Source organism: Salmo salar, chromosome ssa25, assembly GCF_905237065.1.
Source record: "Salmo salar chromosome ssa25, Ssal_v3.1, whole genome shotgun sequence".
NCBI lineage: Eukaryota > Metazoa > Chordata > Actinopteri > Salmoniformes > Salmonidae > Salmo > Salmo salar.
The window spans coordinates 41,827,276-41,971,454 of NC_059466.1; the positions used below are offsets into that span (position 1 = coordinate 41,827,276).

Below are 144,179 nucleotides of genomic sequence, written 5' to 3' on the forward strand. Positions count from 1 at the left end.
TGTGTCTTTATTGTTTTGGAACTTTTGTGAGTGTAATGTTTAATGTTAATTTTTATTGATTATTTCATTTTTGTTTATTATCTCTCCTTCTGCCCCCTATCAGGGGGAAGCTCTGTCAGGTTCGGCCTCGTATGAGGGGGAAGCCATTTAGTGACTGACCTTACTCTGTCACCTGCTGATGTCAGTGAGCCGAATCCCCATCAGTTATTCATGAAGCGATCTGAGGGGCTGGGAGGGAGAAAGGGAGGGACAAAGGAAACACAATGAGTGAGACAGTGAAGGAGACAGAGACAGAGATAAATGAGAAAGCAAGAGAAGACAAGAAAAAAAGAGAGATTGACAAATAGAAAATGAGAGAGCAAGATACCTCCTGTTCCTTTACTTTCCTATAGATTTAGAAACCCCTTGGTGATTAGGTACCTGTGTGTGCTCATGCTTGTGTGTAATGCGTATGTGCAGAGAAAACCTCTGATATCAAAGACAACAGGCTATGCTTGAGCTCATCTCTTAGAAATGTGCAGCAGGCTGACATGCAGGGAGATGTTGGGTGAGAAAGGGGCAGAGGGAATGGGGGATTTTTGGGATTAGCAAGACTTAAAGCAGGATGGGGTAATCAGTCCGCATAAGGGGGCATGGCGGGGGCAGGGGTGAGAGATTCCCAATTGTTTCACGGTATGTCAGGGATGGTGTGAGGGGGAAAGGTCAACATTCTCCCAAATATGCATACTTAGGGTATGTTGTCAGGTGTGTGTATGTCAAATCAAATCAAAGTTTATTTGTCACGTGCGCAGAATACAACAGGTGTAGACCTTACAGTGAAATGCTTACTTACAGGCTCTAACCAATAGTGCATAAAAGGTATTAGGTGAACAATAGGTAACTAACGAAATAAAAACAACGATAAAAAGAAAGTGAAAAACAGTAGCGAGGCTACATACAGACACCGGTCAGTCAGGCTGATTGAGGTAGTATGTACATGAATGTATAGTTAAAGTGACTATGCATATATGATGAACAGAGAGTAGCAGTAGCATAAAAGATGGGTTGGAGGGGGGCACACAAAGCAAATAGTCTGGGTAGCCATTTGATTACCTGTTCAGGAGTCTTATGGCTTGGTGGTAAAAACTGTTGAGAAGCCTTTTTGTCCTAGACTTGGCACTTCGGTACAACTTGCCATGCGGTAGTAGAGAGAACAGTCTTCCTCTGACACTGCCTGGTGTAGAGGTCCTGGATGGCAGGCAGATTACCCCAGTGATGTACTGGGCCGTACGCTCTACCCTCTGTAGTGCCTTGCGGTCGGAGGTCGAGCAATTGCCGTACCGGGCAGAGGTGCAACCAGTCAGGATGCTCTCGATGTTGCAGCTGTAGAACCTATTGAGGATCTCAGGACCCATGCAAAATCTTTTTAGTTTCCTGAGGGGGAATAGGCTTTGTCGTACCCTCTTCACGACTAGCTTGTTGGTGATGTGGACACCAATGAACTTGAAGCTCTCAACCTGCTCCACTACAGTCTTGTCGTTGAGAATGGGGGAGTGCTCGGTCCTCCTTTTCCTGTAGTTCACAATCATCTCCTTAGTCTTGGTTACGTTGAGGGATAGGTTGTTATTCTGGCACCACCCGGCCAGGTCTCTGACCTCCTCCTTATAGGCTGTCTCGTCGTTGTCGGTGATCAGGCCTACCACTGTTGTGTCGTCTGCAAACTTAATGATGGTGTTGGAGTCGTGTGTGTGTGTGTGTGTGTGTGTGTGTGTGTGTGTGTGTGTGTGTGTGTGTGTGTGTGTGTGTGTGTGTGTGTGTGTGTGTGTGTGTGTGTGTTTGTGTGTGTGTGTGTGTGTGTGTGTGTGTGTGTGTGTGGTACATACTGGGGATTCTTGGGTTTGAGAGGTACTTGCAGGAGCAGAGAACACCTGGTTGAGAGGTGAGTCACACAGGATGTTAATCATTCTGACATTTAGATATAATCAAACACTGCTTAGATTATGCCATTTAGATACATTAGAAAAACCAGACACACACACACACACACACACACACACACACACACACACACACACACACACACCACCCATGTCCCCCTGTTTCGAACACCTCTCACTTTGGCTTAATTCACTGACTCACCTATAAATGAGGAGAAATAGAGACAAAAATATGAAGAAGGTGGCAGACATGACAGGACACTTAAACAAATTTAATGGAGGTGAAAACAGGCTGGAGAGGAGAGATACATGGCTGCAATCACTGGTGGCCACCATGACAGAATGACATAACTTCTATGGAAAGACTTGTCATTTAAGACATCAAGAAACCTTTTCCAGTGAAAGCAACTGTCTGAGAATGAGTTTCAGTTATTGACTGATTCGGAGTGTGAAAGCGAGTGAATGTCGACCGTTTGAATGGAGCTTCTGTGGTTTGCTTGGTTTCTCTGAAAGTGTGTGTGCTTGTGTGTAAGTATACTTTATAAGGTCAGTGTTGATGTCACTATGATTCCCCCTAATGAAAGTTTTGATGTCTTCCTGAAACAGGACGGTCCTTAATGTCATCATATTGTCATCTCTCAGGGAAACAACCAATTTATATCCAAGTGCCTTCAGAAAGTCTTCACACCCCTTGACTTTTTCCACATTCTGAATTTAAAATGGAATTACATTGAGATTACAGTTTTTTACAATCACTTTGGCACTAATTTCAGAACCTTGTGGGCATTTTTCAAAACTCTAGACAAAACTCAAAACGGTCATCACTTGTAAGACAGGCTGTCCAATGTTCAAAACATTGCATTGTGCATTCATATCTTTAAAGAAACCTTGCACTTGCAGAATCATTGGTTCAAATAACTAATTTATCATGAAATACCACAGGAACATTAATGTAGATCACCCAAAGACAAGATATCAATAGTTTCACTGTGTAGTTGTTCGTACAATCATTAAATATTATAGTACAAAATATGTGATACATGTTTCATTATGGTACTACACGCAAATACATCACTGTAAAAGGACTAGTAGAGAGAATACTACAGACACAGTGGAATCATTGAACAACATCTGAAATGTATTGATGAAATACAATAAAATGAAAACATAGGTTTCTTTGAATCAAAGCAAACATAGTTAACATGAACATAATTAGCATAATTAGCTAAGAATCTTCGGGCATGGCGAATCCAGGCCTGACACTGGTCTGCCGTGATGTTACTGCATGCGTCATCCATGGCCTGGAGAAGGGTGGCTTGTTCGTGAGGGCGCCTATCATATACCTTCCACCTCCATGTGGAGAAAAAATTCGCAATCGGGTCAAGAAAAGGAGAGTATGGGGGTAAGTTATTAAAATGGAGCTGGAAGAAATGGCAGCAGTTTTACGGGCGCCCAACCAATGCTATTATGTGTTTTTTTCACGTTATTTGTAACTTATTTTGTACATAATGTTTCTGCAACGTATCATACGGCAGAAAAGACCTACTGGATATCAGGACAGCGATCACTCACCTCGGATTAGACAAAGATTTTTTCTTCAACAAGCAAGACGCACAAGACATTCTCCAAACACCCGACAGGGTCTGTGGGCGGTCTGTGCATATTTGTTGCAAGTTCAAATCCTCGAGCTGACAAGGTATAAATCTGTTCCTAGGCTGTTATCTGTTCCAATGTTCCTAGGCTGTCATTGAAAATAAGAATTTGACTTGCCTAGTTAAATAAAGGTAAAATAAAAAAAGTGGAGTATATTGTTATAAATTGCAGGCCACACTACTTGCTGAGAGATTTTTTAGCTATACTTTTCGTGGCTGTTTATTTACCACCACAGACAGATGCTGGCACTAAGACCGCACTCAGTCAGCTGTATAAGGAAATAAGCAAAAGGAAACCACTCACCCAGAGGCGGTGCTCCTAGTGGCCAGAGACTTTAATGCAGGGAAACTTAAATCAGTTCTACCAAATTTCCATCATCATGTTAAATGTGCAACCAGAGGGAAAAAATTCTAGATCACCTGTACTCCACACACAGAGACGCTTACAAAGCTTTCCCTTGCCCTCCATTTGGTAAATCCGAACACAACTCTATCCTCCTGATTCCTGCTTACAAGCAAAAATTAAAGCAGGAAGCACCAGTGACTCGGTTTATAAAAAAAGTGGTCAGATGAAGCAGACGCTAAACTACAGGACTGTTGTACTATCACAGACTGGAACATGTTCCGGGATTTTTCCAATGGCATTGAGGAGTACACCACATCAGTCACTGGCTTTATCAATAAGTGCATCGAGGACGTCCCCACCACAGTGACTGTACATACATACCCCAACCAGAAGCCATGGATTACAGGCAACATTCACACTGAGCTAAAGGGTAGAGCTGCGGCGAATCTGGTCTGTAATAGGAGTGTGGTTTTTCACACATAGCTCGGCTATTAGACTATTCTTTAGTAAAGGTTGAAAAGCCTATTGTTCAGCTATTAGCACCTCACCCCAATTTGCAACAAATTGTTGTTACTCCCATCTCGTTCCTCGCCCTCTTCCACACGTCATTCTCCACCTGAGTGGCTCGCTTGTGGGCGTGCTGGTAGGATATGGCAGCACCTTCGGTTGTGCGTCAAGAATTCTGCATAGCAAGTTTGTATGAAGGTCTGGCTATTCACAAGCAAATTGTTATATGCTATGGAGGTACATTTGTGTCTTTTTGTCAAGAGCAAAAGTTATTTTCAGTAAAAAATAATTGTTCTGAAAGCAAAAACGAGGCTTCAAAGTAAAAAACAATTTTTGCAATCAAATATTTTGTGATATAGTGCTAAACTTTGTACATTTTATTCCCCAAAAATATTTAGAGAACAAAAAATGTATTTGTAAATAAAACTTCACTGTCAACCACCCTCCAGTTTGGCCATTTTTTGAGAGTCAGTTTGGCTACAACCAATACTGTTCAGCCTTTCTTTCCGACATAAAGGAAGTCATAGCGGACACTTACGAAGAAGGACTGTGTGATGATGGCATCTCAGGGTAAGCAGCACTGGGCATTCTTCCATCCAACTTGTATATAGCTAGTAGGTAGCTCCTACTATTCAGTGTCAGCTCATAACATTCTACTATATTACATACATTTGAAGTAGGGAAGTTTACATACACCTAAGCCAAATATATTTAAACTTAGTTTTTCACAACTCCTGACATTTAATCCTAGTAAGAATTCCCTGTCTTAAGTCAGTTAGGATCACCACTTTATTTTAAGAATGTGAAATGTCAGAATAATAGTAGAGAGCATGATTTATTTCAGCTTTTATTCCTTTCTTCACATTCCCAGTGGGTCAGAAGTTTACATACATTCAATTAGTATTTGGTAGCATTGCCTTTAAATTGTTTAACTTGGGTCAAACATTTCAGGTAGCCTTCCACAAGCTTCCCACAATAAGTTGGGTGAATTTTGTCCCATTCCTCCTGACACAGCTGGTGTAACTGGAGGTTTGAAGGCCTAATTGCTCGGACAAGCTTTTTCAGTTCTGCCCAAAAATGTTCAATGGGATTGAGGTCAGGGCTTTGTGATGGCCACTCCAATACTTTGACTTCGTTGTCCTTAAGCCATTTTGCCACAACTTTGGAAGTATGCTTGGGGTCATTGCCCATTTGGAAGACCCATTTGCAACTAATCTTTAACTTCCTGACTCATGTCTTGGGAGGCTGCTTCAATATATCCACATCATTTTCCTCCCTCATGATGGCATCTATTTTGTGAAGTTTTTAATTATTTATTTTTATTTCACCTTTATTTAACCAGGTAGGCTAGTTGAGAACAAGTTCTCATTTACATCTGCGACCTGGCCAAGATAAAGCAAAGCAGTTCGACACATACAACAACACAGAGTTACACATGGAATAAACAAACATACAGTAAATTATACAGTAGAAAAAGTCTATATACAGTGTGTGCAAATGAGGTAGGAACTGGGAGGTTAGGCAATAAATAGGCCATGGTGCCGAAGTAATTACAATATAGCAATTAAATACTGGAATGGTAGATGTGCAGAAGATGAATGTGCAAGTAGAGATACTGGTGTATAAAGGAGCAAGATAAATAAATAAATACAGTATGGGGATGAGGTAGTTAGATGGGCTATTTACAGATGGGCTATGTACAGGTGCAGTGATCTGCGAGCTGCTCTTAAGCACAGCTGGTGCTTAAAGCTAGTGAGGGAGATGTGAGTCTCCAGCTTCAGTGATTTTTGCAGTTCGTTAGAGTCATTGGCAGCAGAGCACTGTAAGGAAAGACGGCCAAAGGAAGAATTGGCTTTGGGGGTGACCAGTGGAGCGCCTGCTACAGGTGGGTGCTGCTATGGTGACCAGTGAGCTGAGATAATGTGGGGCTTTACCTAGCAGAGACTTGTAGATGACCTGGAGCCAGTGGCGGCGAGTGAGCTGAGATAAGGTGGGGCTTTACCTAGCAGAGACTTGTAGATGACCTGGAGCCAAGTTTGGCGGCAAGTATGAAGCGAGGGCCATCCAAAGAGAGCATACAGGTCGCAGTGGTGGGTAGTATATGGGGCTTTGGTGACAAAACGGATGGCACTGTGATAGACTGCATCCAATTTGTTGAGTAGAGTGTGGGAGGCTATTTTGCAAATGACATCGCCAAAGTCGAGCATCAGTAGGATGGTCAGTTTTACGAGGGTATGTTTGGCAGCATGAGTGAAGGATGCTTTGTTGCGAAATAGGAAGCCGATTCTAGATTTCATTTTGGATTGGAGATGCTTAATGTGAGTCTGGAAGGAGAGTTTACAGTCTAACCAGACACCTAGGTATTTGTAGTTGTCCACATATTCTAAGTCAGAACCATCCAGAGTAGTGATGCTGGACGGGTGGGCAGGTGCGGGCAGCGATCGGTTGAGTAGCATGCATTTAGTTTTACTTGCATTTAACAGCAGTTGGAGGCCACGGAAGGAGAGTTGTATGGCATTGAAGCTCATCTGGAGGTTAGTTAACCTGTTAGGGCTAGGGGGCAGTATTTGCACGGCTGGATAAAAAAATGTACCCGATTTAATCTGGTTACTAATCCTACCCAGTAACTAGAATATGCATATACTTATTATATATGGATAGAAAACACCCTAAAGTTTCTAAAACTGTTTGAATGGTGTCTGTGAGTATAACAGAACTCATTAGGCAGGCAAAAACCTGAGACATTTTATGACAGGAAGTGGACACCTGATGTGTTGTAATACCTTTAAACCTATGCCATTGAAAAACACAGGGGCTGAGGAATATTTTGGCACTTCCTATTGCTTCCACTAGATGTCACCAGCCTTTACAAAGTGTTTTGAGTCTTCTGGAGGGAGATCTGACCGAACAAGAGCCATGGAACGATGATGGCCCATTAGACACCTGGCGCGCGAGTTCATGTTGGGTACCCTCGTTCCAATACGTTATAAAAGAGAATGCATTTGTCCACCTTGAATATTATTCATGTTCTGGTTAAAAAAGGCCCTAATGATTTATGCTATACAACGTTTGACATGTTTGAACGAACGTAAATATATTTTTTCCCCCTCGTTCATGAAGTGAAGTCCGGCGGGCTTAGATCATGTGCTAACAAGACGGAGATTTTTGGACATAAATGATGAGCTTTTTTGAACAAAACTACATTCGTTATGGACCTGTGATACCTGGAAGTGACATCTGATGAAGAGAATCAAAGGTAATGGATTATTTACATAGTATTTTCGATTTTAGATCTCCCCAACATGGCGGCTAGTCTGTATCGCAACGCGTATTTTTCTGGGCGCAGTGCTCAGATTATTGCAAAGTGTGATTTCCCAGTAAGGTTATTTTTAAATCTGGCAAGTTGATTGCGTTCAAGAGATGTAAATCTATAATTCTTTAAATGACAATATAATATTTTACCAATGTTTTCAAATTTTAATTATTTAATTTGTGGTGCTGACTTGAATGCCGGTTATTGGAGGGAAACGATTTCCTGAACATCAACGCCACAGTAAAACGCTGTTTTTGGATATAAATATGAACATGATAGAACTAAAAATGCATGCATTGTCTAACACAATGTCCTAGGAGTGTCATCTGTTGGAGATTGTAAAAGGTTAGTGCATAATTTTAGCTGATTTTATGGTTTTGGTGACGCCTGTCTTTGAATTGGCACAACATTACACACAACTCTTGTAAATGTACTGTCCTAACATACTCTAAATTTATGCTTTCGCCGTAAAACCTTTTTGAAATCGTAAAACGTGGTTAGATTAAGGAGATGTTTATCTTTCAAAGGGTGTAAAATAGTTGTATGTTTGAAAAATTTGAATTTTGACATTTATTTGGATTCAAATTTGCCGCTCTTGAAATGCACCTGCTGTTGATGGAGTGCACCACGGGTGGGACGCTTGCGTCCCACCTAGCCCATAGAGGTTAACACAGTGTCCACAGAAGGGCCAGAGGTATACAGAAGTATACAGAAGTGCACGAGTTCCTCCTGCAGCAAAGCACCCCCACAACATGATACTGCCACCCCTCTTCTTCACGGTTGGGATGGTGTTCTTCGGCTTGCAAGCATAATCATTACGGCCAAACAGTTATATTTTTGTTTCATCAGACCAGAGGACATTTCTCCAAAAAGTACAATCTTTGTCCCCAAGTGCAGTTACAAACCGTAGTCTGGCTTTTTTATGGCGGTTTTGGAGCAGTGGCTTCTTCCTTGCTGAGCGGCCTTTCAGGTTACGTCAATATAGGACTCATTTTACTGTGGCTGTAGATACTTTTGTACGTGTTTCCTCCAGCAGCTTCACAAGGTGCTTTGCAGTTGTTCTGGGTTTGATTTGCACTTTTCACAACAAAGTACGTTCATCTCTAGGAGACAGAAAACGTCTCCTTCCTGAGTGGTCTGACGGCTGCGTGGTCCCATGGTGTTTATACTTGCATACGTTTGTTTGTACAGATGAACGTGGTACCTTCAGGCGTTTGGAAATTGCTCCCAAGGATGAACCAGACTTGTGGATATCTACTTTTTTTTCTGAGGTCTTGGCAGGTTTCTTTTGATTTTCCCATGATGTCAAGCAAAGAGGCACTGAGTTTGAAGGTAGGCCTTGAAATACATCCACAGGTACACCTACAATTGACTAAAATTATGTCAATTAGCCTATCAGAACCTTTTAAATCCATGACATAATTTTCTGGAATTTTCCAAGCTGTTTAAAGGCACAGTCATCTTAGTGTATGTAAACTTCTGACCCACTGGAATTGTGATACTGTGAATTATAAGTGAAATAATCTGTCTGTAAACAATTGTTAGAAAAATGACTTGTGTCATGCACAAAGTAGATGTCCTAACCGACTTGCCAAAACCATGGTTTGTTAACAAGAAATTTGTGGAGTGGTTGAAAACGAGTTTTAATGACTCCATCCTAACTGTATGTAAACTTCTGACTTCCACTGTACATACAGACATACAATAGATTGATAAATCATGCAATTATTATTCTCAAGCTAACCAAAAGCGTTTAGCTACGAATGCCTGTTTTCAACATTTTCTGTTGAATTCATCTAACTTTCTTTCATGGCAACTCATAAGCAGGCCATGTCCTGTTTGTTTCCTAGTTGATATATAATCATATTTCATGACAGTGTAACAGTTAGCTGTTTTTACAGAAGGATGAAAGAACACAATATGTCTTTCAGGGAATGCTATTCTCATATGTCAGATGAAGAGTTAGACCAGAAAGTCAGGTACCATTAAGGCAAGGGTGCCCCATGCGGGCTTTAGAATGGTAAAAGGAAGTCTCCAAGCAATGTGCCATCGTGTACAATGGCAAAGAGTTAGGGAGTCTTTGCAGCATGTAGATGGTGCAGGTATCATTGCCAGAATGATCCAGCTTCGTTGCATTGCTCAGCAAAGATACTCTGTTCCTGCTCCCCTGTCTCTCGTCCAAATTTTCAATGATGTATTGGAGTTGTTCTTCATCAACTGGTAGTACTTAAATAATGAAGCTGGTTAAACATTTCACTTTTAATGCCAATGCTTTCTTTCAAGATACAACGTTGTCATCTTTGGCGGTATAGATGGATTTTCAAGGAAGGTAAGTATGTTATTTTGTGTGCATATTGCATATTTCCCATCACCTAATGAGCAACCACAGTACCAGTCTGCTGTTGAGCGTAGACTACATCTTGTGTAGATGTTCTATCTGGACACTGCGGCCAATAACAAATCAGCATCTGCTTTTGGATACTTTATGGATGGAGTCGGCAGAAATGGATGGCCTTCAAGGTAAATATTGATATAGTAGAATGAAAAAAAGATTTATTTGTATTATGCATATTGTAACATCTTGTGAGGAGTTACTTTCTGTATAAAAACCCTTGACATCTTCCTCATCAAACCTCCTAAGATTGCTTTCTGTGCTGTATTGATGTGTCCTGAAAATGACTGCTGCTTTAGATTGAATGGTCATATCTCAGTTATTGTTTCATATCTACAAAAAATAAGCTATTTTCTATACTTTCATAGTGCGAGCTGATCAAGGGGTCGGAAATGTAGATATTGCCAGATGTATGTTCAGTGTCCGAGGAACAGGCCGTGGAAGCTTTATTGCTGGCAAAAGTATCCATAACCAGAAGTAATTAAACTGTTCTGTTATTTTTCTCTCTTCTTTTCTGCCTGTCTTGTTGTACATGGAACCTGTCTCACATGCATTAATTAAAAAACCCTTAAGATGTCAGCTGCTCATTTTCAGATTTACACCACATAAACACTCAGTCATTTTCACTGGACTATCAAGCCCCTGTTTCTGCCAATTCATGATTTCCCTGTTGGTTAGCCTTGCAATAACCAAGTGGTGAGACACATAGCCTTCTATATTTAAATGTTTCAGGTACACTCAGATAAGTGTCTGTGTCACATACAGTCAGTAACCACTCACAGAGGGACACACAATTTGCATTTCAATAACTGCGGACCCACCTCAGTGCTCACTATTCATGGAGGAAGCCCACAGGAACACAGAGATTAGGTCACCCCCCCCCCACAGAACCTTTTCTTTCTCTTTGTTAGAGTGGAACACTTATGGAGAGATGTTTGGAGTGCTGTGACATGTCAGTACTACAACTTGCTGCACAGTTTGGAGGAAGAAGGCTACCTTGACCTGTCAAATTCTATCCACCACTTCTGTGTGGGATAAATGAAATGTTCCTACCTGACCCTGGACAACACTCTGTCGTTCTCCACTAACATCAAGGCGGTGACCCGATCCTGTAGGTTCATGCTCTACAACATTCGCAGAGTACGACCCTGCCTCACACAGGAAGCGGCGCAGGTCCTAATCCAGGCACTTGTCATCTCCCGTCTGGATTACTGCAACTCGCTGTTGGCTGGGCTCCCTGCCTGTGCCATTAAACCCCTACAACTCATCCAGAACGCCGCAGCCCGTCTGGTGTTCAACCTTCCCAAGTTCTCTCACGTCACCCCGCTCCTACACTCTCTCCACTGGCTTCCAGTTGAAGCTCGCATCCGCTACAAGACCATGGTGCTTGCCTACGGAGCCGTGAGGGGAACGGCACCTCCGTACCTTCAGGCTCTGATCAGTCCCTACACCCAAACGAGGGCACTGCGCTCATCCACCGCTGGCCTGCTGGCCCCCCAACCTCTGAGGAAGCACAGTTCCCGCTCAGCCCAGTCAAAACTGTTCGCTGCTCTGGAACCCCTATGGTGAAACAAGCTCCCTCATGACGCCAGGACAGCGGAGTCAATCACCACCTTCCGGAGACACCTGAAACCCCACCTCTTTAAGGAATACCTAGGATAGGATAAAGTAATCCTTCTAACCCCCCCCTAAAAGATTTAGATGCACTATTGTAAAGTGGCTGTTCCAATGGATATCATAAGGTGACTGCACCAATTTGTAAGTCGCTCTGGATAAGAGCGTCTGCTAAATGACTTAAATGTTAAATGTAAATGTACCTCGTCTGCAGGCAGATCTGCAGTATTTCACAGAGAGTTGGAATATTCACCCTTTCAGTACAGAGACAAAATTGACACCTCACCAGCTATGGCATATCGGAATGCTCCAAACACCTGTGTCTGAGCCAGACTATGCAGAGGTATGTGTCTGTGTAGTATGTGAATGGCTTGACAGATCTTCCTTTGAATTTATCGTCACTAATTCAGATTTGTTTCTTTTGAGCATTCCAGAATCAGCAAGTGGAGGACCTGCTTTATCAGGAGGAAAATCTGGATTCTGGAAACACTGACAATGGGGTCATTGTTCCTGACATCCCATGCCACCTGTCTACTGAGAATCTTGCTGTGCTGTAACGTCAAGTGAACTCTACCACTGACTCCTGATCTTTTGGGCAGGACATATACAGTTGAAGTCAGAAGTTTACATACACCTTGGCCAAATACATTTAAACTCAGTTTTTCACAATTCCTGACATTTAAACCAAGTATAAATTCCCTGCCTAGGTCAGTTAGGAACACCACTATATTTTAAAAATGTGAAATGTCAGAATAATAGTAGAGAGGATGATTTATTTCAGCTTTTATTTCTTTCATCACATTCCCAGTGGGTCAGAAGTTTACATACACTCAATTAGTATTTCTTAGCATTGCCTTTAAATTGTTTAACTTGTGTCAAACGTTTTGGGTAGCCTTCCACAAGCTTCCCACAATAAGTTGGGTGAATTTTGGTCCATTCCTCAGGTTTGTAGGCCTCCTTGTTCACACACGCTTTTTCAGTTCTGCCCACAATTTTTCTATGGGATTGAGGTGAGGGCTTTGTGATGGCCACTCCAACACCTTGCATTTGTTGTCCTTAAGACACTTTGCCACAACTTTGGAAGTATGCTTGGGGTTATTGCGACCAAGATTTAACTTCCTGACTGATGTCTTGAGATGTTGCTTCACTATATCCACATAATTTTCCTCCCCCATGATGCCATCTATTTTGTGAAGTGCACCAGTCCCTCCTGCAGCAAAGCACCCCCACAAAATGATGCTGCCACCCCCGTGCTTCACCGTTGGGATGGTGTTCTTCGCCTTGCAAACGTCTCCCTTTTTCCTCCAAACATAACGATGGTCATTATGGCCAAACAGTTCTATTTTTGTTTCATCAGACCAAAGGACATTTCTCCAAAAAGTACGATCTTTGTCCCCATGTGCAGTTGCAAACCGTAGTTTTTTATGGCGGTTTTGGAGCAGTGGCTTCTTCCTTGCTGAGCGGCTTTTCTGGTTATGTCGATATAGGACTCGTTTTACTGTGGATATAGATACGTTTGAACCTGTTACCTCCAGCATCTTCACAAGGTCCTTTGCTGTTGTTCATCTCTAGGAAACAAAACACGTCTCCTTCCTAAGCGGTCTGATGGCTGCGTGGTCCCATGGTGTTTATACTTGCCTACATTTGTTTGTACAGATGAACATGGTACCTTCAGGTGTTTGGAAATTGCTCTCAACGATGAACCAGACTTGTGGAGGTCTCCAATTTTTTTCTGAGGTCTTGGCTGATTTATTTAGATTTTCCAATTATGTCAAGCAAAGAGGCACTGAGTTTGAAGGTAGGCTTTGAAATACATCCACAGGTACACATCCAATTGACTCAAATGATGTCAATAAGCCTATTAGAAGCTTCTAAAGCCATGACAGAATCTTCTGGAATTTTCCAAGCTGTTTAAAGGCACAGTCAACTTAGTGTACGTAAACTTCTGATCCACTGGAATTGTGATACAGTGAATTATAAGTGAAATAATCTGTCTGTAAACAATTGTTGGAAAAATTACTTGTGTCATGCACAAAGTAGATGTCCTAACCAACTTGCCAAAACTATAGTTTGTTAAAAAGAAATTTGTGGAGTGGTTGAAAACGGGTTTTAATGACTCCAATATTATTGTATGTAAACTTCCGTCTTCCACTGTACATGCATGCTCTTTGATTAGTTATGAGTCTCAATCCTTTTTATGTGCAGTCCTCCCACACTATGTAGGATATTGTTTTAGCCCCAGTGCCACTCTTGATAATGGCAAAAATGTGTATTTTTTGGAGGAGGGCCAGCTGTCAAAGTGAGAGAGTAGGCTATTCTGGATAGAGCAGGTACTTTTGTGTAGTCTATTTCTAGTGAGGTTTTCTGTCCTCAGATACAGTGAGCTGTGAAAGCCTGTCTGCAGATTAACGAGAGTCTTGTCTTTAAAATGGTGTAAAATAGTCATATGTTTGAAAAATTGCATTTTTGAGGTATTTGAATATTGGGATTACACTGGCTGTTGAGTAGCAAGCGTCCCACCTAGCCCATAGAGGTTAAGATGTCCTAATGAAAAGCAACGGTTTTCAGTCCTGGTCCTGGGGACTCAAAGGGGTGCACATTTTTGTTTGTTTCCTTAGCACTACACAGCTGATTCAAGGGATCAAGTCATCATCAAGCTTCAAGTGGTATTTATGTATTCATTTGTGACGCCATCCTTGATATGATCCTGCTATTGTCACATGCTACACATGCACATGTATCTATCGATCCAATGTTATCATGATTTGTTATAAGGGATTTTACACTTATATTATACAGGAAGTATTATTAAAGAGATGCTTTACATTGAAATACAGATAAAGATTTAGTAGTCCCAGAGTTAATGATCCGTCAGTTTTGCATTTTACCTCCTGATGATTATGATGACTGTTAGAATAAAAAAACAAAGCTAAATCATGCTCTTTCTCTCTCTATCCATCTATCTCTCGTCTGCAGGCATGTTTTGATGTGAGGGAGGAAGCCAGTCCCGTCATCGTTACCTCAACCGCTCTTAAAATAACCTTCGGGCCGACTGGGAGCCCAAGGCTGGTTAGGAGACACCGTTAGAGATACTATGTAATTGTGATGAACTGAGAGAATATTAGGTTAGCACTGAAATTCATTATTAATCATATGCTGACTTCCCTGCTCCTCTGTTATACCTCTTTTGTTTTCTGTCTTCTACACCTCTCCCTCCACCTCCTCTTTCTTCCTCTTTTTTTATAATGCACACAATATGTGCATTGAAGTACAGATTGAACTTGTATTTATAATATAATATCACAATTATAATATTTATAATGCCTGTATTATGTATTTATAACACATTGATAATGAACTTTCAATAAAGCGTTTCATATTCTCCACTGGTTGAAATTAAGTAACTCATTGGAATACTACACCTATCCCGTGTCCTCAGATTAATGCAGATGAAGTGAGTTTGATATGCATAGGAAGTGTTGTGAACTGTTTTTTTTCTGTATATATGAATTACAAATCAGCCTTTCCTTAAATCATGTTTCTAGTCTATTGCATAATTACAATGTGTAATCATTGATGTCCCAGGAGTGGTAATCACTGTTGAAGTGTATAATTGTAATACATACATGCAGACACAGCATCGTTCAAAGAATGGAGTTTGATACACCTGGTGTTGGATATGACTGAAAAAGAATGTCTCACAGAGATTCATACCTGAACCGCACCTTTATTTTCCAAGGAAGAGTACATGATCAGTGAATATATTCAATGTACAGGATACAATGTGGGGATCTCATGCGTGGTAATAACCCAATACATGTATATAGGACTTGCATACTTGGCACAATAAAGTTATTATATTCAACTCAATCCATTGGTTTCATTAATGCCATTCAGACTTGAAGTCAATACAACAACTATGATAGCTGAGGTTCATAGATAGGTTCTGAACTGATATTCATACATAAATGATTAGTAATGTTTTGAGCTAGTCTGTCTATTTTATAGATATGTCCATTTTATATATGAATAAAAAAAATCGATGGGCCTAATAGTAAAGACATTAAGGTTGTCTTTCATGGAAGCCTCTCCAACATAATCCAGGTAGAACCAGGAATTCCCCAAGGTAGCTGTCTAGGCCCTTTACTTTTTTCAATATTCACTAATGACATGCCACTGGCCTTGAGTAAAGCCAGTGTGTCTATGTATGCGGATGACTCAACACTATACACATCAGCTACTACAGCGAGTGATATCACTGCAACACTTAACAAAGAGTTGCAGTTAGTGTTCAGGTGACTAAACTGCTTGGAGTAACCCTGGATTGTAAACTGTCATGGTCAAAACATATTGATACAACAGCAGCTAAGATGGGGAGAAGTCTATCCATAGTAAAGCACTGCTCTGCCTTTTTAACAACACTATCAACAAGGCAGGTCCTACAGGCTTTAGTTTTGTCACACCTGGACTACTGTTCAGTTGTGAAGTCAGGTGTCACAAAGAGGGACCTCTGAAAATTACAATTGGCTCAGAACAGGGCAGCACGGCTGGCCCTTAAATGTACACAGAGAGCTAACATTAATAATATGCATGTCAATCTCTTATAGCTCAAAGTGGAAGAGAGACTGACTTAATCACTACTTGTTTTTGTGAGAAGTGTTGACAATCTGAATGCACCGAGGTGTCTGTTTAAACTACTAGCACAGCTCGGACACCCCACCAAAGGTCTCTTCACAATCTCCAAGTCAAGAACAGACTACGGGAGACGCCTAGAGCTACTACATAGAGCCATGGCTACATGAAACTCTATTCCACTTCAGGTAACTGATGCAAGCAGTAGAATCAGATTTATTTTTAAATATAAAAATATACCTTATGGAACATCGGGGACTGTGAAGAGACACACACACAGTCACAGACACACATAAACATGATAAGACACGCACTCTACACACATGTATACATGGATGTTGTATTGTAAATATGTGATAGTGGAGTAGTGGCCTGAGGGAACACACTAAATGTATTGGGTTAAGTGTTATGAAATGTAATGTCATGTTGTGTTATATTTTAAATTGTATATAACTGCCTTAATGTTGCAGGACCGCAGGAAGAGTAGCTGATAATGGGGATCCTTTACAAATACATGTATAACCTTTAAATGTGGCATGAACACAACCAGTCATGATATTGTCATCTTAATAACCAGGTTTCCATCCAACCTTTTTATGCGAGTAAAGTACGTTGAATAAAACATGTCAGGCCTGATGGAAACAGGATATTTATCACTGAACTTTCAAATGTGGGAAAAACTAAATTATGTTAATAAACAAATTTGTCTGTTTCTCAAACTAGACAGTCTAATGTACTTGTCCTCTTGCTCAGTTGTGCACCGGGGCCTCCCACTCCTCTTTTTAATCTGGTTAGACCAAGTTTGAGCTGTTCTGTGAAGGGAGAAGTACACAGCGTTGTATGAGATCTTCAGTTTCTTGGCAGTTTCTCGCATGAAATAGCCTTCATTTCTCAGAACAAGAATAGACTGATGAGTTTCAGAAGAAAGTGTGTAGTTTCGGGCCATTTTGAGCCTGTAATCGAACCCACAATTGCTGATGCTCCAGATCCTCAAGTAGTCTAAAGAAGGCCAGTTTTAATGCTTCTATAATGAGGACAACAGTTTTCAGTTGTGCTAACGTAATTGCAAAAGTGTTTTCTAATGATCAATTAGCCTTTTAAAATGATAAATTTGGATTAGGTAACACAACGTGCCATTGGAATACAAGTGATGGTTGCTGATAATGTGCCTCTGTACGCCGATGTAGATATTCCATTAAAAATCAGCTGTTTCAAGCTACAATAGTCATTTACAACATTAACAATGTCTACACTGTATTTCTGATCAATTGATGTTATTTGAATGGACAAAAAATGTGATTTTCTTTAAAAAACAAGGACATTTCTAAGTGACCCCAAACTTTTGAATGGTAGTGTATATACACGTACAGTACCAGTCAAAAGTCTGGACACACCTTCCCATTCAAGAGTTTTTCTTTATTTTTTACTATTTTCTACATTGTAGAATAATAGTGAAGACATCACCACTCTGAAATAACATATATGGAATCATGTAGTAACCAAAACAAGTGTTAAACAAATGAGTATATATTTTAGATTCTTCAAAGTCACCACCCTTTGCCTTGATGACAGCTTTGCACACTCTTAGCATTCTCTCAACCAGCTTCATAAGGTAGTCACAATGTAAAAAATAGTAAAAATAAGGAAAAATCCTTGAATGAGAAGGTGTCCAAATTTTTGACGCGTACTGTATGTATTTCTTTTTCTGTGAAGTAGCTCTTATTAAAGAAAAGGTTGGAGACCCCTGCTCTAGCCCTAACCGTTCAAATATGAGTCATATTACCAGAGCTGCATTTTCTATTTTGTTTTTCTGATTCAGGGCCTTAAATTATGGCTATATATACATCTCCCAAAATAAAAAAAACAAAAATGTATCATGATAATTAATTCATAATTTGGATGCAATATTGTTTTTATGTGAACATAATCTATGACTAAATTTAAATGCTAAACTCCAGTTACCATTTTCAAGTTGATAGTTGTTGTTCACAGCCCTACCAGATAACGCTGGCACAAAGATTTTTTCTTTCAAAGATACTTCTAAATTCACATGTGTAATTGTATTACATTATTGTGATCGCATGATTTGTGACAAAAAGAAAATTACATCTTAATGTTGAGTTTAACAATGCTTTGTCTTAACCTACCAAGTACAAAATTCTAATTCAATACAATTCAAACAATATTATTCCTCCCATTTTCGATTTTATTTCCTCATTGTCAAGCATTATCCAAATCTTATCAGTTTGGCCTGTCAATTGATCACTGTGGGTGGGGTTTTTAGGGAAGGAGGCGGGATGTTATTGAGTCAGAGGTGGTAAGGTTTCAGACCTGTCAATTAATTATCAGGGGTGGGATTTTCAGGGGAGGGAGTAGATTAGTAATCTAGTCATTAAAACACTTTTTCAATATAATTTATTGTGGCAAAATATAAAAAATTGTTGTGCTTTGTTCTTCCCATTGTTAAGAAACAGTGTAGAATTGCAAGCTTTTGCACCCCCACTTTCAGACAAAGTCAGGCGCCCATGTGAATATGTGTGTGGCTGTGTGTCAGCGGAGAGAGAGTGTGTGTATGTGGGTGTAGAGTGTGTGTGTGTGGCTGTGTGCAGCATGTTGAGTGGGTTGCCATGCATTCTTCCAGCCTTATTCACCGTGCTAGCGTGGGCGGCTGATTCTGCATTCAGCAGGTTTACCTCAGAGGGAAATGTTTTTTTAAACACTGCCTTTGAAATTGATGACTAATTGTTTTATTTTTCTCTATCTTCTCTCTCACTCACTCTCTCTTCATCTCTCTCTCTCACTCACTCTCTCTTCATCTCTCTCTCACGCTGTCTCTCTCTATCTTCTCTATCTCTCTCTCTCTTTCTCTCCCCATCTCTCTCTCTGTCTCTCTCTCTCCCCTCTCCATCTCTCACTCACTCTCTCCATCTTGGCTATGCAGTTCAGGGATGGAGGGTTTGAGAAAGGAAGAGCAAGTGTGAGAATGACCATGATGGAGAGATAGAGAGAGAGATATACAATCCCCAGCGTCACCTCTGAGTGATTTAATAAGGTTAACACAGTTTATTGCTATGGTATGAAAAGAGAGGGATCGATAGAGAAAGAGAGATAGAGACAGACAGACAGAGAGAGAAAAAGAGAAAGAGAGAAAGAGAGAGGCTTTATCCCATTCAATGAATGTCCCATAATATACTCTACACTATCTCTACTGTATCTCTCCACATTGCAACACATAGTGCTGCATACTGATGAATCATGGCTTTTATTTACTTTAATAAGATAATAAACAATTTGTGATGCGTGACAAGCCATGAGTGTGTCAGGTAAACATTGACCAAAACTAACGGAAATACTCTCGACCAAAACTCTAATATATAACAGTGAATATGAATCACAAGGAAACCGTTGCATTTTTGTGAATGAGCGTGATTTCAGCAATTAACTTTATGTGTGTGTGTGTGTTTGTGTGTGACTAAACCCGAAGAATAGCTGGTTATCGTAGCATAACCCAATCCAGTTCTTCACATACCTAAACCACCATAACGTCTTCACTCTACATGAACTCTACACACACCCACACACATGCACACCTGTACACTCATACAGTGCCATTCCACACATACCAGGGAGACGTCCATTTAACATCTTGACTCTGCAGGTACATGCATGTCGGTCTCTAGAGGAGAAATACCTCACGTTTAAATTCTAATTTTTTTTAAGGTCATATTTTCACATCATTTTGAATTGGATTTCCATTCTCTGATTTCACTGACTTGTCCAGTGATTTTTTGTTGTTGTTGACATTTATAAGGTTTAACATAGAAAATAAATGTGGCCATTGCCGACAGCAGTGTGTTTCCAATGAACTATATTGTGTCAATAAAAACAGCTGGACGTAATGACATCACAACAACAAAAAATCTACTTTTTCACAAAAACCTACAGTGTCGAATACAAATGTAGTGGATAAAGTGTTTCCATTTCCCGTTTAGGTAAAATGCACATTAATAAATTGGCGACAGCCTATATGTCCTCCCGCTTATCTATTTCATGTCTCAGGTAGCCAGTGAAAGCCTATATGTCCTCCCACCTATCTGTTTCATGTCTCAGGCAGCCCACGGAAACCAGCCTGGATGGAATGCAATAGTTAACAAATATTTGCCATATTCAAATAATTCTCATGTATCAACGTATCGCCATGGTGAAACTTGCTGTCCTATAGATCTGAAATAACAGGATGGTGAAACTTGCTAGCCAAACAGAAAAGCAAGGCGAAGTAATAAAAGGTATACTTGAAATTCAGGACAGTCCTGACTAGTTGAAAAAAATGGATTTTGAAAGCAGTAGACAATTAGAATTAAATGTGGAGTGGAGCTTTATAGTAACGTGATGATATCACGTACCCCGCATACCTTCAAAAATATTCAACAATCATAATTTATTAAAAAAAACAGTTTCTATCATAATGTTTAACAATAAAGAAAGTCTGACAAAAGAAAAATCAACCCCTGTCCAACATAACTACAGTGCATTCAGATAGTATTCAGACCCCTTGACTTCTCCCCCAATTGTTACCTTAAAGCCTTATTTTAAAGTTGATTAAATAGTTTTTCCCCTCATCAATCTACACACAATATCTCATAATTACAAAGAAAAACAGGTTTTTAGAAATGTTTGCACATTTATAAAACATAAATAACTGAAATATCACATTTGTTGAAACACCTTTGGCAGTGATTACAGCCTCGAGTCTTAAGTATGATGCTACAAGCTTGGCACACCTGTATTTGAGGAGTTTCTCTCATTGATCTCTGCAGATCCTCTCAAGCTCTGTCAGGTTGGATGGGGAGCGTCGCAACACAGCTATTTTCAAGTCTCTCCAGAGATTTTCGATTGGGTTCAAGTCCGGGCTACGGCTGGTCCACTCAAGGACATTCAGAGACTTGTCTCGAAGCCACTCGTCCTGTCTTTGCTGTGTGCTTAGGGTCATTGTCCTGTTGGAAAGTAAATATTCACACCAGTCTGAGGTCCTGAGCGCTCTGGAGCAGGTTTTCATCAAGAAACTCTCTGTACTTCACTCCTTTCATCTTTCCCTCAATCCTGACTCTTCTCCCTGTCCCTGCCTCTGAAACACATCCCCACAGCATGATGCTGCCACCACCATGCTTCACCGTAGGGATGGTATTGGATAGGTGATGAGCGTTGCCTGGTTTCCTCCAGATGTGACGCTTGGCATTCAGGCCAAAGAGTTCAATCTTGGTATCATCAGACCAGAGAACTTTGTTTCCCAGAGTGACCTTCGGGTTCTTGGTCCCCTCCCTGACCAAGGTCCTTCTACCCTGATTGCTTAGTTTGGCCGGGTGGCCAGCTCTAGGAAGAGTCTTAGTAGTTCCAAACTTCTTCCATTTAAGAATGATGGAGGCCACTGTGATCTTGGGGACCTTCAATGCTGCAGACATTTGGTACACTTCCCCAGATCTCTGCCTCGACACAATCCTATCTCAGACCTCTACGGACAATTCCTTCGACCTCATGGCTTGGTTTTTGCTCTGATATGCACTTACAACTATGGGACCTTATATAGACAAGTGTGTGCCTTTCCAAATCGTGTCCAATTAATTGAATTTACCACAGGTGGATGCCAATCAAGTTGTAGAAACATCTCAGGGATGATCAATGGAAAGAGGATACACCTGAGTTCAATTTCGAGTCTCATGACAAAGGGTCTGAATAAGTATGTAAATAATGTACAGTATATCTTTTATTGTCACGACTTCCGCCGAAGTCGGCTCCTCTCCTTGTTCGGGCGGCGTTCGGCGATCGGCGATCGACGTCACCGGCTTTCTAGCCATCACCGCTCCATTTTTCATATGTCCATTTGTTTTGTCTTGTTCCATACACACCTGGTTTTCATTTCCCAATCAATCTACATGTATTTAGTCCTCTGTCCCCCATCATGTCTTTGTGTGTAATTGTTCATTGTTTATGGTGTATGTTCAAGAGCGATACTTTTATAGTTTATGTTCCGTGTTTTTGGGCACTTTTGTCTTTTTTTGTGTCTATTGTTGAACGGAATAAAAGTGCGCATGTTTACTCTACTCTGCTCTCCTGCACCTGACTTAACCTCCCTTACACCGCCATAACATTTATTTAAAAAAAACGCTTTGTCATTATGGAGTATTGTGTGTAGATAGATTATATATATCTTTTAAAATTAATTTTAAAATAAGACTGTAACGTAACAAAATGTGGAAAAAGTGGGGTCTAAATACATTCCAAATGCACTGTACCGTATGTTGTTGATCTTTGGAAAATGTATCCTATATCTGCCGTTATTATTACACATGACACAAAGATTTTTTAAAATGTATATATAAAAACCGTACCAGTCAAAAGTTTGGACAGACATACTCATACAAGAGTTTTTCTTTATTTTGACTATTTTCTTGTAGAATAATAATAGTGAGGACATCAAAACTATGAAATAACACACACATAATCATGTAGTAACCAAAAAAGTGTTCGATTTTTCAAAGTAGCCACCCTTTGCCTTGATGACAGCTTTGCACACTCTTGGCATTCTCTCAACCAGCTTCACCTGGAATGCTTTTCCAACAGTCTTGAAGGAGTTCCCACATATGCTGAGCACTTGCTGGCTGCTTTTCCTTCACTATGCGGTCCAACTCATCCCAAACCATCTCAATTGGGTTGAGGTTGGGTGATTGTTGAGGCCAGGTCATCTGATGCAGCAGTCCATCACTCTCCTTCTTGGTCAAATAGTCCTTACACAGCCTGGAGGTGTGTTGGGTCATTGTCCTGTTGAAAAACAAAATTATAGTCCCACTAAGCACAAACCAGATGGGATGGCATATTGCTGCAGTATGCTGTGGTAGCCATGCTGGTTAGGTGTGCCTTGAATTCTAAATAAATCACAACAGTGTCACCAGCAAAGCACTCCAACACCATCACACCTTCTCCTCCATGCTTCACGGTGGGAACCACACATGCAGAGATTATCCGTTTACCTACTCTGTGTCTCACAAAGACACGGCTGATGAAACCAAAAATCTCACATTTGGACTCTTTAGACCAAAGGACAGATTTCCACCGGTCTAATGTCCATTCTCTTCTTCTTGGTGTCCTTTAGTAGTGGTTTATTTGCATCAATTTGACCATGAAGGCCTGATTCACGCAGTCTCCTCTGAACAGTTGCTGTTGAGATGTGTCTGTTAAATTTATTTGGGCTGCAATTTATGAGGTTCAGTTAACTCTAATGAACTTATCCTCTGCAGCATAGGTAACTCTGGGTCTTCCTTTCCTGTGGCGGTCCTCATGAGATCCAGTTTCATTATAGCGCTTGATGGTTTTTGCGACTGCATTTGAAGAAACGTTCAAAGTTCTTGACATTTTCCGGATTGACTGACCTTCCTGTCTTAAAGTAATGATGGACTGACGTTTCTCTTTGATTATTTGAGCTGTTCTTGCCAAAATATGGACTTTGTCATTTACCAAATAGGGCTATCTTCTGTTTACCACCCCTTCCTTGTCACAACACAACTGATTGGCTCAAACGCATTAAGAAGGAAATAAATTCCACAAATTAACTTTTAACAAGGCACACCTGTTAAAATTGAAATGTATTCCAGTTGACTACCTCATGAAGCTGCTTTAGAGAATGCCAAGAGTATTTAAAGTTGTCATCAAGGCGGCAATGGGTGACTACTTTGAAGAATCTCAAATATAAAATATATTTTGTTTAATACTTTTTTGGTTACTACATTATTCCATATGTGTTTTGATGTCTTCACTATTATTCTACATTGCAGAAAATAGTAAAAATAAACAAAAAACTTGAATGAGTAGGTGTGTCCAAACTTTTAACTTGTACTGTACATATGATGTTTAGACATTGTGGACAGTATGTGCATAGAATATATAGTATATCTGAAGAATATGTAGGATAGAATAGTATATGTAAAACAATAGTTGAATAGGATGGACTTGACTAGAATACAGTACTGTATATACAAATATAAAAGTTTAGTTATTCATTCTGTGTGGTTAAGATTAGGGCCATGGTTTTGGGAAAGCATACGACTAAATCATTTTCAAAATGTGCTGGTTCCATTTAGTATCATCAAATACTCTCCCTGCTTACTGTAGAATTGGGAACTGCTGTTACACAGTGGTCTAAACTGCGGGCTGTGAGTTCGAGCCCAGTGCTGTCCCATCGGTTTATTTTGAGGAATTCATATATCGATGTTCTCAGCCCCTTATGAAACATCTAAAATCTGTTGTTTCTGTGACCAGGCTGCTTTTTGCGTCGTTGCTTTGGTCGAATAAAGCTGAGTCAATGGAAACCTGCCTATTGTCACACTATATCCATCCACTGCCTGCCAGTGTCAGAGAGCATGACAGCATGTGAAAGCGGCTTCTGACTTCACACAATTGTTAGTTAATGGTGAAGAGAATGAATGCATTTTGGAAATGCCATTAATGCAGGCATTTTCTTTCTTACTTTTTTAAAACTCTGCATTGTTGATTAAGAGCTAGTAAATAAGCACTTCATGGTAAGGTCTACACTTGTTGTTTTCGGCGCATGTGACAAATAAAATGTGATTTAGTTTCAATTTTAAAAAAAACTGTTGCCTTCTGTATTGTGATCTTCTTTATAAAAACACACCAGAGGTCATGACTCCATAGATCAGTGTGCGTGGGATGGTCCATATTCCAGTCCCTGTTATCATCATAGGACTTTATGGCCAGGGACCTGTGTGAAGTAGGCCGCACTGATAAGACAAGAAATGTTACTGCATGAGGGGGACCCACGTGTCGTTTGGACCCAACTGATGGGAATCGATCGGAACATCAAAGATTCAACGCCGACCGGAGACATTGGAGCGTCGGAAATGGCTTCCCAAACACGTGCTGCTAATGCTCTCTGGACTTGAGTTGCTAGCTGCTGTAGAATGTCAGACTCCAGGCTGGAAGTCTAACTGCCGAGTCACTGGCTTTGAGTAACAGGGTTGAGTAACCTAGTAGTCAATGTCACCATAGGGACACTAGAGTACACAGACCACAGCTCATGGCCTACTACGCCATTAACTTGGACACTGTGTTAACCAGTAATGTCTACATACGTATCTCTATGGATGGCAGAGACACGGACACTGCATGGGGTAGAAGACACAAAGGACATTTCAGAAGATCAAGCATGGTTCCAACAGCTATATGGTGGAGGTGGAACCAGGACAGTCCAGCACAGCTTTGCAGCTTGTCTCAGTTCAGCTCAGCCCAGCTCAGAAGCATGAAGGGTAGTTCCCCCCCCCCCCCCCTTAGTTCACCTTTATTTACAACTAGGTCAGGTCCTATTCCCCCACCACCTTGTAAAGCCCAGGATTAATGAAACTGGAAGAAGAATTCCGGAACCATGAACTTTCCTTTTGAAATAGAATACCATTGTCTTTCTAGAATCCCATTAACTTTCTAGAATCCCATTGGCTTTCTAGGATCATAACACGACACATCTTCATATTCCACCACGGTGCATTACAAGGGAAACCACTTGTATGGAACTTGATATCTGCGACGGAGAGTAAGCGATACGTTAGCGAGACGTCGTATCCATTCTCAAGTCGTGTGCATCACAGGAGGTAGCTGAGTAGAAGACGGCTCATAATAATGGCCGGAACAGAGCAAATGGAATGAAATCAAATCAAACTTTATTTATCACGTGCGCCGAATACAACAGGTACACCTTACAGTGAAATGCTTACTTACAGGCTCTAACCAACAGTGCAATTAAAAAAAAAGGATTAGGTGAACAATAGGTAAGTAAAGAAATAAAAACAACAGTAAAAAGGTAGTAAAAAATAACAGTAGCGAGGCTATATACATTAGCGAGGCTATAAAAGTAGCGAGGCTATATACAGGCACCGGTTAGTTGGGCTGATTGAGGTAGTATGTACATGTAGATATGGTTAAGGTGACTATGCATATATGACAAACAGAGAGTAACAGAAGCGTAAAAGAGGGGTTGGCGGGTGGTGGGTGGCGGGACACAATGCAGATATCCCGGATAGCCAATGTGCGGGGGCACTGGTTGGTCGGGCTAATTGAGGTAGTATGTACATGAATGTATAGTTAAAGTGACTATGCATACACGAGAAACAGAGAGTAGCAGCAGCGTAAAAAGAGGGTTTGGGGGGGGGGCACACAATGCAAATAGTCCGGGTAGCCATTTGATTACCTGTTCAGGAGTCTTACGGCTTGGGGATAAAAACTGTTGAGAAGCATTTTTGTCCTAGACTTGGCACTCCGGTACCACTTGCCATGCAGTAGCAGAGAGAACAGTCTATGAATGGGGTGGCTGGGGTCTTTGATAATTTTTAGGGCCTTCCTCTGACACCGCCTGGTGTAGAGGTCCTGGATGGCAGGCAGCTTAGCCCCAGAGATGTACTGGACCGTACGCATTACCCTCTGTAGTGCCTTGCGGTTGGAGGCCGAGCAGTTACCGTACCAGGCAGTGATGCAACCAGTCAGGATGCTCTCGATGGTGCAACTGTAGAACCTTTTGAGGATCTGAGGACCCATGCCAAGTCTTTTTAGTTTCCTGAGGTGGAATAGGCTTTGTCGTGCCCTCTTCATGACTGTCTTGGTGTGTTTGGACCATTCTAGTTTGTTGGTGATGTGGACACCAAGGAACTTGAAGCTCTCAACCTGCTACACTACAGCCCCGTCGATGAGAATGGGGGCGTGCTCGGTCCTCCTTTTCCTGTAGTCCACAATCATCTCCTTAGTCTTGGTTATGTTGAGGGATAGGTTGTTATTCTGGAACCACCCGACCAGGTCTCTGACCTCCTCCCTATAGGCTCTCGTTGTTGTCGGTGATCAGGCCTACCGCTGTTGTATCGTCTGCAAACTTAATGATGGTGTTGGAGTCGTGCCTGGCCGTGCAGTTGTGGGTGAACAGGGAGTACAGGAGGGGACTAAGCAGGCACCCCTGAGAGGCTCCAATGTTGAGGATGATGTCAGATGTGTTGCTACCTACCCTCACCACCTGGGGGCAGCCCGTCAGGAAGTCCAGGATCCAGTTGCAGAGGGAGGTGTTTAGTCCTAGGATCCTTAGCTTAGTGATGAGCTTTCAGGGTACTATGGCATTGAACGCTGAGCTGTAGTCAATGAATAGTATTCTCACATGTTTGTTCCTTTTGTCCAGGTGGGAAAGGGCAGTGTGGAGTACAATAGAGATTGCATCATCTGTGGATCTGTTTGGGCGGTATGCAAATTGGAGTGGGTCTAGGGTTTCTGGGAACATGATGTTGATGTGAGTCATTACCAGCGTTTCAAAGCACTTCATGGCTACATACGTGAGTTCTACGGATCTGTAGTCATTTAGGCAGGTTGCCTTCGTGTTCTTGGACACAGGGTCTATGGTGGTCTGCTTGAAACATGTTGGTATTACAGACTCAATCAGGGAAATGTTGAAAATGTCAGTGAAGACACCTGCCATGTGGTCAGCACATGCCCGGAACACACGTGGCATCAAACACCTGGAAACCATTTGTTTGATGTGTTTCATACCATTCCACTGATTCTGCTCTAGTCATTACCACTAGCCCATTCTCCCCAATGAAGGTGCCACAAACCTCCTGTGGTGTGAATAGCTAGGTCTGAAGAACTGGAGTCCAGCGCGTTATGGGAAGCTGGTGTCAGATTCACTGTGAGATCAGGTGATGGGGTTTGTCTATCTTTTGTTTTGAGAATCAATGTAAGGAAGACAGTTTTTCTCATCTAAAGGAGGAGGAGTTATTACCCTCTGGGAAATGTGATAGGGTGGCCAGTGGCAGAGGATGTGTGTACATGTGTAACAGATAAGAATTTGTAACCTCACTCCTCAGCCTGAAATATCGCTACTCACGTTGCTGGATTGCTAGCTTTTCAGAGGCGCGACTGAGAAGAATGTTTCAGGAGGGCGGCCAGGTGTATTTGTGAGGTCCAGGGTTCTAGTATTGGGTTCTGGTCTCGGGTTCTGGTCTCGGGTTCTAGTCTCGGGTACTAGTATCGGGTTCTAGTATCAGGTTAAAGTATTAGGTTCTAGTGTCGGGTTAAAGAATTAGGTTCTAGTATCGGGTTCTAGTATCAGGTTCTAGTATCGAGTTCTAGTCTCGGTGCGAAGTAGATAGGGACGAAGTGGTTTGCGGCTAAGCAAGCACAGTGACGTACGCTACGTGTGTGTGTTTGTGTGTGTGTGTTTGTGTGTGTTCGTGTGTGTGTGTTCGTGTGTGTGTGTTCGTGTGTGTGTGTGTTCGTGTGTGTGTGTGTTTATGTGTGTGTGTTTATGTGTGTGTGTGTTCGTGTTCGTGTGTGTGTGTTCGTGTGTGTGTGTGTCTTTGTGTTTATGTGTGTGTGTGTTTATGTGTGTGCGTTTATGTGTGTGTGTGTGTGTGTGTGTGTGTGTGTGTGTGTGTGTGTGTGTGTGTGTGTGTGTGTGTGTGTGTTTCATGTGTGTGTTCATGTGTGTATGTGTGAGTTCATGTGTGTGTGTCCAGAGTAGAGTTGATTCTGTTGGCTTTGTGGTTGACCAGATGACGTCTGCTTCTGTCTGAGTCACAACACCAGCCTGCGTAACGCCTGCCTAACTCCACTTTGTATGCGTGTGTCTACGTCTGCGCTACTGTTCAGCCATGGCATTTGTGTGAGAGTGTGTGTCTAAACAGCCGTGGTCCATAATCATTCGGACCACACTAAGGTAAATAATAGTAGCCTGCTTATCAGAGGTATGTCGTCTCGTGATTCACACCAGATTAACGTGTGTGTGTGTGTGTGTGTGTGTGTGTGTGTGTGTGTGTGTGTGTGTGTGTGTGTGTGTGTGTGTGTGTGTTATCACAGTTGTGACAAATGTAGATCTGCTTTAATATTGCAGATAGATTGTGTCTTCTATCAGTGTAATTGTCTGCTTCATTTACAGTACCCCATATACATTTATGGATAAATATATAGCTTAAACATACTATATACATTTTACGGACACAGTATATTTTACAATAGTTGTCTTTTGTTTGTTTTTAGTCCCATCCTTCAGCTACCCTCAACCCCTCCCATTTACAGTATCTGTCACGACTTCCGACTAAGTCGGTCCCTCTCCTTGTTCGGACGGCGGTCGGCGGTCGACGTCACCGGCTTTCTTGCCACCGCCGATCCACTTTTCATTTTCCATTTGTTCTGTCTTTGTCTTACACACCTGTCTTCACTCAACCAATTTCTTGTTTATTATTTAACCCTCTGTTCCCCATGTTGTGTTTGTGAGTGATTGTTTATTGTAATTCGGTCCGTCTTTGTGGGCTAGTGATGGTACTTTGCATATTTGTCTTTTTTGAGTAAAGTACGTTGACTACTCATATCTGCTGTCCTGCGCCTGACTCTCTACACCAGCTTCACACAGGACCTATTCAGTATCTCTGAACACCATCCAGTTTTGCCATAAAAAAATATATGTGCTGTGACGTTTCACAACAGTTCTGAACCTCTCTATTCTCATTCTTTCGATTACTGTGCAGATTGTAAATTAAAGATAATACTTTTTGCTAAGAGTATTAATATATTATTGATCGATTGACTATGACTTTTCAGATCACCCAGCAGTGTTATTTGCAGTGTTAGCTCCACTTTAATAATGCAATTATTCAGCCATTCCTGAACCTGTGACCGAAAACAAGCCACAGTACAAAAACAAATTATCTAATGATTCTGCCTCTTCGCAGAACATTCTGCAGAGCTGGGATGGTTGTATCCCCATATATATAACATTCTATTGGTTGCAATAATTTGTCATAATAATTTTAATTTAAAAACGCAAAGTTATGAGTCTGATGTCGTTTTGTGCATCAGTTCATTTATTTAACCTTTATTTAACCAGGTAGGCCAGTTGAGAACAAGTTCTCATTTACAACTGCGACCTGGCCAAGATAAAGTAAAGCAGTGCGACACAAGCAACAACACAGAGTTACACATGGAATAAACAAACGTACAGTCAATAACACAATATAAAAAGTCTATGTACAGTGTGTGCAAATGGCGTAAGGAGGTAAGGCAATAAATAGGCCATAGAAGCGAAGTAATTACAATCTAGAAAATTAACACTGGAGTGATAGATGTGCAGATGATGATGTGCAAGTACAGATAATGGTGTGCAAAAGAACAAAAAATTAAATAAAAACAATATGGGATGAGGTAGGTAGATTGGATGGGCTATTTACCTATGGGCTGTGTACAACTGTAGTGATCGGTAAGCTGCTCAGATAGCTGATGCTTAAAGTTAGAGAGGGAGATATAAGTCTCCAACTCAGCGATTTTTGCAATTCATTCCAGTCATTGGCAGCAGAGAACTGTAAGGAAAGGCGGCTAAAGGAAGTGTTGGCTTTGGGGATGACCAGTGAGATATACCTGCTGCAGCGCGTGCCACGGGTGGGTGTTGTTATGGTGACCAGTGAGCTGAGATAAGGCGGAGCTTTACCTAGCAAAGACTAGGTAAAGCTAGAAGTCGAGGATCGCCGAAGTCGAGGATTGGTAGGATAGTCTGCAGCTTGAATGAAGGATGCTTTGTTGCGAAATAGGAAGCCGATTCTAGATTTCATTTTGGATTGGAGATGTTTAATATGAGTCTGAAAGGAGAGTTTACACTCTAGCCAGACACCTAGGTATTTGTAGTTGTCCACATATTCTAAGTCAGAACCGTCCAGAGTAGTGATGCTAGTCGGGCGGGCGGGTGCGGGCAGCGATCGGTTGAAAAGCATGCATTTAGTTTTACTAGCATTTAAGAGCAGTTGGAGGCCACGGAAGTAGTGTTGTATGGCATTGAAGCTCATTTGGAGGTTTGTTAACACAGTGTCCAAAGAAGGGCCAGATGTAACCAACCTATCTCCTGATTCTGCCTCCTCAACCCTCCTCTCCTCCCTTTCTGCATCCTTTGATTTTCTCTGTCCCCTATCCTCCAGGCCGGCTCGGTCCTCCCCTCCTGCTCCGTGGCTCGACGACTCACTACGAGCTCACAGAACAAGGCTCCGGGCAGCCGAGCGGAAATGGAGGAAAACTCGCCTCCCTGCGGACCTGGCATCCTTTCACTCACTCCTCTCTACATTCTCCTCTTCTGTCTCTGCTGCTAAAGCCACTTTCTACCACTCTAAATTCCAAGCATCTGCCTCTAACCCTAGGAAGCTCTTTGCTACCTTCTCCTCCCTCCTGAATCCTCCTCCCCCTCCCCCCTCCTCCCTCTCTGCGGATGACTTCGTCAACCATTTTGAAAAGAAGGTTGACGATATCCGATCCTCGTTTGCTAAGTCAAACGACACCGCTGGTCCTGCTCACACTGCCCTACCCTGTGCTTTGACCTCTTTCTCCCCTCTCTCTCCAGATGAAATCTCGCGTCTTGTGACGGCCGGCCGCCCAACAACCTGCCCACTTGACCCTATCCCCTCCTCTCTTCTCCAGACCATTTCCGGAGACCTTCTCCCCTTCCTCACCTCGCTCATCAACTCATCCTTGACCGCTGGCTACGTCCCTTCCGTCTTCAAGAGAGCGAGAGTTGCACCCCTTCTGAAAAAACCTACACTCGATCCCTCCGATGTCAACAACTACAGACCAGTATCCCTTCTTTCTTTTCTCTCCAAAACTCTTGAACGTGCCGTCCTTGGCCAGCTCTCCTGCTATCTCTCTCAGAATGACCTTCTTGATCCTAATCAGTCAGGTTTCAAGACTGGGCATTCAACTGAGACTGCTCTTCTCTGTGTCACGGAGGCTCTCCGCACTGCTAAAGCTAACTCTCTCTCCTCTGCTCTCATCCTTCTAGACCTATCTGCTGCCTTTGATACTGTGAACCATCAGATCCTCCTCTCCACCTTCTCCGAGTTGGGCATCTCCGGCGCGGCCCACGCTTGGATTGCGTCCTACCTGACAGGTCGCTCCTACCAGGTGGCGTGGCGAGAATCTGTCTCCGCACCATGCGCTCTCACCACTGGTGTCCCCCAGGGCTCTGTTCTAGGCCCTCTCCTATTCTCGCTATACACCAAGTCACTTGGCTCTGTCATATCCTCACATGGTCTCTCCTATCATTGCTATGCAGACGACACACAATTAATCTTCTCCTTTCCCCCTTCTGATAACCAGGCGGCGAATCGCATCTCTGCATGTCTGTCAGACATATCAGTGTGGATGACGGATCACCAGCTCAAGCTGAACCTCGGCAAGACGGAGCTGCTCTTCCTCCCGGGGAAGGACTGCCCCTTCCATGATCTCGCCATCACGGTTGACAACTCCCTTGTGTCCTCCTCCCAGAGTGCTAAGAACCTTGGCGTGATCCTGGACAACACCCTGTCGTTCTCCACTAACATCAAGGCGGTGACCCGATCCTGTAGGTTCATGCTCTACAACATTCGCAGAGTACGACCCTGCCTCACACAGGAAGCGGCGCAGGTCCTAATCCAGGCACTTGTCATCTCCCGTCTGGATTACTGCAACTCGCTGTTGGCTGGGCTCCCTGCCTGTGCCATTAAACCCCTACAACTCATCCAGAACTCCGCAGCCCGTCTGGTGTTCAACCTTCCCAAGTTCTCTCACGTCACCCCGCTCCTCCGCTCTCTCCACTGGCTTCCAGTTGAAGCTCGCATCCGCTACAAGACCATGGTGATTGCCTACAGAGCTGTGAAGGGAACGGCACCTCCATACCTTCAGGCTCTGATCAGGCCCTACACCCAAACAAGGGCACTGCGTTCATCCACCACTGGCCTGCTGGCCCCCCTACCTCTGAGGAAGCACAGTTCCCGCTCAGCCCAGTCAAAACTGTTCGCTGCTCTGGCACCCCAATGGTGGAACAAGCTCCCTCACGACGCCAGGACAGCGGAGTCAATCACCACCTTCCGGAGACACCTGAAACCCCACCTCTTTAAGGAATACCTAGGATAGGATAAAGTAATCCTTCTACCCCCCCCCTTAAAAGATTTAGCTGCACTATTGTAAAGTGGTTGTTCCACTGGATATCATAAGGTGAATGCACCATTTTGTAAGTCGCTCTGGATAAGAGCGTCTGCTAAATGACTTAAATGTAAATGTAAATGTATGTATACAGAATGGTGTCATCTGCGTTGAGGTGCATCAGGGAATCACCCGCAGCAAGTGCGACATCGTTGATATATACAGAGAAAAGAGTCTGCCGGAGAATTGAAACCTGTGGTACCGCCATAGACTGCAAGAAGTCCGGACAACAGGCCCTCCAATTTGACACACTGAACTCTATCTGAGAAGTAGTTGGTGAACCAGGCGAGGCAGTCATTTGAGAAACAAAGGCTGTTGAGTCTGCCGATATGAATACGGTGATTGACAGAATCGAAAGCCTTGGCCAGGTCGATGAAGACATCTGCACAGTACTGTCTTTTATCGATGGCGGTTATGATATCGATAGGTACCATGAGCGTGGCTGAGGTGCACCCGTGACCAGCTCGGAAACCAGATTGCACAGCGAAGAAGGTACGGTGGGATTCGAACTGGTCAGTGTACTGTTTGTTAACTTGGCTTTCATGATATTTCACTCGAGCCCATTTTAAAATAACCTATGTGGCCTATGCTATGAGTTATTCAGAGCTCCCTATGCTCTTGTTGTTAAACTAGGATTGTGTAGTCAGCTCTATGGTACTGAACTGAGTTCTGTCACAGCACCTGTCAGCCAGGGTGTGACGTGTGTGTGCCTTTGTACCTGTCTGTATTCCCACACTTTATTTATTTGTGGTAAAATACACCTAAATCAGATGTAAGCACAATCAACGTTTGGGTTACTGTACTGTACACTACCATATCACTTATACAAATCAACCTACCAAATGTTAGCCCCATGCTGGATTTGGTAACCTAGCAACCCTGTCTGTTTGGAACACTAAACACATGTCTTGTTAAATATTTCAGGTGATCCAAAGGGTCTACAAGCTAACTGCTGACATCAGAGGTGGTTTTTACAAGCCACTGTGATGTCATCAGACAGAATGGCATTGACCTCACCCAGCATGCACGTAATGTTCTGTGAACCATGTGAGCTTGGTGATAGTGGTTGTCCTATGATTATTTTGCATCCCACAACTTTCTGGGAATGTTGCAGGATAGTTGCTTGGCTTTGGAACATTCTCAGCAAATTTAAGGAACTCAACATTTTATTTTATTGGTATTTCATTACTTGAAAAAGTTCAAATATGGTTACGTTTAGTTTACATTTTGCTAATGTTATAGGAACGTTCTCTAACTGGTTTGACATTGGGAATGTTCTCAGAGGTCAGAGAATGTTGAGAAACACCATTCTTCTGTGGGAATTTTGGTACTTTAGAATAACGTTTCCGCGTGGTTGTATTTAAAGGGATTTTCTCAAATTGTTCCGAGAACGTGAAGAAAACGGTAACCCTTTATTTGGATTGTCTATCTGTAGATACTCTATAGCGGGGATGGGAAACTGACGGGCCCCCCTTTTAAAGGCCCTCAGATAAAAATTGTTTATATATATGTATTTAAACTCATTCGGGGTCTCAACTTACTCTTGCAAGTTAGAATAGCAGAATACACAAGGTGCAATTTCGAAATTTGGTTGTGCATCAGCAGTTTTTCTCCTATGTCATTGTCTGATAGTCACCAATTAGACAATGTCAGATATCATTTTTTTGGATTGGTAAGTTAGTCTAGCGGCCAGCTATCTGAACTTAAATGTGGGGTGGCAGTGTAGCCTAGTGGTTAGAGCATTGGACTAGTAACCAAAAGGTTGCAACTTCGAATCCCCGAGCTGACAAAGTACAAATCTGTCGTTCTGAGCAAGGCAGTTAACCCACTGTTCCTAGGCTGTCGTTGAAAATAAGAATTTGTTGTTATTTAACTTGCCAGAACATCCTAGCTGACCCCAAACCCCTTTAATTTCATGAGGTAAAGGTAAAACTAGGCAAGTTAAATAAGGTAAAAAAATTGAATTGCATAATCTTCTGTCCTCCATACGGTAAAATTTACTTTAAAACTCCCATCAAAGTTCCCCAACCCTGCTCTACAAACTATCAGTAACATTTCAACTAACTATTTACTAATCCTAGATATAACCTTAACCCTAAACCGTATTCTAAACCTAACCCTAACTGTAGCCTTAGCAAGAAGTTTCTTATCAACAGATGGTTTGTTGATAGTACAATATGACCTTCTACAGATTGACTTTCCGGACTATCCAAATAAAGTGTGACAAAGAAAATGTGTAATTAAAACCACAAGAAAACTTAAATAATGTTCAGAGAACATTCTAAGAATGTTATTTAAAAACATACATTCAGTTCTCAGCATCAACAAAACTCTCTCTATCATCTGTCTTGTTAAGTGTGTTCAGGTGTGTTTGCTGCACCCACTAATTGGACACACCTGATCTTAATGAGTGCTTGTTTCCTTTGAAATTAGGTCTGTTTGAATAGACAAAATGAACAGCTATGTACAATTAAAAAAAGATGACATGTTAGGTCCATCCTGGTGGTGCAGTGGACTAATTCCATGACAGAGAACAGAAGATTATAGGTTTGAATCTCACAGATGCTGTGTCACAATAAAAATAAATGGTTGTATGATTAATAATGGCTAAGGAAATTCATGTCCATATGTGACCCGATTCAGGAAACTAGGCCTATGTCGCAAGTCACAACTTCACAGGAGAGCCGTTTGAATGTAAAAAAAACAAAAAATATGTAATCAAAATGCGTTTTTGGCCAGAAATGCCTTCTCGAACATATGAACTATCATGTGTCTCAATAACAAACTTGTATGCCATCTGTAAATATGAATACAATTGTTAAGTTACGAGACTTGTTGGTTAAGCCACAGAACAAGCCAGCAACCTTCCAACTAGCCATGAGTGGCTGACATAATGAGTGGGCTGGACCGGCAGAGAGAGAAGTTTGGATTGGTCTGCCATATAGAAGGCTTCTGTCTATTTGAGCCGGTCAGTCTGTGTTGCTAATCCTGTCGAATGCAGCTTTTATTTAATGTATTGTGTAGTGAAGCTGCATAAGTGTTGTTCTCCACTTTCTGGAGGATCACATTTTGAAATCAGTGGAATTAAAATATGATTGCTAATAGAATAGAAAACGTTATTGTCCATCCAGGATGAACATTTTTCTTTGGCATCACCATCCATTAAAATAATCACATACATGTACATTCTCACATCATACACATTTAAACCAGTCAGTTATCATGTTGCATACTAACAACATAGAGGACATTCATACATTCACTCAAAACAGACCGCTGTCCCAACTGCCCTAGATAGATAAGTACATATACCTGTACAATTTACTTTGCATTTAGTAGTCCAATAGCACAAGGAACAAATGAATGTTTGAACACGTTCTTCTTGGCCATGGGAATTCTGATGCTCTGGCCAGAGGGAAGCCTCTCGAACTGATGGTGTAGAGGGTGGGAAGGGTCGCTAACGACAGCCAGTGCCTTCTTTTTGGTTGCCTTGTGGAATAGAATGCTCAAATGTGCCTTGCTGGCTGTGTTTACTATTCTGATCAATTTGCTTTTGCTCCTCACGCTCAGATTACCATATCAGACTGTCATATTGAATGTGAGGAAGCTCTCCAACAAGCTGCTGTACACCCTCTCCAGAACATCCTAGCTGACCCCAAACCCCTTTAATTTCATGATTAAGAACAGGCATTGGCTTGCTTTAAAAAAAAATACAGTCTGCATTCTCTGAAAAACTCAGCATGTTATCAATTTGTGTCCCTGGGTATTTAAAACACTCAACCACCTCCACAGGTTGGTCGTTCAGGAAGAGGGCTTGGGACATTGGTAAGTTGTTGCCATTGATGATCAGATCCTTTGTCTTTTCCACATTGATGTGGAGGGTACTTAACCGGCACCATTCTTGGAGGTTGTTGGTCTGTATAAAATAGCTCTTCCCATCTGAGGTAGCATCTTTAAAACCTCTTTGGGCTAGGGGGCAGTAGTTTCACGTCTCGATGAAAAGTGTGCCCAAAGTAAACTGGCGGCTACTCAGGCCCAGAAGCTAGGATATGCATATTATTAGTAGATTTGGATAGAAAACACTCTAAAGTTTCTAAAACTGTTTGAATAATGTCTGTGAGTATAACATAACTGATTTGGCAGGCGAAACCCCGAGCACAATGCATCCAGGGAATTTTTTTTGGAGCTCAATCTGTTTTCCATTCGTTTTCTATGGCAATCCATTTTTAATAGAAATATGCTTGCAGTTCCTATGGCTTCCACTAGATGTCAACAGTCTTTAGAAATTGGTTGATGTTTTTCCTTTGAAGAAGTAGCCCTTTCCTTTCTGAGTGTAGAGCCAAGTGTACTTTTTTGTTTGGGGCGTGCGACCTCAAACTCGCTCCACTTTCATTTTATCCACTATTGAACACAGTATATTCCCTCTTAAATCTTATCGATTATTTACTTTTTAAAATACCTAAAGTTGGATTAGGAAAGTTGTTTGAAATGATTGGACAAAGTTTACAGGTAACTTATTAGATACTTTGTAGGCATGTTGGGTGAGTTGGAACCGGTGTTATTCTGAATCAAACGCGCCAATTAAATGGACATTTTGGGGATATAAAGAAACAATTTATCGAACAAAAGGACCATTTGTGATGTTTATGGGACATTTTGGAGTGCCAACAGAAGAAGATCTTCAAAGGTAAGGCATGAATTATATCGTTATTTCTGACTTTTGTGTAGCACCTGCCTGGTTGAAATCTGATTTTCATGTGTTGGTATGCTGGGCGCTGTCCTCAGATAATCGCATGGTCTGCTTTTGCCGTAAAGCTTTTTTGAAATCTGACACTGCGGTTGGATTAACAAGAAGTTCATCTTTAAACCGATGTATAACACTAGTATGCTTTATGAATTCTTATTATGAGTATTTCTGTTTTTGAATTTGGCACTCTGCAATTTCACTGGGTGTTGTCAAATCGATCCCGCTAAAGGGATTGGCGCGCGAAGGGATCCATATGAAGTAAAAAAATTGTCCTACTAGAGCCATGTCATCCACGTACTTAAAAAGGCTCACATTGTTTCCTTGGATCTTCATCTCTTTAGTGTAGAAAGAGAACAACAATGGTGAAAGGACACACCCCTGGGGCGCCCCTGTGTTCAGGGTCAGTTCATCAGAGAGGGCCCCATTCATGAGGACCCTGTGTAGGCGGTCAGTTAAAAAGTCCTTGATCCAACCTGCCTGGCCTCCGTTGACGTTCAGGTCCAGTAGTCGTTTCAGCAGTGTGTGTATTTGCATTGTATTGAAAGCTGAACTAAAATCTAAAAATAAATTGTATGCATATGATTGTGCGTGTTGAAGTTGACTAGCCACCATGTTCACCAAGGTCAGGGTAGCATCCTCAGTCCCACTCTGTGCCTTATAGGCAAACTATAACGGGTCCAGCTGATCTGCTATGGACAGGGTAAGGTCTTACTAACAACCCTTTCCATGCATTTGGCCAAAAGAGGCGTGAGGGACACAGGTCGAAAGTCTTATGGTGATTTGGCCCCTGACCTCTTAGGCACCGGTACAATGGTCGACACCTTCCAGGATTTTGGCACCGTACAGGTGATCAGCAGGAGTCGAAACAGTTGTGTGAGAACTCTCTTGAGCTGGTCGTCGCAGACCTTCAGTACTTTGCCCCGTAGTCTATCTGGGCCTGGTGCTTTGTGTGGCTTAATATTTAACAAGCATGAGGCCACCTCGTTCTCTGTTATCTGGACAGGAGAGGATTTGAGGATATTCTCACATATTTGTTTACATTCATCTTTAAAACCGATGGTATCAATCTTCCATAAAAACGGTTGAACAGTCTGCCATATTATTGTTCTCTCTTTTCCTTTCTCTTCCCATCATTGCATTAAGCTCTTCCCATGCTTGACTTGGATTGCCTGTACAGAACCTCTGCTGAACTTTATCCTTGAAGTCCTTTTTTGCTTTCCATATTTTCATTTTATTTATCCTTTACAACATCAGTATCTCCATTCAGGAATGCAAACTTTCTTTCATTGAGGCACATTTTCAAGACCTTAGTGCTTGTTGTTGGGAAATAATCTGACCGTTTTTGTGTTATTGACAGTATCCTTACAGAACTGGATGTATGATGCAATGCTGTCTGTCAACTCGTGGGATCCCTGCACAAGTCAAAGAACAGCTCCCAGTGTGTGACGTCAAAGCAATCCTTGAGCTCCTCCCTACTCTCCTCTGTCCGTATCTGAATGGATTTCTCTACAGGTTTCACCTGCTGCCTGTATTCACCTGCTGCCTCTCGGTAGGAGATTGATAAGGTTATGGTCTGATTTCCCGATGGGTGCTCTGCACACTGCCTTGTATGCATCCTCTACATTGCCATAACACATATCCAGGATGCGAGTTGAGCGAGTTGGACAGGTGACATACAGTACAGTTGCAGAGTGGGGAGGTGCATGGACATCCTCAAGCACAAATTTGGGCTGGTCAGTTGATCGTGAAAGCGCAGCATTGACACAGTCTGTAATCCTGTCAGCAGCTTCCTTATTGTGAGGTCCAGGCAAATAGACCAGAATAATGATAATTTGTCCAAACTCGCGTGGTAGATAGAATGGCCTGAATTATACAATCTCATAGTCTCTGGTGTACACTTGTTCAATCATATCACGCTGCGTGGCCCAAGTATGATCTTCAAAGATACATAGCTCCCCGCTTATTGATTTGCATGATGTTGTTTTGTCTTGATCTGCTCTAATGACAGTGTATCCATCAATGTTTACATCAATATTGTCCTGCTTGAGCCACATTTCTTTAAAGTAGATTAAATTACTTCTAAAGTCCTCTTCAAATTTAACTTATCCAGTTTGTTATTTAATGACCGCACATTTGACAGGGTGATCACCGGGAGCGGGTGACGGCTTCCCCGCCTCCGTAATCTGTACCTGATACCACCTCTTGAGCCTCGCTTCTTCTTGACTTTGTAGAACAACCATCAGGCAATGCAATGCTGTTTTGGAGAGTTTGAGCTTTATCTCAGAAAGAGAGCAGAAACTAATAGGAGTTGGTGATGGTGGTTGATTTACTCACTGAATCTACACAACCTCCGGTAGTGATTGGAAAGTTTCTGCACATTAGGATTAAGGTCATCACACATGCCACAAACAATACACTTTTAAAGGCACAGTCAACTTAGTGTATGTAAACTTCTGACCCACTGGAATTGTGATATACCGAATAATAAGTGAAATAATCTGTCTGTAAACAATTGTTGGAAAAATTACTTGTGTCATGCACAAATTAAGTGTCCTTACCGACTTGCCAAAACTATAGTTTGTTAACAATAATTTGTGGAGTGGTTGAAATCGAGTTTTAATGATTCCAACCTAAGTGTATGTAAACTTCCAACTTCAACTGTATACCTGTTCTGAAAGGCAGACCACTAAGCAAGGGGAACCATCAAGCAAGCGGCAATATGAAGACCAAGGAGCTCTTCAAACAGGTCAAGGACAGTGTTGTGGAGAAGTACAGATCAGGGTTGGGTTATAAAAAAGTATTACAAACTTTGAACATCCCACGGATCACAATTAAATCCGTTTTTTTTTAAATTGAAAGAATATGGCACCACATCAAACCTGCCAAGAGAGGGCCGCCCACCAAAACTCATGGACCAGGCAAGGTGGGCATTAATAAGAGAGGGAACAAAGAGACCAAAGATAACCATGAAGGAGCTGCAAAGCTCCACAGCGGAGATTGGAGTATCTGTCCATAGGACCACTTTAAGCCGTACACTCCACAGAGCTGGGCTTTACGGAACAGCGGCCAGAAAAAAGCCACTGCTTAAAAACCTCTTGGGGCTATGTGGGACGCTAGCGTGCCACCCGTGGTGCACCCTATCAACAGCAGGTGCATTTCAAGAGCAGCAAATTTGAAACCAAATAAATGTCAAAATTCAAATTTTTCAAACATACAACTATCTTACACCCTTTGAAAGATAAACATCTCCTTAATCTAACCACGTTGTCCGATTTCAAAAAGGTTTTACGGCGAAAGCATAAAGTTAGATTATGTTAGGAGAGTACATTGACAATAGCTGTGTGTAATGTTTTGTCAATTCAAAGACAGGCGTCACCAAAACCATAAAATCAGCTAAAGTTATGCACTAACCTTTGACAATCTCCATCAGATGACACTCCTAGGACATTATGTTAGACAATACATGCATTTTAGTTATTTCAAGTTCATATTTATATCCAAAAACAGCGTTTTACTATGGCGTTGATGTTCAGGAAATCGTTTCCCTCCAATAACCGGCAGTCAAGTCAGCACAACAAATTAAATAATTAATATTAGAAAACATTGGTAAAATATTATATTGTCATTTAAAGAATTATAGATTTACATCTCTTGAACGCAATCGACTTGCCAGATTTAAAAATAACCTTACTGGGAAATCACACTTTGCAATAATCTGAGCACTGCGCCCAGAAAAATACGCTTTGCGATACAGACTAACCGCCATGTTGGAGAGATCTAAAATCGAAAATACTATGTAAATAATCCATTACCTTTGATTCTCTTCATCAGATGTCACTTCCAGGATTCCCAGGTCCATAACGAATGTAGTTTTGTTCAAAAAAGCTCATAATTTATGTCCAAAAAGCTCCGTGTTGTTAGCACATGATCTAAGCCCGCCGGACTTCACTTCATGAACGAGGGGAAAAAATATATTTACGTTCGTTCAAACATGTCAAACGTTGTATAGCATAAATCATTAGTGCCTTTTTTAACCAGAACATGAATAATATTGAAGGTGGACGAATGCATTCTCTTTTAAAACGTATTGGAACGAGGGTACTCAACATGACCTCGCGCGCCAGAGTCTAATCGGCCATCACCGTTCCAAGGCTCTTGTTCGGTCAGATCTCACAGTAGAAGACTCAAAACACTTTGTAAAGGCTGGTGACATCTAGTGGAAGCAATAGGAAGTGCCAAAACATTAATAAGCCCCTGTGTGTTTCAATGGCATAGGCTTAAAGGTAATTCAACACATCAGGTATCCACTTCCTGTCAGAATCTGTCTCAGGGTTTTGCCTGCCAAATGAGTTCTGTTATACTCACAGACACCATTCAAACAGTTTTAGAAACTTTAGGGTGTTTTCTATCCATATATAATAAGTATATGCATATTCTAGTTACTGGGTAGGATTAGTAACCAGATTAAATCGGGTACGTTTTTTTATCCAGCCGTGAAAATACTGCCCCCTAGCCCCAACAGGTTAAAGAAAAAAATAAGCAAACACGTTTGGTGTTCGCCAAAAGGCATGTGGGAGACTTCCCAAACATATGGAAGAAGGTACTCTGGTCAGATGAGACTAAAATGTAGCTTTTGGGCCATCAAGGAAAACGCTGTGTCTGGTGCAAACCCAACACCTCTCATCACCCCGAGAATACCATCCCCACAGTGAAGCATGGTGGTGGCAGCATCATGCTGTGGGGATGATTTTCATCGGCAGGGACTGGGAAACTGGTCAGAATTGAAGGAATGATGGATGACACTAAATACAGGGGCATTCTTAAAGGAAACCTGTTTCAGTCTTCCAGAGACTGGGACGGAGGTTAACCTTCCAGCAGAACAATGACCCTAAGCATACTGCTAAAACAACACTTGAGTAGTTTAAGGGGAAACGTTTAGATGTCTTGGAATGGCTGAGTCAAAACCCAGACCTTAATCCAATTGAGAATCTGTGGGATGACTTAAATATTGCTGTACACCAGCAGAACCCATTCAACTTGAAGGAGCTGGAGCAGTTTTGCCTTGAAGAATGGGCAAAAATTCCAGTTGCTATATGTGCCAAGCTTATAGAGACATACCCCAAGAGAAATGCAGCTGTAATTGCTGCAAAAGGTGGCTCTACAAAGTAATGACTTTGGGCGGGTTGGGGGGGGGGGGTTATACACGCTCAAGAATTCAGTTGTTTTGTCTTATTTCTTGATTGTTTCACAAGAAAATATATTTTGGATCTTCAAAGTGGTTGGCATGTTGTGAAAGTCAAATGATACAACTCCCCCAAAATCAATTTTAATTTAGGTTGTAAGACAGCAAAATAGGAGAAATGCCAATGGAAGTGAATACTTTCGCAAGCCACTGTATACACCAAAACATTCAAAGGACATTTTCTCAAAAGTAAGTTTCCAAGTTTGTCAACTTTCAAAGCAGAATTACTTTCCCATTGTTCCTCAAAAATGCAGTGTACAATATACAATTTTGTAGCTCTTAGTTTCTACTTTTATCCAATGTAAAAAAACACAATTTCAAATGTTGATACATAAGACCGAATCCAGGTCATGAGTCACATATGTGCTTGTAGTGAAGAAAAAAAATAACCCAAAATAATCTAGCAGTGTTATTAAAAGTCTTATTGAAACATTCAGTGAATGTTTTAATGAGGTTATTCAAACCCCCCTAAAAAAATGGTAATTTCCATTCTCAGAGCATTAATAACACCTACCAGGAAAACTTTCAAGGAACCAGAGTAAAACATTCACAGAACCTCCCTGCAACCTAAAAAGAAACATTCCCAGAACAGGTGAAATTTTCACTTCTGTTCTCAGAACATTTAAAAAAACATTCAGTTTACCGGTCAGGAAACGCATGTCTTCATTCCCACAGCCAATGTGAAACCAACAACATATGTTCACACAACTTCCAAGGAACTAAATGTACTAGCTGGGCAGTCTGTTAGCTTGATGACCAAAGTGCAAATACAGCAGGCCAAAACAAAGAGAAGGCCAACCAGTCACATGATAGACAAAAACATGAATGTGATGTTTGGAGTCATTTGACGTTTGGAATGGGAGTAAAAGGTCATTGAACTTCTGAGTTGACATAAAGACCTTTAAAGGGATAATTCACCCCAAAACCAACATTTTCATCAGACTTTTTAATTCTTCAAAAGTGGTTAAAGTGAAGCTGAGTCCATTCCACACATCTGTAGTTCACAGTAAAAAGAAATCTGATTCCCAGCACACAGTCTATAGGCTACATATAGAAAAAGCACTGTATCGTATTGAAAGGCTTTAACAAAGCCACAAGGTCTCTCTCTCACAGGCTCTTTGTGGCAGAGAGAATAGGCCGTGACATTGCAGTGTGAAGGTTTTCATCTCTGTCGCCTCTAACCGAGTGGACCCACAGCTTCATATTTTTAAATCAATACATTGGGCAACAAGACTGCAATCATGTTTTCTCAATTGCCAAACTCCCATTTGACCCCACAGCAGCCTGGCCCTGCAGATGAAAGGCCAAGAGAGAAACAACAAAAGAAAGAGAGAAAATAAACTGAAAAACCTTAGTGCCATTTTCCTGCATCTTCTCTCTCTCTCTCTCTCTCTCTCTCTGTATCTCTCTCTCTCTCTCTGTATCTCTCTCTCTCTCTCTGTATCTCTCTCTCTCTCTCTCTCTCTCTCTCTCTCTCTCTCTAAATTCAATTCAAAGGGCTTTATTGACATGGAAACAATGGTGAAATAACTAATAACTAATCAATAACTCTCTCGCTTTCTTTCTCTCTCTCTCTTTCTTTCTTTCACTCTCTCTTTCTGTCTCTCTGTCTCCCTCTCTCTCTTTCGCTCTCTCTTTGTCTCTCTGGCTCTCTCTCTCTTTCCCCTCCTCCTTTCTAGGCAGTCCACCCATCCCTCTGTCCATCCCTCCCTCCGTCCATCCATCTGTCTGTGGTGTCAGAACAGATATTAGCTCAAGACAAGGATTTATTTCCCGTGGGTGTAGTTTTGATCTGCCTGGTACAGTATGTCAGGTTTCCGTTAACGTGACTGCATACCTGTGTGTGTGGGTGTGTGTGTCTGAGGTTTTGTGGCTCAGGTTGCAGTTTTGAATAGCGCAAACAGCCCTCACCTCCGTCAGCCAATCTGCTTTCACCTCCGTCAGCCAATCTGCTTTATCCTCCGTCAGCCAATCTGCTTTCACCTCCGTCAGCCAATCTGCTTTCTCCTTTAACCCTACCACAGGGTCAAAAATCATTACGTTTCAGACACACAGGCACCATCCAGACCCTTCAAACTCAACTCTGCACTTCGAAACTATTTCCACTGCGGTTTTTTTCCATTGTTCCCCTCTAATCAGGGACTGATTTAGACTAGGTGTGTTCAATTAATTATCAGGTAGAACAGAAACCAGCAGGTTCTGGACCTCTGATCCAGACCAACAGACCACCACACTGTTCAGACACATACAACCCGTGATTTGTGTGTGTTTGTGTGTGTGTGTGTGTGTGTGGGGGGGGGGTCTTACCTGTGTGCTGCCTTTGCCTTTGCACTGATGTTTTTTACATAAAACATACATAAAACATCTGATAGATATGTTCTATCTGAATACAATGCAATATTACACTGGACACACACCTTGTTTAATTTAATCCCTTGAATGGAGTGTGACTGTGCAGACGGATGTAATTTAAATAAAGCTAGCCCTTGATGTTGGTCCTCCAAGGGCCAGGGAGTGTGTGTGCCTGTGTGCATGTGTCTCTCTGTGTGTATGTGAGTGTCTTGTGGAGTCTCTCTGGCCCTGGGAACAATAGTCTTTTAGAATGTGAGGTTACTGGTGCGCTGACCCCTGTCAAATAGGAGCCATGTTCTGGCATTCCAGGCCTGAACTTTGAGACTGTAGTGGAGCTCAAAGGACACACAGGAAACTCACCGGAGTAATTGGTTATATATTAGCCCAGCCATTCTCCTCTGTTTCAGTGATGGAACATTCCTCAGTGACACTTAGGTGGATAGAGCTGGGACTCCACAGGCTTGGGGGAAAGGGGGTAGGAGAGGAGGAGAAAGTGGGAGAGAGAAAGAGAGAGAAAGAGGGCGAGAGGATGAGAGAGGATGAGAGGGGAGGAATGAAGAGAAGGAGACTGGGAAGAGTAGGACAGAAGGAGAGAGGGGGGAAGGGGAAGGGGGAGAGTTGTTAGAGGAACTTGAGGGGAAGGGGGAGAGGAGGAGAAGATAATTTGTTTTAGACACACTTTTTTTCCTTCAGCTTTTTAATGGAGTTGTCAGTGCATTGTTCCTCACAACGCATCTGCCTAGTCCCTCTGAAGTGAGCAAGGAGGAAGGGGAAGGAGTGTTGGGGGTTTTAAGGGTCAGGGAAGGTGTGTATTAGGAGGAAGAGGTGGTTAAAGCAGCAGCTTGACCTTTGTGTGTGTGTGTGTGTGTGCGTGCGTGCGTGCGTGTGTGTGTGTGTGTTGCGACCCTTTAAGAAAACATAGCAGGCAAAGAAAACATTCTCTGTGTTGAGGAGCATCCCAATATCATATATCCGTGCCATCCCTAGACCCTTACTAATTCACTCTCAGAGGTCTGGAGTTATGTTGTTGGGATCCTCCCCAGGTTAGAGTCTACATACCTCTAACACCACCCTGGACTCCTCCTCCACAGCAGTGGATGCAGGTCTTATCTCAGGCCTGCCCATTCAACCCAAACCTTGTTTAAGTAGTTTAAATAACTCTGACCTGGCAGGAATAGAGAGTGGTGAATGCACATGCACGCACACACACATGCACACACACATGCACGCACACACACACACACACACACAGACACACGCACACATACGCATGCACAGACACACACACACGCACGCACACGCACGCACGCACACGCACGCACAGACACACACACGCACACACATGCATGCACACACAGACACACACACACAGACACAAACGCACGCACAGACACACACACATTCCTTGGTATGTGACCAGAGGGAAGCTCCAAAAGCCATCCATTATGTCGTAAATGAACAGAAGTTGTCACATCCCCTTTCCGTCAGTGCGTTGAATCCTGGAGGAGACATGAGAACCACGATATACAGGACCAAGTCCCAACCCATCTCCTGGATCAGCTTGGAGAGGATAAGGCTGGAAGGAAAGGTAAAATAGATAAGTCTAATCAAAAGGGGACCTTCATGTTCTCCCAGAAGCTTGGCTGGTGTGTTATACCCGTGAATTCAGACGAACAAAAGGTATGAAAAGATGTTACATAAAGCTTACTTCATCTTTTTGAGTACAGAACCCATTACACCTTCTGTTTGTCAAAATGGAAAAGTAGAACTGTCACTGTCTCATCTGTTCAGTGCTTCCATGTATGAGACTTAACCCTCCGGCTCTGGCTAGGCAAGGTGAAGAGTTGGGAGACGTCAGTTGCCAGTGATAGACAAATAAGGAAATCTGCCTCCTATATACACCTGTACACCTGTGCCCTGTTGAAATACTATAATGAATGAATCACTGATCTTAATTTTCATTTATTTATTTCACCTTTATTTAACCAGGTAGGCTAGTTGAGAACAAGTTCTCATTTACAACTGCGACCTGGCCAAGATAAAGCAAAGCAGTTCGACACATACAACAACACAGAGTTACACATGGAATAAACAAACATACAGCCAATTATACAGTAGAAAAAGTCTATATACAGTGTGTGCAAATGAGGTAAGATAAGGGAGGTAAGGCAATGAATAGGCCATGGTGGCGAAGTAATTACAATATACCAATTAAACACTGGAGTGATTGATGTGCAGAAGATGAATGTGCAAGTAGAGATACTGGGGTGCAAAGGAGCAAGATAAATAAATAAATACAGTATAAATACAATATGGGGATCTGACGTGATTTGGATTGGTACAAGCTTTACTTAAGCAATAAGGCACAAAGGAGTGTGGTACATGGCCAATATACCACGTCTAAGGGCAGTTCTTGGATACAGCTCTTAGCTGTGGTATATTGGCCATATATCACAAACCCTCGAGGTGCCTTATTGCTATTATAAACTGGTTACCAACATAACTAGAGCAGTAAAAATACATGTTTTGACATACCCGTGGTATACAGTCTGACATACCATGGTTGTCAGCCAATCAGCAATCAGGGCTCAAACGACCCATTTTATAATTTTGCTTATCTAATGGTGTCAGATTGATTACTTTGATTACCCCTGTAACATTCCATTCTCCAACGCACACACACCTTCCCCCATCCAGTCCCCCCGCTGCCCGCACAACCACCCCTCCCTCTTTCCTCTGAAGTAGTAGGACTGAACTCTGACCTTCCTGAAAGAGCTTGTTAAATGCCTGTTTAATCCGCGCGTGTGTGTGTGTGTGTGTGTGTGTGTGTGTGTGTGTGTGTGTGTGTGTGTGTGTGTGTGTGTGTGTGTGTGTGTGTGTGTGTGTGTGTGTGTGGTTCCCATGTAGACACCTTGGGATACATCTTGTCTCAGCCTATCAGATCACTCTGACTGATTACACTGCCTAGAGCTTTTCCACTCTGACATGAGTCGTTGACCAAAGTCTAACTCCCGGGTCGTCTACACACCGCAAGAAGTTAGTGGTCTGAGTTAAAGTGTATGTTATCTTGTAGTGGTAACACCAGTCCTTTTCCCCAGGCATGGTTACTCATCACACAAGAGTGGTATACTGGTACACCTTCATTACACTAGCAGTGATCTGAGCAGAGCTGAACATATAACCTTTATAGAACAGACAGATGCACACTCGGGTGTTCTATTGGGATCCAAAGCATGGCAAACTGAAATTGGCACGAACCTAAGTGTGCGAACGGAAGCTTCTTTCCTTTCTGTAAGTCATGCATCTTTCCACAGTATAGCTCCTTTGTAGGGCATATTTCACCGTTTTTAGATAAATGAAACATAACCATGAGAAGAGCTATATCACTGGTCAATCACTGGCATGCAATTTGTTTTTGTAGCACCACTCAACCCTGGGGTTCACCTCTGGGTGGTATATTGAAGAATGCACCCCTGGTTCAACACTGATAACCCGGGATGTGATTCAGCACGTCCTGTTTATCTCTCCATAAAAGCCAGTGTGTGCGAGTGTGTGAGTGTTTGAACTCATCGGCATGTCTACAGTGTTCTCTGTGTGTGTGTTCTGTGTGTGTTGAGTTTGTGTGTGTGGGTTGGTGGTTGGAGAAAGATGTGGGAAAACAATATAAAAATCATGTTTCTTTATGTGGGTGGAGGGCATCTTAAGAGAAATCCACAGTAATTTTGCATGGCTTCAAATCAAATCAAATTGTATTGGTCACATACACATGGTTAGCAGACGTTATTGCGAGTGTAGCAAAATGCTTATGCTACTAGATCCGACAGTGCAGCAGTATCTAACAGGTAATCTCTAACAATTTCACAACAAAACCTAATATCTAGCAAATTCCACTACAAACCTAATACAAACATTAGTCATGGTCAGTCCAACAGAGGTAGGCTATGATGGCAACTCCATAGGGTTCCCCCCCCCTTAAAAGATTTAGATGCACTATTGTAAAGTGGTTGTTCCACTGGATATCATAAGGTGAAACCACCAATTTGTAAGTCGCTCTGGATAAGAGCGTCTGCTAAATGACTTAAATGTAAATGTTGAAGAGGATGATGATGATGATGATGATGGTGATGATGATGGTAATGATGATGATGATAATGGTGATGGTAATAATGCTGCTGCTGCTGATGATGGAGATGGGGATGATGATGATGGTAATGCTGCTGCTGCTGATAATGATAATGATGATGGTAATAATGATGATGATGATGATAATGGTGATGGTAATAATGCTGCTGCTGCTTATGATGATGATAATAATGATGATGATGATGACGATGATGACGATGATGATGATGTAATGATGATGATAATGATGATGATGGTAATAATGCTGCTGCTGATGATGGTAATAATGCTGATGATGGTAATGATGATAGTAATGATGATGATGATGATGATGGTAATACTGATGATGATGATGACAAAGATAATGATGATGGTAATAATGCTGCTGATGATGATGGTGATGGTAATAATGCTGCTGCTGATGATGATGTTGATGGTAATAATGATGATGATGATAATGACAATAATGCTGCTGGTGATAATGATGATGGTGATGCATTTTTTCTAGATTTTTTTCGCTTCTCAAAGTCCTTGTAAGGTGGTAACTCATATCTCCCATATGGATACGCAGCCAGGATGTCAAGAAATGCCTTCAAAACCAGCCACTAGGGGCAACAGTGAGCGCTATTATAATAAAGTAGGCTTTGGTTTTGCTAGGGTGTTGTGGACAGGGGTAGTGGAACAGAAGGTTGTGTGTTCAATCCCAGTCATGGCCACTGGAATGCCTAAACATAATGTTTTAGCCCTATCCCAAACCTTAACACTTACCTTAACCATTCAGAATGAGTGCCTAAACTTAACCAACTTCAACATTTTAAGTTTGGAGAAATGGAGCGATACAGAGCAGCAGGAGTAACAAAAACACTTTGAAATGTAACGTTTGGAGAACGTGGATGAACGACTAATTCTGCAGTGAAACTGTGAGAGCTTGTTGGGATATTTATGTCTATTTCGTACAGAAAGCACAGGAATCGGACCTTAAAAGGAATGTGAATTAAGCACAGAAGGTTGGTGGGACCTTAATTGGGGAGAACAGGCAGCTCGTGGTTACGACTGGAGCGGAATCAGTGGAGTGATATCAAATACATCAAACACATGGTATTCAGGTGTTTGATGCCATTCCATTTGCTCCGTTCCGGCCATTATTATGAGCCGTCCTCCCCTCGGCAGCCTCCACTGACAGAGCAATATCAATTATCCAACAGTATAATCTTACTCTTATCATATGAATTTAAACGTTAAGGTAACTGACTGAGATATATCTGCATTTTGTAATGCTGTGTGTGGGTGTTCATAGGGGGACATATGAAGCCATTTGGTGAACAGCATCGCCACCATCAGGTCCATCTTGGAATGACACCCCTTACAACTGTCCATTTTTGACCACAGCAACTTTTGACCACAACCAAAATAGTCATGCTGAATCCCAGATCGACTCCATAGAGACAGGCCCCTAGCCACTCCTGTAGATCTGAAACCATAGAAGTGTAAGCAATGGTGAAAATTCCACCCAGTTTATTAGAAGTCAAGGTGAAGCAATTACCGTTTCTCTTAAACCCTATCTGATGCTCTGAGATAAGAGTTCCTGGGCGCTAAGGATCGATTTCAGTTAATGTCTTCCTCTAGTGAAGAAAAGTGCCCTGAACTTACAATCAGAATCCAAGTGAGATCAGCTGTATTGGCATTATCTCTCTAGCACTGTTCTCTCTTCCTCATCCACCCCCCTTCAGCAGTGTCTATAAGAGACGGGATATATGGTTGTCTCCTAGCAGACGTGTGCTAACATGGACGGAAGGGGTGATTTGCGGTCTCCTAAAAATTATCTGTAGTTTAAAATGCCTTCCTAGCCTAATCTTCACCACCAAATAGACAGTTACACACACCCGTCTATTTGAACAGACTGTGTCTAATACTAATAGCCTAGTTACTGCAGTTACAGTATAATACTGCAGAGGTAAAGATGGCAGTGAATACTTAATTTATCCTCATAAGGTAAATTAGGTTTTCCACAAGTTCAAGCAGACAGACAGACAGACAGACAGACAGACAGACAGACAGACAGACAGACATTACCAAGGATACTGATGGCTTTTGGAACAGAGTGTTAGTTAAAGTGAAACCTAGCACAATGGAAAAATCGAATGATTTATTATGAAAATATTAAAATAGCATGGGAGACCAAGAAAAACAAATTGGTACAATGTAAGGCCATGTGGCGAACAATAATAAAGGCACTAGGGACAGAGGTGTGAGCATGCTGATCTGGCCAGAGGAGATGGAGGTGTGAGCATGCGTGTCTGTCCAGAGGAGATGGAGGTGTGATCACGTGGGTCTGGCCAGAGGAGATGGAGGTGTGATCACTTGGGTCTGGTCAGAGGAGACGGAGGTGTTTTTCATATGTGTTGGTTTGTATTTGGTGTTAAAGAACAACAACAAAAAAATGATAAAACACAATGAAACCTCTGCTGACTGCTCTGTAGTCAGGAACTTAGAATGCCTACCCATAAGGAATTCAGAAGTGGCACCTTTGTCTGGTCCACAAGGGAAAAAGATTTCAGGGACAGGATTCAGACCACTGGCATCTCTGAGCCACTAGATGGAAGACTAATCTAAAGTACCTTACTTATGCTCTTTCTAAGTTCATCTCAGTCAGACCTGGCTCAAAGTTCATCTCAATCAGACCTGGCTCAAATAGCTCTCGTACTTGCAAGTGGAGACATGATGACCAAACTGCCTTTCCCTGTCTCCCTTAGTGATCTGAGGGGGTAGGAGTCAGAGGAAGTGGCTAAAGTGGCTCCTTCTTCTTTCCAAGATGGCGTAGCAGTCAGGTGTCTTTTGTCTTCGTCTTGTGGTGTCCCGTGTATATATATTTTTATATATTTTTGTCTTCGCATGTATTTTCTATATTTTTCTTAACCCCAACTTCAACATACTCTCCTGTAACCCGCCTCACCCAATGTGGTATGGATCTGCTATTTTCTTTACTTCAGAACCGGAACCCCCAACAGAAGCTAGCCAGCTAACAAGCTACTAGCTAGTAGTCAGCTAGACACTGCTAGCGGTCATCAGCTAACCTTTAGCCCGGACAACTCCTGCCAGTCTGCACAACGCGATTCAACCCAGAGCGTATCGGACTTCTTACACTCCATATCCCCGGATTCCTACCGCAAGCTCTGAACCTCTTCACCTGGATCATCGCAGCTAGCTAGCTGCTATCCAATTGGCTTCTCCTGGCTAATGTCTCTGTCCCGAAGCAAGCACCAATTAGCCTGGAGCTAGCCTATGCTAGGCCAATCTCCCGGCTAGCTGAAGAGGTCCATCAGCCACTCCTTGGGCTACAATAACTATTTTGCCAATTGGCCTGGACCCCTTTTATTGCCAATACGGAGCCCTGCCGATCCATCACGACTGGACTACCGACGTAATCCGCCCGAGGGGTTTTTTCAACTGGCTCCCCCGTCGCGACGTCCCCTGAATGCCCATCTGCTAGCCTGCTAGCTGCGGCCCGCTAGCTGTCTAGAGCATACCGGACTGTTAGCTGAAGAAGTCCATCAGCCAATTTTTTGGGCTACTATACCTATTTTGCCAATTGGCCTGGACCCTTTTACTACACGGAGCCCTGCTGATGCATCAAGACTGATCTGCCGACGTAACCGCACGAAGGGGCTACAACTGACTTCTTCCGTTGCGACGTCCCTCTACGGCCCTTCTTCTAGCCCCGGCCCGCTAGCTGTCTGAATCGACGTGTCTCCAGCTCGCCCAGCTACTCACTGGACCCAATGATCACTCGGCTACGCATGCCTCTCCCTAATGTCAATATGCCTTGTCCCCTGCTGTTTTGGTTAGTTATTATTGCCTTATTTCACTGTAGAGAATCTAGTCCTGCTCAATACGCCTTAGCTAACCCTTTAGTTCCACCTCCCACACATGTAGTGACCTCACCTGGTTTAAATGATGTTTCTAGGGACAATATCTCTCTCATCATCACTCAATGCATAGGTTTACCTCCACTGTATTCACATCCTACCATACCTTTGTCTGTACATTATGCCTTGAATCTATTCTACCGTGCCCAGAAACCTGCTCCTTATACTCCTGTTCCAAACGTACTAGACGACCAGTTCTTATAGCCTTTAGCCGTACCCTTATCCTATCCCTCCTCTGTTCCTCTGGTGATGTAGAGGTTAATCCAGGCCCTGCAGTGCCTAGCTCCACTCCCGTTCCCCAGGCGCTCTCATTTGTTGACTTCTGTAACCGTAAAATCCTTGGTTTCATAAATGTTAACATTAGAAGCCTCCTCCCTAAGTTTGCTTTAGCACACTCTGCGAACCCGGATGTCCTAGCAGTGTCTGAATCCTGGCTTAGGAAGACCACCAAAAACCCTGAAATGTCCATCCCTAACTATAACACTTTCCGACAAGATAGAACTGCCAAAGGGGGCGGAGTTGCAATCTACTGCAGAGATAGCCTGTAGAGTTCTGTCTTACTATCCAGCTCTGTGCCCAAATAATTTGAGCTTCTACTTTTAAAAATCCACCTTTCCAGAAACAAGTCTCTTACCGTTGCTGCTTGCTATAGACCACCTTCTGCCCCCAGCTATGCCCTGGACAACATATGTAAATGTGTTGCCCCCATCTATCTTCAGAGCTCGTGCTGTTAGGTGACCTAAACTGGGATATGCTTAACACCCCGGCCATCCTACAATCTAAGCTTGATGCCATCAATCTCACCAAAATTATCATTGAACCTACCAGGTACAACCCCAAATCCGTAACACGGGCACCCTCATAGATATCATCCTAACCAACCTGCCCTCCAAATACACCTCTGCTGTCTTCAACCAGGATCTCAGTGATCACTGCCTCATTGCCTGCGTCCGTAATGCGTCTGCGGTCAAACGGCCACCCCTCATCAAATCAAATTTCAAATCAAATGTATTTATAAAGCCCTTCTTACATCAGCTGATATCTCAAAGTGCTGCACAGAAACCAAGCCTAAAACCCCAAACAGCAAGCAATGCAGGTGTAGAAGCACGGTGGCTAGGAAAAACTCCCTAGAAAGGCCAGAACCCAGGAAGAAACCTAGAGAGGAACCAGGCTATGAGGGGTGGCCAGTCCTCTTCTGGCTGTGCCGGGTGGAGATTATAACAGAACATGGCCAAGATATTAAAATGTTCATAGATGACCAGCAGGGTCAAATAATAATAATCACAGTGGATGTCGAGGGTGCAACAGGTCAGCACCTCAGGAGTAAATGTCAGTTGGCTTTTCATAGCCGATCATTCAGAGTATCTCTACCACTCCTGCTGTCTCTAGAGAGTTGAAAACAGCAGGTCTGGGACAGGTAGCACGTCCGGTGAACAGGTCAGGGTTCCATTGCCGCAGGCAGAATAGTTGAAACTGGAGCAGCAGCACGGCCAGGTGGCCTCGGGACAGCAAGGAGTCATCAGGCCAGGTATTCCTAAGGCATGGTCCTAGGGCTCAGGTCCTGCGAGACAGAGAAAGAAAGAAAGAAAGAAAGAAAGAAAGAAAGAAAGAAAGAAAGAAAGAAAGAAAAAGCCTAAGCAAGTGAAATAAATAATAAACAAAAGTGAGAAGATACAAAACAACATCAACAAAAAACTATCCTCAGAGAGAGAGAAAGAAAGATTGAGAGAAAGAAAGAAATATAGAAAGAGAGAAAAAAGAAAGAAAGAGAGAAAGAGAAATTAGAGAGAGCATACTTAAATTCACGCAGGACACCGGATAAGACAGGAGAGATACTCCAGATATAACAGACTGACCCTAGCCCCCCGACACATAAACTACTGCAGCATAAATACTGGAGGCTGAGACAGGAGGGGTCGGGAGACACTGTGGCCCCATCCGACGATAAACCCGGACAGGGCCAAAGAGTCAGGATATAACCCCACCCACTCATCACTGTCAAATGTTCCCTAAAACAATTCATCGAGCAGGCCTTTCTAATCGACCTGGCCCGGGTATCCTGGAGGGATATTGACTTCATTCCGACAGTAGAGGATTCCTGGTTATTCTTTAAAAGTGCTTTCCTCACCATCTTAAATAAGCATGCCCTATTCAAAAAATGTTGAACCAGGAACAGATATAGCCCTTGGTTCACTCCAGACCTGACTGCCTTTGACCAGCACAAAAACATCCTGTGGCGTACTGCATTAGCATTGAATAGCCCCCGCGACTTGCAACTTTTCAGGGAAGTTAGGAACCAATATACACAGTCAGTTAAGAAAGCAAAGGCTAGCCTTTTCAAACAGAAATTTGCATCCTGTGGCACAAACTTCAAAAAGTTATTGGAAGTCCATGGAAAATAAGACCATCTCCTCCTAGCTACGCACTGCGCTGAGGCTAGGAAACACTGTCACCACCGATAAATCCTTGATAATTGAGAAATTCAATAAGCATTTTTCTACGGCTGGCCGTGCTTTCCACCCCGGTTAACAGCCCTGCACCCCCCACAGCAACTTGCCCAAGCCTCCCCCATTTCTCTTTCACCCAAATCCAGATAGGTGATGTTCTGAAAGAGCTGCAAAATCTGGACCCTACAAATCAGCCAAGCTAGACAATCTGGACCCTCTCTTTCTAAAATGATCCGCCGAAATTGTTGCAACTCCTATTACTAGCCTGTTCAGCCTCTCTTTCATATTGTCTGAGATACCCAAAGATTGGAAAGCTGCCTCGCCTGCCTCGCCTGGTTCACCAACTACTTCTCAGACAGAGTTCAGTGTGTCAAATCGGAGGGCCTGTTGTCCGGACCTCTGGAAGTCTCTATGGGGGTGCCACAGGGTTCAATTCCCGGGCCGACTCTTTTCTCTGTATACATCAATGATGTTGCTCTTGCTGCTGGTGATTCTCTGATCCACCTCTACACAGACGACACCATTTTGTACACTTCTGGTCCTTCTTTGGACACTGTCTACACAGACGACACCATTTTGTACACTTCTGGTCCTTCTTTGGACACGTTCCGCCAGCGGGACCCCTAGCCAACAGCCAACGGAATCGCATGGCGTGAAATACAAAAACTACTAAAATACCACAATTCAATTTTCTCAAACAATCAACTATTTTACAACATTTTAATTAAAGATAAGACTCTCGTTAATATAACCACATTGTCCGATTTCAAAAAGGCTTTACAGCGAAAGCAAAACATTAGATTATGTTAGGAGAGTACATAGACCAAAATAATCACACAGCCTTTTTCCAAGCAAGCATATATGTTAATAAAACCCAAAACACAGCTAAATGAAGCACTAACCGTTGATGATCTTCATCAGATGACACTCCTAGGACATTATGTTATATAATACATCTATGTTTTGTTCAATCAAGTTCATATTTATATCCAAAAACATATTTTTACATTGGCGTGTGATGTTCAGAACATGTATTCCCACCAAAAACTTCTGGTGAATTTCCAAAAATACTCATCATAAACGTTGACAAAATACATAACAATGATTTTAGGAATTATAGATACAGAACTCCTTTACGCAACCGCTGTGTCAGATTTTAAAATAGCTTTTCGGCGAAAGCACATTTTTCAATATTCTGAGTACATAGCTCGCCATCACGGCGAGCTATTTTGACACCCGCCAAGTTCGGGGCAAACTAAACTCAGAATTAGTATTAGAAATATTGTATGTAAATATTGTATTACCTTTGCTGATCTTCGTCAGAATGCACTCCCAGGACTGCTACTTCCACAAGAAATGTTATTTTTGTTCCAAATAATCCATAGTTTTGTCCAAATACCTCCGTTTTGTTTGTGCGTTCAGGTCACTATCCAAAGGCTAATGCGCGAGCGCATTTTGAGACACAAAAAGTCTAAATGTTCCATTACCATTCTTAGAAGCATGTCAAACTCTGTTTAAAATCAATTTTTATGGTATTTTTCTCATAAAATAGCAATAATATTCCAACCGGACAATAGTGTATTCATTCAAGGAGGAAAAGAAAAAACAGCGTGCTTGCGGGACCGCGCATATCCAATCTCTTAGTCCCCAGGCAGACCACTGAGAAACTGAGCCACTATACTCTGCCCAGAGACAGGAGAAGGCTCAATCTGCTTTCTGAAGGCTTTAGACAGCCAATGGAAGCCTTAGAAAGTGCAACGTAACCCCACAGATACTGTAGTTTCGATAGAGAATCAAAAGAAGAACTACAATTCTCAGACATTCCACTTCCTGCTTGCAATTTTCTCAGGTTTTTGCCTGCAATATGAGTTCTGTTATACTCACAGACACCATTCAAACAGTTTTCGAAACTTCAGAGTGTTTCCTATCCAAATCCACTAATTATATGCTTATTCCCGTTTCTGGGAAAGAGTAGTAACCAGTTTAAATCGGGTACGTTTTTCATCCGGCCGTGAAAATACTGCCCCTTATCCTAAACAGGTTTTAACTAACCTCCAGAAAAGCTTCAATGCCATACAACTCTCCATCTGTGGCCTCCAACTGCTCTTAAATGCAAGTAAAACTAAATGCATGCTCTTCAATCGATTGCTGCCCGCATCTGCCCGCCCGTCCAGCATCACTACTCTGGACAGTTCTGACTTAGAATATGTGGACAACTATAAATACCTAGGTGTCTGGTTAGAATGTTAACTCTCCTTCCAGACTCACAGTAAGCATCCCCAATCCAAAATTAAATCTAGAATCGGCTTCCTATTTCACAACAAAGCATCCTTCACTCATTCTGCCAAACATAGCCTCGTAAAACTGACTATCCTACCGATCCTTGACTTCGGCGATGTCATTTACAAAATTGCCTCCAACACTCTACTCAGCAAATTGGATGCAGTCTATCACAGTGCCATCCGTTTTGTCACCAAAGCCCCATATACTACCCACCACTGCGACCTGTACGATCTCGTTGGCTGGCCCTCACTTCATATTCGTCGCCAAACCCACTGGCTCCAGGTCATCTATCAGTCTTTGCTAGCTAAAGCTCTGCCTTATCTCAGCTCACTGGTCACCATAGCAGCACCCACCCGTAGCACGCCCTCCAGCAGGTATATCTCACTGGTAACTCCCAAAGCCAATTCCTCCTTTGGCTGCCTTTCCTTCCAGGTCTCTACTGCCAATGACTGGAACGAACTACAAAAATCACTGAAGCTGGAGACTCATATTTCCCTCACTAACTTTAAGCACCAGCTGTCAGAGCAGCTCACAGATTACTGCACCTGTACTTAGCCCATCTGTAAATAGCCCATCTAACTATCTCATCCCCCATGCTGTTATTTATTTGATTTATTTTGCTCCTTTGCACCCCAGTATCTCTACTTGCACACTCATCTTCTGCACATCTATCACTCCAGTGTTTCATTGCTATATTGTAATTATTTTGCCACTATGGCCTATTTACTGCCTTACCTCCTTTATCCTACCTCATTTGCACACACTGTATATGGACTTTTTCTATTGTATTTTTGAATGCATATTTATTTATCCCATGTGTAACTCTGTGTTGTTGTTTGTCACACTGCTTTGCTTTATCTTGGTCAGGTCGCAGTTGTAAATGAGAACTTGTTCTCAACTGGCCTACCTGGTTAAATAAAGGTGAAATAAAATAAATAAAGAAAATAAGAATTGTACCTTAAAAGGAATGTGAATTAAGCACAGAAGGTTGGTGGGACCTTAATTGGGGAGAACAGGCAGCTCGTGGTTACGACTGGAGCGGAATCAGTGGAGTGATATCAAATACATCAAACACATGGTATTCAGGTGTTTGATGCCTTTCCATTTGCTCCGTTCTGGCCATTATTATGAGTCGTCCTCCCATCAGCAGCCTCCAATGTAATTAAGTGACCAAGAGTTGGCAGTGTTGTACACATAATCCACTGTAGAGGGTCTGTATATATCTCACAGACTCAGGTCACATGGAAGAGCCAAGGTAAGTACCATAGGTAGAATATTTTCTGATACTTCTGTGTGTGTGTGTGTGTGTGTGTGTGTGTGTGTGTGTGTGTGTGTGTGTGTGTGTGTGTGTGTGTGTGTGTGTGTGTGTGTGTGTGTGTGTGTGTGTGTGTGTGTGTGTGTGTGTGTGTTCTGTCCAGGTTTGTTTGACTCTGTGGCTCTTCACCGGTTTATTTTCAACACGTTTTGACCTCTTTGTCCCAGCAGTAAATTCCTGGGGAAATGGTGAACAACCTTCTTCAAAAGTTCCATTAGTCCCAGATGGGGCAAAACGTTTACCTGGTGCTAAAATTCTAACTTTCCATTGAACTCGATTTATTTAGGTTTAAATTTATTCTGGCATTTGACAAATATTTAAAGTAAAAATAAGCATTCAACAGGTGTTTTAGATGATAGCTTTATAGGTGTTGTTTCCCTTTCTTTCTGTAACGATGCCACACACACGCACACGCACACACACACACACACACACACACACACACACACACACACACACACACACACACACACACACACACACACCCTCTAAGCAGTAGCAGATAAGAAAATTGCATAATGGAACCAGCCATAATTAAACAAGGTTAATTGTTTATGTTAGTCCCACAGGCATTCACTGCCCTGATTGAAACTTGATTAAAAATTGAGTTCCTTCTGGTAGACAATATTGAGTCGGAACTCTAGACAATAAACCTATGAACACTGTGCAACATTTCTCTCCCCCTTATCCTGAGTATAAGAGGAGTATAACAGGCCACTGACTGACTGTGCTCTACCCACGCCCAATAACATGCCTTCTACTGAACGTACTACTACTGAACGTATTTAGGTCCTAAGAGCTCGTGTCTCCAGACAGATGTTAGCTGCTACTCTCTCTCTCTGTCTGGGAATGATGATGTCCCTGGAAAGAATGTCCAGAATGAGTGCACTGACTGAATCAGCTCTGTGTCATTTGTCTCCCCCTGGCTTCATATGGCTGGTGAGACCTTGGAGACCACTGATGGAGTCTGTTACTCACGTTAGCCCTGGCCATTTCTGATGACGTCATGACTCTACTAACCTCCCAGGCTGAATGGTGGCTGGTGAGAGCTATAGAGGCAACCTACACAGCATGACTTTATCCTACTATTCTAAGAAGCAATACTATAAGACAATTCGTTATTTTGGGGGAGAGATTTAAATTATTTACAAAGAGAGGGAGAAACACAGACAGATATAACTATATGTAAAGCATGTAGTCATTATGACTTTGACTAACGTTTGATAGTTGAGACAATGAAACTATACGTGATTACAGTGAAGTTTAAACATTCCATAGAAAGCCTAGCTGAACCACCCCTCATGTCTGACACTGTAGCACCCAATACCACCTTAGTAGGGCCCCCCTCTATGTATTATAAACAGAACACCCAAATTCCATAGCCCCCTTCACACAAAGAAGTACTGAGTGCTTCTTGGACACTGGCCTGTCTAAACTCACAATGGAGAGCAACAAGGCTCTGCCATGTTTAGCTGTGTTTGTTTTACACATGGTGTGTGTGTGTTCCTGCATGCATGTTTGTGCAGCCAGGTCACCTGTGATACAAGTCAGTATTCAACAACCGTCCATGTCTGAGGATGTCGGGAGATGACGTGGAAACCGTCCACTGTTACCTTCAAGTAGGTTTTGGTTGTGTTGTGGTTAGGGATGGCAGACAGGCGTAAGCATCTGATTCCAGAGGTTGCAAGTTTGAATCCAGTGATAGAAAGTCATTTTTATTTGAAGCCTATCCCAAACCTTAATCCTTGCCTTAACCATTCTGAGAAAATGCCTTACCTTAAGAATTTGGAGTTAATGCCTGAACTTAACCCTTACCTTAACATTTCAAAACTTAACCCTAACCTTAATCATTCGGAACTTAACCCTAACCTTAACAATTTGGAACTTAACCCTAACCTTAACAATTCGGAACTTAACCCTAACCTTGAAAATGTGGAGTTAATACCTAAACTTAACCTTAAACACTTCAAAAATTGACATTTGGAACAACTTCAAAATTTGACTTTGAGAAACATGGATGAACCTCAAATGTTTACTTGACACTGTGACAGCTGTTAGTGTTTGTGTGTGAGTGAGTGCATGTGTGCCTGTGTGTGTGTGTCTTATCCATATATCAGAGGCTATGTTGACTCTGGCCAAGTCCACAATCCTATTTAGTTCATTCGTTTTTGAAGACCTGGGTGTTGGCTTGGTCCACACTCAAATAGTGGCAAAAGCAGGAAACTGCTGATCAAAGGAAAACATAATGCAGGAACATTTTGTTGACACCTAATCAAAAATCAGTTTTCCCTTTTATGTTATAATGAATGTGATTACATGGACAGGGATAGATCAGCACTCCTTTGCTGAGGCGCTTTGTGAATACAGGGCCAATTTTGGAGTGAAATACTAAAAGTGTTGCCAACTAACATTTCAAAAATCATGGCCTTCAAAAGAATGGACGTATAATCAGTTAGTGGTTAAGTGATACTCATTCTGAAACACAAACATATTTTTTATTGAACCAGTGAATCACCCGTCTGCCTCTGTGTCTCAGGTAATTAACACAACCATCCATCTGGGTTTGTGACTGGCGGCAGCGGGAGAAACATGGCGTAGAAAGTGTCCGACTCTGCCAGAGACATTCTCCTTCTTTCTCTCCTCTCCTCCACCGCTCTTCAATCTGTCTGTCCAGGTCAGGCGTTCTCTGTGACGTTGCTTCTGTGAGGTTTTTGCAGCTGACATTTGCTAAACTGGCTTCCCAGTAACACTGTGGCTTGAGTCACAGGCCAGAGAGATGTGATTGGATGGATGCCCGACCCTGACTGAGATGCTATTGGATAGAAACCAACAACCCACAGGTCCTCTCCAACAGCCTCTGTTTCTGCAGATTTCTAATTTCTTCTTCTTCTTAACCCCTGTAAATCTAAACCCAATCTACTAAATTAACATATGGAATTGCTTAAAACCTCTTTGTGCTAGGGCGTATTTTGTCGTCCGGATTTTGACGTCCGGATGAAAAGCGTGCCCGAAGTAAACTGCCTGTTACTCAGGCAATTTACTTTGCATATAATTGGTAGATTTGGATAGAAAACACTCTATAGTTTCTAAAACTGTTAAAATAATGTCTGTGAGTATGACAGAACTGATATGGCAGGCGAAACCCCGAGGACAAACCAGCAAACCATCAGCCTACCACTGTTTTCAATGGCTGTCATGTTTATTATGAGGTGAAATCCTCCCAGATTGCAGTTCCTATGGCTTCCACTAGATGCCAACAGTCTTTAGAAAGAGTTTCAGGCTTGTTTTTGGAAAAATTAGCTAGAATTTGTAGTTTTTTTAAGTGGCTCCCATTTTGGCTGTAGTGTTTTCATGTGCGTGGATCTTGTGCGAGTTCTTTATTGTTTATCTCCGGTAAAGACAATAACGATTCTCCGTCTTAAATTTTATCATTTATTTACATATTAGGGCAGCTGAGGTTTGATTATAAACGTTGTTTGACGTGTTTGGAGAAGTTTATTGGTAACGTTTGGGATTCATTTTGTATGCATTTTGAATGAGGGAAACCAGTGGATTATTGAATGAAGCGCGCCAGTTAAACTGAGTTTTTGGGGTTATAAAGGACTTTATCGAACAAAAGGACCATTTGTGATGTAGCTGGGACCTTTTGGAGTGCCAACAGAAGAAGATCTTCAAAGGTAAGGCTTTTATTATATCGCTATTTCTGACTTTCGTGGCGCACCTGCCTGGTTGAAAAATGTTTTTCATGCTTTTGTATGTGCGGCGCTGTCATCAGATAATCGCATGTTGTGCTTTCACCGTAAAGCCTTTTTGAAATATGACACAGTGGCTGGATGAACAAAAATTTAAGCTTTATTTTGATGTATGACACTTGTATTTTCATGAAGGTGAAATATGTCTATTTCTGTAATTTGAATTTCGCGCTGCAATTTCACCGGATGTTGTCGAGGTGGGTCGCTTGCGGAACGCCTGCACCAGAAAGGTTAAAGACGGTCATCAAATTGATCATTTAGACATTTGATTTTCAATTATAGGACCCCTGTAGGTATAAAAAAATCTATATACAAAATGTACTTGATGAAATATTGAATTTGGACTTTATTGCTATAGCCCATAGAAATGCATTGAATAACACATTCATAAATGGCAAAACAGACAATCAAAGAATAAATCATAAGGAACAAGGTTTTAACCTCTCTAGGGTATGTGGGACCTACTCAACATCCAGTGGAATCCCGTTGCGCGATATTCAAATACCTTAGAAATGCTATTACTTCAATTTCTCAAACATATGACTATTTTACACCATTTTAAAGACAAGACTCTCGTTAATCTAACCACACTGTCCGATTTCAAAAAGGCTTTACAACGAAAGCAAAACATTAGATTATGTCAGCAGAGTACCCAGACAGAAATAATCAGACACCCATTTTCAAGCTAGCATATAATGTCACATAAACCCAAACCAAAGCTAAATGCAGCACTAACCTTTGATGATCTTCATCAGATGACACTCCTAGGACATTATGTTATGCAATACATGCATGTTTTGTTCAATCAAGTTCATATTTATATAAAAAAACAGCTTTTTACATTAGCATGTGACGTTCAGAACTAGCATACCTACCACAAACTTCCGGTGAATTTACTAAATTACTCACGATAAACGTTCACAAAAAGCATAACAATTATTTTAAGAATTATAGATACAGAACTCCTTTATGCAATCGTTATGTCCGATTTTAAAATAGCTTTTCGGCAAAAGCACATTTTGCAATATTCTGAGTAGATAGCTCGCCATCACGGGCTAGCTATTTTGACACCCACCAAGTTTGGCACTCACCAAACTCAGATTTACTATAAGAGAAATTGGATTACCTTTGCTGTTCTTCGTCAGAATGCACTCCCAGGACTTCTACTTCAATAACAAATGTTGGTTTGGTTCAAAATAATCCATAGTTATGTCCAAATATCCTCTGTTTTGTTCGTGCGTTCAAGACACTATCCGAAGGGTAACGAAGGGTGACGCGCCGGCACATATCGTGACAAACAAATTCAAAATATTCCATTACTGTCACGTCCTGACCAGTGGAGGGTGTAGTTGGGTCAGGACGTGGCAGAAGGGAGTGTGTGTTTTTTATTGTTTCATTGATTTTGGCCGTGTGACTTCCAATCAAGCACAGCTGTAGAGGGTTGTGGTTGATTGGGAGTCACACATAAGGAGCATGTTTTTCCTTTGGGTTTTGTGGGTAATTGTTTCTTGTTTAGTGTGTTTGCACCTGACAGGACTGTTGGCTGTCAGTTTCCTTGTTTTGTTTGTTATAGTGTTCTTTCTAATTAAATTGAAAGATGAATACTAACTCCGCTGCATTTTGGTCCATTCCTGAAGAGAGCCCTTACAATTACCGTATTTCGAAGCATGTCAAACGCTGTTTAAAATCAATTTTTATGCGATTTTTCTCGTAAACAAGCGATAATATTCGGACCGGGAAACCCTGTTTTCGTTCAAAGACTAAAAATCTAAAATGGACTCTTCTCGTGCATGCGCGCACCAGTCTCATTGTTCTCTGATCGACCACTTACCAAATGCGCTACTGTTTTTCAGCCATGGCCTGCAAAGTCATCATTCAACGTTCTGCCGCCTTCTGAGAGCCTATGGGAGCCGTATGAAGTGTCACGTTACAGCAGAGATCCTCAGTTTTCAATAAAGAGAGTGTAGAAGGCCAAGAAATGGTCAGAGATTCCTGTAAGGAATCTTCTCCGGTGAATTTACTAAATTACTCACGATAAACGTTCACAAAAAAACATAATTATTTTAAGAATTATAGATACAGAACTCCTTTATGCACTCGCTATGTCCGATTTTAAAATAGCTTTTCGGTGAAAGCACATTTTGCAATATTCTGAGTAGATAGCCCGGCCATCACAGGCTAGCTATTTTGACACCCACCAAGTGTGGTACTCACCAAACTCCGATTTACTATTAGAAAAGTTTGATTACCTTTGCTGTTCTTCGTCAGAATGCACTCCCAGGACTTCTACTTCAATAACAAATGTTGGTTTGGTTCCAAATAATCCATAGTTATATCCAAATAGCGGCGTTTTGTTCTTGCGTTCAAGACACTATCCGAAGGGTAAAGAAGGGTGACGATCCCGACACGTTTCGTGACAAATAATTTCAAAATATTCCATTACCGTACTTCGAAGCATGTCAACCGCTGTTTAAAATCAATTTTTATGCTATTTTTCTCGTAAAAAAGCGATAATATTCCGACCGGGAGTCGTTGTTTTCGTTCAAAGAGAGAGAAAGAAAACATGGTGTCGGCTCGTGCACGCGCCTCCAGTCTCATTGTCCTCAGATCGACCACTATCCAAATGTGCTAATGTTTTTTAGAAACTTTAGGGTGTTTTCTATCCCAATCAAACAATTATATGCATATTCTAGTTACTGGGCAGGAGTAGTAACCAGATTAAATAGGGTACGTTTTTTATCCGGCCATGCAAATACTGCCCCCTATCCCCAACAGGTTAATAATCCACAGAGAAATATGCCGCAACAAGGTAGGGTGCACAGACAAAATAGACAGGAGGACAGCTCCAAAATTCAAACAGATGGGGCGCAGCCCGGCAAACCTAATGCCTAACAAAATACTCAGCATAGCAGAACATAAGAAAATCCTGACTACCACATAAAACATGACAAGCAACAATCCCGCACAAATCCCCAAACGAAACAGACAAACTAAATACCCCCCACTAATGACTAACAAGGAACAGGTGCAGAACTAAACAGACATAACCAAAAGACACAGAAACATGGATCGGTGGCAGCTAGTAGGCCGGCAACGATGACCGCCGAGCACCGCCCGACCGGGGAGAGGCGCCACCTTCTGTGGACATTGTGACAGAATTGGACAATTTTATTGTCCTGTTAAGTATTCAAAATGCTTCAAGTACTTTTGGGTGTCAGAGAAAATGTATGGAGTAAAAAGTACATCATTGTCTTTAGGAATGTAGTGAAACCAAAGTAAAAGTTGTAAAAAATATAAATAGTAAAGTACAGATACCCCAGAAAATGACTTAAGCAGTACTTTAAAGTATTTTACATAAGTACTTTACACCACTGTATGTAGGTTTGAGGGGTTTCAAGTGTTCTCCTAGTTAAAGTACGGTCATCAAAGTTCAGCAGTGCAGGTATATTCCAAAACTCAAATTGAGGAGTATGAACTTCACAGTAGGGTTATTTAGTCTATGGCACTTCACAGTAGGGTGATTTAGTCTATGGCATTTCACAGTAGGGTGATTTAGTCTATGGCACTTCACAGTAGGGTGATTTCATCTATGGCACTTCAGAGTAGGGTGATGTAGTCTATGGCACTTCACAGTAGGGTGATTTCATCTATGGCACTTCACAGTAGGGTGATTTAATCTATGGCACTTCACAGTAGGGTGATTTAGTCTATGGCACTTCACAGTCGGGTGATTTAGTCTATGGCACTTCACAGTAGGGTGATTTAGTCTATGGCACTTCACAGTAGGGTTATTTTATTTTTTTATTTATTTTTTATTTCACCTTTATTTAACCAGGTAGGCAAGTTGAGAACAAGTTCTCATTTACAATTGCGACCTGGCCAAGATAAAGCAAAGCAGTTCGACACATACAAAAACACAGAGTTACACATGGAGTAAAACAAACATACAGTCAATAATACAGTAGACAAAAATAAGACTATATACAATGTGAGCAAATGATGTGAGATAAGGGAGGTAAAGGCAAAAAAAATGCCATGGTGGCAAAGTAAATAAAGTATAGCAAGAAAAACACTGGAATGGTAGATTTGTAGTTTGAAGAAAGTTCAGAGATAAAATATAAATAATATGGCGCAAAGGAGCAAAATAAATAAAATAAATAAATACAGTAGGGGAAGAGGTAGTAGTTTGGGCTAAATTATAGATGGGCTATGTACAGGTGCAGTGATCTGTGAGCTGCTCTGACAGCTGGTGCTTAAAGCTAGTGAGGGAGATAAGTGTTTCCAGTTTCAGAGATTTTTGTAGTTCGTTCCAGTCATTGGCAGCAGAGAACTGGAAGGAGAGACGACCAAAGGAGGAGTTGGCTTTAGGGGTGACCAGAGAGATATACCTGCTGGAGCGCGTGCTACAGGTGGGTGCTGCTATGGTGACCAGTGAGCGGAGATAAGGGGGGACTTTACCTAGCAGGGTCTTGTAGATGACCTGGAGCCAATGTGTTTGGCGACGATTATGAAGCGAAGGCCAGCCAACGAGAGCGGATGGCACTGTGATAGACTGAATCCAGCTTGTTGAGTAGGGTTTTGGAAGCTATTTTGTAAATGACATCGCCGAAGTCGAGGATTGGTAGGATGGTCAGTTTTACGAGGGTATGTTTGGCAGCATGAGTGAATGATGCTTTGTTGCGAAATAGGAAGCCAATTTGAGATTTCACTTTGGATTGGAGATGATTGATGTGAGTCTGGAAGGAGAGTTTACAGTCTAACCAGACACCTAGGTATTTGTAGTTGTCCACAAATTCTAAGTTAGAACCGTCCAGAGAAGTGATGCTGGACAGGCGGGCAGGTGCAGGCAGCGATCGGTTGAAGAGCATGCATTTAGTTTTACTTGTGTTTAGGAGCAGTTGGAGACCACGGAAGGAGAGTTGAATGGCATTGAAGCTCGTCTGGAGGGTTGTTAACACAGTGTCCAAAGAATGGCCAGAAGTGTACAGAATGGTGTCGTCTGCGTAGAGGTGGATCAGAGATTCACCAGCAGCAAGAGCGACATCATTTATGTATACAGAGAAAAGAGTTGGCCCAAGAATTGAACCCTGTGGTACCCCCATAGAGACTGCCAGAGGTCCAGACAGTAGGCCTTCCGATTTGACACACTGAACTCTGTCAGAGAAGTAGTTGGTGAACCATGCGACGCAATCGTTTGAGAAACCAAGGCTACTGAGTCTGCCGATGAGGATGTGGTGATTAACAGAGTCAAAAGCTTTGGCCAGGTCAATGAATACGGCAGCACAGTATTGTTTCTTATCGATGGCGGTTACGATGTCGTTTAGGACCTTGAGCGTGGCTGAGGTGCACCCATGACCAGCTCTGAAACCAGATTGCATAGCGGAGAGGGTGCGGTGGGATTCGAAATGGTCGGTAATCTGTTTGTTGACTTGGCTTTCGAAGACCTTAGAAAGGCAGGGTAGGATGGATATAGGTCTGTAGCAATTTGGGTCAAGAGTGTCACCTCCTTTGAAGAGGGGGATGACAGCAGCTGCTTTCCAATCTATGGGAATCTCAGACGACACGAAAGAGAGGTTGAACAGGCTAGTAATAGGGGTTGCAATAATTTCGGCAGATAATTTTAGAAAGAAAGGGTCCAGATTGTCAAGCCCAGCTGATTTGTAGGGGTCCAGATTTTGCAGCTCTTTCAGAACATCAGCTGAATGGATTTGGGAGAAGGAGAAATGGGGGAGGCTTGGGCGAGTAGCTGTGGGGGGTGCAGTGCTGTTGAATGCAGTAGGGGTAGTTAGGTGGAAAGCATGGCCAGCCGTAGAAAAATGCTTATTGAAATTCTCAATTATAGTGGGCTTATCGGTGGTGACAGAGTTTCCTATCGTCAGTGCAGTGGGCAGTTGGGAGGAGGTGTTCTTATTCTCCATGGCACTTCTCCATTCTCCATTTAATCTATGGCACTTCACAGTAGGGTGATTTAGTCTATGGCACTTCACAGTAGGGTGATTTAATCTATGGCACTTCACAGTAGGGTGATTTAGTCTATGGCACTTCACAGTAGGGTGATTTAGTCTATGGCACTTCATAGTAGGGTGATTTAGTCTATGGCACTTCACAGTAGGGTGATTTAATCTATTGCACTTCACAGTAGGTGATTTAGTCTATGGCACTTCACAGTAGGGTTATTTAATCTATGGCACTTCACAGTAGGGTGATTTAGTCTATGGCACTTCACAGTAGGGTGATTTAATCTATTGCACTTCACAGTAGGTGATTTAGTCTATGGCACTTCACAGTAGGGTGATTTAGTCTATGGCATTTCACAGTAGGGTGATTTAGTCTATGGCACTTCATAGTAGGGTGATTTGAGTTTGAGTTTATTTTATTTTTACAGGGACAGTGCACATTAATCAACGTTTCAGTAAAAGTGCCGGTTTTAGCCAGCCGGCTAATTTTCAACCGCAGTCCCTGGGCAGGTTATTAAAAACAATTACAATATAGACAATAATTGAGCAGTGAGCACACACAGAGCAACATAGGACAAGCAAGACATAGCATACAGACAGAGCAACATAGGACAAGCAAGATGTAGCATACAGACAGAGCAACATAGAACAAAAAGCAGCAAGACAAAATTCATAATAGCAACAAAGTGTTTCCACACCTCACAAGCTACAGACAACATGGAAAGCGGCAATACACAGCTAGAGATTATGTTAACAAATCTGATTGACCTTTAGCCGTGTCTTCATGCATTTTGTGAAAGTGTGATATGTGGTGCAGTTATGTGTGTCTGATGGCAGTGTATTCCAGACATGGGAAGCTCTCACAGAGAAAGCAGATTTACTAAAGGTGCTTTTCCTTAAGGGAACTATGCAGTCACCTCTCATGGCAGACCTTGTGGATCTGCTGCCATATGTTTGGGTTTTCTGTTTAACAAAATACTGAGTGGCGAGGGGAGCCAGGCCATTTAGGATCTTGAATACAAGACATGCGTCGGTGTATTGCACAAGATTTTCCCAACTCAGGAGCTCATGCTTTCTGAGGATGTAACCGTGATGATGTCTATTGGGCTTCCTATCAAGCACTTTGAGAGCCTGTTTGTAGACAGACTGAATAGGTTTTAATGTTGTACAGTAAGCTTGGGCCCAACTAGTCAAGTAGTATGTTAAGTGCGGGAGTATCATAGATTTGAAGTACAGTTTTGCTACCTCTGTAGTCAAACAATTTCATATAAATCGGAAATTAGCTAGGTTGAATTTGGTTATTTGAATTACCTTTTTCACATGCTTTATAAAAGAGAGGTCGGAATCAAGAATGATGCCAAGGTACTTAAAATCAGATACCACCTGGAGCTTCTCCCCTGACACATAGATATCTGGCTCACTAGCATCTGTTGCCCTCTTTGTGAAGAACATGCAAACAGTTTTTTTCACATTGAGATGCAAACACGAGTCACTGAGCCACTTTGTAACCTGGACCATTACAGTAGTGAGTTCTTGTGCAGCTTGTTGTTTGCTCTTTGCATGCACATATATCACTGTATCATCTGTATACATTTGAACGTCATACCCAGTACAGACAGAAGGCAGATCATTAATGTACCGGCTGAACAGGAGGGGCCCCAGTGTTGACCCTTGGGGCACGCCCACATCATAGCTAAGAGTGGGTGACAGCTCCTTGCTCAATCTGACACACTGAGTTCTGCCTTCAAGGTATGATTTCATCCATCTCAAGGCATTTGGACTATGGCACTTCACAGTAGGGTGATTTAGTCTATGGCACATCACAGTAGGGTGATTTAGACTATGGCACTTCACAGTAGGGTGATTTAGACTATGGCACTTCACAGTAGGGTGATTTAGACTATGGCACTTCACAGTAGGGTCCTTCTAAGTAGTATGACTTCAAAACCTTCCAAAGAATGCCTAGATGAGAAAAACCCTGACTAGATGAGAAGAACCCTGACTAGATGAGAAGAACCCTGACTAGATGAGAAGAACCCTGACTAGATGAGAAGAACACTGACTAGATGAGAAGAACCCTGACTAGATGAGAAGAACCCTGACTAGATGAGAAGAACACTGACTGTATAAACTGTAAGAGGCCAAATCTAAGTCTCAATATCATGTAAATGCCTGACTCTAGGCCAAAGCATGTTCTGTTGGCAGTGACTGATGGGAGTGTGAAGTACCACCCATTTCCCTGCACAACTCCTCCTATATAACTGTGTTTTAAACTAAAGCACAGTCTCAATGACCAAGATGGTAAACTCAATGACCAGATGGTAAACTCAATGACCAAATGGTAACCTCATAGCCTTGATTTGATAGTCGGACAGATGAAATGAGAGACGGACTGGCGAAATGAGGGGCAGACTGGTGTATCACCCCAGATCCTGACCTCGTGTGCCTGCCTTCTTTACACAGCTAAAGTCACTGATAGTGGGAAGATTTACGTCTCGTTTCTGAACATTCAGTCATGAAAGACTGTAGGCCAGAGGAGATGAGGACATGTGAGAAGTGATTTCATTGTGTGAATGAGGGTCATGCGCACGCCTAAGGCCATTCATTTATCAAATAGAAAAAAACTCAATAAGCACAAGATATACTGCTGCATGTGGTGCCATTTTGTTATTGGATTTAGAATCCACATTCACCAGGAAAGTCATGTTGTCGTTGTGTAATGTAAACAGAAGTGATGTCAGAGGAGCACAGATACAGCCTGCCCTCTCTGTTCCACAATGAGGCTCTTGTGTCTCTGTGAGACACTGCAAAATATTTACAACTTGGGAAATCACTGTATGCAGAAAGTGTATTAGAGAGATAAGGGGGGGAGGGGGAGAGAGAGAGAAAGAGAGGACAGTTTCCTTCAAGAAGTCGTTCAGGGTTTTGTAACATAGTGAACATAAATCCGGGACACTCCATTTAGTAGGATATGTTACGTTTCGTATGGTATGTATTCATTTGTAGATGTCCATCATCCATTTTGTATGTTATGTTCCGAATTACAATTCGTAAAATATGTTACGAATTCCAATTTGTTGTAGCTAACGTTAGCTAGGTGGCTAGGTCGCTAATGCTAACGTTAGCTAGGCCATGAGATAGGGGTTAAGGTTAGGGTTAGGGTTAGAGGAAGGTTTAGCTAACATGCTAAGTAAACTCAGCAAAAAAAGAAACGTCCTCTCACTGTCAGCTGTGTTTATTTTCAGCAAACTTAACATGTGTAAATATTTGAATTTGTAACAAGATTCAACAACTGAGACATAAACTGAACAAGTTCCACAGACATGTGACTAACAGAAATTGAAAAAATGTGTCCCTGAACAAAATCAAAAGTAACAGTCAGTATCTGGTGTGGCCACCAGCTGCATTAAGTACTGCAGTGCATCTCCTCCTCATTGACTGCACCAGATTTGACTGTTCTTGCATTGAGATGTTACCCCACTCTTCCACCAAGGCACCTGCAAGTTCCCGGACATTTCTGGGGAGGATGGCCCTAGCCCTCACCCTCTGATCAAACAGGTCCCAGACATGCTCAATGGGATTGAGATCCGGGCTCTTCGCTGGCCATGGCAGGACACTGACATTCCTGTCTTGCAGGAAATCATGCACAGAATAGCAGTATGGCTGGTGGCATTTTCATGATGGAGGGTCATGTCAGGATGAGCCTGCAGGAAGGGTACCACATGAGGGAGAAGGATGTCTTCCCTGTAACGCACAGCGTTGAGATTGCCTGCAATGACAACAAGCTCAGTCTGATAATGCTGTGACACACCACCCCAGACCATGACGGACCCTCCACCTCCAAATTGATCCCGCTCCAGTGTACAGGCCTCAGTGTAACGCTCATTCCTTCGACGATAAACGCGAATCTGACCATCAAATGAGACAAAACTGCGACTCGTCAGTGATGAGAACTTTTTGCCAGTCCTGTCTGGTCCAGTGTACCCATAGGCAACATTGTTGCCGGTGATGTCTGGTAAGGACCTTCCTTACAACGGACCTACAAGCCCTGAGTCCAGCCTATTGCGGACAGTATGAGCACTGATGGAGGGATTGTGCATTCCTGGTGTAACTCGGGCAGTTGTTGTTGCCATCCTGTACCTGTCCCGCAGGTGCGATGTTCGGATGTACCGATCCAGTCCAGGTGTTGTTACACGTGATCTGCCACTGCAAGGATGATCAGCTGTCCGTCCTGTCTCCCTCTAGCGCTGTCTTAGGCGTCTCACAGTACGGACATTGCAATTTATTTCCCTGGCCACCTCTGCAGTCCTCATGCCTCCTGGCAGCATGCTTAAGGCACATTCACGCAGATGAGCAGGGACCCTGGGCATCTTTTTTTGTGTTTTTCAGAGTCAGTAGAAAGGCCTCTTTAGTGTCCTAAATTTTCACAACTGTGACCTTAATAATTGCCTACCGTCTGTAAGCTGTTCGTGTCTTAACGACCATTCCACACCTGCATGTTCATTAATTGTTTGTGGTTCATTGAACAAGCATGGGAAACAGTGTTCGAACCCTTTACGATGAAGATCTGTGAAGTTATTTGGATTGTTACGAATTATCTTTGAAAGACATGGTCCTGAAAAAGGGACGTTTCTTTTTTTGCTGAGTTTAGTTGCATGATAGCTAAAAACGACTAAATAATTGTAAAGTTGCTAAATTGCTAAAATATTTAAGTTGACCGTGATGAGATTTGGGTTGCTAGACGTTTGCGTTGTACATCAACCCATCCACCCCAACCAATGTTTTTTGATGTCCTCTTATCAAATATCTAGTCTATGAGACAAGGCTTGATGTGAGGGGTTATAGAGTGTTTGTGATTAAACAAGAGAACCAGTTGCATGTGCGTTGGAGTTTCCTTGTTTAAAATGCCTTTGTGCGATGGGGTGATTCAAGGGGCAGGTTGAATGTTGTTATGTTAGCCCAAACATTCCCAAATAGCATTATCTGTTCCGTATGGTACTATTCCTGCAGGGTTGTTGGTTTTGATTCCCACAGTGGACCAGTATGAAAAAAGTATGAAAATGTATGCACTCATTACTGTAAATCGGTCTGGATAAGAGCATCTGTTAAAAATGACTTGAATGTAATTGTAGAGAAAATGAAAAAACATATGTTTTTTCATTTTCTCTACAATTACATTCAAGTCATTTTTAACAGATGCTCTTATCCAGACCGATTTACAGTAATGAGTGCATACATTTTCATACTTTTTTCATACTGGTCCACTGTGGGAATCAAAACCAACAACCCTGGCGACGCAAGCCAACTGAGCTACACAGGGCACAGATCTGAACACAGGAGAAAACCCCAGACACCTGCACTGAGGGCAGGCACTGGAGGGGTGAACGGACTGAACCTATGTGGTGTGCTAGCTAGGAGAATAATAGTATATTGTTGAATATCAATGAATGAATGATCCAGGCTGTGTGATGTTTGAACTGTACAGAACATGTAAAGCTATATTGGTGACTCTAGTCTGTTTCTCATTTACAAACCCACAGTCTCTAAAAGCCACTGAATACAGAGCATTCATAATACTAAATATGTTCCCCAGGCAAAAACACATGCTTGTCTCTTACATCTACGGAGTAGATAGTGTAATGTGAGAGCTCAGGACATGTCCTGCCAAAACCTAAAGGGATGGAAAGAGCACTTTTCCCTCTGTAGCACTTGGCTGAACATCAAGTTTCTACACCTCCTCTGTGTGTGTGTGTGTTTATACCTTGGTGACGTGTGTAAGTGTGTGTGTGTGGTGTGTACATGCCTGTGTGTGTGTGTGCCTTGGTGATGTGCATATGTGTGTGTTTTCTCCTTGTTCTCTCCTTTCATTGAGCTGGTATTAGGGCCCCATTCACCAAGCCCCAGACATTAGTCTGTTCGAGTGGAGTGGTATATTCACCATGTCCCAGTCAGAGATCAGTACTGTCTCTGTGCCTGGCGGAAGTTAGACAAAGCAGCCAGCCGGAGGGGGACTTGGCACTAGGAGACACTGGGGAGACACTGCAAGGCTGGGGCTCTGAGCTGGCCTGGGCAAACATCCTTAATCCCCCTCAAAGTCAACCTGTCATCCTCCGCAGGCACTGGCAAGGCTCTTGGAAGAGTGTGTGTGTGTGTGTGTGTGTGTGTGTGTGTGTGTGTGTGTGTGTGTGTGTGTGTGTGTGTGTGTGTGTGTGTGTGTGTGTGTGTGTGTGTGTGTGTGTCTATATTTGATCCCCTTCAAAGTAAACCTGTCACTGTCCGATGTGTCCTCAGTTCACACCAGACAGGAAGAGAGGGTTTCACACTAAAATAGTTGAAGTGGTCCTTCTCACCATCTTCTTTGGTTCTCGTGATATCATTACCCACTGGGCACAGGCTTCAATTCAACGTCTATTCATTGGTTCAACGCAATTTCATTTAAAATGACGTGGAAACAACATTGATTCAACCATTGTGTGCTCAGTGGATCGCTGCATGCACCTGCTCGCCTGTCCAGCATCACTACTCTGGACGGTTCAGACTTAAAATATGTGGACAACTACAAATACCTAGGTGTCTGGTTAGACTGTAAACTCTCCTTCCAGACTCACATCAAACATCTCCAATCCAAAGTTAAATCTAGAATTGGCTGCCTAATTCGCAACAAAGCATCCTTCACTCATGCTGCCAAACATATCCTCGTAAAACTGATCATCCTACCGATCCTCGACTTCGGCAATGTCATTTCCAAAATAGCCTCCAATACCCTACTCAATAAATTGGATGCAGTCTATCATAGTGCCATCCGTTTTGTCACCAAAGCCCCATATACTACCCACCACTGCGACCTGTACGCTCTCGTTGGCTGGCCCTCGCTTCATACTCGTCGCCAAACCAACTGGCTCCAGGTCATCTACAAGACCCTGCTAGGTAAAGTCCCCCCTTATCTCAGCTCGCTGGTCACCATAGCAGCACCTACCTGTAGCACGCGCTCCAGCAGGTATATCTCTCTGGTCACCCCCAAAGCCAATTCCTCCCTCGGCCGCCTCTTCTTCCAGTTCTCTGCTGCCAATGACTGGAACGAACTACAAAAATCTCTGAAACTGGAAACACTTATCTCCCTCACTAGCTTTAAGCACCAGCTGTCAGAGCAGCTCACAGATTACTGCACCTCTACATAGCCCATCTATAATTTAGCCCAAACAACTACCTCTTCCCTTACTGTATGGATTTATTTTGCTCCTTTGCACCCCATTATTTCAATTTCTACTTGGCACTTTCTTCCACTGCAAATCTACCATTCCAGTGTTTTACTTGCTATATTGTATTTACTTCGCCACCATGGCCTTTTTTTCCTTTACCTCCCTTATCTCACCTCATTTGCTCACATTGTATATAGACTTATTTTTTCTACTGTATTATTGACTGTATGTTTGTTTTACTCCATGTGTAACTCTGTGTTGTTGTATGTGTCAAACTGCTTTGCTTTATCTTTGCCAGGTCGCAATTGTAAATGAGAACTTGTTCTCAACTTGCCTACCTGGTTAAATAAAGGTGAAATAAAGAAATAAGTAAAAGTGGATGGTCTATATTTCTTCTATATATTTGACGTTGTTTTAGAAAGTTGTGGTCATGGTGATAAGAAAACGCATGAAGCTACAATGAAACATATGAGCATTTCAACACATAGCCAACATATGTTTGTCTACAACAACTCCATTCAGAATAAACAGCAGCCTACACGTCGGTCGCTCGTTGTAACCTAACCCTTCTCATTTAGCTAACTTAATTCCGTAATTTTCTATTCTATTGATTAGAGATCTCCCTCTTCACGTTGCTACACATGGAGCCTCTGACTGGTGCCAACAACAACAAGCTACATGGGTGATACCTGTGTAGGCTACACAGTATCTTTTTTGGGGGGGTGCACGTTATAGAAAACTACATTCAAAAGTTGGTTGTTTTATTCAACTCATGGTGTATATCCTTGTGTGTAGCAATGTCACATAGATGATTTTATTTAATTGAGACAAAGGTTTTTCATTGTGAAAATAGGCATATGATTTGTTTCCTAAAAAAACAAATACTCATGCAAGTATTTAAATAGTAATGTCCGTTTGGATATTCGAATAACCGTGCCCATCCCTATGGACCATAGACAACCTCTCAACTCACGTACTTGTATGTGGGTGTGTGTGTGTGTGTGTGTGTGTGTGTGTGTGTGTGTGTGTGTGTGTGTGTGTGTGTGTGTGTGTGTGTGTGTGTGGCAATTGGCCTGTAGGTTGTTACTGTAGGTTGGTTGGTGGGCATTGGGGCCAGCGGTGTAAAGTACTTAAGTAAAAATACATTAAAGTACTGCTTTAGTCATTTTTGGCCTATCTGTACATTACTATATATTTTTTTGTCAACTTTTACTCTTACTTTACTACATTCCTTAAGAAGATGATGTACTTTTTATTCCATACATTTTACCTGACCCACAAAATACTCATTATATTTTGAATGCTTAGCAGGACAGGAAAATGGTCCAATTCACGCACTTATCAAGAGAACATTCCTGGTCATCCCTACTGCCTCTGATCTGGCGGACTCACTAAGCACACATGCACACCAGCTGCATTAAGTACTACAGTGCATCTCCTCCTTATGGACTGCACCAGATTTGCCAGTTCTTGCTGTGACATGTTACCCCACTCTTCCACCAAGGCACCTGCAAGTTCCTAGACATTTCTGGGGGGAATGGCACTAGCCTTCACCCTCCGATCCAACAGGTCCCTGACGTGCTCAATGGGATTGAGATCCGGGCTCTTCGCTGGCCATCGCAGAACACTGACATTCCTGTCTTGCAGGAAATCACGACCAGAACGAGCAGTATGGCTGGTGGCATTGTCATGCTGGAGGGTCATGTCATGAGGGAGGAGGATGTCTTCCCTGTAACGCACAGCATTGAGATTTCCTGCAATGACAACAAGCTCAGTCCGATGATGCTGTGACACCGCCCCAGACCATGACGGACCCTCCACCTCCAAATCGATCCTGCTCCAGAGTACAGGCCTCGGTATAACGGCCATTCCTTCGACGATAAACGCAAATCCGACCATCACCCCTGGTGAGACAAAACTGTGACTTGTCAGTGAAGAGCACTTTTTGCCAGTCCTGTCTGTTCCAGTGGGTTTGTACCCATAGGCGGCGTTGTTGCTGGTGATGTCTGGTGAGGACCTGCCTTACAACAGGTCTATAAGCCCTCAGTCCAGCCTCTCTCAGCTTATTGCGGACAGTCTGAGCACTGATGGAGGGATTGTGCATTCCTGGTGTAACTCGGGCAGTTGTTGTTGCCGTCCAGTACCTGTCCTGCAGGTATGATGTTTGGATGTACCGATCCTGTGCAGGTTTTGTTACACGTGGTCTGTCACTGCAAGGACGATCAGCTGTCCATCCTGTCTCCCTGTAGCGCTGTCTTAGGCGTCTCACAGTACAAACATTGCAATTTATTGCCCTGCTACATCTGCAGTCCTCATGCCTACTTGCAGCATACCTAAGGCACATTCACACAGATGAGCAGGGACCCCGGATATCTTTCTTTTGGTGTTTTTCAGAGTCAGTAGAAAGGTCTCTTTAGTGTCCTAAGTTTTCATAACTGTGACCTTAATTGCCTACTGTCTGTAAGCTGTTAGTGTCTTAACAGCCATTCCACAGGTGCATGTTCATTAATTGTTTGTGGTTCATTGAACAAGCATGTGCTTAAACCCTTTACAATGAAGATCTGTGCAGTTATCTGGATTGTTACAAATTATCTTTGAAAGACAGGGTCCTGAAAAGGGGGCGTTTCTCTTTTTGCTGAGTTTATGTACTAACCGTACTACGAACTATTTAGCACGTACTGTTTAGTAAAAAGTACGGGTTAGGCCACGGCCGAAACGCAATAATTTTGGTCGGTTGAAGAAAACTGGGAATTCAGAAACATAACAAGCTCAAACTGGGAAAAATTGTGATGCTGATGATCTTCAGGTCGGAGAAGTCGGAGCGCTAGCATGACGCCCGAGTTTCTGACTTGTAATTCCGAGTTGGATGACCATTCAAAACTGTGCATCAGGTGCATCCTGTTTCCATTGATCATCCTTGAGATGTTTCTACAACTTGATTGGAGTCCACCTCTGGTAAATTCAATTGATTAGGCAGGCACACACCTGTCTATATAAGGTCAGTTGACAATGCATGTCAAAGCAAAAACCCAGCCATGAGGTCGAAGGAATTGTCCGTAGAGCTCCGAGACAGGATTGTGTCGAGGCAGAGATCTGGGGAAGTGTCACAAAAAATGTCTTCACCCCTGAAGTTCCCCAAGAAAACAGTTGCCTCCATCATTCTTAAATGGAAGAAGTTTGTAACCACCAAGACTCTTCCTAGAGATGGCCGCCCGGCCAATCTGAGCAGTCGGGGGAGAAAGCCTTGTTTAGGGAGGTGACCAAGAACCCGATGGTCATTCTGACAGAGCTCTAGAGTTCCTCTGTGGAGATGGGAGAACCTTCCAGAAGGACAACAATCTCTGCAGCACTCCACCAATCAGGCCTTTATATAGAGTGGCCAGACTGAAGCCACTCCTCAGTAAAAGGCACATGACAGCCCACTTGGAGTTTGCCAAAAGGCACATAAAGACTCTCAGACCATGAGAAACAAGATGCTCTGGTCTGATGAAACTAAGATTAAAATAAAATAAAATATTATTTGTCACATACACAGATGTTAATGTGATTTTAGTGAAATGCTTGTGCTTCTAGTTCCGACAGTGCAGTAATATCTAACAAGTAATCTAACAATTTCCCAACAACTACATAATACACACAAATCTAAAGGGGTGAATGAGAATATTTACATGTAAGTATATGGATGAGCGATGGCCGAGCGACATACAGTGGGGGAAAAAAGTATTTGATCCCCTGCTGATTTTGTACGTTTGCCCACTTACAAAGAAATGATCAGTCTATAATTTTAATAGTAGATTTATTTGAACAGTGAGAGACAGAATAACAACAAAATAATCCAGAAAAATGCATGTCATTTTAATGAAGGAAATAAGTATTTGACCCCTCTGCAAAACATGACTTAGTACTTGGTGGCAAAACCCTTGTTGGCAATCACAGAGGTCAGACGTTTCCTGTAGTTGGCCACCAGGTTTGCACACATCTCAGGAGGGATTTTGTCCCACTCCTCTTTGCAGATCTTCTCCAAGTCATTAAGGTTTCGAGGCTGACATTTGGCAACTCGAACCTTCAGCTCCCTCCACAGATTTTCTATGGGATTAAGGTCTGGAGACTGGCTAGGCCACTCCAGGACCTTAATGTGCTTCTTCTTGAGCCACTCCTTTGTTGCCTTGGCTGTGTGTTTTGGGTCATTGTCATGCTGGAATACCCATCCGTGACCCATTTTCAATGCCCTGGCTGAGGGAAGGAGGTTCTCACCCAAGATTTGATAGTACATGGCCCCGTCAAATGATGCGGTGAAGTTGTCCTGTCCCCTTAGCAGAAAAACACCCCCAAAGCATAATGTTTCCACCTCCATGTTTGACGGTGGAGATGGTGTTCTTGGGGTCATAGGCAGCATTCCTCCTCCTCCAAACACGGCGAGTTGAGTTGATGTCAAAGAGCTCCATTTTGGTCTCATCTGACCACAACACTTTCACCAGTTGTCCTCTGAGTCATTCAGATATTCATTGGCAAACTTCAGATGGGAATGTATATGTATTCTTGAGCAGGGGGACCTTGCGGGCGCTGCAGGATTTCAGTCCTTCACGGCGTAGTGTGTTACCAATTGTTTTCTTGGTGACTATGGTCCCAGCTGCCTTGAGATCATTGACAAGATCCTCCCGTGTAGTTCTGGGCTGATTCCTCACTGTTCTCATGATCATTGCAACTCCATGAGGTGAGATCTTGCATGGAGCCCCAGGCCGAGGGATATTGACAGTTCTTTTGTGTTTCTTCCATTTGCGAATAATCGCACCAAATGTTGTCACCTTCTCACCAAGCTGCTTGGCGATGGTCTTGTAGCCAATTCCAGCCTTGTGTAGGTCTACAATCTTGTCCCTGACATCCTTGGAGAGCTCTTTGGTCTTGGCCATGGTGGAGAGTTTGGAATCTGATTGAATGATTGCTTCTGTGGACAGGTGTCTTTTATACAGGTAACAAGCTGAGATTAGGAGCACTCCCTTTAAGAGTGTGCTCCTAATCTCAGCTCGTTACCTGTATAAAAGACATCTGGGAGCCATAAATCTTTCTGATTGATAGGGGGTCAAATACTTATTTCCCTCATTAAAATGCTAATCAATTTATAACATTTCTGACATGCGTTTTTCTGGATATTTTTGTTGTTATTCTGTCTCTCACTGTTCAAATAAAACCTACCATTAAAATTATAGACTGATCCTTTCTTTGTCAGTGGGCAAACGTACAAAATCAGCAGGGGATCAAATACTTTTTTCCCTCACTGTAGGTAAGGTGCAATAGATGGTATAAAATACAGTATATACATGTGATATGAGTAATGTAAGATATGTAAACATTATTAAAGTGGCATTATTTAGAGTGGCATTGTATAAAGTGACTAGTGATCCATTTATTCAAATGGCCAGTGATTGGGTCTCAATGTAGTCAGCGGCCTCTGAGTTAGTGATTGCTGTTTAGCAGTCTGATGGCCTTGAGATAGAAGATGTTTTTCAGTCTCTCGGTCCCAGCTTTGATGCACCTGTACTGATCTTGCCTTCTGGATGGTAGCGGTGTGAACTGGCAGAGTTTGCCCCCAGTGATGCATTGTGCAGACCGCACCACCCTCTGGAGAGCCTTGCGGTTGAGGGTGGTGCAGTTGCCGTACCAGGCTGTGATACAGCCATACAGGATGCTCTTGATTGTGCATCTGTAAAAGTTTGTCAGGGTTTTGGGTGACAAGCCAAATTTCTTCAGCTTCCTGAGGTTGAGGAGGCACGGTTGCACCTTCTTTACCACACTGTCTGTGTGAGGAACTTTAAACTTTCCATCTTCTCCACTGCTTTCCCTTCGATGTGGATAGGGGGGTGCTCCCTCTGCTGTTTCCTGAAGTCCACGATCATCATCTCCTTTGTTTTGTTGACGTTGAGTGAGAGGTTGTTTTCCTGACACCACACTTCGAGTGCCCTCAGCTCCTCCCTGTAGGCTGTCTCGTCATTGTTGGTAATAAAGCCCACTACTGTGGTGTCGTCTGCAAACTTGATGATTTAGTTAGAGGTGTGCATGGCCACGCAGTTGTGAGTGAACAGGGAGTACAGGGTAGGGCTGAGCACGCACCCTTTTGGGCCTCAGTGTTGAGTGTCAGCGAAGTGGAGATGTACCTTCACCACCTGGGGCCGGCCCGTCAAAGTCCAGGACTCTATTGCACAGGGCGAGGTTGAGACCCAGGGCCTCCAGCTTGATGATGAGCTTGGAGGGCACTATGGTGTTGAATGCTGGGCTGTCGTCAAATAATAGCATTCTTACATAGGTAAACCTTTTGTCTAGATGGGATAGGGCAGTGTCCAGTGTGATGGCGATTGCATCGTCTGTGGACCTGTTGGGGCGGTATGCAAACTGAGGTGGGTCTAGGGGGCACAGTCCTTGTTAGCGATGGTGGCGATGGTGGCACTGTATTATCCTCAAAGCGGGCAAAGAAGGTGTTTAGTTTGTCTGGAAGGGAAGGCTGGGGAGGACTTTGTATGCATCACGGAAGTTAGAGTACCAGTGGTCGAGGGCATTGCTCATGCGCGTAGCGCAATCAATATGCTCATAGAATTTAGGTAGCATTGTTCTCAAATTTGCTTTGTTAAAATCCACAGCTACAATAAATACAGCCTCAGGATATATTGTTTCCAGTTTGCATATAGTCCAGTGAGTTTCCTTGATGGCTGTCTAGGTGTCTGCTTGAGGGGGAATGTACATTGCTGTGACTATAACTGATGAGAATACTCTTGGTAGGTAAAATGGTTGGCATTTGATTGTAAGGAATTCTAGGTTGGGTGAGCAGAAGGACTTGAGTTGCTGTATGTTGTTGTGATTACACCATGAGTTGTTAATCATGAAGCATACACCCCCGCCCTTACTCTTCCCAGAGAGGTGTTCATCTCTGTCGGTGCGATGCATGGAGTAGCCCGGTGGCTGAACCGATTCTGACAACATATCCCGAGAGAATGTTGCAATCTCTGATGTCTCTCTGGAAGGTAACCCTTGCTCGAATTTCATCTACCTTGTTGTCAAGAGACTGGACATTGGCTTGTAGTATACTCAGGAGCGGTGGGCAATGTGCACGTCTATGGAGCCTGACTAGGTGGCCGCTTCGTCTGCCCCTTCTGCGGCGCCGTTGTTTTGTGTTGACTACTGATATTAGATCAGTTGACCTGTGTGGTGGTCTGAACAGAGGATCCGCTTGGGGAAGTTGTATTCCTGGTAAGTTGACGTTGGTCTTATATCCAATAGTTCTTCCCGCCTGTATGTAATAAGAATTAAGATTTCCTGGGGTAACAATGTAAGAAACAACACATAAAAAAATACTGCATTCAGTGGATTGCGAAAGTATTTACCCCTTGGCATTTTTCCTATTTTGTTGCCTTACAACCTGGAATTAAAAGGGATATTTGGGGGGTTTGTATCATTTGATTTACACAACATGTCTACAATTTTGAAGATGCAAAATATTTTTGGGGAGTGAAATAAAGAAGAAATAAAACAAAAAAACGGAATACTTGAGCGTGCATAACCATTCACCCCCCAAAGTCAATACTTTGTAGAGCCACCATTTGCAGCAATTACCGCTGCAATTCTCTTCGGGTATATCTCTTTAAGCTTGGCACATCTAGCAACTGGGATTTTTGCCCATTCTTCAAGGCAAAACTGCTCCAGCTCCTTCAGGTTGTATGGGTCCCGCTGGTGTACAGCAATCTTTAAGTCAAACCACAGATTCTCAATTGGATTGAGGTCTGGGATTTGACTAGGCCATTCCAAGACATTTAAATGTTTCCCCTTAAACCACTTGAGTGTTGCTTTAGCAGTATGCTTAGGGTCATTGTCCTGCTGGAAGGTGAACCGTCCCAGTCTCAAATCTCTTGAAGACTGAAACAGATTTCCATCAAGAATTTCACTGCCTTTAGTGCGATCAATCATTCCTTCAATTCTGACCAGTTTCCCAGTCCCTGCCGATGAAAAACATCCCCACAGCATGATGCTGCCACCACTATGCTGAACTGTGGGGATGGTGTTCTCGGGGTGATGAGAGGTGTTGGGTTTGCGCCAGACATAGCGTTTTCCTTGATGAAAAAATGCTCAGTTCTTGTCTCATCTAACCAGATTAACTTCTTCCATATGTTTGGGGAGTCTCCCACATGCCTTTTGGCGAACACCACACGTATTTGCTTATTTTTTCTTAAGCAATTGCTTTTTTTCTGGCCACTCTTCCGTAAAGCCCAACTCTGTGGAGCGTACAGCTTAAAGTGGTCCTATGGACAGATACTCCAATCTCCGCTGTGGAGCTTTGCAGCTCCTTCAGGGTTATCTTTGGTCTCTTTGTTGCAACTCTGATTAATGCCCTCCTTGCCTGGTCCGTGAGTTTTGGTGCATTTGCTGTGGTGCCATATTCTTTCCATTTTTTAATAATGGATGTAATGCTGCTCCGTGGGATGTTCAAAGTTTCGGATATTTTTTTATAACCCAACCCTGATCGGTACTTCTCCACAACTTTGTCCCTGAACTGTTTGGAGAGCTCCATGGTGCCATTTGCTTTGTGGTGCCCCTTGCTTAGCGGTGTTGCAGATTCCGGGGCCTTTCAGAACAGGTGTATATATACTGAGATCATGTGACAGATCATGTGACACAGATTGCATACAGGTGGACTGTATTTAACTAATTATGTGACTTCTGAAGGTAATTGGTTGCACCAGATCTTATTTAGGGGCTTCATGGCAAAGGGGTGAATGCACGCACCACTTTTTCGTTTTAAATTGTTTTGAATTTTTTTAAACAAGTCATTTTATCATTTCACTTCACAAATTTGGACAATTTTGTGTATGTCCATTACAATAAATCCAAATAAAAATCTATTTAAATGACAGGTTGTAGTGCAACAAAATAGGAAAAATGCCAAGGTGGGGAATATTTTGCAAGGCACTAGTTTCCTAAGGAGAAGCGAGGCGACCATCGCTGTCGGCACCATCTTGAAGATGAACCCTTTGTCCTGTTTGCCAAGCGTCTGGAGGAAACCTGGCACCATCCCTACGGTGAAATATGGCGGTGGCAGTATCATGCTTTGGGGATGTTGTTCAGCGTCAGGGACTGGGAGACTAGTCAGGATCAAGGAAAAAATGAACGGAGCAAAGTACAGAGAGATCCTTGATGAAATCCTATTCCAGAGCGCTGAGGACCTCAGACTGGGGTGAAGGTTCACCTTCCAACAGGACAATAACCCTATGCACACAGCCAAGACAACACAGGAGTGGCTTCAGGAAAGGTCTCTGAATGTTCTTGAATGGCCCAGCCAGAGCCTGGACTTGAACCCGATCGAACATCTCTGAAGTTTACCAGAAAATAGCTGTGCAGCAACTCTCCCCATCCAACCTGACAGAGCTTGAGAGTATCTGCAGAGAAGAATGGGAGAAACTTCCCAAATACAGGTGTGCCAAGCTTGTAGCGTCATACCCAAGAAGACTCAAGGATGTTATCACTGCCAAAGGTGCTTCAGCAAAGTACTGAGTAAAGGGTCTGAATACTTATGTAAATGTCATATTTCGGGATGATAAAGATATCGTCTGACTGACTGGACTGAAACTCAACAGGGAATGAATGGTGGCTTCCAGTCAAGGTCCCAGGACTACAGCTAACACACGGGTTGTACTCAAACTCACGTACACGCGTGCACACACACACTGACACACAAGATTAAGAAGGTCACAGACTCACTCTGAGTATTATGGCTATTACAGATGTACTGGTATGACTGCTACATTTTACAGTGGTTAAGGGAATTCCTTATGATGAAAAGTGACGAACAGGGAGAGAGAGAGGGATGAGTGTTCTGTTGAGTCGGCGTGTGGACATGAAGCTTGGGTTAGGGTTATAGTTAGGGTTAGGGTTAGGGCAGTGGGGGGTATCTTTACAAGGGCATAAAACTGACTCAAGCCAAGTATACAGTACCTTGTTAGCAGCTGGGAGGATTTTCTAGTAAGCATGACCTGTTCCATCCAACAAGCTATCACAGACTCACATCAGAATTGGACATTCATCCATGTTTGTCAAACGTCAAACTTTGAAGTTGTTCCAAACGTCAAATTTCAAAGTGTTAAAGGCTAAATTTAGGTATTAACTCTGAAATCAGAAGGTTAGGCATTAACTGAAATCTGAAGGCTAGGTATTAACTCAGAAGGGTTAAGTTTGGGATAGGCTGAAAAACAAAATCTCAAAAACAGCTTTCTATCTCTTTGAACATGCGACCTTTGGCACCAGAGGCAGATGCTTACTCCCATCCGGCATGCCCGTCCACAACGCCCTAGCAAAACCCAAACCTACTAGAAGGTAACAACGCTCACTGTTGCCCCTAGTGGCCCCTACATCCTCTCCCAACGTCCTCAGACATGGATGGACGTCAAAAACTGACTTGTATCACTGGGTGACCTGGCTGGTTCCCTCAGTCTGGGAAGGGAAAGGGAGAGACCTAGTCAGCTGTACAACTGAATGCATTCAGCTGAAATGGACTTTACTATAATGGAAATGTGTAATACACACACACACACACACACACACACACACACACACACACACACACACACACACACACACACACACACACACACACACACACACACACACACACACACGCAAGCACGTGTCACATATTGCCCTTCCTTCTTCTTCCCCAAATTGGAGACCAGTCCTTTTTTTGTGTATTTATTATGTATTTAGAGTTTTGCAGTGATTTTTCATTTAGAAATTGTGTACCTTTTTACTTGGCATAATTTACCTTGGTTTGCTGTGTTCTCTTCCTTGTTGTCTTAATGTATTTATTGTAGACTCCACCCCCTTGGCTGTTCGCTTTGGAGAAGAGAATTGTCCATGGTCTGCCACACCTGGGCCTTGTTGACTAACGAGCTATCTGAACTTCTTAAAATGGAATTTCCATTTCACTCTGCGGTTGCCTGCTAGAGGAGGAAGACTACCACCAAACTGCTGCTGCTACTGAAACACAACAACAACAACAACAACAACAACAACCACCACCACCACCACCACCAGCCGCCACCGCCGATGTCCTTGCCACCAGAGGTGGACCATACATGTGTGGAGGAATACTTCTGTTCAGAATGGCTCCCTGCTCATGCGTGTTTTCCTCTCTGTAGCATGCACTGGACTGGACCGGACCGTGGGCTGGGTGCCACAGACGCATGACTACAACGGAAGACGGCGAGTGGCTGCCAAACAAACAATTCAACCAACAGATGAGCAACCGACTTCAACAATCCTCCAGCAGCACAGACATTATCTCTGGGACTGTTGCTGAGTTCATAACAAAGTGGGAAGGTGATATTTACCACCTACGACTGGGAAAAATCCACTTCAACTGCCACTATAAATGGGTGATTTTTAAACTGATCATTTAAAATAAATTAATAGGGTAACTACCCATCTTTGCATGCACGTGTTGGTAGTCCTCTGTCACTGACCTGCCAGGGGTCAATAATGTCTACAAATGGGACGTGGAGGTCATTACTTGGAAATAACTTTTTTTTTTCCATGCACATTGCTATTGAGCGCTTCCAGCATTTTAAAGTAGTCAACTGGGTGAGGATTCCTATGGGTTGAGAGCAATCAGCAAATCTGAGTATTACCTTAATTGGTTTGTAAATGGCTTTAAGATGTTACCACCATCTACAAAATAAATGAAGCCACTGAGTTCTTCAGTAAAGCCAATGTTTGTCTATGGCGGTTGCATGGCTGTGTGCTCGATTTTTATACACCTGTCAGCGACGGGTGTGACTGAAATAGCTGACTCCACTAATTTGAAGCATTGTCCACATACGTTTGTATATGTAGTCTATCCACTGTCCACAATACATGAACAACAAAATATTTAGTTCGTCAGTCACCAATATTAGCTTTACACATTTCAAACATCAAAAGAAGAAAATGGACTACTTTAAAATGGAGATACAACATTACCTCTATGGCAAGGGAGAGTAGACAGGACATACAGGGTAACAAAACCTTACTGCTGTTGATGTGTTAGTGGGGCTCACTGTTGCTTGACTCAAGGTGATTGTACACTAACAGGTCCACCATGTCGTTGGCTGCTTCTCTATATTGTGGATAGTAAGTCAACTATGAGACACACGCCAGAGGGCCGTCTGTTTCATACCTCCCATATTAAAGCTTTCATGGTGCTGTTGAAAAACAGAAACGCCTGTTTCCTTCCTCTTCTGTAGAATGAAACATATGAGAACTCTCCATGCCTTACTCTGTAATTACTACCAACATTCAGTGGAGAATCACTGGCTTTCAGCCCACTACAGAGACTACACACTTTGAATCAGCCTATATCAACCCCGACTGAACCATGTACTTTAATTCCCATCCCTTTTTCAATACAGAGGTTACACGCCCACACACACAGTTCACTCGAGTACAGGCTTCACTGAGTAAACAACAAAGATGGAACGCAATCTAAGATGTGACGGCAAGTAGCCCTTTTTATCCAAATAATATACGTTATCAGAGAGAAGTGGCACAACGAAGTATCAATTGGATCTAAAGTTTAAAAACAATGAATTTGTTGTAAAAGAGATGGAACAAAACAAAAGTGAGATTATGCTGTAATGGAAAGTGTTATGAAATATGTCAATAAAGCATGGCGAGCCGATAAAATACCACGTACGCTTTAATGTGATTTGTACGATTAAAAAGTGATGACTAGTTGACATAATGGAGGCAGATGAAGACAGTATTCTGATTGGCTTCTCTCTACTATGAATCCTGTGTTAGAATCAGACTACTCTAATACTGACACACACACAGTCATCTGGACATCTCACGTTCTACTCAACGACCTGTGTGTGTGTGTGTGTGTGTGTGTGTGTGTGTGTGTGTGTGTGTGTGTGTGTGTGTGTGTGTGTGTGTGTGTGTGTGTGTGTGTGTGTGTGTGTGTGTGTATGCACTACCATCCCCAGTTCTTCCTCAGAATACTCTGAGTCAAGATACTGATAGTTTCCTTTCATATCCTCTATAAAACATTTACGCTGGCCAGCTGTGTGTGTATGTGTGTGTATTGAAGTTCGGAGTGATCATATTGGGGTACACAGGGCTGGCCCATAGCAGACGGTTCCCTGGGAGAGTTATAATTGGTTCAGCATCAGTGGAAAGAAAAAGGGAATGTGTTGGGGGTTAACTGCCTTGCTCAAAGACACAGGAGAGGAATGTTCATCATTCCCAGCTGCTCTCCCCTTCTTCACTACAGTCAGCATCAGGGCTTTGAGATAAAGTCCTCTTACCTGGGTGAAAAAAGATAGAGAATGGCTTTCTATGTCTTTGTACAGAGGTCAATGATTGTATTCTTGCATGGCTGTAAAACTGTATTGCTCTGTGATACTGTCTAATACACACACACACACAATGTAGCGAATATTAGGAGGATATCTGAAACATGGCTTGAACCAACGATCTTGCAGCTACAGGACAATCACACTACTGGAACTAAAATGCACCATTAAATCCATTATTAAAAAATGGAAAGAATAATGCACCACAACAAAGCTGCCAAGAAACGGCCGCCCACCAAAACTCACGGACAAGGCAAGGAGGGAATTAATCAGAGAGGCAACAAAGAGACCAAAGATAACCCTGCTGCAAAGCTCCACAGCTGTAATATATCCTGTGTGTAGCTGGTGTAGAGGAGTCAGGCGCAGGACAGCAGATGTGAGTAAGAAACGTACTTTACTCAAAATATCACAAATACAACGCAAATAAACGAGCCCACAATAACGGACTGAATTACATACCAACAATCACTCACAAACAAACATGGGGGAACAGAGGGTTAAATAATGAACACGTAATTGTGGGATTGAAACCAGGTGTGTAAAACAAAGACAAACAAATGGAAAATGAATAGTGGATTGGCAATGGCTAGAAGGCCGGTGACATCGACTGCCGAACGCCGCCCGAACAAGGAGAGGGACCAACTTCGGCGGAATTCGTGACAACAGCAGAGATTGGAGTATCTGTCCATAGGACCAATTTAAGCCGTACACTCCACAGAGCTAGGCTTTATGGAAGAGTGGCCAGAAAAAAAGCCATTGCTTAAGAAAGAAATAAGCAAACACATTTGGTGTTCGCCAAAAGGCATGTGGGAGACTCCCCAAACATATGGAAGAAGTTACTCTGGTCAGATGAGACTAAACTTGAGCTTTTTGGCCATCAAGGAAAACACTCTGTCTGGCGCAAACCCAAAAACTCTCATCACCCTAGAGCATCATCCCCACAGTGAAGCATGGTGGTGGCAGCATCATGCTGTGGGGATGTTTTTCATCGGCAGGGACTGGGAAACTGATCAGAATTGAAGGAATGATGGATGGCGCTAAATGCAGGGAAATTCTTGATGGAAACCTGTTTCAGTTTTCCAGAGATTTGAGACTGGGATGCATATTCACCTTCCAGCAGGACAATGGCCCCAAGCATACTGCTGAAGCAACACTCAAGTGGTTTAAGGGGAAACATTTAAATGTCTTGGAATGGCCTATTCAAAGCCCAGACGTCAATCCAATTGAAAATCTGTGCAATGACTTAAAATTGCTGTACATCAGAGAATCCATCCAACTTGAAGGAGCTGGAGCAGTTTTGCCTTGAAGTATGAGTTGAAATCCCAGTGGCTAGATGTGCCAAGCTTAAAGAGACATACCCCAAGAGAAATGCAGCTGTAATTGCTGCAAAAGGTTGCTCTACAAAGTATTGACTTTGGAGGGGTGAATAGTTATGCACGTTCAAGTTTTCAGTTTTTTTGTCTTATTTCTTGTTTATTTCACAATAAAACATATTTTGCATCTTCAAAGTGGTAGGCATGTTGTGTAAATCAAATTATACAAACCCCCCAAAAATCTATTTTAATTCCAGGTTGTAAGGCAAGAAAATAGGAAAAATTCCAAAGGGGGTGAAAACTTTCGCAAGCCACTGTACTTTGAAGAATCTCAAATATAAAATACATTTGGATTTGTTTAACACCTTTTTTTGGTTACTACATGATTCTATATGTGTTATTTCGTAATTTTGATTCTACATGATTCTACATTTGATTCCACAATGTAGAAAATAGTAAAAATAAAGAAAAACCCTGGAATGAGTAGGTGTGTCCAAACTTTTGACTGATACTGTGTGTATGTGTGTATGTGTACATATATATATATTATCTCATCATGTGTCCCGGTCTGATGAAGAACTATAGCAGCCGTACACACACGCACACGCCCACGCACACACACACACACGCACACACACACACACACACACACACACACACACACACACACACACACACACACACACACACACACACACACACACACACACACACACACACACACACACACACACAAACACACACACACACACACACCTTTGCAACTTTCATCTTGAAACACTTCTGGAAATATAAGCATTGCAGAGAACCCATGAGAGACAAGGCAGTAAACGTGGCTACAAACCAAGTTGTTCAACCCATGTTGGCAATGAGCTGAGCGGTTGAAAAAACTCCTGCGGGCTAAATGAGAATCGTATAAAGAGGTTATAATGCATTGTAATTATATTTTATGAAGTATACAGAGGGATACGTATCATAGTTACACATCTTGACTCTGTGGAGGCTTACAGTAATAATATGAAGCCTACAGTTTAGAGGAGAATAGATGCACTGCCAAAGTCTCAGTCTAAATTTACCACAGCTTTCAGTTCTTAAATGACCCAAAAGTCCATTCATCTTTAATGAGCCGCTTATTTATTATTGTTGCCATTTGAACAAGTCTTGCATGGGGAAAGCCCCGGCTATTTTGGAACATTTCAAAGGGAATGGATGTGGGCAATAGAAGCCGTTCCTCATTACAGTTTATGGGAGGAACTTGACATTGAGATTAGCTATGGTCAGTTCTCTTCCCAGAGAGCTCGCTCCAGCGGGGTTGCCAGTTGTGAATAAATCCAAACTTTAAATTGAATTAAAATGAGCAGTAAATGTAAAATGAATTCATAAATTAGATACTGTATTTTGTGAATCATTTGGTGTTTTATAAGAGTAGTTTTATTCAGAAGGGTTTCCCAAAAGACTGAAAGACTACAACATTTCCAGATAAAGAGATTTAGTTTGCAACTGGCAACACACTGTGCAGGGGCTGGTGCTGTATAGCGCCGCCGCACCAGCGAGAAGAGTCGAAAACAGGGCAGATGGTTTGTGTGGACATTACTGGGATAGCGCCAGAGTTTTAGGTTGGGAAATCGGGAGACTGGAGATAGAGATGCGTTTCCCATACAGAAGAGCCACTCTCTACAGGTTTTCTTCTTGAATCCGGACAAAGCCTTCTATGCCTAAAACTCCCAGCTTTTTAGATGACTTATTTGGATAGTTGGACAGTCTTTTCAAATAACAGTCAGAGAATGAAGTAAAACGCATTGATTTTCGAGAGTGCTGTATCAGTTAACTTGTTAACTTGTGGATGTTAAAATGCTGTGTACACTTGGAGTGTATAACTGATATGCAAAGAAATTCCAGAAGCGCAAAGTCAGTGGTGTGGTGATTTGGAGAGCTGAACTTGGAGGTTTGGAATAACAGTTTCTAATACCCGGAATGATTTTTAGGAATTGCTGACTCCGTCAATGAGTGGCTAGTTTATTATGTTTTCCTGTCTGCGTTTTCATGCAGCTGTCATGTTGATAACAGGCTGGTGAAGTAGGGTTTTGGGTTATCTGATGTTCCACTGCGAAAACTAAAGGCATGCTTTGAAACACAACACTAAAGTGTTTGCCTCTCTCTTGCACTCAATTTTTTACTGCGCTGCGCTGTACTGTATTTTTTATTTACTGAAAACAAATGTTCTAAATAGGCATACAGGTCCCATGTACACTATTGGATATTTATCACTCTGTCAGATTGTTCATTGTAATTGACAGCTTCCCATAATGCGGGGAGAGTTTGTTCTGGGTCTGTTCCTGCTCTGTCTGCTAGCGTGGGCAGGACACGCAGACAAACAGACCCATCTCAAACGGATGCCCATACTCAACAACGGGCATCTGCAGCCGAGCGCAGCCGACAGAAAGCACACTGTCGGCGGGGGAGGGACCTCCCGCCCTGGACCCAGCTCAGCCTCGGTGCCCACCGGTCTCAGCGCTAGGCGCGGGGAGGACATGCAGGCAGACCAGGCCTCTGTTCCTCGGGCCAGGACTGGGGCTGGACAAGGCAGAAGAGGTGGAGCGCTGGCAGGGGCAGTAGGGAGGAGGGCAGCCGGGCAGCGTGTTCCCCTCCAGCCTGTCATGCTTCAGGATGAAGGCGCTCCCCGGGTGAGGACCAGACAGACCCGCATACCAAGCAGTGCAGGCTCACCTAACCTCTTGGCGAGCTTTGCAGGGAAAAACCGAATTCTGGTGATTTCTGCCCCGCACAACTCAGACGGTTACTACCGGCTAATGATGACACTGCTGAAGCCAGACGTGTACTGTGAGCTGGCGGAGCGGCATGTGCAGCAGATCGTGATATTCCACCAGGAGGGGGAGATGGGTGGGAAGGTGAGGCGGATCACCAGAGAGGGGAAGGTGATGGAGGAACCTTTGGACACAGCGCTCATCCCCCGCCTCATGACCTTCCTCAAACTGGAGAAAGGTAAAGGCATGGTCCTATCTGAAAACTATCCCCTACTCCTTCAGTGTTGGCAGATCTGTCACTCCTGTTCATCATTGATACGTTTGTATATGACAAATGAAAAATGTCCTTCCTTTTGCACATTACATATTCCAATAACATTATTGTTTAGCATAGGATCTTGAGGAACTCCGATACTTTCAAGCGTCTTTAAAACTACAGAAGTGTTCAGTATTAATATGTGATAACAATAAAACAGAATAGATGAACCGGAATGGCATTTACTGTCACAGGTACCCAAAATGAACAATATCAAAGCCACGCCCTTATTAAGCAACATCTCTTCTGATCTGAGCCACTTGGTCATCTCTCAATCACAGGAGGTTGGTGGCAACTTAATTGGGGAGGGCGGGCTCATGGTAATGGATGGAGCGGAATAGGTTGAATGGTATCAAATACATCAAACAGTTGCTTACCATGTGGTTAATACCATTCCATTTACTCCGTTCCAGCCATTATTATGAGCTGTCCTCCCCTCAACAGCCTCCTGTGATCTCAATAACCCAGCACCAATAACCCAGCACCCATTATCAATACCCCACCAGTTTTTAACAAAACAAACCAACTTAGTGACACAACGCCAACAACCCAGCAATGAACCATCACTATTCTGGTCACACCTGTCCTAGTCCATTCAAACCTGTCACCTGTTTGATGTGGGGGTTACAGGGGTGTGTGGTGTTGGCTATTTGCATGTTTGCTGCATGTGATATGCTGAAAAGCAGTGAACATGAAAATTAAATTGTGAGGGTAACAACATAAATCTGAGTCTTTCCAGGTAAGTTTGGGATGCTTGGTGAGATTGTCTCCTTTCTGCATGTTGATTGTGGCCAAAGCCATGAAAGATAGACTATTTTATTCAGTAAATGTAATCTCTTATCTGTCATCCTGTCCTGTCCAGGTAAGTTTGGAATGGTACTTCTGAGGAAAACCCTCCAGGTGGAGGAAAGGTACCCCTATCCAGTCAGGCTGGAGGCCATGTACGAGGTCATCGACAAGGCACCAATGAGGAAGCTGGAGAAGATCCGACAGAAGGGATTCGTCCAGAAGTGTAAAGGGGCGGGAGTAGAGGGGCAGGTGGAGGAGGGGGGCGGAGACTCAGGGACGGTAGTGGAAACAGGTGGACAGGTAGACCCACTCCCAGAGAGGAAGCCGGTGAGGAAGCCAATGAGGAGACCCACGACAACCACCACTGTTGCCACAACAACAACGAGGCCAACGACAACTACCACAGTGACAACTACCACAACTATGCGACCCACAAGGACCACGACAAAAGCCACCACGACAAAAGCTACCACGACAAAAGCCACCACGACAACCACACCAAAACCCACAACAACCACGACTAAACAGACTACAACGACCACAACTAAACAGACTACAACCACACGTCAGACCACCACTGCTACTACCACCTCTACCCAGAGACCCACAAAAGCCCAGACCACCCCTGACTGGCTGCCTGCCCCTAGGACCACGGCTGAGCCATATTATTATAACCGCAGAGGCAGGGAGAGGGAGAGGGACAGGTACCCAGCCAAGACCACCCCGCCTGGGGACAACCGAACAGACAAGGAGGGGAAGGACCACAATGGCCGTCAGCAGGCAGAAGTGGTACCCACACAGCACAAACCCACCAAGGGCAAACCTACCAAGAGGAAGAATGAGATGGTATGCGTGGACTCATTACATTTCACTTATTACATTGCTGTTGAGATAGAATGTTGCATCAGGCTTGATTTTGGTGATCAATGAAGTATTCTCCTCCTCTCCTCTCCTCTCCTCTCCTCTCCTCTCCTCTCCTCTCCTCTCCTCTCCTCTCCTCTCCTCTCCTCTCCTCTCCTCTCCTCTCCTCTCCTCTCCTCTCCTCTCCTCTCCTCTCCTCTCCTCTCCTCTCCTCTCCTCTCCTCTCCTCTCATCCAGGTGTTAAATAATGAGTATGAGGAGAAGTATGAATCTGGCCGGCCCACCGTCAGCGACCCAGAGACACAGACAGAGGCCAACACAGAGGTCAGCCCAGCCAAGAGGGGCAAGGGAAAACACGACAATACTGAGAAGAAGAAGAAAAAGAAGAAGGGCAAACCAGACAAGGCCGCCAAGAGGGACAAAGCCGAGAGGAGAGGAGCGAAGGCAGGGAAGGAGGGCAAAAACAACGGAAAGAAGAACGGAAAGAAGGTGTCGAAGAATCCTGAGAAAGAGGAGTACTACAAACCCACCAAGAAGCCTCCGCCTCCTAGGGGATCCCTGGCGTCCTTCCTGGACTACTTTGAGAACAGGAGACGACTCGTGGTAAGTGGCTTCCTTCCTGGACTACTTTGAGAACAGGAGATGACTCGTGGAAAGTGGCTTCCTTCTTTAACTACTTTGAGAACAGGAGACGACTCGTGGTAAGTGGTTTCCTTCCTGGACTACTTTGAGAACAAGAGATGACTCGTGGTAAGAAAAGTGTTTCCCCTTGTTTCTGGGTGTGGCGCCAGGATCCCCAGAGAAACCGTCAGGACTACAAATGCACCACTGAAACAAATAGAAGACTTTAGAGAACTAATGAAGCAATATATGGGATATTGTAACTAATAACAAAAATACATTTGATATAAATCCAATTTGTTCCACATCCCAAGAACCTATCAAAGCCACAATACAATAGCAGCAATAGCACACAGTCAGAAACGTCATAGCACTGACATAAGCACTGTAGTAAACTGCCTAGCACTGACTTAACAGCTTTACAGTACAGGCAGACTGTATAGTTGTGTTGTTATAGATTGGAGTACAGCCTTTCAAGAATTTGATCATAGGAGTGCAGCCAAGGGCAGGGTGGGAAATACAGTCCTCATCCTCTCCCTCCCCGCTGTCTAATGTAAACACAATCTCAACAGCAGTGTGTGTGTGCTGGCGTGCGAGTGCGTGCATGCATGTGTGTGTAACCCGGTCTAACCCAGTCTTTCTTTCTCTGTGTGTGTGTGTCTCCAGATCATAACAGCCCCCAGTGAGGAGAGCACTATGTACCTGCAACAGAAAGATGAATACCTGGAGACGGTGTGTGAGATGGCCATCAGGAAAGTCTCCATCATCACCATCTTTGGCTCACTCACCAACTCCACCATGAAGATAGACCACTACCAGCTGGGTAAGTACATTACACCATCATACCACTACAGACAGGGTCAGCACCACCATCTTAATCTCTGGGCTAGGTGGGACGCTTGCATCCCACCTACTCAACAGCCAGTGTAATCCCGTGGCGCGATATTCAAATACCTCAAAAATGCAAAAACTTCAATTTTTCAAACATATGACTATTTTACACCATTTTAAAGACAAGACTCTCGTTAACCTGTTAGGGCTAGGGGGCAGTATTGACACGGCCGGATAAAAAACGTACCCGATTTAATCTGGTTACTACTCCTGCCCAGTAACTAGAATATGCATATAATTATTGGCTTTGGATAGAAAACACCCTAAAGTTTCTAAAACTGTTTGAATGGTGTCTGTGAGTATAACAGAACACATATGGCAGGCCAAAACCTGAGAAGATTCCATGCAGGAAGTGGACTGTCTGACAAGTTGTGTTTCATCTTGGCTCTTTTTATTGAAGACTGAGGATCTTCGCTATAACGTGACACTTCCTACGGCTCCCATAGGCTCTCAGAGCCCGGGAAAAAGCTGAACGATATCGAGGCAGCCTCTGGCTGAAACACATTATCGCGTTTGGCAAGTGGCCGATCAGAGTACTATGGGCTTAGGCGCATGCCCGAGTCGACCCCATGCTTTATTTTCTTTCGTCTGTTTACCTAAACGCAGATTCCCGGTCGGAATATTATCGCTTTTTTATGAGAAAAATGGCATAAAATTGATTTTAAACAGCGGTTGACATGCTTCGAAGTACGGTAATGGAATATTTAGAATTTTTTTGTCACGAATTGCGCCATGCTCGTCACCCTTATTTACCCTTTCGGATAGTGTCTTGAACGCACGAACAAAACGCCCCTATTTGGATATAACAATGGATTATTTGGGACCAAACCAACATTTGTTATTGAAGTAGAAGTCCTGGGAGTGCATTCTGACGAAGACAGCAAAGGTAATAACATTTTTCTTATAGTAAATCTGACTTTGGTGAGTGCTAAACTTGCTGGGTGTCTAAATAGCTAGCCCTGTGATGCCGGGCTATCTACTGAGAATATTGCAAAATGTGCTTTCACCGAAAAGCTATTTTAAAATCGGACATATCGAGTGCATAGAGGAGTTCTGTATCTATAATTCTTAAAATAATTGTTATGCTTTTTGTGAACGTTTATCGTGAGTAATTTAGTAAATTCACAGGCAGTGTTCGGTGGGAATGCTAGTCACATGCTAGTCACATGCTAATGTAAAAAGCTGGTTTTTGATATAAATATGAACTTGATTGAACAAAACATGCATGTATTGTATAACATAATGTCCTAGGGTTGTCATCTGATGAAGATCATCAAAGGTTAGTGCTACATTTAGCTGTGGTTTGGGTTTATGTGACATTTTATGCTAGCTTGAAAAATGGGTGTCTGATTATTTCTGGCTGGGTACTCTACTGACATAATCTAATGTTTTGCTTTCGTTGTAAAGCCTTTTTGAAATCGGACAGTGTGGTTAGATTAATCTCTATGGGCTAGGTGGGAGTCTTGTCTTTAGAATGGTGTAAAATAGTCATGTTTGAAAAATTGAAGTTTTTGCATTTTTGAGGTATTTTAATAACTCGCCACGGGATTACACTGGCTGTTGAGTAGGTGGGACGCAAGCGTCCCACCTAGCCCATAGAGATTAATCTAACCACACTGTCCAATTTCAAAAAGGCTTTACAACGAAAGCAAAACATTAGATTATGTCAGCAGAGTACCCAGCCAGAAATAATCAGACAACCATTTTTCAAGCTAGCATATAATGTCACATAAACCCAAACCACAGCTAAATGCAGCACTAACCTTTAATGATCTTCATCAGATGACAACCCTAGGACATTATGTTATACAATACATGCATGTTTTGTTCAATCAAGTTCATATTTATATCAAAAAACAGCTTTTTACATTAGCATGTGACTAGCATGTGACTAGCATTCTCACCGAACACTGCCGGTGAATTTACTAAATTACTCACGATAAACGTTCACAAAAAACATAACAATTATTTTAAGAATTATAGATACAGAACTCCTCTACTCACTAGCTATGTCCGATTTTAAAATAGCTTTTCGGTGAAAGCACATTTTGCAATATTCTCAGTAGATAGCCCGGCATCACAGGGCTAGCTATTTAGACACCCAGCAAGTTTAGCACTCACCAAAGTCATATTTACTATAAGAAAAATGTTATTACCTTTGCTGTTCTTCGTCAGAATGCACTCCCAGGACTTCTACTTCAATAACAAATGTTGGTTTGGTCCCAAATAATCCATTGTTATATCCAATAGCGGCGTTTTGTTCGTGCGTTCAAGACACTATCCGAAAGGGTAAATAAGGGTGACGAGCATGGCGCATTTCGTGACAAAAAAATTCTAAATATTCCATTACCGTACTTCGAAGCATGTCAACCGCTGTTTAAAATAAATTTTTATGCCATTTTTCTCGCAAAAAAGCGATAATATTCCGACCGGGAAAGCGTGTATACGTACAAAGAGAGAGAAAATAAAAACATCTCGTGCCCTCGTGCACGAGCCTGAGTCTCAGAGTACTCTGACCGGCCACTATCCAAACGCGATAATGTGTTTCAGCCTGGGGCTGCCTCGATATCATTCAGCTTTTTCCCGGGCTCTGAGAGCCTATGGGAGCCGTAGGAAGTGTCACATTACAGCAAAGATCCTCAGTCTTCAATAAACAGAGACAAGAAGAACAAGATCTTGTCAGAGAGGGCACTTCCTGTAAGGAATCTTCTCAGGTGTTTGCCTGCCATATGAGTTCTGTTATACTCACAGACACCATTCAAACAGTTTTAGAAACTTTAGCGTGTTTTCTATCCAAAGCCAATACTTATATGCATATTCTAGTTACTGGGCAGGAGTAGTAACCAGATTAAATCGGGTACGTTTTTTATCCGGCCGTGTCAATACTGCCCCCTAGCCCTAACAAGTTAATGTGGTGTCAAATGGTTCGGTGAATGGAGGTGAATGGGGCACTATAAACATTGAATGGTAAACAGTATACAGAAAGGATGTAAGACATGGAAGGGTTTCACAAAGACAGGGTCCGGGTCAGGATGAGATGACAGGGTCCGGTTCAGGCGGAGAAGACATGGTCTGTGTCAGGAGGAGAACACAGGGTCTGTGTCAGGAGGAGAACACAGGGTCTGTGTCAGGAGGAGAACACAGGGTCCGGGTCAGGAGGAGAAGACAGGGTCCGGGTCAGGAGGAGAAGACAGGGTCCGGGTCAGGAGGAGAAGACAGGGTCTGTGTCAGGAGGAGAACACAGGGTCTGTGTCAGGAGGAGAACACAGGGTCCGGGTCAGGAGGAGAAGACAGGGTCCGTGTCAGGAGGAGAAGACAGGGTCCGGGTCAGGAGGAGAAGACAGGGTCTGTGTCAGGAGGAGAACACAGGGTCTGTGTCAGGAGGAGAACACAGGGTCTGTGTCAGGAGGAGAACACAGGGTCTGTGTCAGGAGGAGAACACAGGGTCTGTGTCAGGAGGAGAAGACAGGGTCTGTGTCAGGAGGAGAAGACAGGGTCTGGGTCAGGGGGAGAAGACAGGGTCTGGGTCAGGAGGAGAACACAGGGTCCGTGTCAGGAGGAGAACACAGGGTTTGTGTCAGGAGGAGAAGACAGGGTCTGGGTCAGGAGGAGAAGACAGGGTCTTTGTCAGGAGGAGAAGACAGGGTCTGGGTCAGGAGGAGAACACAGGGTCTGGGTCAGGAGGAGAACACAGGGTCTGGGTCAGGAGGAGAAGACAGGGTCCGGGTCAGGAGGAGAAGACAGGGTCTGTGTCAGGAGGAGAACACAGGGTCTGTGTCAGGAGGAGAACACAGGGTCTGTGTCAGGAGGAGAACACAGGGTCCGGGTCAGGAGGAGAAGACAGGGTCCGGGTCAGGAGGAGAAGACAGGGTCCGGGTCAGGAGGAGAAGATAAACTTTCTGGTTATACTGGTTAGATCATTCTGGTTTAGTGTCTTCCTGGTGATACTGAGCAATTCCACTGTAACAGACTGATGCTGAGACTCAGATTGTTTTACTTTAAAATATGTGCCAAACATAAACCAATGATTGCAAAGTTAAACAATCCGTACAGGGACTACTTTTTAAAATATCCACTGAATATTTGACCCAAAAAAAGTTTTACTTGAAGAACAGTGCAGATGCAACGTTTGATAACTGAATGGCAACACAAACAGCACAAACTGTCATTCTGTTACCAAACTTTGCATCTGCACTGTTCTTCAAGTAAATGTATTTGTAAAATATTCAGCCCTACTACAATTCATGTCTTAGATATCTTCTCCACTTTTACACATTACCTCTGTTGTAGTCCTTCATATTCCCTAACTTACATGCCGAGTTCCAGATGGAAACTGAATAAGGACTTGTGACTGTTGTATCCTTATTTCACCCCTCCTGTCTTAAACTGAAGGATTCCAGGTGTTTTTACAGTGTCTGCAGCACAGAGGCACAAACGATAACACTGAACATACTGGTTATGATGACAATGTGACATCGTGACAGCGGCAAATACCTCTGGCTCCCAGAGATGAGAAGTAATGGCGTTTACTATCTCATACCAGATGTGTGCTTAGTTGATTGGCCTCTGTATGTCACTGTAGACTACAGTAGGCAGTTACAGGAAACTAACTGTGGGATCATTGACAGGAAATGAGCAAACCACACGCTCAGGTTGGAACCCATGTCTTATTGGGCCAACCATGGCTGAAAATTAAAGTGGAAATAAGCAGATCTGGATTCATCTTTAACTAAGCCTGGTGATAGGACTGAGCAAGTGAAACTGATAGGGTACTTATACTGAGAGGAAAGACAGGCTGAAGCAGTGAGAACTTATTTTAATTAAGCTTTCTGAGGTAATCCTTCAGGGTCTATTGAAGCACCCATTGGTCAATCTAAGAGACATAATAAAAAAAATCCCCATCAAAATCTGTCAGTTTAAGCTAGAGATATCTGTTTATGCATGCATCTCATTCCCAAAAATAAGGGGTTAAAATATGTGTCCAAAAAACACATGCCGACCGTATTACCTCCCAAGAGAATTCTCTTCAGGTTATAGTCACAGCCGTGTATATTCCCTCTCTAGCCGATACCACAACGGCCCTCAAGGATCTACACAGGACTTTATGCAAATTGGACACCACATATCCTGAGGCCACATATATTGTAGCTGGAGATTTTATTAAAACAAATTTTAGGAAAACGCTACCGAAGTTCTATCAACACATTGACTGTAGTACTCGCGCTGGGAAAACACTCAACCACTGCTATTCTCTCTTGCGGGAAGCCTACAAGGCCCTCCCCAGCCCCCCCTTCAGCAAATCAGATCACAACTCCATTTTGCTCCTCCCTTCATATAGGCAGAAACTCAAATAGGAAGTACTCATGCTAAGGTTTATTCAATGTTGGTCTGACCAATCAGAATCCATACTTAAAGATTGTTTTGATCATGTGAACTGAGATATGTTCTGGGTAGCCTCAGAGAATAACACTGATGTATACACGAACATGGTGACTGAGAACATTGGGATGTCTATAAGGGATGTTGTTCCTACTGTGACTATTAAAACTTACCCAAACCAGATAGGACTCAACACTGCTTTTCCTTAGAAACCATGTACCTACAGATATACTGTATATAATCCACAGCTGTCCTTAATATGAGGTGATGATAGAAGACCACAGCTGTCTTCAGTATGAGGTGATGATAGAAGAGCACAGCTGTCTTTAACATGAGCTGATGATAGAAGACCACAGCTGTCTTCAGTATGAGGTGATGATAGAAGACCACAGCTGTCTTCAGTATGAGGTGATGATAGAAGAGCACAGCTGTCTTTAACATGAGCTGATGATAGAAGACCACAGCTGTCTTCAGTATGAGGTGATGATAGAAGACCACAACTGTTTTCAGTATGAGGTGATGACAGAAGACCACAGCTGTCTTCAGTATGAGGTGATGACAGAAGACCACAGCTGTCTTCAGTATGAGGTGATGACAGAAGACCACAGCTGTCTTCAGTATGAGGTGATGACAGAAGACCACAGCTGTTTTCAGTATGAGGTGATGACAGAAGACCACAGCTGTCTTCAGTATGAGGTGATGATAGAAGACCACAGCTGTCTTCAGTATGAGGTGATGACAGAAGACCACAGCTGTTTTCAGTATGAGGTGATGACAGAAGACCACAGCTGTCTTCAGTATGAGGTGATGACGGAAGATCACAGCTGTTTTCAGTATGAGGTGATGACAGAAGACCACAGCTGTCTTCAGTATGAGGTGATGACGGAAGACCACAGCTGTCTTCAGTATGAGGTGATGACAGAAGACCACAGCTGTCTTCAGTATGAGGTGATGACAGAAGACCACAGCTGTTTTCAGTATGAGGTGATGATAGAAGACCACAGCTGTCTTCAGTATGAGGTGATGATAGAAGACCACAGCTGTCTTCAGTATGAGGTGATGACAGAAGACCACAGCTGTCTTCAGTATGAGGTGATGATAGAAGACCACAGCTGTCTTCAGTATGAGGTGATGACAGAAGACCACAGCTGTCTTCAGTATGAGGTGATGACAGAAGACCACAGCTGTTTTCAGTATGAGGTGATGACAGAAGACCACAGCTGTCTTCAGTATGAGGTGATGACAGAAGACCACAGCTGTATTCAGTATGAGGTGATGACAGAAGACCACAGCTGTCTTCAGTATGAGGTGATGATAGAAGACCACAGCTGTATTCAGTATGAGGTGATGACAGAAGACCACAGCTGTCTTCAGTATGAGGTGATGACAGAAGACCACAGCTGTTTTCAGTATGAGGTGATGACAGAAGACCACAGCTGTCTTCAGTATGAGGTGATGATAGAAGACCACAGCTGTATTCAGTATGAGGTGATGACAGAAGACCACAGCTGTCTTCAGTATGAGGTGATGACAGAAGACCACAGCTGTATTCAGTATGAGGTGATGACAGAAGACCACAGCTGTATTCAGTATGAGGTGATGACAGAAGACCACAGCTGTAGTTGTACTATGCTTTGTTTTTGTTGTTGTTTCAGCTTCCTTACCTGAAAATGCACTCTTATGCACAATCAAAAAAACTGTTGACTCTTTCTTCATTTTCTCTCTCTCTCTCTCTCTCTCTCTCTCACTCTGTCTCTGTCTCTGTCTCTGTCTCTTTCTTTGTCTCTCTCTCTCTCTCTCTCTCTCTCTCTCTCATTCCTCCCCTCTCAGAGAATGATAAGCCTATGAAAGGTCTTCGTCAGGAGGATCTGGTGAACCAGGATGTGATTACAGAGCTGAGGAAGGAGTTCAGTATGACCTTCAACCACTTCTACATGGTCGTCACTGACACTGACATGAGATTCAAGGTGGGGTTACCAATACATTTAGGAATTAGAACAATAATTTCATAGGATTTCTTTGGGGTTAACTCTATGTATATCAGTATCTCTTTCATTCTCTCTCTGTATCTCTCTCTCTCTCTGTGTATCTCTCTCTCTGTATCTTTCTCTCTCTTTCTCTGTATCTCTCTCTCTCTTTCTCTGTATCTCTCTCTCTTTCTCTGTATCTCTCTCTCTGTATATCTCTCTTTCTCTGTATCTCTCTCATTCTCTATCAGTCTGTCTCTCTCTCGCATCTCTCGCATCTCTCTCTCTGTATCTCCGTATCGCTCTCTCTCTCTGTATCTCTCTCTCTCTGTATATCACTCTTTATCTGTATCTCTCTTTCTCATTCTCTGTATCGCACTCTCTCTCTCTCTCTCTGTATCTCCGTATCGCTCTCTCTCTCTGTATCTCTCTCTCTCTGTATATCACTCTTTATCTGTATCTCTCTTTCTCATTCTCTGTATCGCACTCTCTCTCTCTGTATCTCTCTCTCTCTCTGTATCTCTCTCTCTCTCTCTGTATCTCTCTCTCTCTCTGTATCTCTCTCTCTCTCTTTCTCTGTATCTCCGTATCGCTCTCTTTCTCTGTAGCTCTCTCTCTGTATATCACTCTTTATCTGTATCTCTCTCTCTGTCTCTGTTTCTCTCTCTCTCTCTCTCTCTCTCTGTATCTCTCTCTCTGTATATCACTCTTTATCTGTATCTCTCTTTCTCATTCTCTGTATCTCTCTCTCTGTATATCACTCTTTATCTGTATCTCTCTTTCTCATTCTCTGTATCGCACTCTCTCTCTCTGTATCTCTCTCTCTCTGTATCTCTCTCTCTCTCTGTATCTCTCTCTCTCTCTGTATCTCTCTCTCTCTCTTTCTCTGTATCTCCGTATCGCTCTCTTTCTCTGTAGCTCTCTCTCTGTATATCACTCTTTATCTGTATCTCTCTCTCTGTCTCTGTTTCTCTCTCTCTCTCTCTCTCTCTCTCTGTATCTCTCTCTCTGTATATCACTCTTTATCTGTATCTCTCTTTCTCATTCTCTGTATCTCTCTCTCTCTGTATCTCTCTCTGTATCTCTCGCTCTCTCTGTATCTCTCTCTCTGTATCTCTCTTTCTCTGTATCTCTCTCTGTATCTCTCGCTCTATCTCTCTCTCTCTGTATCTCTCTCTCTCTGTATCTCTCTCTTTCTCTGTATCTCTCTCTCTCTCTGTATATATCTCTCTCTGTTTATCTCTCTTTCTCTGTATCTCTCGCTCTCTCTCTGTATATCTCTCTTTTTCTCTATATCTCTCCTTCTCTGTTTCTCTCTCTCTGTATCTCTCTATTTCTCTGTATCTCTCTTTTTCCTAATAGATATGCTTAATTTAGCTCATCTGGTGCACTGATTGTCGGTACTTTTGGGACCATTCCATTTAGACCTATAGCCTGTACTCAACCCAACTGTCTTGCCAAGTGAACTAAATGGAGCACTCACACCTAACCTCTGTTGAGCCCATTAGACCAATACTCATGTTGGTTGACCAGCCTTCACCATTCTGTAAACATCCTGCAGTGATCAAATACTGGTTCAATTCACACAACATGACCTTCTCATAACAGCAGTGTGGGTGTGTAAATCGGCAGGCTGTTTTAAGGCATATTAAACAAAGACTCCAGTGTTTAACCAACCCTTTACTGCTGTCAGTACAGACAGGAAAAAGTCTATTACAGACAGCAGGAAAGTATATTACAGGGTGTGGGTATGAGAGAGATGGGTGCGTGTGCCCTATAAAATACCATATTTTATGCTGGGATCCCTGCTTTTCCTAAAAAATAAGCTGCATGGTGGAATTTATCACGTTCTGAACTGAGTTGTGTTGAACCATATGGCCCACTGTGTTGAACCCCATGGCCCACCGTGTTGAACCTCATGTCCACTGTGTTGAACCCCATGGCCCACTGTGTTGAACCCCATGGCCCGCTGTGTTGAACCCCATGGCCCGCTGTGTTGAACCCCATGGCCCGCTGCTCTGGATGTGCTTCTCAGAAATATGCAGAGAATGCCTGTGAAATCACAGAAAACTGGAACACATTGCTCAGTCTCTTGGAATACAGGATACAGGGTTTTCGAGGGTTTTCTAGTAATACTGGAATCATTATAACTTAGGAATAGCATTTCTTACATTTCTCTCCTGACCACTAGAATAATAGGGATTGTACACTCAAATCCTTCAATGGTTGGTTACGTTTTTGGCCCACTGACTTGATGATGTGTGTCCCTCCAACAGCAATCCTATGAGGTTCCCATTGCCATGAAGGCTGTGTTCGATTACGTCGACACCTTCACCTCTCGCATCAGAGAGATGGAACAGCAGAAGAGAGATGGAGTGGCCTGCAAGAAGGAGGACAAACCAAGATCACTGGAGAACTTCCTTTCCAGGTAGAGTGTGTGTGTGTGTGTGTGTGTGTGTGTGTGTGTGTGTGTGTGTGTGTGTGTGTGTGTGTGTGTGTGTGTGTGTATGGCTGTGGCTGGGAACGGCTGGAATCTGAAACAGACATTTTGCTCCATAGCCAGTGGGAATATTGCCTCATTATGCCAGGTAGGGATCTGGCTGAGGAGTGGTCAGAATTGACAGGTGGCCATGTCAACATTAATATTAACACTAACCACCCATATGTAAAAAAAATGTCTTTGGATAAATGTGTCTGTTAAATGAATATTCTATTTCCAGTATTGTAGGACACCTTGGTCTTGGATTGATTGACTATGGTCCCGTATATACACTACATGACCAACAGTATGTGGACACCTGGTGGTCGAACATCTCATTCCAAAATCATAGGCATTAATATGAAGTTGGTCCCCCCTTTGCTGCTATAACAGCCTCCACTCTTCTGGGAAGGCTTTCCACTAGATGTTGGAACATTGCTGCAGGGACTTGCTTCCATTCAGCCACAAGAGCATTAGTGAGGTCGGGCACTGATTTTGGGCGATTAGGCTTGGCTCGCAGTCGGCATTCTAATTTGTCCCAAACATGTTCGATGGGGTTGAGGTCAGGGCTCTGTGCAGGCCAGTCAAGTTCTTTCACACCGATCTTGAAAAAATCATTTCTGTATGGACCTCACTTCGTGCACGGGGGCATTGTCATGCTGAAACCAAAAATGGCATTCCCCAAACTGTTGCCACAAAGTTGGAAGCACAGAATCGTCTAGAATGTCCTTGTATGCTGTAGCATTAAGATTTCCCTTCACTGGAACTAAGAAGCCTAGCCCAAACCATGAAAAACAGCCCCAAACCATTATTAAACCAAACTTTACAGTTGGCACTATGCATTCAAGCAGGTAGCGTTCTCCTGGCATCCGCTAAACCCAGATTCGTCCGTCAGACTGCCAGATGGTGAAGCGTGATTCATCACTCTGGATAACTTGTTTCCAGTGCAGAGTCCAGTGGCAGCGAGCTTTACACAACTCCAGCCGACACTTGGCATTGCGCATGGTGATCTAAGGCTTGTGTGCGGCTGCTCGGCCATGGAAACCTATTTCATTAAGTTCTCGACGAACAGTTCTTGTGCTGACGTTGCTTCCAGAGGCAGTTTGGAACTCGGTAGTGAGTGTTTTAACTGAGGACAGCGCCACGCACTTCAGCACTCAGTGGTCTCGTTCTGTCAACTTGTGTGGCCTACCACTTTGCGGCTGACTCTTTGTAGCTCCTAGACATTTCCACTTTACAATAACGGAACTTACAGTTGACCGGGGCAGCCCTAGCAGGGCAGGAATTTGACGAACTGACTTGTTGGAAAATTGGCACCCTATGACCGTGCCAGGTTGAAAGTCACTGAGCTCTTTAGTAAGGTCATTCTACTGCCAATGTTTGTCTATGTAGATTGCATAGATGTGTGATCGATTTTATACACCTGTCACAAACGGGTCTGGCTGAAATAGCCAAATCCACTAATTTGAAAGGGGTCCACATACTTTTATATATTTACAGTACCAGTCAAAAGTTTGGACACACCTACTCATTCAAGGCTTTTTCTTTATTTTACTATTTTCTACATTGTAGAATATTAGTGAAGACATCAAAACTATGAAATAACATAAATGCAATCATGTAGTAACCAAAAAAGTGTTAAACAAATAAAAATATATTTGAGATTTAAAATTCTTCAAAGTAGCCACCCTTTGCCTTGATAACAGCTTTGCATACCCTTGGCATTCTCTCAACCAGCTTCATAAGGTAGTCATCTGGAAGACATTTCAATGAACAGGTGTGCCTTGTTAAAAAGTTAATTTGTGGAATTTCTTTCCTTCTTAACGTGTGTGAGCCAATCAGTTGTGTTGTGACAATGTAGGGGTGGTATTCAGACGATAGCCCTATTTGGTAAAATACCAAGTCCATAGTTCATTAGAGTTATCAGCCTCAGAAATTGCAGCCCAAATAAATGCTTCACAGAGTTCAAGTAACAGACACATCTGAACATCAACTGTTCAGAGGACACTACGTGAATCAGGCCTTCATGGTCTAATTGCTGCAAAGAAACCACTACTAAAGGACACCAATACGAATAAGAGACTTGCTTGGGCCAAGAAACACAAGCAATGGACATTAGACATGTTGAAATATGTCCTTTGGTCAGATGAGTCCAAATTGGAAATTGTTGGTTCCAACCGCCTTGTCTTTGTGAGACACAGAGTAGGTGAACGGATGATCTCCGCATGTGTGGTTCCCACTGTGAAGCATGGAGGAGGAGGTGTGATGGTGTGGGGATGCTTGCTGGTGACACTGTCTGTAATTTATTTAGAATTCAAGGCACACTTAACCAGCATGGCTACCATATGACCCAAAACACACCTCCAGGCTGTGCAAGGGCTATTTGACCAAGGGGAGTAATGGAGTGCTGCTTCAGATGACCTGGCCTCCACAATCACCCGACCTCAACCCATTTGAGATGGTTTGGGATGAATTGGACCTCAGAGTGAAGGAAAAGCAGCCAACAAGCCAGCATATGTAGGAACTCCTTCAATACTGTTGGAAAAGCATTCCTCATGAAGCTGGTTGAGAGAATGCCAAGAGTGTGCAAAGGGAGGCTACTTCGAAGAAAATATTTTTGTATATCTTTAACACTTTTTTGGTTACTACTTGATTCCATATGTGTTATTTCATAGTTTTGATGTCATCACTATTATTCTACAATGTAGAATATAGTAAAAATGAAGAAAATTCCTTGAATGAGTATGTGTGTCCAAAGTTTTGACTGGTGCTGTGTATTGTATTTAACTGAAATGTTTCAACCAGATTGACTGTGGTTTGTTGCCATGGAGACTAAATTCCAGTCTAATGACCGTGACCCACAGTGTTCAGACAGGAAATGACTTCCCACTGGGCAAAAACTGGTTGAGTCAACTTTGTTCCACATCAATTTAAAATAAAAAAGTTATATGTGATGACGTTGAATCAACGTGGAAAACTGATTGTAGAGTCATCAACGTGAAGAAATGTTGTCTTTTTTTCACATAACTTGTTACCGAAATCCAATGACATGGTGACATGTTTTGTTGATTTCACGTTGAATTCACATTAGTTGACAACGCAACCAGATGTAAATCAAAACTAGACGTTGAAATGATGTCAGTATCCAGTGGGTTGGTTGTTGATTCTAATAACAGTGACTCACAGTGTTAATACAGGAAGTGACTCGGTTCAAGTCTTGAGGAAGATCCTTGTAGGATCTTTAAATACGTAAGATTGACGACATCACCGTATAGTTAATCCTACTGCATCTCATCCTCATCCGTCTTTGGGTTCTCAGGTTCCGTTGGAGGCGTCGCCTATTTGTAATCTCCGCCCCCAACGATGAGGAATGGGCCTATCAGCAGCAGCTTCACGCCCTGACCAGCCAAGCCTGCAACCTGGGTGAGTATTAGAAGGAATCATTGAGTTATTACCATATTTACCATATTTATCCTATCCTTTCAGATCAACAGGAAGACACGTTTTTTCTGAACCAGGCCATAAACTGCTCACACGCACACAGGCACACATGCACACACACACACAAACTGGGCAGTTGTCAAATCAGAGCCATCCACTAGCAGCGTGCTGCCAGCAGTATCATCTGGGCTCTGTGTGGATCGTCCCGTGGTCTCACCAGGGCCTCTGGAAAACTTGTAGCGAGGACACACTTTCCACACCACTTTTGATTTTGTTTGATAAAATATATTGACTGAAATACATTGACACTGTAATTTATCAATAAACACAATAGCTGACATAGACTGAGTTGATATTTAATTAAGGCCTACGGTTGCATAGGGCGGGACTACACGATGCAAACCTGAATAAAGCAAGCTCAACAATTATACTGTACAATCATTTTGCTTTCTCTGTGTTTGTGTATAGGAACCCCCCCAGTCCTTCCTTAAAATATAATTAATATGAACAAGAACAAGGTTGCTGTAGTTTTAACAGGATTTTCATCCTTCCCATGGTAAGGAGTTTTTTTTTTAAACCATGTGACCTGATCTGTAAAATTCTGGTTCCATCATTACCAATATTAAACCTTTTAACAACAAATGAATCATGTCAGACCGTATAGGGTCAGGAGTTTTACCAGTCTGAGACTTGTTGTGCCACCTCTGGTACACACACAACAGATGTAAATCAACACACACACACACACACACACACACACACACACACACACACACACACACACACACACACACACACACACACACACACACACACACACACACAACATACACCCCTCAGAAAAGGTTCATGGAAGTGTAACTCCCTACTCCTCTACCAGTTCTGTATTCTCAGATCAAAGACTGTGATCCCCTCCTCTGTTTCTCTTGGCTAGGTGTGTGTGTGTGTGTGTGTGTGTGTGTGTGTGTGTGTGTGTGTGTGTGTGTGTGTGTGTGTGTGTGTGTGTGTGTGTGTGTGTGTGTGTGTGTGTGTGTGTGTGTGTGTGTGTGTGTGTTCAAACCTGGCCTCTCTGATAAACAAGACTTCTCCTAGCTGCTGACTCTGCTTTGGGTTCGTACCGCAGTATTCAGCTCTTGGCTCTCACCTTAGAGAGCAGTGTTTTCATGTGGTTACTGTGGCTTTTCTGTCTTCAGAACAACCAGCTGTCTGGCTCAGCAGGACACAAGTCCTTCACATTCCCTCTCCATTATCACGACTAACTCACAGATGGTTCTAATCAGGAACGACCGCATCCACATATTGAATAAATACGTTTAGAGATGAATATGAAACAAGTGGTTGAATTATATCCGTTTTGGGGGAGTCTCCGACTTTGATCCTTGAGATCAAGGTCTTCTCTCTGGGCCCTTACTTAGCTGAATCAGGTGTGTGTTATTGCAGGGGGTTGGATCAAAACCCTGCACACTCAGTAGCGCTACAGGTTTCTCGCTTACTAAAGAGCACCTTCAATCTACAAAGATTTCCTATCCAATCAACGCCTCCCTTCCTTATTGTTTACAGGTTGAAGAACCCTGACTTAGATGCTCAATAGGAGACGTTTGACTTTGCGTTGTAAGTTGTTGTTGTTGGGTAATTTTTTTGTTCTAATGTGCTACTACGACCTCTCTGTTGTGTGTTTGTATGGTGGTGGTTTCCATGGTGACCCAGGCCTGAGACACATCTCTATCCTGAAGCTGGTCGGCATGGAGGCAGTGGACCAGGGAGGAGTCCTAGAGCTCTATCCAATCAACGGTGAGAACCCTGTTGTCTCCACAGCGCCTATGTGTATCATACTTCATACAGGAAATGGCTGTGAAGATGAAACAAAACAGGAAACACATGGAGGGTAAATGGGCTGTGTTATGTTTTGTTCTTCAGTTAATACACCCATGCTGTTGAATGTCTGATGTTGTTTAATTGTCACAGCAGGCAGGTAGCTCAACTTTAGCCCTAATTCCCTATAGCCCAGCCTCAGCCCTAACTCCTGCTGTCTCCCCCAGTCCAAGTCCCTATAGCCCAGCCTCAGCCCTAACTCCTGCTGTCTCCCCCAGTCCAAGTCCCTATAGCCCAGCCTCAGCCCTAACTCCTGCTGTCTCCCTAAGTCCAAGACTATAGCCCAGCTCCCAGCTCTCCCCCAGTCCAAGTCCCTATAGCCCAGCCTCAGCCCTAGCTCCTGCTGTCTCCCCCAGTCCAAGTCCCTATAGCCCAGCCTCAGCCCTAACTCCTGCTGTCTCCCCCAGTCCAAGTCCCTATAGCCCAGCCTCAGCCCTAACTCCTGCTGTCTCCCCCAGTCCAAGTCCCTATAGTCCAGCCTTGTTTATTTATTCTATCCATGCTACCAGATACACTTTTTGATATTTCCTCTGTGGTATGGGGCTCAACCTCAAAAACATGTTGGTGCTGCTACCTACACCACACCATCAACACAAACACATACAGCCCTCCATCCATACACCCCTCACAGCTGCATAAGCACACAGACATTTGCAGTGGGAGGGGTGTTAGGGAGGAAATATGTAATCCCTCCCTTTAATTTCTCTGCCCATCCAAATAGCATTCATATGAGCTCTTTGGGGAGCGTTCCATGAATGAAGTGGTAGCTTTGCAGGGGAAGAGAGCTGGGGCTGGGACAGAGAGCTGGGGCTGGGGCAGAGAGCTGGGACAGAGAGGTGGGGCTGGGGAAGAGAGCTGGGGCTGGGGCAGAGAGCTGGGACTGAGAGGTGGGGCTGGGGCAGAGAGCTGTGGCAGAGAGCTGGAGCTGGGGTAGAGAGCTGGGGCAGAGAGGTGGAGCTGGGGCAGAGAGGTGGGGCTGGGGCAGAGCTGGGGCTGGAGCAGAAAGCTGGGACAGAGAGGTGGGGCTGGGGCAGAGAGGTGGGGCTGGGGCAGAGAGGTGGGGCTGGGGCAGAGAGGTGGGGCTGGGGCAGAGAGCTGGGACAGAGAGGTGGGGCTGGGGCAGAGAGGTGGGGCTGTGACAGAGAGGTGGGGCTGGGGCAGAGCTGGGGCTGGAGCAGAGAGCTGGGGCTGGGGGCAGAGCTGGGGCTGGGGCTGGAGCAGAGAGCTGGGGCTGGGGCAGAGAGCTGGGACAGAGAGGTGGGGCTGGGGCAGAGCTGGAGCTGGAGCAGAGAGCTGGGGCTGGGGCAGAGAGGTGGGGCTGGGGCAGAGAGGTGGGGCTGGGGCAGAGCTGGGGCTGGGGCAGAGAGGTGGGGCTGGGGCAGAGCTGGGGCTGGGGTAGAGAGCTGGGGCTGGGGTAGAGAGCTGGGGCTGGGGTAGAGAGCTGGGGCAGAGAGGTGGGGCTGGGGCAGCTTGGCCTAATTCCTTCTTTCTCTTGAGATAGGCAGCTTGGCCGTGGAGCGAGTATGCCTCTCTGCCTCTTCAGTCAAAGACATCAATCGTACCAAAGGATATTGACTGACCCCTATCCATCTCTCTCTCCTCCTTCCAGGCAGCGCCACGGTGGAGCGTGAGGGCCTCTCGGCCACCCTGGTCAAAGACATCCGCAACTACTTCCAGATCAGCCCAGAGTACTTCTCCATGCTGCTGGTGGGAAAGGACGGCAACGTCAAGTCGTGGTACCCGAGCCCCATGTGGTCCATGGCCATCATCTACGACCTGGTGGACTCTATGCAGCTCCGCAGGCAGGAGATGGCCATCCAGCAGTCACTGGGCATGCGCTGCCCTGAAGACGAGTACGGAGGCTACGGGTACCATCACCACGGCTATGACGGTTACCAGGACGGCTATCACCAGGGATACGGTTACTAAAGGGGGTGTCAATAGTCTATAAGCATTGATATGGTTACTAAGCAGTGTGTTACTTAATCTCAAATCAATCTCTTTTGCCTTTATCCATGTATGCTTCTTGATGGCCCTTTGTAGATTCAAATGGATCAGATAGGTGTAAGCAGTAAGGTATGGCTCTACCTAGCCCCATAGTAGTCTAGATGGGCTTTCCACCATGTTCCTTGTACTTAGCCACTGGTTTCGGATCTGTAGGCATTAATTAAGAAGTTCCTAGGGATAGGGGTTGATTTCCAATTGGTCATGCGTGTGCATGGGAGAGGGGCATGAGTATAACCTTTGTCTCACCTCCTGAATGGCGGTTTCTGTTTTCAGGAAGTTTATGGAGGGTTAAATGGTCTAGGTGTTAGCTCTGTGCTTCCTGGTTCTAGAATGAAATAGAGAAGGATTGGATAGTGATGTCATCAATATCTGTCTAATCCTTCTCTATATCAGTCTTGTTCTTTTGTATTAAGAATTACAATCAACAGTTGTTTTACATTTCACGTTTTCCGTCTACTACATTTCCATTCTTGACCAAATGTACATGTTCACTTTCACAGTCCTGGACCTTATTGTAGATAAAAGCGTAAGGATGAGTCAAACATTTTGTTTGTATTGGATGTCTGTTTTTAACTTGTGGCTATAACAGTCTGTTTCTGCAATGAACTTTCAACTTCATTTATGTTTTGTAATTTTCCTGTTGTTACATATTGTTCTTATTCATACTCTATTGTACATGAGAGACGGAGTCTCTGTTGTACTGTATATTTATGACAAATAAAGCTTTGTTTCCTGACAACACTTTTCTCAGAGTTTTAATACAAACTATATCTCAGAACTTTGTATTGTAGTCAAAAGTTCTTTAGGCGCAGTGTAACAATTTATTATGTTACACCGCCCCCTGTTGATTCAAGTTGAACAATACAGATTGAACAATACAGACCAACAGAACGGAAAAATACAGCAAGCAACTAAAACAAAATGCGTCCATTTGGTAATCTATTGACTATTTTGTGTGAGAAACTGAGCACTGTTGATTAAGGGCTTGTAAGTAAGCATTTCACAGTAAGGTCGACACTTTTTTGCATTCGGCGCATGTGACAAATAAAGTTTGATTTGATTTATAAAATGATATTACTGATAACCATATCATATCCACTCCACAAGAAGCTTTCTGTGAATACATGGCAGAAGTGTCAATTCTATGGGACAATAAGTATGTATAGGAGAGTAAAAAGACCGTTGAACACTTGTAATTTCTATAGCTGTGGGTTTCTGTAACCTACTAGGGAAGGCAGTTGGTTCCTGTGTGTAATGTAAACCACAACCTTACATGTTCTACCATCATGTCATCAAATACGTTTCTCTGAATGTAACCCTGTGACCAGAGTTAATCACATGGGCCTTGCGTGCATACTGTATGGTCTATGTGAGGTTCCTGTATGGTCTGTGTGAGGTTACTGTATGGTCTGTGTGAGGTTACTGTATGGTCTGTGTGAGGTTACTGTATGGTCTGTGTGAGGTTACTGTATGGTCTGTGTGAGGTTACTTACTGTATGGTCTGTGTGAGGTAACTGTATGGTCTGTGTGAGGTTACTGTATGGTCTGTGTGAGGTTACGGTATTTTATTTATTTATTTTATTTATTTAACCTTTATTTAACCAGGTAGGCAAGTTGAGAACAAGTTCTCATTTACAATTGCGACCTGGCCAAGATAAAGCAAAGCAGTTCGACAACATACAAAAACACAGAGTTACACATGGAGTAAAACAACATACAATCAATGATGCAGTAGAAGAAAAAAAAAAAGACTATATACAATGTGAGCAAATGATGTGAGATAAGGGAGGTAAAGGCAAAAAAAATGCAATGGTGGCAAAGTAAATAAAGTATAGCAAGAAAAACACTGGAATGGTAGATTTGTAGTTTGAAGAAAGTTCAAAGATAAAATATAAATAATATGGTGCAAAGGAGCAAAATAAATAAAATAAATAAATACAGTAGGGGAAGAGGTAGTAGTTTGGGCTAAATTATAGATGGGCTATGTACAGGTGCAGTGATCTGTGAGCTGCTCTGACAGCTGGTGCTTAAAGCTAGTGAGGGAGATAAGTGTTTCCAGTTTCAGAGATTTTTGTAGTTCGTTCCAGTCATTGGCAGCAGAGAACTGGAAGGAGAGACGACCAAAGGAGGAGTTGGCTTTAGGGGTGACCAGAGAGATATACCTGCTGGAGCGCGTGCTACAGGTGGGTGCTGCTATGGTGACCAGTGAGCGGAGATAAGGGGGACTTTACCTAGCAGAGTCTTGTAGATGACCTGGAGCCAATGTGTTTGGCGACGATTATGAAGCGAAGGCCAGCCAACGAGAGCGTACAGGTCGCAGTGGTGGGTAGTATATGGGGCTTTGGTGACAAAACGGATGGCACTGTGATAGACTGCATCCAGCTTGTTGAGTAGGGTATTGGAAGCTATTTTGTAAATGACATCGCCGAAGTCGAGGATTGGTAGGATGGTCAGTTTTACGAGGGTATGTTTGGCAGCATGAGTGAAGGATGCTTTGTTGCGAAATAGGAAGCCAATTCGAGATTTCACTTTGGATTGGAGATGATTGATGTGAGTCTGGAAGGAGAGTTTACAGTCTAACCAGACACCTAGGTATTTGTAGTTGTCCACAAATTCTAAGTTAGAACCGTCCAGAGAAGTGATGCTGGACAGGCGGGCAGGTGCAGGCAGCGATCGGTTGAAGAGCATGCATTTAGTTTTACTTGTGTTTAGGAGCAGTTGGAGACCACGGAAGGAGAGTTGAATGGCATTGAAGCTCGTCTGGAGGGTTGTTAACACAGTGTCCAAAGAAGGGCCAGAAGTGTACAGAATGGTGTCATCTGCGTAGAGGTGGATCAGAGATTCACCAGCAGCAAGAGCGACATCATTTATGTATACAGAGAAAAGAGTTGGCCCAAGAATTGAACCCTGTGGTACCCCCATAGAGACTGCCAGAGGTCCAGACAGTAAGCCCTCCGATTTGACACACTGAACTCTGTCAGAGAAGTAGTTGGTGAACCAGGCGACGCAATCGTTTGAGAAACCAAGGCTACTGAGTCTGCCGATGAGGATGTGGTGATTAACAGAGTCAAAAGCTTTGGCCAGGTCAATGAATACGGCAGCACAGTATTGTTTCTTATCGATGGCGGTTACGATGTCGTTTAGGACCTTGAGCGTGGCTGAGGTGCACCCATGACCAGCTCTGAAACCAGATTGCATAGCGGAGAGGGTGCGGTGGGATTCGAAATGGTCGGTAATCTGTTTGTTGACTTGGCTTTCGAAGACCTTAGAAAGGCAGGGTAGGATGGATATAGGTCTGTAGCAATTAGGGTCAAGAGTGTCACCTCCTTTGAAGAGGGGGATGACAGCAGCTGCTTTCCAATCTATGGGAATCTCGGACGACACGAAAGAGAGGTTGAACAGGCTAGTAATAGGGATTGCAATAATTTCGGCAGATAATTTTAGAAAGAAAGGGTCCAGATTGTCAAGCCCAGCTGATTTGTAGGGGTCCAGATTTTGCAGCTCTTTCAGAACATCAGCTGAATGGATTTGGGAGAAGGAGAAATGGGGGAGGCTTGGGCGAGTAGCTGTGGGGGGTGCAGTGCTGTTGAATGCAGTAGGGGTAGTTAGGTGGAAAGCATGGCCAGCCGTAGAAAAATGCTTATTGAAATTCTCAATTATAGTGGGCTTATCGGTGGTGACAGAGTTTCCTATCGTCAGTGCAGTGGGCAGTTGGGAGGAGGTGTTCTTATTCTCCATGGACTTTACAATGTCCCAGAACTTTTTAGAGTTGGAGTTGCACGAAGCGAATTTCTGTTTGAAAAAGCTAGCCTTGGCGTTTCTAACTGCCTGTGTGTATTGGTTTCTAACTTCCCTAAAAAGTTGCATATCGCAGGGGCAGTTCGATGCTAATGCAGAACGCCACAGGATATTTTTGTGTTGGTTAAGGGCAGTCAGGTCTGGGGAGAACCAAGGGCTATATCTGTTCCTGGTTCTAAATTTCTTGAAAGGGGCATGCTTATTTAAGATGGAGAGGAAGGCATTTTAAAAAATAACCAGGCATCCTCTACTGACGGGATGAGGTCAATATCCTTCCAGGATACCAGGGCCAGGTCGATTAGAAAGGCTTGCTCGTTGAAATGTTTCAGGGAGCGTTTGACAGTGATGAGTGGAGGTCGTTTGACCGCTGACCCATTACGGGTGCAGGCAATGAGGCAGTGATCGCTGAGATCTTGGTTGAAGACAGCAGAGGTGTATTTAGAGGGCACGTTGGTTAGGATGATATCTATGAGGGTGCCAGTGTTTGCGGCTTTGGGGTTGTACCTGGTGGGTTCATTAATAATTTGTGTGAGATTGAGGGCATCAAGCTTGGATTGTAGGATGGCTGGGGTGTTAAGCATGTCCCAGTTTAGGTCACCTAGTAGCACGAGCTCTGAAGATAGATGGGGGCAATCAGTTCACATATGGTGTCCAGAGCACAACTAGGGGCCGAGGGGGGTCTATAGCAGGCGGCAACGGTGAGAGACTTGTTTTTGGAGAGGTGGATTTTTAAAAGTAGAAGTTCAAATTGTTTGGGTACAGACCTGGATAGCAGGACAGAACTCTGCAGGCTATCTCTGCAGTAGATTGCAACACCGCCCCCTTTGGTCGTTCTATCTTGTCTGAAAACGTTGTAGTTAGGGATGAAGATTTCAGAGTTTTTGGTGGACTTCCTAAGCCAAGATTCAGACACAGCTAGGACATCCGGGTTGGCGGAGTGTGCTAAAGCAGTGAATAAAACAAACTTAGGGAGGAGGCTTCTAATGTTAACATGCATGAAACCAAGGTTATTACGGTTACAGAAGTCATCAAAAGAGAGCGCCTGGGGAGTAGGAGTGGAGCCAGGCACTGCAGGGCCTGGATTCACCTCTACATCCCCAGAGGAGCAGAGAAGAATAAGTATGAGGGTACGGCTAAAAGCTATAAGAATTGGTCGTCTGTGACGTCCAGAATATAGAGAAAAAGGAGCAGGTTTCTGGGGGCGATAAAATAGCTTCAAGGTATAATGTACAGACAAAGGTATGGTGGGATGTGAGTACAGAGGAGGTAAACCTAGGCATTTAGTGATTGTGAGAGAGATATTGGGTATGGTCTGTGTGAGGTTACTGTATGGTCTATGTGAGGTAACTGTATGGTCTGTGTGATGTGAGGTTACTGTATGGTCTGTGTGAGGTTACTGTATGGTCTGTGTGAGGTAACTGTATGGTCTGTGTGAGGTTACTGTATGGTCTGTGTGAGGTTACTGTATGGTCTGTGTGAGGTTACGGTATGGTCTGTGTGAGGTGAGGTAACTGTATGGTCTGTGTGAGGTTACTGTATGGTCTGTGTGAGGTTACTGTATGGTCTATGTGAGGTTACTGTATGGTCCGTGTGAGTAAAGAATAATGGTAAGGCTAGCATTCCCTACCACTGCATGTTTATGTTTGACCATCAGAGAGATAAATGCATTTAGCGGCCAACAGTGCAAAGTGGATTTCTTATGACATCACAGGGTTGAGCCATTATGATGTCATAATGGGTGGCTAGAGAGCCACCTCCTCTGATTCGCTGTCTGTGTTGGGCTTGGTCAGCGTCTCCAACTCCTCCTCATAAACAACACAAAACACAGGGGAGGCAGAGAGGAAACACACCAGCAAGATAAATGTCTTAAAGCAGTGAGTGGCCGCGGCGTGTCAGCGATTACCTGCTGGGTGTCAACGAACGGCGAAAATTTAACATGTAGAATCGACAGGAAATAAACCTGAAATTGATGGCCAATGTTCTGTGGTCAAAGGCAATAGGATGGCCACCCGTTGTTTTTAAGTACACTCGTCCGTCCGTTGCTCTGGTGTGTTTTCCCTCTTTCGGTGGATAATCACATACAGCAGGACTCAACATTAACACTTGTCCGGGGGCAAGTAAAACAAATTGTCGGACAAGTAGATTATAGATTTAATTGTGAGACAAAATCTGGCAAAAATCCCAATATCAAACAATTAGGCTACTCCAGTTAGAATTACATTAGCGTGTCCTTTGGATAAGATGCATCTGTCTTCTCAATCTCTGCAGAGCACATCGCAGTAGACTTATTCTAGGCTTGCATTGCCAGGCACGATGCCGTCTATCAATCAGATACGTTTTTGAGATCAAAGCAAGCCGCGTGTGCACATTTGTTGATATTCATTGCTAGTTAGTGAGTTACTTGCCTAGTTATAGCACATTTTTGGTCATTCAATACTGGCCATGTAACTTACTTCTGACAATGTAAAAAAAAAGATATTATTTGAATAGCGTAATTGACAAGTAACTGCTATCCTGTCAAGATCTGAAAATGTAATATTTTAGCCTTACAAATAGATAAAAATGTCTGAGTTAGCTACCTTTCTTTGAAGTCGCCCACCTGGGCCATTTCATCCCTGGTTCAGTGAATGAGGGAAAGTATTTGGTTCAAATTGTAATGTTGCGTGCTAACAGTACCAATCAAAACTTTGGACACACCTACTCATTCAAGGGTTTTTCTTTATTTTACTATTACAGAATAATAGTGAACACATCAAAACTATGAAATAACACATATTGAGTCATGCAGTAACCAAAAAAGTGTTAAACAAATCAAAATATATTTTAGATCTTAGTTTCTTCAAAGTAGCCACCGTTTGCCTTGATGACAGCTTTGTCATCAAGGCAAAATGTCTTGACAATGTTTCTACAATGTAAAACATAGTAAAATAAGGAAAAACCATTGAATGAGTAGGTGTGTCCAAACCTTTGACTGGTACTGTATATAACAACATTCTAACCTTGTTTAGCATTATGTAGTCCAATTGTGGCATGTTTCCACTATTTTTATCCATTTCAATGGGGGACATTAATTTTGATGGTGAACCGCAGATTCCACCATTTTTTCTCTCACCAATGTTGTTCATGACACACACTTTTACATTTAGGCCTCAACAGTAGCCACATTTAACACTTCCACCTCCCACTCAACAACATCTTAGTCACAGATAAGGCCTCCCTTAAGCCACAGGACATTTTTTATTTAACCTTTATTTAACTAGGCAAGTCAGTTAAGAACAAATTCTTATTTACAATGACGGCCTAGGAACACTGGGTTAATTGCCTTGTTCAGGAGCAGAATGAAAGAGTTTTACTTTGTCAGCTTGGGGATTTGATCTAGCAACCTTTTGGTTATTGGCCCAATGCTCTAACCACTAGGGTACCTGCCATCCCGTGACCTATATACAGTAACTAGTGTTGTCCTGACAGGAGCTAATGCTACCACCTCTCTTTTGAGGCTTCCTGTTTGTCTAGCTGATCGGTCTTCCTGTTTCTCTAGCTGATCAGTCTTCCTGTTTGTCTAGCTGATCAGTCTTCCTGTTTGTCTAGCTGATCAGTCTTCCTGTTTGACTAGCTGATCAGTCTTCCTGTTTGGCTAGCTGATCAGTCTTACATTACATTTACATTTAAGTCATTTAGCAGACGCTCTTATCCAGAGCGACTTACAAATTGGTGCATTCACCTTATGATATCCAGTGGAACAACCACTCCACAATAGTGCATCTAAATCTTTTAAGGGGGGGGGTTAGAAGGATTACTTTATCCTATCCTAGGTATTCCTTAAAGAGGTGGGGTTTCAGGTGACTCCGGAAGGTGGTGATTGACTCCGCTGTCCTGGCGTCGTGAGGGAGCTTGTTCCACCATTGGGGTGCCAGAGCAGCGAACAGTCTTGACTGGGCTGAGCGGGAACTGTGCTTCCTCAGAGGTAGGGAGGCGAGCAGGCCAGAGGTGGATGAATGCAGTGCCCTTGTTTAGGTGTAGGGCCTGATCAGAGCCTGAAGTTACGGAGGTGCCGTTCCCCTCACAGCTCTGTAGGCAAGCACCATGGTCTTGTAGCGGATGTGAGCTTCAACTGGAAGCCAGTGGAGAGAGCGGAGGAGCGGGGTGACGTGAGAGAACTTGGGAAGGTTGAGCACCAGACGGGCTGCGGCGTTCTGGATGAGTTGTAGGGGTTTAATGGCACAGGCAGGGAGCCCAGCCAACAGCGAGTTGCAGTAATCCAGACGGGAGATGACAAGTGCCTGGATTAGGACCTGCGCCGCTTCCTGTGTGAGGTAGGGTCGTACTCTGCGAATGTTGTAGAGCATGAACCTACAGGATCGGGTCACCGCCTTGATGTTAGTGGAGAACGACAGGGTGTTGTCCAGGGTCACGCCAAGGTTCTTAGCACTCTGGGAGGAGGACACAAGGGAGTTGTCAACCGTGATGGCGAGATCATGGAACGGGCAGTCCTTCCCCGGGAGGAAGAGCAGCTCCGTCTTGCCGAGGTTCAGCTTGAGGTGGTGATCCGTCATCCACACTGATATGTCTGCCAGACATGCAGAGATGCGATTCGCCACCTGGTTATCAGAAGGGAGAAAGGAGAAGATTAATTGTGTGTCGTCTGCATAGCAATGATAGGAGAGACCATGTGAGGATATGACAGAGCCAAGTGACTTGGTGTATAGCGAGAATAGGAGAGGGCCTAGAACAGAGCCCTGGGGGACACCAGTGGTGAGAGCACGTGGTGTGGAGACAGATTCTCGCCACGCCACCTGGTAGGAGCGACCTGTCAGGTAGGACGCAATCCAAGCGTGGGCCGCGCCGGAGATGCCCAACTCGGAGAGGGTGGAGAGGAGGATCTGATGGTTCACAGTATCAAAGGCAGCAGATAGGTCTAGAAGGATGAGAGCAGAGGAGAGAGAGTTAGCTTTAGCAGTGCGGAGAGCCTCCATGACACAGAGAAGAGCAGTCTCAGTTGAATGACCAGTCTTGAAACCTGACTGATTTGGATCAAGAAGGTCATTCTGAGAGAGATAGCAGGAGAGCTGGCCAAGGACGGCACATTCAAGAGTTTTGGAGAGAAAAGAAAGAAGGGATACTGGTCTGTAGTTGTTGACATCGGAGGGATCGAGTGTAGGTTTTTTCAGAAGGGGTGCAACTCTCGCTCTCTTGAAGACGGAAGGGACATAGCCAGCGGTCAAGGATGAGTTGATGAGCGAGGTGAGGTAAGGGAGAAGGTCTCCGGAAATGGTCTGGAGAAGAGAGGAGGGGATAGGGTCAAGCGGGCAGGTTGTTGGGCGGCCGGCCGTCACAAGACGCGAGATTTCATCTGGAGAGAGAGGGGAGAAAGAGGTCAAATCACAGGGTAGGGCAGTGTCAGCAGGACCAGCGGTGTCATTTGACTTAGCAAACGAGGATCGGATGTCGTCGACCTTCTTTTCAAAATGGTTGACGAAGTCATCCGCAGAGAGGGAGGAGGGGGGGGAGGGGGAGGAGGATTCAGGAGGGAGGAGAAGGTGGCAAAGAGCTTCCTAGGCTTAGAGGCAGATGCTTTGAATTTAGAGTGGTAGAAAGTGCCTTTAGCAGCAGAGACAGAAGAGGAAAATGTAGAGAGGAGGGAGTGAAAGGAAGCCAGGTCCGCAGGGAGGCGAGTTTTCCTCCATTTCCGCTCGGCTGCCCGGAGCCCTGTTCTGTGAGCTCGCAATGAGTCATCGAGCCACGGAGCAGGAGGGGAGGACCGAGCTGGCCTGGAGGATAGGGGACATAGAGTCAAAGGATGCAGAAAGGGAGGAGAGGAGGGTTGAGGAGGCAGAATCAGGAGATAGGTTGGAGAAGGTTTGAGCAGAGGGAAGAGATGATAGGATGGAAGAGGAGAGAGTAGCGGGAGAGAGAGAGCGAAGGTTGGGACGGCGCAATACCATCCGAGTAGGGGCAGAGTGAGAAGTGTTGGATGAGAGCGAGAGGGAAAAGGATACAAGGTAGTGGTCGGAGACTTGGAGGGGAGTTGCAATGAGATTAGTGGAAGAACAGCATCTAGTAAAGATGAGGTCAAGCGTATGCCTTGTGAGTAGGGGGGAAGGTGAGAGGGTGAGGTCAAAAGAGGAGAGGAGTGGAAAGAAGGAGGCAGAGAGGAATGAGTCAAAGGTAGACGTGGGGAGGTTAACCTGTTATGGCTAGGGGGCAGTATTTTCACGGCTGGATAAAAAACGTACCCGATTTAATCTGGTTACTACTACTGCCTAGTAACTAGAATATGCATATCATTATTGGCTTTGGATAGAAAACACTCCAACGTTTCTAAAACTGTTTGAATGGTGTCTGTGAGTATAACAGAACTCAAATGGCAGGTCAAAACCTGAGAGATTCCTTTACAGGAAGTGGCCTGTCTGACCATTTCTTGAACTTCTTTGCCATCTCTATCTTTTACAAAGGATCTCTGCTCTAACGTGACACTTCCTACGTCTTCCATGGGCGCTCAGAGCCCGGGAAAAACCTGAATGTCGTCATCCCAGCCCCAGGCTGAAACACATTATCGCCTTTGTCAAGTGGCCGATCAAGGGACTGTGGGCTTAGGCGCGTGCCCTGGCCGCCCCCGTCTTTGTGATTTTTCCTCTGTTTGCCGAATAGGAGATTCCCTGTCGGAATATTATCGCTTTTTTACGAGATAAATTGCATAAAAATGGATTTTAAACAGCGGTTGACATGCTTCGAAGTACGGTAATGGAATATTTAGACATTTTTTGTCACGAATTGCGCCATGCGCGCGACCCTGATTTACCATTTCGGATAGTGTCTGGGACGCACGAACAAAACGCCGCTATTCGGATATAACGATGGATTATTTTGGACCAAACCAACATTTGTTATTGAAGTAGCAGTCCTGGGAGTGCATTCTGACGAAGACAACAAAAGGTAATCAAACTTTTATAATAGTAAATCTGATTTTGGTGAAGGCTAAACTTGCCGGGTGTCTAAATAGCTAGCCCGTGATGAATGGGCTATGTACTTAGAATATTGCAAAATGTGCTTTCACCAAAAAGCTATTTTAAAATCGGACATATCGAGTGCATAGAGGAGTTCTGTATCTATAATTCTTAAAATAATTGTTATGCTTTTTGTGAACGTTTATCGTGAGTAATTTAGTAAATTGTTAGTAAATTCCCCGGAAGTTTGCGGGGGGTATGCTAGTTCTGAACGTCACATGCTAATGTAAAAAGCTGTTTTTTCATATAAATATGAACTTGATTGAACAAAACATGCATGTATTGTATAACATAATGTCCTAACCTCTTACATCTAGACGTTCCGCTAGCGGAACACCTGCTTCAATATCCAATGATAGGCGTGGCGTGAATTACAAATTGCTCAAAAATACAAAAACTTCAATTTTTCAAACATATGACTATTTCACAGCATTTTAAAGACAAGACTCTCCTTTATCTAACCACACTGTCCGATTTCAAAAAGGCTTTACAGCGAAAGCAAAACATTAGATTATGTCAGCAGAGTACCAAGCCAGAAATAATCAGACACCCATTTTTCAAGCTAGCATATAATGTCACAAAAACCCAGAAGACAGCTAAATGCAGCACTAACCTTTGATGATCTTCATCAGATGACACACCTAGGACATTATGTTATACAATACATGCATGTTTTGTTCAATCAAGTTCATATTTATATCAAAAAACAGCTTTTTACATTAGCATGTGACGTTCAGAACTAGCATACCCCCCGCAAACTTCTGGGGAATTTGCTAACAATTTACTAAATTACTCACGATAAACGTTCACAAAAAGCATAACAATTATTTTAAGAATTATAGATACAGAACTCCTCTATGCACTCGACATGTCCGATTTTAAAATAGCTTTTTGGTGAAAGCACATTTTGCAATATTCTAAGTACATAGCCCAGGCATCACGGGCTAGCTATTTAGACACCCGGCAAGTTTAGCACTCACCAATATCAGATTTACTATTATAAAAGTTTGATTACCTTTTGTTGTCTTCGTCAGAATGCACTCCAGGACTGCTACTTCATTAACAAATGTTGGTTTGGTCCAAAATAATCCATCGTTATATCCGAATAGCGGCGTTTTGTTCGTGCGTCCCAGACACTATCCGAAATGGTAAATCAGGTTCGTGCGCATGGCGCAATTCGTTACAAAAAAAATCTAAATATTCCATTACCGTACTTCGAAGCATGTCAACCGCTGTTTAAAATCCATTTTTATGCCATTTTTCTCGTAAAAAAGCGATAATATTCCGACCGGGAATGTCCATTTAGCTAAACAGAGGAAAGAAAACAAAGCTTTCGGTCGACGCGGGCACGAGCCTGAGTCTCACAGTACTGTAACCAGCCACTACCCAAACGCGCTACTTTGTTTCAGCCAGAGCCTGCAAAGCCACAATTCAGCGTTTTGCCGCCTTCTGAGGGCCTATGGCAGCCGTAGGAAGTGTTACGGGACAGCTAAGATCCTCACTCTTCAATAAACAGAGACAAGAAGAACGACACCTTGTCAGACAGACCACTTCCTGCATGAAATCTTCTCAGGTTTTTGCCTGCCATATGAGTTCTGTTATACTCACAGACACCATTCAAACAGTTTTAGAAACTTTAGGGTGTTTTCTATCCAAAGCCAATAATTATATGCATATTCTAGTTACTGGGCAGGCGTAGTAACCAGATTAAATCGGGTACGTTTTTTATCCAGCCGTGAAAATACTGCCCCCTAGCCATAACAGGTTAAAGTCACCCAGAACTGTGAGAGGTGAGCCATCCTCAGGAAAGGAACTTATCAAGGCGTCAAACTCATTGATGAACTCTCCAAGGGAACCTGGAGGGCGATAAATGATAAGGATGTTAAGCTTGAAAGGGCTGGTAACTGTGACAGCATGGAATTCAAAGGAGGCGATAGACAGATGGGTCAGGGGAGAAAGAGAGAATGTCCACTTGGGAGAGATGAGGATCCCAGTGCCACCACCCCGCTGACCAGAAGCTCTCGGGTGTGCGAGAACACGTGGGCAGACGAGGAGAGAGCAGTAGGAGTAGCAGTGTTATCTGTGGTAATCCATGTTTCCGTCAGCGCCAAGAAGTTGAGGGACTGGAGGGTAGCATAGGCTGAGATGAACTCTGCCTTGTTGGCCGCAGACCGGCAGTTCCAGAGGCTGCCGGAGACCTGGAACTCCACGTGGGTCGTGCGCGCTGGGACCACCAGGTTAGAGTGGCAGCGGCCACGCGGTGTGAAGCGTTTGTATGGCCTGTGCAGAGGGGAGAGAACAGGGATAGACAGACACATAGTTGACAGGCTACAGAAGAGGCTACGCTAATGCAAAGGAGATTGGAATGACAAGTGGACTACACGTCTCCAATGTTCAGAAAGTTAAGCTTACGTTGCAAAAATCTTATTGACTAAAATGATTAAAATGATACAGTACTGCTGGCTGGTGAAGTAGGCTAGCTAGCAGTGGCTGCGTTGTTGACTTTGTTTGAAAGTGTAGCTGGCTAGGTAACCTCGATAGTTTCAGTACTACACCTTATCATGATACAAAGGCAACTATGTAGCTAGCTAACATAACACTAATCAAGACATTCCTTTGTAATGTATTTCGTTTCTACAATGCTGCTCGTCGGTAATAGTTGGCTAGGTTTGGAAATGGCGTCGCGGGGGACGAAAAATAGCTGGCCAGCTAACCTCGATAATTACTCTAAACTACACAATTATCAAACTATGACAAACTATGACAAAGACAACTTATTGACTAAAATGACTAAAAGGATACAGTACTTCCTGTTTGTCTAGCTGATCAGTCTTCCTGTTTGTCTAACTGATCAGTCTTCCTGTTTGTCTAACTGACCAGAGTCTTCCTGACCATTGTTGTGCTTGGGTTATTGAACTGTCAGTCGCTGGGGATGAACGAACAGGACCAGGCTTATCTGGAATATTTCTGTAGAATCATCTGTGGGACACCCATGGTGCACAGTAAAGAATGAAATGTTCTCGAGTCTGAGGTCAGGAACACTTCTGATTAAATATCAAATCAAGAGTGTCATCTCCAGTGCATAGTAACATGTGTGATGGGAATTACTTCACTGGGAGTGTCTAGCAGTAAATCACCTGGTTTCAATTAACAAGGGAACAACATCTGGTGTAAGACTGAGCAATGCCCTGGTTGGTACTTGTTTTGTGCGTGTGTGTGTATGTGTGTTTGCGTGTGTGAAAGAGAGTGTGTGTGTGTGTGCGTGCAAGTCTGTGTGCCATATTCTGTTTGAGCATACAATGTGCTGTGTGTGTGTGTGTGTGTGTGTGTGTGTCCTGTGATAAAGCACAGAGGATACTCTTCTTGTCAGATCTAAGTTTCCTGCCATCTAGAACAGACTCAATCATACCTGGAGTTTCAACCTCAGACATGAGACTTCATTCCTTGGAACAGGCTCAACAGGAAGAAATACAAGCCCTCAGACACGAAGAAATACTACTATATCACTGCAGTGCCTGGGACTAGGACTACACATACATGTATAATGGACCACACAGGTTAAACTAAAACAACATATTTACATGTTCCTAGTTGTCTCAAAGTCAGTCCCCCTGCCCTCTCGGTCTGCTCCCCAATTCTCCATTCCCCCAGGTCTGAGAGTCTGTGCCCACACCTCAGTCACGCGCATACACACAACTGCAGCTGTGACTTTGAGTGATGGATACTTTCCTAAAAGGAACGCCAATACAGTGGAAAGGAACACACACATGCACTGATCAAATGTGGTCTTATTGAGCTTCAAACACATCCAAGCATCAGGCACATGCCCTTTAAACCAAACCAGCACATAAATCATGCATTGATGTCAATAGACTCTTAAGGATTAACCCAAAACCAGCACATAAATCATGCATTGATGTCAATAGAACATTTGAGCTAAAGTATGAATTATGTTTCTCAGATTAGGATTCAACACTTACTTCCTATATTATTCAGCCCTTAGTTCCTATAGGAGTCAGCCCTTAGTTCCTATATTATTCAACACTTACTTCCTATATTATTCAGCCCTTAGTTCCTATATTATTCAGCCCTTAGTTCCTATATTATTCAGCCTTTAGTTCTTATATTATTCAGCTCTTAGTTCCTATAGTATTCAGCCCTTAGTTCCTATAGTATTCAGCCCTTAGTTCCTATATTATTCAGCCCTTAGATCCTATAGGACTCGTCCCTTAGTTCCTATAGGAGTCAGCCCTTAGTTCCGATATTATTCAGCCCTTAGATCCTATAGGACTCGTCCCTTAGTTCCTATATTATTCAGCCCTTAGATCCTATAGGACTCGTCCCTTAGTTCTTATATTATTCAGCCCTTAGTTCCTATATTATTCAGCCCTTAGTTCCTATAGTATTCAGCCCTTAGTTCTTATATTATTCAGCCCTTAGTTCCTATATTATTCAGCCCTTAGTTCTTATATTATTCAGCCCTTAGTTCCTATATTATTCAACCCTTAGTTCTTATATTATTCAGCCCTTAGTTCCTATATTATTCAGCCCTTAGTTCCTATATTATTCAGCCCTTAGTTCTTATATTATTCAGCCCTTAGTTCCTATATTATTCAGCCCTTAGTTCCGATATTGTTCAGCCCTTAGTTCCTATAGTATTCAGCCCTTAGTTCCTATATTATTCAGCTCTTAGTTCCTATATTATTCAGCCCTTAGTTCCTATATTATTCAGCTCTTAGTTCCTATAGTATTCAGCCCTTAGTTCTTATATTATTCAGCCCTTAGTTCCTATATTATTCAGCCCTTAGTTCCTATATTATTCAGCTCTTAGTTCCTATAGGAGTCAGCCCTTAGTTCCTATATTATTCAGCCCTTAGTTCCTATATTATTCAGCCCTTAGTTCCTATATTATTCAGCTCTTAGTTCCTATATTATTCAGCCCTTAGTTCCTATAGGATACTGTAAGGCTCGGGCGTTGTAGGTGGAATCAAACGCAGGAAGCAGCGATCACAGGGTAGTGGCTTTAATAAGGTTCAACAGGCGAGTAAACACAAGCCACCCCAAACAGGGAAAATACGCGCACACAAAATAACGTGCCCCAAACACAGGGGGAAAACAATGTGGCGCAACACTAACGCACAAGCATAAACACCAGCCTCTACAGTAAATACAATCCCGCACAAAGAAAAGGCGGACCAGCTAATATAAATAGCCCCGCTCATCACCCCCACTCAGAACAGGTGCACACAATCACAAACAGGGGAAAAACAAAAAGGGATTCAGTGGCAGCTAATAGGCCGGTGACGACGACCGCCGAGCGCCACCCGAGCAGGAGGGGGCGCCACCGTCGGTGGGAATCATGACAGTACCCCCCTCCTGACGCGCGGCTCCTGCAGCGCGCCGACACCGGCCTCGAGGACGACGCGGGGGGCGAGGCGCAGGGCGATCCGGACGGAGGCGATGGAAATCCCTCAACATGGATGGGTCCAAGACGTCCTCCGCCGGCACCCAGCACCTCTCCTCCAGACCGTACCCCTCCCAGTCAACGAGGTACTGCAGGCCCCTCACCCGGCGTCTCGAGTCCAGAATGGCCCGTATGCTGTACGCCGGGGACCCCCCGATGTCCAGAGGGGGCGGAGGGACCTCCGGCACCTCACCTTCCTGCAGGGGACCAGCTACCACCGGCCTGAGGAGAGACACATGAAATGAGGGGTTAATACGGTAATAGGAAGGGAGTTGTAACCGATAACACACCTCGTTTATCCTGTTAGGGTTAGGGGGCAGTATTGACACGGCTGGATAAAAAACGTACCCGATTTAATCTGGTTACTACTCCTGCCCAGTAACTAGAATATGCATATAATTATTGGCTTTGGATAGAAAACACTCCAAAGTTTCTAAAACTGTTTGAATGGTGTCTGTGAGTATAACAGAACTCAAATGGTAGGTCAAAACCTGAGAAGATTCTGTACAGGAAGTACCCTGTCTGACCATTTCTTGGCCTTCTTTGCCATCTCTATCCATTACAAAGGATCTCTGCTGTTACGTGACACTTCCTATGGCTGCCATACGCTCTCAGAAGGCGGCAAAAAGCTGAATCGTAGCTTTGCAGGCTCTGGCTGAAAAAAAGTAGCGCGTTTGGGTAGTGGCTGGTTACAGTACTGTGAGACTCAGGCGCGTGCCCTCGTCGACCGAATGCTTTGTTTTCTTTCGTCTGTTTACCTAAACAGAGATTCCCGGTCGGAATATTATCGCTTTTTTACGAAAAAAATGGCATAAAAATGGATTTTAAACAGTGGTTGACATGCTTCGAAGTACGGTAATGGAATATTTCGAATTTTTTTGTCACGAATTGTGCCATGCTCGTGACCCTGATTTACCATTTCGGATAGTGTCTGGAACGCACGAACAAAACGCCGCTATTTGGATATAACGATGGATTATTTTGGACCAAACCAACATTTGTTATTGAAGTAGCAGTCCTGGGAGTGCATTCTGACGAAGCAAAGGTAATCAAACTTTTGTAATAGTAAATCTGACTTTGGTCAGGGCTAAACTTGGTGGGTGTCTAAATGGCTAGCCGTGATGGCTGGGCTATCTACTGAGAATATTGCAAAATGTGCTTTCACCGAAAAGCTATTTTAAAATCGGACACCTCGATTGCACAAAGGAGTTCTGTATCTATAATTCTTAAAATAATTGTTATGTTTTTTGTGAACGTTTATCGTGAGTAATTTAGTAAATTGTTAGTAAATTCCCCGGAAGTTTGCGGGGGGTATGCTAGTTCTGAACGTCACATGCTAATGTAAAAAGCTGTTTTTTGATATAAATATGAACTTGATTGAACAAAACATGCATGTCTTGTATAACATAATGTCCTAGGTGTGTCATCTGATGAAGATCATCAAAGGTTAGTGCTGCATTTAGCTGTCTTCTGGGTTTTTGTGACATTATATGCTAGCTTGAAAAATGGGTGTCTGATTATTTCTGGCTGGGTACTCTGCTGACATAATCTAATGTTTTGCTTTCATTGTAAAGCCTTTTTGAAATCGGACAGTGTGGTTAGATTAACGAGAGTCTTGTCTTTAAAATGCTGTAAAATAGTCATATGTTTGAGAAATTGAAGTAATAGCATTTCTAAGGTATTTGAAAATTGCGCCACGGGATTCAACTGGCTGTTGCGTAGGTGTGACGAATTCGTCCCGCCTAGCGCAGAGAGGTTATCCTCCTCAGGACTTTAAAGGGCCCCACACACTGCGGCCCCAGCTTCCGGCAGGGCACGTGGAGGGGCAGGTTCCGGGTCGAGAGCCAGACCCTGTCCCCCGGTACGAACACAGGTGCCTCACTGCGGTGGAGGTCAGCACTCCTCTTCTGCCGTCCACTGGCCTCCTTCAGGGATTCCTGGATGGCTCTCCAGGTCTCCTTGGAGCGCTGTACCCAGTCCTCCACTGCAGGAGCCTCGGTCTGTCTCTGTTGCCATGGTGCCAGGACCGGCTGGTAACCCAAAACACACTGAAAGGATGACATGTTAGTACAGGAGTGACGAAGTGAGTTCTGGGCTAACTCCGCCCAAGGAATGTACCTCGCCCACTCCCCTGGCCGGTCCTGGCAATACGACCTCAGAAACCTGCCCACCTCCTGGTTCACCCTCTCCGCCTGCCCATCACTCTCGGGGTGATAACCGGAGGTCAAACTGACCGAGACCCCCAGCCGCTCCATAAACGCTTTCCAGACCCTGGATGTGAACTGGGAACCTCGATCAGAGACAACGTCCTCCGGCACCCCGTAGTGCCGGAAGACGTGGGTAAATAGGGCCTCTGCAATCTGCAGGGCCGTAGGGAGACCGGGCAACGGGAGGAGACGACAGGACTTTGAAAACCGATCCACAACCACCAGAATCGCAGTGTTCCCCTGAGACGGGGGAAGATCTGTCAAGAAGTCTACAGACAGGTGCGACCATGGCCGTTGTGGAACGGGGAGGGGCTGTAACTTCCCTCTCGGGAGACGCCTAGGAGTCTTACTCTGGGCGCACACCGAACAGGAAGAGACATAGAACCTCACGTCCTTAGCTAAGGTGGGCCACCAGTACTTCCACCTGAGACTCCGCACTGTCCTCGCCACACCAGGATGACCCAAAGTGGGTAGCGTGTGCGCCCACCGAATCAATAGATCACGAAAACCGAGCGGCACATACTTGTGACCCACGGGACACTGTGCAGGCGCAGGTTCCAATACTAATGCCCGCTCGATGTCCGCGTCCACCTCCCATACCACAGGTGCCACCAGCCTAGACGCTGGAATGATGGGAGTTGGATCGATGAGCCGGTCCTCCGTGTCATAAAGACGGGACAGCGCATCGGCCCTCGTGTTCAGGGAGCCTGGTCTATAGGAGATCGTAAACCTAAACCGGGCGAAGAACATGGCCCACCTTGCCTGACACGGATTCAGTCTCCTAGCTGCCCGGATGTACTCCAGATTTCGATGGTCGGTCCAGATGAGAAAGGGGTGCTTAGCCCCCTCAAGCCAGTGTCGCCAGACCCTCAAGGCTTTTACCACCGCTAGCAACTCCCTGTCCCCCACATCATAGTTACGCTCCGCCGAACTGAGCTTCTTCGAAAAGAAAGCGCAGGGGCGGAGTTTCAATGGCGTACCCGAGCGCTGCGATAGCACTGCACCCACCCCAGCCTCGGATGCATCCACCTCCACTGTGAATGCTAGAGACGGGTCCGGATGCGCCAACACGAGTGCTTCGGTGAACAGCGCCTTCAACTTCTTGAAGGCTCCGTCCGCCTCCGTCGACCACCGCAAACGCACCGGCCCCCCCTTCAGCAATGAGGTAATGGGAGCCGCTACCTGGCCAAAACCCCGGATAAACCTCCGGTAGTAATTGGCAAAGCCTAAGAACCGCTGCACTTCCTTCACCGTGGTTGGAGTCGGCCAATTACGCACGGCCTTAATCTTACATCTAGATGTTCCGCTAGCGGAACGCCTCGCCAATATCCAATGATAGAGCGTGGCCCGAATTACAAACTCCTCAAAAATCCCAAAACTTCAATTTTTCAAACATATGACTATTTTACACCATTTTAAAGACAAGACTCTCCTTTATCTAACCACATTGTCCGATTTCAAAAAGGCTTTACAACGAAAGCAAAACATTAGATTATGTCAGGAGAGTACCCAGCCAGAAATAATCACACACCCATTTTTCAAGCTAGCATATAATGTCACAAAAACCAAAACCACAGCTAAATGCAGCACTAACCTTTGATGATCTTCATCAGATGACACACCTAGGACATTATGTTATTAAATACATGCATGTTTTGTTCAATCAAGTTCATATTTATATCAAAAACCAGCTTTTTACATTAGTATGTGACGTTCAGAACTAGCATACCCACCGAAAACTTCCGGTGAATTTACTAAATTACTCACAATAAACGTTCACAAAAAACAAAACAATTATTTTAAGAATTATAGATACAGACTCCTTTATGCAATCGCGGTGTCCGATTTTAAAATAGCTTTTCGGTGAAAGCACATTTTGCAATATTCTGAGTAGATAGCCCGGCCATCATGGCTAGCTATTTTGACACCCACCAAGTTCGGCACTCAACAAACTCAAATTTACTATAAGAAAAATTGGATTACCTTTGCTGTTCTTCGTCAGAATGGACTCCCAGGACTTCTACTTCAACACCCAATGTTGTTTTGGTTCCAAATAATCCATAGTTATATCCAAATAGCTGCGTTTTGTTCTTGCGTTCAAGACACTATCCGAAGGGTGACGCGCCGGCGCGTATCGTGACAAAAAAATTCAAAATATTCGATTACTGTACTTCGAAGCATGTCAAACGCTGTTTAAAATCAATTTTTATGCGATTTTTCTCGTAAAATAGCGATAATATTCCCGACTGGGAGACCTTGTTTTCGTTCAAACACTGAAAATAGAAAATGGAGTCTTCACATGCACGCGCACACCCGTGTCATTGTTCTCAGAACGACCACTTTCCAAAACCCTTACTGTTTTTCGCCCAGGGACTGCAGAGATCTCATTCCACGTTCTGGCGCCTTCTGAGAGCCTATGGGAGCCTTAGAAAATGTCACGTTACAGTAGAGATCCTCTATTTTCGATAAAGAGGCTATAGAAGGACAAGAAATGGTCAGACAGGGCACTTCCCATATAGAATCTTCTCAGGTTTTGTTCTGCCATATGAGTTCTGTTATACTCACAGACACCATTCAAACAGTTTTAGAATCTTTAGGGTGTTTTCTATGCAAATCAAATAATGATATGCATATTCTAGTTTCTGGGCAGGAGTAATAACCAGATTAAATCGGGTATGTTTTTTATCCGGCCGTGAAAATACTGCCCCCTATCCTAAACAGGTTAACACGGTCGCATTCCAACACCACCCCCGTGGTGGAAATGCGATAACCCAGGAAGGAAACGGCTCGTTTGGAAAACACACATTTCTCAGCCTTAACGTATAGGTCATGCTCCAGCAGCCTACCAAGCACCTTGCGCACCAGGGACACATGCGCGGAGCGGGTGACGGAATTCTGTAAGGCTCGGGCGTCGTAGGTGGAATCAAACGCAGGAAGCAGCGATCACAGGGTAGTGGCTTTAATAAGGTTCAACAGGCGAGTAAACACAAGCCACCCCAAACAGGGAAAATACGCGCACACAAAATAACGTGCCCCAAACACAGGGGGAAAACAATGTGGCGCAACACTAACGCACAAGCGTAAACACCAGCCTCAACAGTAAATACAATCCCACACAAAAAAAGGCGGACCGGCTAATATAAATAGCCCCGCTCATCACCCCCACTCAGAACAGGTGCACACAATCACAAACAGGGGAAAAACAAAAAGGGATTCAGTGGCAGCTAATAGGCTGTTGACGACGACCGCCGAGCGCCACCCAGCAGGAGGGGGCGCCACCATCGGTGGGAATCATGACAGATACAATAATACTGCATCATACATTAGGAAGAAGCCTAAAGCTTAGTAGATAGTATAATATATATTCCTGTATGTTGTCTTTAAACTTTGTGTTTTGTATAATAATTAAACTGAAGTATATACATTATCTGTCAATTCAAAAAATATGTTGCTGTTCATTTTTTTGTCAGGCATATCCCTTTCAGATACACAAACAAAGCAGGAAAAAAGAAGCAGGTACGGTAAATTAGTGGGATTTCAGTCTGTGTAAGAAAGGGATATGACAGACAAAAAATGAACAGCGACATATTTTTTTATTGACAGATAATGTATAAACTCACCTATAGACCTAGTAATGATTGCTTCATTTTCAAACACCCTGTAACCAAAATCCAGCTATCAGGTCTGTGTGAATTGTTCTCTGATTTTGTGCAGGTAAATTCATGAACACTTCCATTGTTCAACACCTCCCTAATTTGAAATGCAAACAGCCCCCATAGTTTAATAATTGTCTGGAGTCCCTGCCACATATACTCACCGGGAAGTTTATTAGGTACTCCACCACATTCACAGAAATGGATAGCTCCTACAGACAGTGAGTACCGTAGCCATGGCTAGCTATATAAAGCAGGCAAATGGGCATCAAGGCATTCAGTTACTGTTTGATTGAACGTTAGCATGGGCAAAACGAGTGACCTAAGCGACTTTGAGCGTGGTATGATTGTCAGTGCCAGACGCGCCGGATCCAGTATCTCCGAAACGGCCGCCCTCCTGGGCATTTCACGCAAGACGGTGCGTAGGGTTTTAGAATGGTGCGACAAGTGAAATACATCCTGTCAGCGGCACTCCTGTGGGCAAAAACAGCTTGTTGGTGAGCGAGGTCGAAGGAGAATGGCAAGAACCGTGCAAGCTAACAGGAGGGCCACAAACAGATAAATAACGGTCTAGTACAACAGTGTTGTGCAGAATGGCATCTCGAAAGGCACAACTTGAAAAATCCTTGTCACGGATGCAGCAGACGACCACACCGGGTTCCACTCCTATCAGCTAAAAACAAGAAGAAGCGGCTCCAGTGGGCCCACGATCACCAACACTGGACAAATGAGGAGTGGAAAAACATCGCCTGGAACATGACAGTGAGTTCAGTTTACTTGAGTGTCCTGGTCAGTCCCCAGACCTCAACCCAATAGACCATCTATGGGATGAGATGGAACGGGCTGGTCACAGCATGAATATACCACCGTCCAATCTGCAGCAACTGCGTGATGCCATGGAACGTTTCGGACACCTTGTAGAATGCCCCGAAGAATTCATGCTATTATGGAGGCCAAGGGGATTGTACAATCTTTGCACATTATTATTTTAAAGATTCTTCAAGCTTTGTCCAAAAAAAAATATATATAATTGTATACAGCTATTTTTATGTCTTGCCATAGATTTTCAAGTTGATTTAAATCAAAACTGTAACTAGCCCAGTGTATATTTGGCCTTCTGTTTTAAGTTATTGTCTTGCTGAAAGGTGAATTTTTCTCCCAGTGTCTGTGGGAAAGCAAACTATAGCAGGATTTCATCTAGGATTTTGTCTGTCCTTAGCTCTATTCTGTTTAATTTTATTTAAGAAAAATCTCCCTAGTCCTTGCCGATGACAAGCATAGCCGTAGTATGATGCCGCCACCACCATGCTTGAAAATATGAAGAGTGGTACTCAGTGATGTGTGTGTTGGATTTGCCCCAAACATAATGCTTTGTATTCAGGACATAAAGTTAATTTATTTGCCACATTTTTTGCAGTATTACTTTAGTGTTGTATTGCATACAAGATGCATGTTTTGGAATATGTTTATTCTGGACAGGCTTCCTTCTTTTCACTCTGTCAATTAGACTAGCATTGTGAAGTGACTACAATGTTGTTGATCCATTCTCAGTTGTCTCCTATCACAGCCATTAAACCCTGTAACTGTTTAAAAGTCACCATTGGCCTCATGGTGAAATCCCTGAGCAATTTCCTTCATTTCCGGCAACTGAGTTAGGAAGAACGCCTGTATCTTTGTAGTGACTGGGTGTATTGATACACCATCTGAACTGTAATTAATAACTTCACCATGCTGAAAGGGATATTTAATGTCTGCCTTTTTACCCATCTACAAATAGGTTATTTACGAGGAATTGGAAAACCTCCCTGGTCTTTGTGGTTGAATCTGTGTTTGAAATTCACTGCTCGACTGAGGGACCTTACAGATAATTGTATGTCTGGGGTACAGAGATGAAGTAGTCATTAAATCATGTTAATCACTATTCTTGCACACAGTGTGTCCGTGCAACTTATAATGTGACTTGTTAAGCACATTTTTACTCCTGAAGTTCTTTAGGCTTTCCATAACAAAGGGGTTGAACACTTATTGACTCAAGACATTTCAGCTTTTAATTTTTATTAATTTGTTTAAATGTCTGAAAACATTACTCCACGTTGACATTATGGGGTATTGTGTGTAGGCCAGTGACACAAAATCTCACTTTAATCTATTTTAAATTCAGGATTATTGTCACGTCCTGACCCTTGTAAGATGTCATTTTCTATAGTAGAGTAGGTCAGGGCGTGACGGGGTTGTTTTTGGGTGGTTTTCTTGTTATCTGTTTCTATGTGGTTTTTCTAGGTTTCTATTTCTATGTTGGGGTTATTGGATGATCTCCAATTAGAGGCAGCCGGTCCTCGTTGTCTCTAATTGGAGATCATATTTAAGTAGGGTTTTTTTCCACTTGTGTTTGTGGGTTGTTTATTTTTGAGTAGTGTGTATTTCTCTCTGCGTCACGGTTTTGTTGTTACAAGTAAGTACTTGGTGTATTGCAACGTTTCACAGTAATAATAAATATGTGGAACTACAACCATTCTGCACTTTGGTCCGATCCTTTAAACAGCCGTGACAATTATTCAGTATATAGCATCGTTATTGTTATTTTATTGTGTTACTTTCTTTTACTTTAGTTAATTTTGTAAATATTTTCTTAACTCTATTTTCTTAAAACTGCATTGTTGGTTAAGGGCTTGTAAGTAAGCATTTCACTGTAAGGGCTACATCTGTTGTGTTCGGCACATGTAACTAATACAATTTGATTTGATTTTATATAAAATAATGCAAAGTTGGCTAGAAGCTAGTAGCAGGGCGACCATCTCTGTCGGTGCCATCTTGGCTGAGACAGGAGAGTTTTTGCTAAATGAGACAGCATCCTGATTTGAGCTTGGCACACTAAGTGCCGTAATCAGGAGACAGAAAACCTTTCTATCTGCAGTATTTATCTTTAAAATCCCTTGCTGTGTTTGAGAAACTGTTTACATTGCAGACAGTTCAAAGGTCATCACAGGCTGTTCACCAAGAAAGTGAAAGTGGAAGTGTGCAAGATCTTATTTGAGAGCATAGAAGCGAGGGTACTGAAAAAGTAGTGAGCACTTTCAAAACCATGGGCAAACTGTGTGTCTTTTTGTTAGTTATTTCATTTTACACCATTGTAAACACAGGTAAAATAGAAATTTTATTCTCTGTATATCAGATTTAATTATAAATCTGCTACGAGGATCAATATTCAGAACATAAATAACAGCACCCTATAGGAAGGGAAACGTCAGCGTCAAATGTCACTAGTCAAAAGTGCAGCCAAAACTATTAGCAACATCAAGTTAATTAAGACTTTCTTGTAGTACAGCCTACACTATTTATTGTAGTACAGCCTAGACTAACAGTAGACTATTGTCTATACTACAGGATTTTCAGACATAACCATTGTGAAAATGTTCACTGATCTTGTTTTCACCCTCTCTCAGGTTCAGGATCCCATTCTCTGTGGGCATTTGCAACATATATCTCAGGATAGACACCTTTTCCTTGTGTTTACTGTTGTGTTGATGCTGGATGATATTCAAGTTGGTTACTTTGACTCCAACATTAAACGCTATATCCACAAGGGATATAACGCCTCCGAGGAAACAGAGGTTGAAGAAGCTTATCATATAGCTTTTATATTTGGACCCATGTCCTTCAGCTTGAGAGCGAGATCATCAGAGCTGAAGCGTTTCAATTCCTAGGAAGGTATTCATGTTCAACAGAGGCTGGCTGGGTGTGAGATGTCGGACAATGGAGAACCGGCACTTATCGTATCTAGGGCAGTTTAAATGGAATTTATGCAGATTCAGCAATATATTACAACATGACACATTATTCATACAATTCTGGAAAACTCTTCCCGCCATGGAGTGAGGTGCATCAAACATACAGTATCTCACAAAAGTGAGTATACCCCTCACATTTTTGTAAATATTTGAGTATATCTTTTCATGTGACAACACTGAAGAAATGACACTTTGCTACAATGTAAAGTAGTGAGTGTACAGCTTGTATAACAGTGTAAATTTGCTGTCCCCTCAAAATAACACAACACACAGCCATTAATGTCTAAACCGCTGGCAACAAAAGTGAGTACACCCCTAAGTGAAAATATCCAAATTGGGCCCAAGTGTCAATATTTTGTGTGGCCACCATCATTTTCCAGCACTGCCTTAACCCTCTTGGGCATGGAGTTCACCAGAGCTTCACAGGTTGCCACTGGAGTCCTCTTCCACTCCTCCATGACGACATCACAGAGCTGGTGGATGTTAGAGACCTTGCACTCCTCCACCTTCCGTTTGAGGATGCCCCACAGATGCTCAATAGGGTTTAGGTCTGGAGACATGCTTGGCCAGTCCATCACCTTTACCCTCAGCTTCTTTAGCAAGGCAGTGGTCGTCTTGGAGGTGTGTTTGGGGTCGTTATCATGTTGGAATACTGCCCTGCGGCCCAGTCTCCGAAGGGAGGGGATCATGCTCTGCTTCAGTATGTCACAGTACATGTTGGCATTCATGGTTCCCTCAATGAACTGTAGCTCCCCAGTGCCAGCAGCACTCATGCAGCCCCAGACCATGACACTCCCACCACCATGCTTGACTGTAGGCAAGACACACTTGTCTTTGTACTCCTCACCTGGTTGCCGCCACACACGCTTGACACCATCTGAACCAAATAAGTTTATCTTGGTCTCATCAGACCACAGGACATGGTTCCAGTAATCCATGTCCATAGTATGCTAGTCTTCAGCAAACTGTTTGCGGGCTTTCTTGTGCATTATCTTTAGAAGAGGCTTCCTTCTGGGACGACAGCCATGCAGACCAATTTGATGCAGTGTGCGGCGTATGGTCTGAGCTCTGACAGGCTGACCCCCCACCCCTTCAATCTCTGCAGCAATGCTGGCAGCACTCATACGTCTATTTCCAAAAGACAACCTCTGGATATGACGCTGAGCACGTGCACTCAACTTCTTTGGTCGACCATGGCGAGGCCTGTTCTGAGTGGAACCTGTCCTGTTAAACCGCTGTATGGTCTTGGCCACCGTGCTGCAGCTCAGTTTCAGGGTCTTGGCAATCTTCTTATAGCCCAGGCCATCTTTTTTCAGATGCTCAGAGAGTTCCTTGCCATGAGGTGCCATGTTGAACTTCCAGTGACCAGTCAGTATGAGGGAGTGTGAGAGCGATGACACCAAATTTAACACACCTGCTCCCCATTCACACCTGAGACCTTGTAACACTAACGAGCCACATGACACCGGGGAGGGAAAATGGCTAATTGGGCCCAATTTTGATATTTTCACTTAGGGGTGTACTCACTTTTGTTGCCAGCGGTTTAGACATTAATGGCTGTATGTTGTGTTATTTTGAGGGGACAGCAAATTTACACTGTTATACAAGCTGTACACTCACTACTTTACATTGTAGCAAAGTGTCATTTCTTCAGTGTTGTCACATGAAAAGATATACTCAAATATTTACAAAAATGTGAGGGGTGTACTCACTGTGAGATACTGTATGTAAAAGGCCTTTATCAGACCATTTATCTGAACATTTGCATGGACACTTTAAAAACGTTCCTGGAGAAAGAGAAGAAATGTATAATGCATAAAGTGCATGCCAGAGTCAGGCTCATACAGAAAGACATGTCTGGAGGGGTCCAGCAGATGAGCTGTCTGCCGTTTGGTTTCTATCCCCGCCACATCAACCTGACCCTGCTGAGAGACGGCCGGCCAATTGCAGAACAGGTTTTGAATGGGGGGGCAGCTGCTGCCCAATGGAGACGGCACGTACCAGCTGAGGAAGAGTCTGGTGGTCAGTACACAGGAACTAAGAGAGACACAACTACACCTGCACTGCCTCCCACCTCAGTCTGGACAACACGCTGGATGTCAGCTGGGTACCTGAGTCTGGAGCAGACAGAGTAGGTCTGTCTATCCTGTCAGCTGTACTGGTCCATAACTATTCTAATCTGCATTTCCGTTTGCCTAAGGAAGAGAAGTGAGGCTGGCTCCCAGACATTGTCACAGCTCTCCAACGCTGTTGATGCCCAAGTGGACGAGCAAATTAGCCTGTCTTCACATTCTGCGACCTGATATATTTACTGCTGCCGCTCATGCAGTGACTTTCTCAATTCAAGCTAATCGATAATATGTACAGTAGCCTAATAAAGAGAAGTCTTTGTTTTTTTATGATACAGTAGTGCATTAATGTTTAATAACGTGTACTCAATGCTATGACACTGATTTGTATGTGATATGTAAAATAAATGTTCTATTAAAATTCATAATACAAATAGATCATTAGAGTTTAGTTAATTAGCAATTAGCAGAAGGAAATCTTACCTGGAAGCAAAATAAAAATACCAGGAACACCAATCACACCCTGTCTTTCACACCAGAATACCAGGAACACCAATCACACCCTGTCTTTCACACCAGAATACCAGGAACACCAATCACACCCTGTCTTTCATACCAGAATACCAGGAACACCAATCACACCCTGTCTTTCATACCAGAATACCAGGAACACCAATCACACCCTGTCTTTCACACCAGAATACCAGGAACACCAATCACACACTATCTTTCACACCAGATACCATAGGTTAGGAATCAGTCAGAATCTTGATGGATTGTGTTTCATGAGAGTGGCATACATAAACGAGCTGCAGGGGCTGCAACTCTACTTCATACCAGAAGGTGTCACTCCACACTCAAATGAGGCTACTTACTACCAGTGGCTGACTCGATTAGGATGCTAGATTTATGAATGTAATTCTAGTTCCACTTAATTCTGGCATAGACCACAATGGCACATTTTGGGCAGTTGAAATATGCTGTTGAAAATAAAAGATGTAGCGACAAGTCTCACAATTGACTTTATTTTTTAAAGACTATTGCCAAATCTTAATATTAAGATTGATATTGCAGACATTTCAAATAATCAATTGGTAAATACATTGTTTGTTAGCTTAATTTTCACTTTAAAATGTGTTTAAACAGTTTGACCAATTCGGTTCAAAACCTGCCCAGTAATAAAAGATGGAAAGCTCAGGGTCAGGGATATAAATAAAAAGTAAAGTATTACATGTATACTAGACAAGCATTACATTTCTTATTGCTCAGTGACACACAAGTTGTTCACAAACATAGTTTACGGGAGATGATGCCAGCGAGCGTAACATCACCGTAATCTCCCTAGGAATAGAAAATGGTCACGGACACCGTAAAGTGATGCATAGT

General features: G+C 43.3%; 1 protein-coding gene and 1 pseudogene across 3 annotated transcripts; both read left to right on the forward strand.

Annotated features, from left to right (window-relative positions):
• The first annotated feature begins 47,200 nt into the window (after positions 1 to 47,200).
• Positions 47,201 to 115,549, forward strand: LOC106586833 (coiled-coil domain-containing protein 80). 3 transcript variants are annotated; one of them, XM_045707314.1, is made up of 9 exons: positions 47,201 to 47,329; positions 95,366 to 96,138; positions 96,391 to 96,756; positions 97,441 to 97,597; positions 104,875 to 105,011; positions 107,288 to 107,439; positions 110,810 to 110,913; positions 112,639 to 112,722; positions 114,413 to 115,549. In XM_045707314.1, the coding sequence occupies exons 2-9, from the start codon at positions 95,377 to 95,379 to the stop codon at positions 114,730 to 114,732; spliced, it is 2,082 nt and encodes a 693-aa protein (XP_045563270.1). In that variant the 5' UTR covers positions 47,201 to 47,329; positions 95,366 to 95,376; the 3' UTR covers positions 114,733 to 115,549. The 3 variants fall into 3 exon arrangements, with proteins under 3 accessions (XP_045563270.1, XP_045563268.1, XP_045563267.1); XM_045707312.1 differs by lacking the exon at positions 47,201 to 47,329 and adding an exon at positions 48,851 to 49,032; XM_045707311.1 differs by lacking the exon at positions 47,201 to 47,329 and adding an exon at positions 92,229 to 94,425.
• A 24,469-nt stretch (positions 115,550 to 140,018) lies between these two features.
• Positions 140,019 to 143,139, forward strand: LOC106586803 (major histocompatibility complex class I-related gene protein-like; annotated as a pseudogene).
• Positions 143,140 to 144,179: the final 1,040 nt, after the last annotated feature.

Coding starts and splice junctions, on each gene's coding strand:
- LOC106586833 (XM_045707311.1), top strand. CDS start 93,729: ATGCGGGGAGAGTTTGTTCTGGGTCTGTTCCTGCTCTGTCTGCTAGCG. Junction 96,139..96,390: donor CCAAGAGGAAGAATGAGATG/GTATGCGTGGAC, acceptor CCTCTCATCCAG/GTGTTAAATAATGAGTATGA. Junction 97,598..104,874: donor GATAGACCACTACCAGCTGG/GTAAGTACATTA, acceptor CTCCCCTCTCAG/AGAATGATAAGCCTATGAAA.